The sequence below is a fragment of the Sorghum bicolor genome, chromosome 4 (assembly GCF_000003195.3).
Source record: "Sorghum bicolor cultivar BTx623 chromosome 4, Sorghum_bicolor_NCBIv3, whole genome shotgun sequence".
NCBI classification, from domain to species: Eukaryota; Viridiplantae; Streptophyta; class Magnoliopsida; order Poales; family Poaceae; genus Sorghum; species Sorghum bicolor.
Window position 1 is genome coordinate 3331791 of NC_012873.2, and position 113415 is coordinate 3445205.

Below are 113415 nucleotides of genomic sequence, written 5' to 3' on the forward strand. Positions count from 1 at the left end.
CCAGAAGCAGCAGTTTTTGCGCGAGGAACAGAACATGTGAAGAGCAGACGGCGTGTGGGGACCCGCAACTTGCGAGAGGGAGACGCGAAAGCCGTCGCGTTCCGTCCGTGCTCCGGCGTCTCGAACCGACACCGGCCCGGGCCCCGGCCACCAACCCGACCGGGCGCGGGCGCGGGCGCGGGCGCAGGCGCAGCAGGCCCAAACCCACGGTAACGTGGAACACGAATCCCTCCTGTCAATTCCTCCCTCCCCTTCCTTCCTCCTCCTCGTCCCTCCCAAATCCCCCCAAACCCGAGCGCGCGATTCCCTCCCGCCTCCCAGATCTTCGAGGTTGGCGCCAACCCGCTCCGATTCGGGCAATCCGCCGGCCCGCGCCCTAGGAGGTCTCCGCGGGCGGGATTGGTTGATGCCTCCCCGCCTCGCGTGACCGCTGCCCGGGGGCTGGTTGGACTGGAGATCTCCGCATGGATCACAGGGGCGGCGGCGGCGGCGGCAACAAAAATCGCACCGATCTCCTCGCTGCCGGACGGAAGAAGGTACCGAGTCCCGCGAATTTGCACTCGTTTTTTTTTTCCGGGGGAATTTTGATCGAGCGTTACGTTTACCTTGCGTGCAGCTGCAGCAGTTCCGGAAGAAGAAGGAGAAGCGGGGTCCCGGCAAGAAGGCCGACGCCGACGCCGACGCGGAGGCCGAGGAAGGGGCGCCCAAGGCGGCGGAGGAGTCTGTGCCCGAGCCCAAATCGCCTGTTGGGTTGAAGCTCCTCGCCGGGGAGGGCAGCGGCGGCGGCGGCGGGAGCACTCCATTTGAGGTGAGGCTCGAGCACTAAAGTGTGATGCTGTGGGTTTTGAGTGGGTTGCTGCTCCTGCTGCTGTTCCTAGCTGTTGTTGCTGGGTGTGTAATGCCCGTCTGTCGATGACTCAATGCAGGAAGTGGAGAGGTCCCAGGCAGAGCAGTGCAATGGCGAGGGGCCTGGTACCGTGGGGTCCAGCTCTGCGGAGAGTACCGATGCGGTGCAAGAACAGGAGATAGTGCAGGAACAGGAGACGGGTGATGGCTCCGATGCGCATAATGTCGGGACCAGTGAGCAGGGGATTTCGGAGCAGCGTGAAAGCCGGACAGCTGATGGTGAAGATCCACCAGTTCAGGCTACCAGTGGAGATGGCATTGGTGGTGATCTTGTAGGAGGAGCTCAGCTGGTTGATGTGGATAGCATGGAGTTGAATGCTTCTTCTCAAGGTAATGGAGCAGACGGTGATTCCAATCAACTAGGGGAACATCAGCAGGTGGAAATGGATGCTGTTGACAGGCCAACAAGCTCCAATTTTGAAGAAGTTGCCGAGGCGCCAATTTATTCTCAAGACATTGGAGCTGATAATATCCATGATGAAGGGGCTCAGGAAATGGTGATGGATGTTTCTGGGAGGCCATTAGATGGAGACACACAGCATGATGTCGAGCCCACAGCTTCTGCCAAAATAGATGCAGAGACTACACATGAAGAACAATCGACTGCTGCAGCTTCAAATGAGATTACTGAGAATACTGCGAGAAGAGGCACTGAGGACGAAACTGATGGAGTAGACAAGGAGGCTGTCCTAGAAGATCCAAGCACGTCACATGTAAGCGATGAAGCTGTCACTACAGATGATTTTAGTGTACAGGCCAAGCCAACAGCGGATATGCCACTTTGTGAGCAGAAGGGGGATCCAGCTTTGTCTAGAAGTGCGGTACTGCAAGGCATTATGCCAGTTCATTTCGAGGATATACAAAGTCATCTGTTCTCTGCAACTCTATCAAGGGATTTTCTCCAGTTGCAGCTTGATGAGGCTGCTGGCCTCTATTCAGATTTTACACAACAGTCTTCTGATGAGACCACCAAGCTCCAGGTACTACTAAAAGAAACTGAAGAAAACAAGCTAGCAGTTGACAAAGAGCTTCATCAGTGTAGACATGAGCTCTCCAAGGCGAACACAGAAAAGGGACAACTTGAACTGACCATGGCTTCCCTGAAAGAAGAAATCAGCACTAGCAACGCAAGGTGCACACATTTGGAGAGTGAGCTGCATTCCTCCAAGGAGAGCACAGAAAAAATGCATAGTGAATTAGCTAACAGCAGATTGTTACTGGAAGCTCTGCAAAAGGAGAACCTGGAGCTTATTGCAAGCCTTGCTTTTGAGAAAGAAGCCAAAAAAGAAGTTGAAGAGCAGCGGGACCATCTATCTTCTGATTACAGGAAGCTTTTATCGGAGTTGTCAGGTCTCGAGCTTAGCCTAGCTTCTGTGAAAGAGGAAATGGATGCTAGCAATAGCCGATGTGAAGTTTTGGAGTGTGAGCTGCGTTCCTCCAATGAGAATTTGAATCATACTTTGACAGAATTGGCAAATTGCCAGGCTTTATTGGAAACATTACAGAAAGATAATTTGGAACTATGTGCGAATTTTGCCTCTGAAAGAGAAGCAAAAATGAAACTCGAAGAAGACAATTTGTCTCTATGTAATGAAAAAGGCAGGCTTTCTTCAGATTTATCTGAACTAAATGACAAATTGCAACTTTCGTATGCCAAGCATAAGCAGCTTGAGTCACATGTCAAAGATACAGAAACATACTTCGGACAACTCACTGAGCAGCTAATTGAGGAAAATCTGTACACAATTGGCAGCATTGATATTTACCAATCTACAATCAAAGACTTAGTCACTAAGTACAATGTGGTGCTGGGACAATTCCAGAATGTTATGCATCAAGAACTTCATTTGGACTCGTCTGAAGTCACTACTGAGAATGCTGAAAGAACCATTATGAGCCCTAGACTCGTTAACCATGGTAGTAATCAGTGTTCGCTTAATCTGGCCAATGCGAATGACTCATGTAACTCAACTGCTTTGCAGTCGCTGAAGGACCATATAGAGGTGGCAAAAGGTGATTTGCATGACCTTGAAAAGTTGCTAGAGAGGATCTCCTCTAGGTCTGATGGACGGGTCCTGGTATCAAAACTCATTAAATCCTTTGAGTCAAAGGGAAGCGACGATGATACTGGACCGTCTGAGGGGGAGCATGATAATTTGCAAAAGTCATCTCGGGAGATGCTATGGCGCCTAGGGGAAAAGTTTATGGTAATGGGCTCAGATATTACAAAAGCTGAAGAATATGTGGCTGAACTGTGTAACAGAATTGAACTTTATGCCAAGTCTACTGTGCAGCATGATGTAGATAGACAACAGACTGTTGTTCTTGAGGCCAAAATGGATGAACTTGCTGGCAAGCTGAGCAACTACAAGGATGCAATTGATAATCTGCACAATCAGGTCACTACTTTGCAGCAGGATGCAAACAGTGATGCTGGAAAGCTCATTAATCAAGCAGAACTGTTGCAGAAGGATGCGGCAGAAAGGATTTTCATTCTTGAGAAGGAGAGAATGTCTTTATCAGATTTACTCAGTGAAGTAACAAATAAGCTCACCTCTTTGGGAGGTGCTGTATTTCCTAATGATTCCAGTGAAAGTGAAGGTCTCAACTTCCACACTTTGAGCTGTGTGGACCTTGTTGCTAGATCATTCCGAAGTCTTCAGGAGAAATTAGAGGCTGCTCAAATTGATAATGCTCAGCTCAATACTTCTCTGGTGGAGCTCAGTAAAGCAAACAGTGTTGCTCAAGAGAGGAGTGAACAAGCAGATGGAATTGCCAAGAAACTGTATGATTCCCTGCAGGAACTTCTATGTGATTCACTTACAAGTTCAGATGAATTTGGGGCAGGATACAATGTTGATGAACCAATTGAAAGTCAATATGAAAGACTTATTGAGCATTTAAAGATTTTGTTGCATGACCACCATTCTGTGCTGTCAACTAATGCTGGCCTTGAGTCGAGGCTGTTGAGTAAATGTGAAGAAGTTGAGGAGCTCAACATGAGATGCAGTTCTCTAACAAAAAATTTGAATGAAGTTTGCATTCTGAATGAGGAGCTCAAGTCAGCTTCTTCAAGTAAAAATGCCACACAAGATGAACTACACAGTAGATGTCTAGCTGTAGCAGAAAAGTTGGCTTCACGCTCAGCAAATGATTCCTCAGCAGTTCAATTGATATCTGATATTGGTGAAGGGTCTAGCAAGGAAGATCATATTCTTACCACCCTTCTCCCATTCATTGAAGAGGGTGTGGCTTCATGCATCGAGAAATTTGAAAATGCAGCTGAAGAAATTCGCTTGTCAAAGATATGCTTGCAAGAGATCAGCATGTTTGACCAGGTTTCATTTGAAAAGTGGTCTTACCCCTTGCCCACATTGATTAAAGAGGAAATTTTACCAAAGCTGTGTGATTTGCAAGACAGATTCGAACAGCTCAATGCACTAAACATTCAGCTGGAAACTGAAGTTCCAGTCTTGAAGGATGGCATGAAAATGCTGGATGAAGCTCTTGGAACTTCACGTACTGAGCTTCAGAAAAAGGTTTCTGAAGTCGAACAGTTAGATCAGAAACATTCATCTGTCAAGGAAAAACTTAGTATTGCTGTTGCAAAAGGTAAAGGTTTGATAGTGCAGCGTGACAGCCTTAAGCAGTCTCTGCTGGAGAAGTCTGGTGAGATCGATAAACTCACACAAGAACTGCAATTAAAGGAAACATTGCTGAAAGAGTTGGAAGCCAAACTCAAATCCTATACAGAAGCAGATCGAATTGAAGCCTTGGAATCAGAGCTCTCATACATAAGGAATTCAGCTACAGCTCTAAGGGATTCATTTCTTCTAAAAGACTCTGTTCTTCAGAGAATTGAAGAAGTCTTAGAAGACCTAGACTTGCCAGAGCAATTTCATTCTCGAGATATAGTTGAAAAAATAGAACTGCTGTCAAAGATGGCCATTGGGACTTCTTTTACTCTACCTGACGGTGACAAGAGATCCTCTGTTGATGGGCATTCTGAGTCTGGTGCTGCTATGGATGTCATAAACGATGAGCAGAACTCAAATTCAAATTCAGTATCTGATGAAATGAAGAGCAAATATGAGGAACTGAATAGGAGATTCTATGAGCTGGCTGAACACAACAATATGCTGGAACAATCTCTAGTGGAGAGGAACAGTCTTATACAGAAATGGGAAGAAGTCCTTGGCCAAATTAGCATCCCCCCACAGTTCAGAATGTTGGAAGCAGAAGATAAGTTAGCATGGCTAGGAAACAGACTCTTGGAGGTGGAACAGGAGAGAGATTCATTACAGTTGAAGATTGAGCATCTTGAGGATTCCTCAGAAATGCTTATTGCTGATCTAGAAGAGTCGCATAAAAGGATATCTGAACTCAGCGCAGAGGTTGTTGCTATAAAGGCCGAGAAGGATTTCTTTTCACAAAGCCTAGAGAAACTGAGATTTGAGTTCCTTGGGCTCTCTGAGAAAGCTGTTCAAGATGAGTTTGTTAGAGATAAATTGCGAAAGGATTTATCTGAACTGCGGGAGAAGTTAGCTGAAAAAACCGAGGAGAGCAGGCACTATCATGGAATGGACACTGAGATTCACAAACTGCTGAATTTGGTGCAAAACACATTGCAGGATAGCAGTAACCCTGAAATTCCATCGGGAGGCGTTTCTGCTGTGTTGTGCTTGGGAAAAATGCTGAGGAAACTTTTAGATGACTACGGTACTCTTTTTTCCAAGTCTACTGAAGGCAATTTTGTTGAGAGAGAGATTCAGTTAGAGGATATCAAGCCATCTAACGATGCCTCTAAAGCAGACACTGGTGTGTATGAGAAAGAGACAGAACTAAATTCTTTAAGTAATGAGTTAGACCATGCTCGCAACAATCTGGCCTTAGTGGAGCAGGAGCGTGATGAAGCTGTGGAGAAGGTGCAATCACTAATGCTGGAAATTGAGACCTTACATGCTCAAAGAAGTAAATTGGAGGAAAATGATGCTGAGCAGATGCAAAAGTATCAGTCACTTGTTCTTGAACTAGAATGTCTGGGTAAGCAACGGGACAATCTGCAGGAACAGTTAAATCAGGAGGAGCAAAAGTGTGCCACACTGAGGGAGAAATTAAATGTTGCTGTCAGAAAAGGGAAGGGCTTAGTGCAACACAGAGACAGCCTGAAGCAAACTATGGAAGAGATGAATGCCGTGATAGAGAAACTTAAAAGTGAAAGAAAACAACACATAGAATCACTTGAGACTGAGAAATCATCTTTAATGGATCGATTGGCTGAGAATGAGAAGAGCTTGCATGAAACAAACCAGTACTTGAGTGGACTATTAAATGCTTTAAATAAAGTGGATGTTGCCCGGGAATTTGATATGGATCCAATCACCAAGGTTGAAAAGATGGCAAAATTTTGCCTCGACCTACAGTCAACAGTGGTTTCATCGCAAAATGAAGTGAAGAAATCAAAACGAGCAACAGAGCTGCTTCTTGCTGAGTTAAATGAAGCTCATGAAAGGGCTGATAACCTGCAGGAGGAATTGGTCAAGGCAGAAGCTGCACTTGCTGAATCTTCTAAACAATACAGGGTTACAGAATCTGCAAGAGTTGATGCTGTTCGTCAGCTTGAGCATATTATGCATGCACAGTCACAAACCAGGAGGAGGCAAGCAGATCATTTGCTGGAGTTGAACTCCACCAGCAGTCAACTTAGAGAAGTCTGCTTTGAACTTTCACACCGTCTTGTTAATACATTCAGTAAGGATGTGGACCTTATCTGCTATATGGAGAACTTCATGAGGTCTTCTGGTAAATGGATGGATGGCACAAATATGATGGATGTACCGATTGCCTCTAAACATGTTTTGTCCAACCGCTTAAACAACAAGGTATACTATGCTATAAGTACACTTTTTTATGTTTTGCCTCATTTCGAAATACTCACAATAACTTCTGTGGTTTAGCAAGTTTTATAACATTTTGATGGTTAACTTGTATGCATGTATCACCATACTTATATCGAAGACATGTAATACTTCTCATTAACTTGCATTTTTTTGCAAAGCTAGATAAACTCCAACTTATTTTTCTTTATTAAATGAGATTTGTATTATTTAAAAGTAATATTTATATATATAATACAACCTTATCTATATTTTCTTGGTACCTTTTTGGTTCACCATGGAAGTTGTCAATATTTTCCTTGTAATATGTAATTTCCATCCATAGTAAAATGGAAACTTAATGACCTTGCTTTTTCCTGTGGTGAAACAGTACCCACAGATGTTATATGAAATTCAAAGAGTGTTGCTTTTTTATTTGTAGCAAGTCCTAACCACTTTCTAATTGCTTTTACAGAAGGCTCATATTCCAAATGCTCCTTTGGAAATTAAGATGGACGATACCGATGAAAGTCAGTTTTTGCATCATCTTGCTATTGCATGTCATGCTTTGTCTGATTGTGTAAAGGACTGTAACGATCTCAAAAGAAACATTGATGAGCATGGCTTTTCAGTTGAACAGAAAGCAACCGAGCTATTTGATGTTATGTCCACGTTGCAGAACAGGTTCACTTCTCAGCATAATGAGTTGGAATCTTTGAGAGCAAAATTTGTTGAACTACAGTCAGAGATGAAAGAAAGAGATGAGGAGATTGTATCTGCGCGCAGGAATATGAGCTTGCTATATGAAGCATGCACTAGTTCAGTTGCTGAGATTGAAGGAATGAGTGATCTATACTCTGATAACCACAGCTATGCTGTTGAACATTCTGCGGATGAATGCATAAAGTCAATAGTTGAACAGTTAGTTATGGCTGTAAAAACTTCTCAGAACAGTAATGAAGGTAGCACAAAGGAACTGAAGGCTACTGTTCTTGAGTTGCAGCAGGAGCTTCAAGCTAAAGATATCCAAATTAGTACAATCAGTTCTGAGCTATCATATCAGTTAAGGGCAGCTGAATCTTCTGCAAAGCAGCTCTCAGTTGATCTTGAAGATACAAAAACGGAGCTCCAATATTTGGAGAAACAAGTTGATGTGTTGCATAATCAAAAGAAGGATTTGGAGACTCAATTAAATGAACTTAAAAATATGGAATCAGTGGCAAGTGAGCAGCATGGAAGAATTGAGAAATTGACTGATGAACTAAGCAGAAAAGACCAAGGTGAGCTGTCAGAACATTTTGGTTCAATTGCTTGTGTTTTGTTCACTGCTACACGTTTTCATGTAATTAAAAATAACAAAAAAAACCTTTGTTCCTTCGGTTGTTCATGCGTTTTTCTGTGTTCTGCAGAAATTGAAGGTTTGGTGCAAGCACTCGATGAAGAAGAAAAAGAGCTTGAAATCTTGGAGAATAAAAGCCTTCAGTTGGAGCAAATGCTGCAGGAGAAAGAATTTTCCTTGAAGACCTCAGAAGTTTCTAGGACCAAAGCTCTAGCAAAACTGACGACAACTGTTGACAAATTTGATGAGTTACATAGCTTGTCTGAGAATCTTCTTGCAGAAGTAGAAAACCTTCAGTCACAATTGCAAGAAAGAGATTCTGAGATCTCTTTTCTGCGACAAGAAGTTACAAGAAGCACTAATGAACTGCTAACCACTGAAGAGAGTAACAAAAAGTTCTCATCTCAGATAACAGATTTCTTGAAATGGTTAGAAAGGACATTGTTGCAGTTCGGTATGCACGCGGAGAGTGCCAATGATTATGATTGCACTCAAGTTCCTGTCTATATGGATATGGTGGACAGAAAAATAGGATCTCTAATAGCTGAATTAGATGATTTAAGGGTTACAGTCCAAAGCAAAGATTCTTTACTACAGGTTGAGAGGACCAAAATGGAGGAGTTGATGCGTAAATCAGATGCTCTAGAAGCCTCATTAAGCCAAAAGGATTCCCAAATAGGATTACTTCGCAGGGATAGGGTATCCAATCAGCAGAGCAGATCTATAAACTTGCCTGGCACTTCAGAGATTGAGCAAATGGTAAGTATGTTTTATTTTGTGGATAAAAGTACCTGATTAATATGTATTGGAGTAGTTTATTTTGTGCTTACCTGTGTATTCAATTTGGGTGCAGAATGAAAAAGTAAGCCCAGCTGCAGTTGTCACTCAGATTCGAGGTGCACGAAAAGTCAGCAATGACCAAGTTGCTATTGATGTGGAGATGGAGAAGGACAAGCCTTTTGATGACGAAGATGATGACAAAGGTAAGCATATGTCCTGCATCTTACTCCTAAATACAGTTTTTCACTTAGTTTTGTTCTCTGATTTTACATTTGGTATTGCAGCCCATGGTTTCAAGTCATTGACTATGTCACGCTTTGTTCCTAAATTCACTCGACCGGTATCAGACAGAATTGATGGGATGTGGTAACTGCAATCTCACATGTTACTTCACTGATTGGCAATTTGTGATGTTTTGGTGGGGCCACTAATTTTCCTTTTTATTTTGTTAACAGGGTCTCAGGCGATAGATTGCTCATGAGGCAACCGACCTTAAGACTTGGCGTCTTGATATATTGGATTGCACTGCATGCGTTGCTTGCTAGTTTTATTTGAACTCTATGTGTAAAGGTGAGCGATGATTTTACTAAGCAAGAATTTAACATTCTACTGTTATGGCTCTGCTTTGTGTATGTTGAAATAACAGTCTTGCACTCATGTTTCATCTACTAGTTGCTGCATAGCATATGCACCTGATGATAATTGATAAAAATATGTTGGACTGGTTTGCTGAACATTCATCACTGTAGCATTGGTTTGATGGGAATCAATGATTTAGGAAATGAAAAGCTAATGAAACGAGCACAACAAGTAATTCTCTTAAATAAATAATTGTGCCAATAAAATGAGTATATCAGTGATCTAGGAACCATCTTGATAAATGTGCACTGTTGACTGTTCTATCATGTTTTATCTTCATAAAATTGAGTTTTTAGTTTTGATCATGTTAATTGACTTCTCTTAATGTTATGCAGCTGTAGTGACCTCCTTGGCGAGTGACTGTACAGTATTATGTGTCTATGTCCATAGCAAGTTATCTAAGCAAAAGCAGTTTGCACTAATACCGTGATTCCTTTTGAAAATGTTACCGGATGCTTGAGCCATATTGGCAGCTGCGAGACATCTTCAGGTGCATTTTCACCCATCTTCCTGGTGCTGTGATCCCGTCATAGCTTATTAGTTTAGGTCCAGTGGCATGCAATGATACAAATGGATGGAAGAGAACTGAAGGAAGCAGCTGCAAAGAACCCCCTGTACATACATTTTTGTTTGCTCTATTCTTTGCTTTTTAGAAAGATGGAGGGCATTCTACATGCTAGCATCTACTTACTACACTATATGATACAGGATTACAGGAAAGTGACATGTAGTTTTGGAAGTTAGGGTTTTGGGATGGTAACAGGTTATCCCCCTCCCTTGAGTTGGCCCCCTTTATACTTTCTCAACCCTTTTCGTTTACATGTACAACACAGTGATTATTTCATTTATTATTATCCATAATGTGCAATGGGGAGCTTGCACATTTTATTTCCTTCAAGTGAAGATATGAGCAGGAATTTTATGAACACGCCTGAGGGCTGCAAAGTTCATGCCAGGGTCTTGGGAATTGGGACTGCGCTGGAAAGTTACCATAAATTGATTTGTATTACTCTGACTACATTTTTTTTGGACAACATCGCTTTTGACGAGCAAACTTGACCAGCGGGGTTTTCAGTGTTTATAAACTAGAACTAGCCCATAAAAAATGTCATCCTAGATTCAAACTTTCTTAAATTTAATTAGGTTTATTTATAAAAATTATCAATATTTGTATCATAAATAGGTAAATTTTTTACATATATTTTATGATTATGATGCTTACTACTATTACGTATTGTAAATATTTTTATATTTTTGCTAAACTTAGGCCTTGTTTACTTCCAAAAATTTTTTAAGATTGCTCGTCATATCGAATTTTTAGACGCATGCATGAAGTATTAAATATAGACGAAAATAAAAACTAATTGCACAGTTTGGTCGAAATGTACGAGAAATCTTTTGAGGTTAGTTAGTCCATGGTTGGACAATAATTATTACAAACAAACGAAAGTGCTATGTTTCGCTTCAGTAACTAAACAAGGCCTTAGTTCACCCCCAAAATTCCAAAACTTTTCAAGATTTTCCGTTACATCGAATCTTGCGTTACATGTATGGAGCATTAAATATAGATAAAAACAAAAATTAATTGTACAGTTTGTCTGTAAATCACGAGATGAATCTTTTAAGCCTAGTTACTCCATGGTTGGACAATGTTTGTCAAATAAAAACGAAAGTGTTACAATATTAAAATTCAAAAAAAATTTGGATCTAGACAAGGCTTTATATTTATGGACTCGAAAATAAAAAAAATCAAGTCAAGTTTTTAAAAAGGAGAATGATTTTTTCCAACGAGAATTGTTTTTCCCATTCGGCAAAATAAAAAAAAAATCCGTCGATATTGCGGACAGGATTCTTTTAGGTCCATGCGGGGGCCACTTTGTCGGGGTGAAGGTGGTGGGGCCACATTTTCGTGCTAGCCCTGTAGCCAGTAGCCAGTACTAGCTGTTCGATGTCGATGTGACGTTAAAATGGATGGCGCAGATAATCACAGATAGATACCGCTTTCACCCCTCGCTCTCGCTCTCACTTCTTCACTCTACCCTTTTTTTTACACTTATGGAAGCTCTAGGAGCGCGCTCCTCCGTGCTCTCGTCGCCGGGGACCGCCGGAGACGCGTCGCCGTCCCTGTCCCTGCCGCTCCGCAGAGCCTCCGCCGCGTTCCCCGGGCTCCGCAGGAGCCCCTCCGCTCTCGCCATCTCCACGCGCTGGCTGCGCGCTCCACCCCGAATCGGCGGCCGCCTGCTCGCCGGGGCAGGGGAAGACGGGTCCCTGGACCCTGCCGATGACACGACTGATCAGGCGGGAGATTTTCAATTACTCGAGGTACTCGCTGATGTTATGATATGTTGTTGGAGATCCAACCCATGCGATCCTGTACCTGACGTATTGTACTTCAGCTGTACGGATTTATGCGACAGTTCAACTGCTATGATAATAAGGAGCTTCCATCAGTAGAAAAAAAATTAAAACTATATTCTTCAGAAAAAAAAAAATGAAACTATCATTTTGGCATATATATACGTTATATTTCCATGTGAAGTTTCAAATTGTCTGTCTAACTTGACAGAACTTCAGATTGTTTAATCAATGGAAGTAAGTCTGGTAGGGAAGCTCTTCAAGCAGCAAGAATTGCTGACGCATGGCTAATTTGAAAAAAAAACAGTTTAAATGACCTTTTAGTATATGATGATGTAACCAGGTTCACTAATTTGTTAACTTTTGCCAGATACAGAAAATATTTTTTATTACTGTATTGTTCTAAAGCTAGCTAATGAATTGTGTCAGGTAACTTCTGCCAGGTTCACTAATAATGACCTCTACATAATATTGCATGTTGTTCAGTTAGATTTATATTTATTAAAATTTAAGCTAGTTAACGAATGGAGTCATGAGCTTGCATACACCACAGTTGGGATGGGAGTTTTGCTCTGCACTTTTATGCAGTCTTCTGTCACTTTATTTGTTCATATTTGGCTTTTATCTTCCTGGTGGGCTGATTCAGGATGGTGGATCGACCTTTTTCTAGATGACTTTGTAGATATTGAAATCCATATGCTAATGCTTTTGTAAGTTTTTTTTTTAAAAACAATGGCCTTTGTAAGTTTGTGTCTTCTCACTTTTTGCTTCCATGTCTTCTAATTTTCATGATGTTCACTTTCCCTTGAACCTTCCCTCCTACATCTACCAGTGGTTTTATTCATTCTCCATGTTGAACAGTTGAAGTGTTTTAGCTTTCTGGAGAAACTTTACCACCAAGTCAAAGCAATTTTATGACTGTAAGCACGTGCTCGTTTTCTTTGTTATTTGTGTTTTGAGGCCTAAAAAGTCAAGACTACAAGAGACACAACAACGTCACAGTAATTACAAGCAACTTCAGTGAAGCGTATTCTGGGGCAATGAACTATGGCAATGTTCACCCGCTCACTCATAAATCTCCATGCTTCTTATTTTTTTGTTGGGAAATGTTTTCTTTTTAATCTCTTACCCTTTGTAATTTTAATTTTTTATGAGCTCTCCAAGATTGATTATTGTTCTCTTCTTGTTTGTAATATTGAAAGAGTAATGTAACTCTACGCGGAAGCAATGACATGGATACCACTAAACATGATGATGCTGGCACTTCTGGAAGTGGTGGGACTAACACTGGTGGCTCTAGGGCTGGTCTATTCAGAACACCTATTTCAGGTGGTGTGCACAGTGCAACCGCTGTTCATGATTTACCACCACCAGCTTTGGCTGTTCGCAACCTCATGGAACAGGTATGTTTAAGCTCTCTTGTGTTTGGTTTAGTTGTATCTGACATAGAAAGAGGTAAACAATTAAATATGGATATGAGAAGGAACTTGTAATGACTATGTTCATGTTTCTTTTTTGAAACCAGGCAAGGTTTGCTCATCTGTGCACTGTAATGTCTCGGATGCATCACCGCCGTGAAGGATACCCATTTGGTTCTCTAGTAGATTTTGCACCTGATCCATTTGGCCGTAAGTAATTTGATATCACATCTTGTATCTACCAAGTTTCTAGATTGCTATATTTATTTATTTATTGCATTTTTTGTCATGAAGACCCAATCTTCTCATTATCCCCACTAGCCATCCACACAAGAAATTTGTTGGCAGACCCAAGATGCACCCTTGTTGTACAGGTAAATTTGGCAATCGGTTATATTATATAATCAGCTTTTGAAATGTCTTTGTTGATTTTTTACTAAAATGTTCTGAACCTTTCTTAGGTACCTGGATGGAGTGGACTATCAAATGCACGAGTAACTATCTTTGGTGATGTCATTCCGTTGCCCGTTGAACAACAGGTTTGCACTAAAATTACTACTGATATTATCTCTTTTCCTGAATACCATCTCCTGCAATGCCATGTCACCAGATTCAGTAAATTTTGTGTTTGAAGTTATTTCTGGACATGTGTTCCATATTGCTATTATTTCGTTCGTATGTGAACTAGTACTGCACAAAGCTAACCCCTGCTGCTCATACATGGAATGAACAAAATAAACTCAAAATCAAGACACTTATTTGAACCTGCCTTCAGCTTAAGACATTCCAAAGTTGCAGTTAACTTTTTTGCCTACTTCTGTTACCAATCCTTATCAGTACCAACCAATAGGAGTCACCCTAACTGAAAACCTGCCAAAAGAAATGGGGGTAAAAGAAATTGGCCAGAAGCTCTATAAGAATACTGAGGAGGCAACTATTTTCATGTGCTTCTGCCTTGGATATTCTTCTTCCCTTCAGATATTTGGTTAATTCTTGAATAGAATTAATAAATCTGTATCAGGAATGGGCTCATCAGCAGTATGTTTCAAAGCACCAGCAGTGGGCATCCCAACAGTGGGGTAACTTTTATTACTACAGAATGCACACAATAAGGTAGTTCTGAATTTGCATTAATGAGAACTATTTTCTCAAGTTTTCGTATTAGTGTTCTTCGAGATTTCATGGGCATTGGTGTTTCTATGTAAGATGCATTTTCTTTTTGCTTGTCTGGTTGTGATAAAAGCGATTATTCTCTGAAACAATGTACACAAGATTTGCAGCTAATTAGTTTACTGTTTGAGTTCACTTACAACTTTACAAGGCGAAGCAGCTATACTTGGCCAGTTTGCATGATCAATACGTAGTTTTATTTTTCCTCGTTGGATTTAGTAAATGAAAAAAAACAACTAATCAAGAGTACTCTTGCAACAATCGAGGGACTAATCCTTTTAATACTATACAATTTGTGGTTCAGTTGTACGATTTCTCTTTTCATTCAGATCTATTTCTCTAGCCCTTTTTACCTGCTAATGTGGAGTTGCAATAAATTTGTGAGACTGCACTAGTTTAACTTATTTAGTTTTTTATTATGATTACATAGATTTTACAGTATCAGTAGTACACTCTCACATAATTAATTGTCTCTCTGTTGCCACTATTTTTTTTAGATTCATTGAAAGATCTGATAATACGTGTGAACTTTTTTCCAGTGACATATATTTCATTGGAGGTTTTGGTACTGTTGCTTGGATAGATGTGAACGAATATGAGGCTCTGCAGCCTGACAAGATTGCAATGGATGGAGGGGAACACAATCTAAAGGTAAGCAGATGAGTATTTGCTCGGAGAACAGCCTGACGAGCAATGCGTTTCATAAATATGTCTAGTTCATTTGATCTTAAGCACTATAGTTGGAAGTGATTCCTCTGCTCCATCTATTGCCCTTTGAATAGGAACTCAACTCAATGTTCTCAAAGCCTCTGAGAGAACTTTTATCAACTGATGAAGGAGAGGTAGATGATGTAGCTGTTATTTCAATGGATAGCAAAGGCATTGATATCCGTGTTCGACATGGTGCACAGGTACAACCTACCAAAGATCTTTACATGATTCAACACCTCAAGCCTCTGTTTCCAGTTCTGAGATCATGAGCTTATGCGTTGTGCTGCTATGGTAGTGGTTGTTTCTTAACGGCAGAACAACATAAAGTTTTCTTGGGCGGGTTTTGCAGTTCAACATCCAGAGGATAGCTTTTGAGGTGGATCACAGCGTCGAGACACTGGATGAAGCCACGGAAGCGCTTAGGAGGATCATCAGCAAGTCTAGGTGGCACACAAGGGCTCAATTATGAGACGCTCTTGAAGCGGAAGCAGGTTCTGTAAAACGGTTTGTACAGTGCGGCAGTCTTTATGGTACGCCAATAAAGGAACTACGTTTCAGAGTTTTGTCTACCGTGAAGGGCCTCGTGTGGGTTGAATAAACACGCAATTTGAGATGTGTTCTTTTGACCGTGAATTTAGATTGGAAGCACAAGGCAATAATTTATGTGAAGTTGTCGATTGACCGATTGAGCGACAAAGATATGGCTCTCTCTGACCTGCTACGCACTGGTAGCTCTTCATTCATGTGGATAAGCGTTCTAGGAGTACTTTTCAACATGGCCACACCATTTCCCTTTTACCAAATTCAGTTTGCATGAACCGAGAAAATGAGGGCTTGTTTAGATCCCAAATCTTTACATCCCAAAAGTTTCGGCTGTAAACTTTACATCCAAATAGGTGTTTAGATGTTTCCAAAAACTTTTTGGCATACAGCTCATAAGACAGATTTGTCCTCATTTAATGCTTGATTTGGTTCATTAATTGAAGTACATGCACATAATGGTGTCCTGCATGCCGTCCTGCATGGTTGCGTTTTGGCATGCCGCACTCATTTGATTTTTTTTCAAAGCGCTAAAATGATTTTATTCCCAAACAAATATCCTCAAAAAAAAATTACATGTCCTCAGACAAAAATAGAATTACATGTCCTCGAACAGAATTTAAATTACATGTCCTCAAACAAAACTTAAATTACATGTCCTCAAAGAAAACTTAAATTACATGTCCTTGAACAAGAAAAAAAACATATTCTCATGATCTATTCAGCAGGCCAAGTGCAAGACTGTCACGAAAAGCATTCATCTGTGCACATTCTTCCCTACTAGGTGCTGGAACATGTGGAGGCTGATTGGCCCTTGCTTCAGGAGGTACGTAATTCTCATCACGGTCACAACGATCAAAGTCTCTATCAACTATTCCACTCATCCTAATGAAGTTATGAAGTGCAAAGCAAGCAACTATAATATGACTTTGTGTTGTCGGTGGATAACTTGGGATACTTTGCAACATCCTCCATTTTTGCTTCAACACTCCAAATGCCCTTTCTATGACATTTCTAAGTGACGAATGTGCATAGTTGAATACCTCCTTTTTACCTTGTGGTTCGTCGGCGTTTTGAAACTCTAGAAGATGGTACTTTGTTCCCTTGTACGGCGCCAGATAACCGGGACGGTTTGGATAGCCCGAATCCACCAGGTAATACTTCCCTACACTAGCAAGTACCTGTAAGTGTCAAGTGCTATAATTAGAATACAAAATGTAAATATCAACAAGCTGTGTACCTGTAGGTGGATGAGGAAAATACATGGCTGTATTTCCCCGTTGCATCATCAAATACTCTCATGTCATGTACAGACCCAGGCCATCCAGCAAGGACAAACGTAAAGATCATGTCAAAGTCACATGAGGCCATCACATTCTGAGTAGTCATGCCCTTGCGACATAAGTGCTGAACAAATTTATCATTTGGCACGACCACAGGTACATGAGTGCCATCTATCGCACCTATGCAATCCTTGAAGAAGGGATAGAACCTACGCTGTCTCAATCTAGGGTGCAAAGTACTGAATTGTGGGTCTCGAGGTTTAATGATGTCTTCGGCCAGCTTTAGCATACAGTTCAACACTTTGTAAACCATGTTATGAACTGTGCCTAGTGATCTCTCAAATCTGTCCTCAGCTTGCCTAACCGATTGCGGAGCTCCAACCATCCAAAGAAACATTCCTAAAGCCTCAATTGAGGTAGACTTTCTTGAAGACTTAAGGCCGTAATGTTCTACTAACATATCATGCAGCCGATAGAAAACAGTTGGGGTCATTCTAAACATGTTGTAACAGGAATTCCTATTTGTCAACTTTCTTTCCACCCAATCCAAACCAGTCATCATTGGTTGCCTACTCTGGGATCTACTATAGAACTTGTCAAGGTGCATAGCATACTGGTACATACCATAGATGAATCCACTGCAATCATCTTCAAGGAACATGTTGAAAAAATCTTCCTCAGACTGCTCATCTGAATCCTCGTCTGTGCCATTTTCCTCCTCAGGTGGTTCGACATCTTCCTGTCCATAACAAAAACCGACAACAACTCAGTCCTCAGTCCCAGGAATGTGTTGATGGATGCTTACTTGAGCAGACAATCACCAAACAGCACAGAAATCAGAAACATACAATGCATGGATAGGAAGGTCTTGCTACATTCATTCATCATCACAGACAACAAACAACAGTCATACAAACATCACAACATACATAGTTCAATTCAAATACATCAATGGCAGACGTAGTCCAACACCTAATTAACTAAACGAATGCATAGATAGGAGGGTCTAGTTATCGACCCCGGCATAGTGCTTGATGATGCCAAGCCTTCCTTCTGGCTTTGTTGATATGAAGAACTTCATTGCTTTCTCAGACAGGATGATCTTCAGGACCCCAATCCATAGCTTCGTGTCCTCCTCAGTTGCACCACATTCTCTGGCTAGCTGCTGGACATACTCAATCCTCACTTCCTCAGCAGACTTCTTTTCTGCAGCTTCCTTCTGCCTTCTTTTCCAGATGGTCTGCAGCATGGCATTCCTGTTCTCTTGAATTACATTGAAGTCCCTCGTGTTGTTATCCATGGCTCTAACTGTAGGACTCATTGTCTTCTTGTTTGGGCTGGAACCAGTGCTGCGTGTGCTAGGTGTGCTGGCCCTCTTTGTCCCAATGCTCAGTGGGGTTAACTGCTCCTCACCTTCATCTCCTTCGTGCTCATCATCACTTATATTGTACGCACTGGGAGCTCCTTGACCAGGAGCGTAAGCAAAAGAGCCGTCCACTGCAACCCCCAGGAACATGCGGTCCATTTCTTCTAGGTACGGAGGCCACCCATTCTTCAATTTCTTCCATTCTGGTTTTCCCTGCAAAAAAAAACAGAGCACAAAAAGAAGGTAAGACTTGTACTAAAATTTAGGTGTCCCTGCAACAAAGAAGGAACAAAAAGGAAGTACTTGAGTGTTTTCTTTCCACCAATCATCTGAAGCTATAACAGATCCATCAGGTCTCCGTCCCAAACCTGTTCCTTTCCGAAGTTTCTGAATGAATGTCCACATATTCCTCAACTGTCTTATCCTATTGCCAAACTGCTCGTTATCATGAACTAAACCTGTGGCCGCATAGTACCTCTCTATGATATCCCTCCACCCACTTTTGCTCATGACACCCTTAACACAGTTCCCATTGTCAATCTGGTTGCAGTATATCTCACACAGCTTGTTGGTGTTTTCAGAGCCCCAGTGTGCCTTGTCTTTGCTATCCTAAACGTTGCATTACATAGCAAAAATGAAAACAGTCATACAAGAACAAAACAGCCAAAAACAGTCACATTCAAACTATCATAACATACTTAACAAATAGCCTAAATACAAAACTAGTCATAACATTCATAACATGCATATAACAAGTACAAAAATACAAACTACCACACTATACCAGTGAAAACCTACATACATAACAAGTACAAAAATACATTCTAGGAAAACCAGCAGTCTATACCAGTCATAAAAATACAAAACTATTTAGGGTGTACAAGAAGCAGTCTTACCGAGACTTGAGCGTATGAGTTCTCGTCCTCTGCATCGAAGGTCGGAGGAGGTGGGTTGTTGCGCAGAGGCGTACCGCGTCCCCTGGATCCGCCGGAGGATCCCGATGCAGCACCACGGGGAGGGATGCATCCGCCACCAAGGGACGGGGAGCCGCCGCGACCAAGCGTAGCTCCACCTCGGCTGACACCGCCGCGACCACCGCGCAAGCCGAGGGTGCCTCTGCCGCTGCGGGGAGGCGGGCGGAAAAGGGGAGGGGCTTGAGTGCTCCCAAAGTCCGTGTCTTCAGTCCCCGAACGAAGGAGACCCTCGTAGGAACCGAGGCCTGGCCACCCTTCGCCGGAGTTGAGATCCAACGCCGCCATCCCCAACCGGTTAGGGTTACTGGAGCTCGAGGTGTGGTAGGGGTACCCGGTGCCGTTGAATGCCGAGGGCTGGGAGTTGAATCCCGACGGCTGGGAGAGGAAGTCCCTCGTGTCTCCTCCGTCGCCGAAGACGTCCTCGTCGCCGTAGCCGTCGTCGTCGTGGAAGCCGTGGCCCCGCTGTCCCGCGCCGCTCCAGCCGTCCATCGTCGAGGGAAGCCGGATCCGGATCTGGATCCGGTGCTAGAGAGCGACGAGGCGGGTGTTGCGGTGGTGGATCTGGCGGCGATTCGAGAGAATGGGGGTGGAGGAGGAAGCGGCGGTGGGATGGCGGGTTAGGGTTCGGGAGGGAGAGAGTGGCTGAGGGAGAGCGGTGGGTGCGGGGCTGCGCGAATGGATAGGATCGGGTCTGGGGTGGGAGCGGGGCTGGGGTATACCCTGTCCACACGCGTCCCTAGGCACTTTTTGGACAGTTTTGGGACTCAAGGGTCCCAAATTCCAAATCTTTACAGCCCATGGTTTACAGACCCCTGTTTAGATGTATTCTTCCAAAAAGTGTACATTTTTCCTAAACTTTTTGGTTTTTGGGTGCATCTAAACAGGCCCTGAGCAAAGCTAAATTGATTGGGTGGGAAGCGTTGTAATATACCCAATGAATCCCTTCAACTCAAATTTGAGTGCCTAAGACAAGTAACTGCAGATGAACTAAGGCCTTCTTTGGTGTCGCTCTGGCATGGCACGAAGCCGGAGCCACACCAAACAGCCGAACGGAAGAAGTGCTTCTGGGGATTGAGGAAGAGGAGCCGGAGCCGGATATACCTGCCCACGAAGGCGACCACAGTTTGAGTGCTTCTACTCTGGCTCTCTCTTAGCTGCTGTACAAAGGTGAAGCCATGATTTTTTGTGCTTCTACTCTGGCTCTGACTTCTGTGGGAATAGAGTTGAGGTGGCGCCAAAGCCAAACACGGTATAAATATTCGAATGGTGCATTGTCGACTTAGGCCATGTTTAGTTCCGCAAAAATTTTGCAAAATTTTTCAGATTTCCCGTCACATCGAATCTTTAGACGTATGCATAAAGTATTAAATATAGATAAAAATAAAAACTAATTGCACAGTTTGGTCGGAATTGATGAGACGAAACTTTTGAGCCTAGTTAGTCTATGATTGGACAATATTTGTCAAATACAAACGAAATTGGTACAGTGCTCATTTTGCCAAAAATTTTGGAACTAAACAAGGCCTTATCATCATAAACATCACCCAAAAACAAAATTTCCATTCTCTTTTGTAATTTCAAATGTCCCTTCCAAGAAATTAGTACTCCTTTCGTCCTAGAAAAAAAAGCAATTCTAGCTTAATATCATGTTTTAGTACCTTAAATTTGGCTAATTATAGATAAAAATATCAATACTTATGATACTAAATAAATATTATTAAATTAATTATGAAATATATTTTAATAATGAATTATTTTAGAATAATATCATTCACTAGAAATTTGGTCAAATATGAACCACTCTACGTGGCACTTAAGGGGGTATTTAGGACTGCTCTGCTCCACGTTTTCAGCTTCGCTCTGCGTTTTTTAGTCAAACGGTTTCAGTCTTTCAGGGTGTTTAGGACTGCTCTGCTCCATGTTTTTCAGTTCCGTTTCACGTTGTTTAGCCAAACGGTTTCAGCTCCACCCACCTAGTTCGAGAAAAAAGTGGAATTATGAGAGTACTTGAAGAGGTACTTCACAAACTCTAGTTTTTTGTGGAACTGCTTCATGGTGGAATTTATAGAGTAGAGTTCATGAAGCAGTCCCAAACACTCTTTAACTTATAGTTTTATTTATTTATTTGTTTGTTTGTTTGTTTATTTATTATTTATTTATTTTTGAAGGGAGATAGTATTACAGGCTCATAACATAGATTATAAACTAGGTAAGCGAGCCACATGAGTTTTATGGGGATGAAACTCCTCTCTCATTTTCACGACTAGGGCCAATACTATGAATCACCAACATCGGATCACATGTTAATGGACAAAAGTAATGTTAATATATATTTAGCTAGAAAAAACAAAGAAAATACTCTAGTGTTTTTTCCCATGCCTAGGGCCATGGCCATATTGGCCCTAGGCTTATATTCGCCACTGCTCTCATCTGATGAAACTTCATCATTTAATGACCCTGTCAAGTCAATAATTTTGCTTATGTGATACTCTATTTAATGTGTATGACACTTTAATTTCTTTTTGCAAGAGAGACCCTATGGTTACTTTGTATCACGTTACCTAACGTCTTTCTTTCCTCCGTTTCCCCACCACGCACCACGCCTCGCGCCTCGCCGACGCGTCCGTGCGCACCTGGCACCACCACCGTCCACCGGAGAGGCGGAGCCGAGCAAGGCGAGGAGGCGACTCGATGGAGTTGGCGTCGGGGGACGATGAGCTGAAATCGCTGCTCCAGAACTTCCATCGCGTCTCCCAGGTACTTGATACCAGCCGCGCGGCGCCCCCCCCCCCCCCCCCCCCCCCCCCTACTGCCCGGTTCTACTTACACTACGGCCGCCCGGCCGCGATCCGTTTCGGTTTGGTTTCGAATGATCGCGCTCTGCGCTGTGCTGTCCTGCTCAGATCATCGGTGGTTCGTTCGCGTGTTGATCCAGTGACCAATTCGAGAACAGCAAGTTCTAGTGATCGTTCGTTGAACCTTTCAGTCTGTACTCTGTACTCAGGTAGCGCGTGCTCCCTGCTCAGCTTGTGTTCGATGAAATTCCCAAGTGATTGCAAGTGGAGAGTGGGTGCCTCCGGTTACATTGGCATGGTTGACAAAGTTTACTGTTCAGAGAGTGTCGCATTGTGTTGTTGGTCTGCCTGCTAACTGGATGTTGTATTTGGACAATGTTGTGGTTGCCTTGCTGGTAGATATACAGAAGTTCACTTGCATCTAAATGTCCAATTGTTCGAGTTTACATTACCTAAGGAAGATGGCCAGTGTCATATATTATATTTCATTGTACTTGTTAGCATTTTTCTGTCCTTATTGGTCATGTGTTGCCTTTCGGTTCTTTTTTTTCTGAACAGGGGTACAAAGATGCACTTATGGAGGTCCAGGCTTTAAGAGTAAATTGCAACACTGAGTTCAAAAGGCGTGAAGCTCTTGAATCACATATTACAGATCTTAAGAAAGGTCAACCACTTCAGTCGTCTCTACAAGTTTAAACTCAGTCTCCTATCTTTGCAGTAGCTAATCATTTACTTTTCTTCCTGAGATCGAAAGAAATGAGTAACTGCTCATGCTCTGCAGATAATGAGCGATTAAGAAGACTATACACAGAAACTTTATTCAAGTTCACCAACCAGGTAGGTTGCTACTTACTCTGTGCATTTGTAAGGTGGTCAAATTGTACTACTGCATATTTCAGGGCTAGAAGGTGCCGTTTTCACCTATGATCTAATTTAGAACAGGGGTATTCATTCCAGTGGCGAAGCTAGAGCAAATTAGAGGGTGGTGCACTTGTCTTGTGGGTGCATAGATTTGTATTATACCGGATGTATGTATGGTGAAATTTTACAAAAATCTATTGTTTTCACGAATTTTGGGTGGTGCATCTGCACCCACTCTCGTATACATAGCTTCGCCCCTGATTCATTCCATGAGGCAGTTTAACAAATGCTGATGTCTAGTTGATTGCCAAATGCTTCTGTAGTTGGTCAACCTTTTGTTTCTTTTGCTGGAAATGTGGAACCAGTACAAGGACATGCATTATAATGGGACCTCAGTGTGTCTCGACTGTACAAGGACATGCTTTGTTTAGTATGCTGTGCCTATAATTGTTAATAAAACTATGGATTATTTCTGATTTCACTGATTCTATTCAGGTGAAATTCCACGCAGAAGCTCAAAGCCTGAAAGAAGAGCTGGAAAAGGCAAATAGTAGATTGATATCCATGGAAGAGGTAACCAATTGCCTCCTAACACCTAAGCTTCTGAGTAATCCACAAATTAATCTGCATATGTCAATTTAATGCAGGAGCACAAGAGGGAAGCTGAGCAACTTAAGCACAGCAGTGAAATGAATAGCAATGACCTGGAGAACAAACTCAGGTAAGAAACTATCTTTTGAGGGCGGCTGCATATGACCGCTGAGGGAGTCATATTCAGTCAATATTTCCTTGCTGGTTGCTTTGTGAAAACTGAACAAGCTACCGATTTTCACTTCAATCAGCCACGCCCTTGTTCAGCAAGCAAGAGATGAAGCTGCAATGAAGCAACTGAAGTCGGAGCTGAGTGCCCATAAAGCTCACATCGACATGTTAGGTAGCAGGTTGGAGCAGGTCACTGCTGATGTGCATTCGCAGTGTAATGTTCTTAACTTCCCTTCTACATTTAAGATTAGCCCTTCTTCTGGAACAGAGTCTCTTATTCTTATTCCGACTGATGGCAATTTTTCCTGGTTCCTTGTACAGATAAAAATGAGATCCAGGATTTGAGGGATGTGATTTCAGTTGAACAAGAGGAGAAAAAGGACATGCACAGGAAGCTTCAGAATGCAGAAAACGAGTGTAAGTTCAAGCTGAACTGGTCAACTGAAAAAAGGAGATGAGTTTCTGCAAACAGCAGACATGATGAACCAATTCAAACAGGAAAAGAAAAACATGATTCGTATCTGCAACATGCTTATTAAGTAGCGTTCCATGGGCTTGCCTTTCACTTCTGAACAGGGGACAGAAAATATGAACCGCCACCCCCTCGTTTGATCTTCAGAAAGTAGTAAAAATTGCCTTAGATCTTATCAGCGCATTGCTTCTTGGCGGCTTTAACATGCTCTCTCATGATGCAGTGAGGATCACGAGGATGAAGCAGGCGGAGCAGCAAAGGGATTCTGTCTCGGTCCAGCACGTGGAGACGCTGAAGCAGAAGGTGATGAAGCTCCGGAAGGAGAACGAGTCCCTGAAGAGGAGGCTGGCGAGCTCTGTAGCCTGAACATGAAAACTGCAGCTGCTTTCCTTCACGCCGTAGCTTTATCTCCTACTGTCAGATTTAGGAAAATCCAATGCTCCGAGAACACATATCACACTGCCGGTTGCTTTGAAACTGGCTACAGCCGGCAGTGATTGGTACGTTTTCATTGACAGTTATTGTCACCAACCGACAGACTCATAACTTTTTTCGTATGAAATCATACGAAGATTAACTTTATATCAAAATTGTAAAGTTCAACAAGACCTATAATTTTTTAGTTGACAACATTTTCATAACTGAGATGATTTATTAGATGTTCAGATATTCAATATAAGATCGCAAACCTATTAAACAATTTTTCGGAATTGCCTGTACGATCATATATGGCTTGTTGTATGACCACGGGGAAGGGGTAATTTTCGTCCATGGCTCACCCCTTTTTCGCATTACCTAGTGCCATACGTGGAATCGTCTTTGCTGCGTATTGGACCATGTGCTAGCCAACTAACTGTGTATGTTATTGATCGATAGCAATGAAATGATCGAGGGTCACGGGGATGAAGCAGGCGGAGCAGCAATGGGTTCCCGTCTCGGTCCACCACGTGTGGAGACCCTGAAGAAGAAGATCGTGAAGCTCCGCAAGGAGAACGATCGAGTCCCTGAAGAGGAGGCTTGGCGAGCTCTGAAGTCTGAACTTGGACGGCACATGATGAAAACTGCATCTCCGTTTGTACATACATCTCATACGATGAGTGTCAGGCTGAGGAAGCTATACTCAGGCCTTATTTACTTCCCCAAATATTTTGCAAAATATTTTAGATTTCCCGTCACATCAAATCTTGCAGTACATGTATAGAACATTTTAGAGGCCGGATACTTTATATCCATTATCTAAAAAAATGTATGAAACATTAAATATAGATAAGAAAAGATAACTAATTATACCGTTTGCATGCAATTTGCGAGACGAATCTTTTAGGCCTAGTTAGCTTATGATCGGACAATATTTGTCAAATACAAACAAAAATAGTATTGTTCACATTTTATAAATTTTTTTGCAAGTAAACAAGACCTCAGATGTATACCTTGAATAGCTGGTACTACTGTATGTCAGATGCACTTGACGCTTGCTTGTGCGATGTGTTAATGTGTCCATGCGGCAAGTGTTGGCAGAGACACCATTTTTCTTTGTTTTTGAGAATCTGACATGTGTTAATTTGTTTTTGGGCCAGTGTGTCTTCCTGGGCCGGCCCAGCAGGACCCATTAACCCACGCGCTGTACGTAAACCGCCCACCCTTCCTCGGCACGCCAGCTGGCACGGGGCCGCACGGCACGGCACGCACCGCCTCCGCCGCGGCGTGTGTGCGCTGATGAGTGATGAATGATCGCCGCCGCTCTCCTCGCCTCCTTCCCTCCCTCCCGCTTCTTCCACCCTCTCCTCCCTTTCTCTCTCCTCCCTCCGTCCTCTAAACCCTAACCAAACCCCGCTCCGTGGCGTGCTCCCGAGTCCCCTGGCGCTTGGACGCCACCACCAGTCCACCACCTTCTACTCCCACTCCACCAATGGAGCACGCGCTCTGCTCCCCCGCCGCCGCGCCCGGCGCGTCCCTCACCACTGCGGCGCCTCCGAAGGACCTCGCGCTGCTCCCTCCCCCACCCCCGCCCCCGCTGGGATCGTTGCGTCCTCAGCGCCTCGAGGGCTTCGTCGCGCGGCCTGCCGAGAGGACGCGGCGGACGAGGGTTGGCAGCCCCGGCGCCGGTGGGGACCGCGGCCATCAGCGCCGCTCGATGCCGCCACTCCATCTACCTCACCCACCCCCGCTCGGATCGTCGCGCCCCGAGCTGGACGACGTGGTCCGCCTCCAGAGGGACCGCGACCGCGACCGCGACGCGCCGCGTCGAGGGAACGCAAGGAGGAGCGGCAGCAGCTCCGGAGCGGGAGGGGACCGGCGTCAGCGCCGCTCGACGACGCGGAGGTCACTGTCGCCGCCGCTCCCCGTACCTCCACCTCCCCCTCCCCTGCTCGGATCAACGCGCCCCGAGCTAGCCGCTCTGGTCCGCCGCGAGAACGACCACGACGCGCCGCGTCGAGGGAGTGCAAGGAGGAGCGGCAGCCCCGGAGCGGTTGCGGACCGGCGCCCGCGCCGCTCGACGACGCGGAGGTCACCGTCGCCGCTGCTCCCGCTACCTCCACCTCCCACTCCCCCGCTTGGATCATCATCGCGCCCCGAGGTGGCTGCCGTGGTCCGCGTCGACAGCGACCACGACGCGCGGCGTGGAGGGAGCAGGAAAAGGGGAAACGGCAGCCCCAGGAAGGGAGCGGAAGGAGGCCGCCGCCGGGAGAGGGGCTCCCCGCCACCGAGGTCGCCGTCGCCCGCGCCACGCAAACGGTCTCGCCGCGGGAGGTGAGGCCCTCATTTGCCTTTCGTGCATTACGGCTCACGTAGGTTCCAACTTCCAAGCTGATACGATGATGCTGAAGTGGAGTTCGTTTCCGCCTTTTGTGTTTGGGGATTGTGTTCCGCAGCCCCCGGAACGAGTGCGGGCGAAATGAAGGCAGGGGCAACCATGCCTGCAGTCGTTTTTGCTCTCCAGGTATGTCCAGAATCCAGCCTAGTTCATTCACGCAATCGTGCATGGAATTCATGTCGGTGCGAGTTTGATTGGCACCAGCAGTGTGTGATGGTCATTGGTGTGATATGCTGTCAGAAGCTGCCAGCCCTCACTCTTTTTCCATACTAGCATAAAAGTTGACGAGTCTGCGTCGCTATCCGTGGAAAGTCCTCACCAGTTATCAGCCTTCTAAAAAAAACTTTGTAACTGCAAAATTGGACATTGTTCATCTGTTATTATTCTGATCAGAGCATTTGGTTGGGACACAGTCCCACTAACAGCTTTGGAGATCGTTTCAGATTAAACACATACGTAGATAGGTGGGGATACCGGATGGCTGATTCAATTGCACAATGCACCCACATATATCAATAAAGAATTTGAGTTGTACCTCTCAGTGTTAAACATCTCCAGTAATCAGTGGCTTTATTTTCTTGTTGGCACCCTTTGTCGGGTAAATTTCTTGTAGAGTTCCTATTAAATTGATAGCATGAGTTAACATCAGTACTTGTGTGATTCCTGACTGCAAAGGATCAGATTAATTTGGTATTTGATAAGATGACAAACTAATGAATAAACAAAGCCCATGGTCTTGCATATGTTGCCTGACAATGTCTCACAAAAAATGTCTTCTTGCTTATTTCAGATAGGCCTTATTCAGGATATGGTGCTGCCACCATTGGTCAAGATACAACTGGAAGGTATGTAAGCTTTGCCCAGTAGTGGATGGGTTTGATCTGCTTGCTTGTTGATTTGCTGTTAATTCCCGTGTACTGCGGGTGTTTTGTTCTTCCATTTCTTCTGTTAAGTTTCTTTTCTTTCCGTTTTAATTTGAACCTAATAGATGGCTACTTGCATGTCAGCTTATATTATTTTGAATGTTTCTAGGTTAGGATTAATGACATACAAACAATTTATCCAAGTTCTTGAGGATGATGTTTCACCAGCTCAAGCTGGATGCAGGTAACTAATGCCAGAGAATACAACTTGGGTTTGATTTAATGGTAGCTGTTACAACTTCTACTTGTAGCTCACGCCAATGATATTGTTTGTTCTGTGGTTACAAGGTACCAAGAATACAGGACAGAATACATAAGTACTCAGAAACGTGCTTATTTTGATCTCAATAAGAATGAAGATTGGTATGCTAAAAGCTTTTGTTTGTTGAGGTGTTAATTGTACTCTATAAATTACATGATTTGATGGTTCCTTGATTTTGGTTTAATTTTGCAGGCTGAAAGACATGTACCACCCAACAAAATTGTTATCAGTTATCAGAAGGTGAGAAGTTTGCTTGCCCATTGTTCTCAAAGAAAGCCTTTGTATAGCGCATTTACAAGAGACCATAATAGTTCCTTTTGATAAGTGCTTTTCTTGTTGCTGATTGGTAACCATTGGTGTCTTATTTTCTTCACTCAGGAGGAATGATTTTTGCAAGACTGTAGCGAGGAATTTGATCCTTGACCTGCGGAATGGAACTTTGGACCTGTGAGATGCACTCCATATAATCTGTGTGTCAATATGATTATTGTGATGGATTTTGTTAGTGTTGCTGATAACTTGATCTTTGGTCTAGTGGTCCTGGAGTGACTGCTCATGCAGCAATTAAATCAGGAAAAGGCAACGATGGAAGATCTCAGGATAATGCAGATTATGGTGAAAAGAAAAGAAAACATGGAAGAGGCCCCCAGAAAGAGATCGAACCGCTTTCAGCTGCTCCTAAAGCTCATCCAATCAGTTCACAGCATCGAAGGATTCACACCGACATACACCGAACTCTTGCTTTGGTGAAAAAACTTGATTCAGAGAAGGGTATTATGGAAAACATTCTGTTAACTGGTGATCATGGCAAGTCAAATGTTGATAAATCATGTGGTAGGTCCAAAACGCCTGTAGCTATTATCCGGGGTTTCAATACTGTTAAGGGCCTTGAAGGTGTTGAGCTCCTAGACACTCTCCTTACTTATCTGTGGCGTGTCCATGGTGTTGATTACTATGGCATGTCTGAGATGAAACATGCAAAAGGTTTTCGCCATGTGAGAGCTGAAAACAAGAGCGACAGTATGGCTGAATACATCAGTGCTGCTGATTGGGAGAAGAAACTGGATTCCTTTTGGGAAGAAAGACTGATGAATGGTGAGGATCCCCTGGTTGTATTGACTGCGATGGACAAAATTGAAGCAGCACTTGTTGAAGTTCTAGAGCGTTATGTCAGAAAAATGCGGGATGAGAATTGTATCTGGAAGTATTTTTGTGGAGCCAAGGGATGCGAAAAACTTTTTCATGCTCCTGAGTATGTTCACAAGCATCTGAACCTCAAGCATCCTGATTTGGTCTCTACTTTGGCATCAAGAGTTGAAAATGATATATATTTCCAGAATTACATGAAGTAAGCCCATGCACAGGTACACAACTGAAAGACCATTAAATCAGAAGTAATAAAAAGGTGATGCTTCTATATTCTCTTTTCATGCAGTGATCCAGATGCTCCAGGAGGAAAACCATTTATGCAGCAAACGGTACCTGTAATAATCTTTGGCCTGTTTAGTTTATTCCTGTTACTTAGCCTTTCCATTTTCTTCTTTTTACAGCAGGACAAGAAAAATGTGATGCTTATCCAAGGAACTCTTAATATGAACTGCATGATCAGAGTCTTTCTCTGTATTACATGATATACTTTACAGTACATTGTAGCAAACTGCTCATTCCTTTGATAACTCTTCTTGTCATACAATAATTTTTTTTTTGTTTGACCCTATTGTAAACTAATGCTTTACTCTTCCTTTAGAAGAAGGAAACTAAAAAAATGTCAATTTCCACTTTTCCAGTCACCTTAAGATTACTGCTAAAGATTTCACTTGTTAATAGAAAAAAATAATTACTTTTCGTAGAACCTCAGTAAAAGTTACATATCTAGTTGTGAAGTGGGTTTGTTTTGACCCAATTATATTTATATCGTTTCGTTTCTGCTGGCTAATAGGTGATGTTTCTTAGCATGCTGGCCAGTTTAACATCTTTGTTGATGATCATACTTTCTCATTCAGGATAGAATGAGACAAAGACTGGATGAACAGATGTTTGATGCTTCTGGTGTATGGGGTTCACATGCTCCACTTCTCCCCATGTGTGCACATTCACTAGTACTAATACCTGTGCCTGGTGCTGGGTAGGTTACGAATGCAACTCAGCTAATTACTCGCTTAAGAGATCCAGGCTGTCTACTAAAGCTGGGTACTTTGGTTGTTTTGTTCTTTCAGCCCATATGGTCCATTTGTTCCTGCACCTCCAGAGATAGCCATGCAGATGATTCAGAAAGGACTTGCAGGACCAGATTCTGCTCAAAACAGGAAGCCTTCGGTGCTGGGACCAATGCTGCCCATGTACCCATCATTTCCGCTTGGTAGTGGCATTTACAGGAGGTTAGTACCCCTCTAATCAACTGTCTCATGAACTTATGACAATCGGTTTGCTTTTGGTGGTAGACATACCAGCCAAAATTTACAGGAGGTAAATAATATTCTGAAATCTTCTTCTTCTTTGCGACAAAAGACTCTGAAATATTTGTTATCAAGAATTCATTGTCGTACTCAACCCTTTCATTCATTAACTAGCTTGTAACTTGTTCCTTACTCTGGTTGCAGTTATGAAGACCTTGACGCTCCTATGGAAGAAGTCTCCCCTCTTGACTTTAGAAGTTTGTAGAGAATTTCCCGTTCCCCTTGCTAATTGTCCTGATAAGCAGAGCTAGTTCACACGGATAGAAAAGGCATTACTTACATGAGGGCAGGTTACATAGTAATACTGAGGCATGAAAAATAGGAAAGTTTTTTATGTGCTATCATGTTCTATAGGCTGTAGCACGTCCTCCGCTCATATATGGAACTTTAGATAGCAAATACTTCTGCAAAGGTTTACGGTTGTGTGGTTCACTCCTGTGTTCACTCAGTTAAGTGAAACAGAAGAACATGGTTCAGACTGCTTGCAGTTTCTGCTGGACGTCTGAGGGAAAAGTTTCTTTTTTTGACCCGACATGATAAATATGAAAAAGGGATGCTCAGAAGAGTTAAGAGTATTAGATGTACACTCAGTCTGTTATGGTTCGGCTGTGAATGGTGTTTCCTAAGGGAGGCTAATAATTATTTTATTCTGGCATGGCACGATTATGCCTAATGTAATCGAATTGGTAGTCTCTGGTTCTAATGTGTGTTTCTGTGTGTGTTTCAAATTAGTGGAAAATAGTTTCCAACTAAAAAAATAGTAACTTTGATGATGACACTTGCAAGTGCCACGTTAGCTGTTTCACTAGCGACATGCTTTTGCGAGTGATTGACACTGGTACAAACATTAGCACTTTTAATTTGATTTAATTCCTAGGTAAATCACGAACACAAGCCAAGCCCGTGTAACATGAGCACAATCTGAACATTGCTGGTACACAAGAAGAGACCATCAGTCATCCAGCAATGTTTTATTGAAAAGTCGTGGTAAAAAGTATTGTTCGCTGATTTGTTATGATTTATTAGAGAAAAAACTACTGAATGACTGATAAGTTCAAATGAACAGAGATATACGTCTACCATACTCAAGAATAATAGTGACATGGAGGAAGATATAAGTTAAAAAATCTTGTTTGTGGATCTTAGGCTTGCTCACTTGGGCTTCATTCTCATTACTAAATGAGGTGTCATGAAAAGTGATGATATGACAGAGTTACGAAAAGCGAGGTGTGAAGGACCCTGATCTAAATTAAACTTGGTGTGTGCACTCTTTCTGAGATTGGGAAGTTGTTCCACATGATGACATGAGCGCTAGAGCCAAAAGTTTCATTTCATCACACGATCCTCCAATCTCATGTGTTGTGTATTAAATTAAATATATGGATAGCCTATGAAACTAAAAAGGAAAGACGTTATACATTGGAGGTATTTGCTTCATTTGTCGACTCGAAAGGACTATAGAAAAAAAAAGATGATGTGACACTCTTGAAAATAATAGTAAAATGAAACTACCCGCTAGGATTATCCTCATGTTCTGTGTGTCCTGTATTCATGCTCCAACCATTTTCATTATTGTGGGACCCTTATCAGGTGCATCTTTTTACCATCCTTGTATCTCTCAGAAACACACCAATCAGTCTATCTCAGGTTAAAAGATGCACACTATTTTTTAGTAACTTCTCAACAAAATATTTTTTCGAAAGAATATTTCTGAAAAAAAATATTTCTATAGTGGATATAGCTTTTTGTAAAATTAAATTTGTTATTTTGCCAAAAGGGAGGAGTGTGAAGGGAAGAGGGGCGAACACAACAAAAACGTGGAAGAGTGTATTTTCATAGCGTTTTGATTGAGGTTAGAAACTTGTATCCAACCACAATGATAAAAAGGGTCAAAGTAGTCACGTAAAGATTGCTTAACTAACAATTCAAGGCCTTTAGATGTTACCACAAGCGTGCCTAATGCATGCTTACTTGAAAAGTTTGAAAAATGCCCCTTCTTACACTCAATGTGTTGTTGTATTCGTGGCCTTGGATTTTGTTGCATTCTAGGTTGTGCCCAAGTGCTAGTTGTATGACACTTGAAATTTTCTAGGTGCTAGTATTTTTTTCCAATCAATCTCCCTACGACTAAGACCCTCTTCAAACACAAGAAGTTAACCAGAACTAATTAATTTATATAGAAAAAACATAGAAAACAGAAAGGGAAATCCACACTCGAAAGGGCTTAAACTGACATTAAATTGGCATCCATAAAGAGATATAGGAGTTCATTTAAAATTTATGTAAATTTATTTAATTTGTTACCACCTTAGGGCATTTTTATTTAAAAATCGAACCAAACTGACATGGTTGGATTCCATGGCTAGAAGTTCGATTGCTCCAGTGCTAAATCGATTGGTAGAACCCACCTCACAAATAAACAAAAAAAAAGCATTGTTCTCTCCTCCGCATATCTCCGGCTCATTTTATTCTCGTCGGTTGAAACAGTCTTGGATAATTGATTTGAGATCTGACAACCATAGTTCGCATCCTACAATGTAGTTAGTTTGATTTATTCTATCTACGGTTCACTACGGTTCATTTTCTAGTAACTGGAGGTGCTCTCAGTCCTCTCCGTCACGAGTTATGTCTGTTTTTGCTAAAAAATATTTTTATCAAAGATCATCCAACAAAATTCTTCTCTATTTATTAATTATTTTTGCGCACGCGGAGTCCAGTCCACGCAATCCTCCTATATATCACACAACTCACTCCAACACAAAAATAAATAAATAAATCAATCAAACAAAATAAAATAAAACCCGGGAGGCACAGCGCAAAGCAGTTTAGGAAGCGGACGAGAGGCCAACTCAAGCCAGATCACACGAAAAAGAAAAGAAAAATAAAAGCCCGAAAGAAAAATTAAATAATTGACAAAAAAAAAATCAGAGAAAGCGAGGCGGATACGGCAGCCCTAGCTCTGTGCTTTTAGCCCCCTCTGCGCGTCTGCCCCCCCAACCCCTCCTGCCCTCCTATAAAAACCACCCGCCTCCATCTCCCCTCCGCACTCCATCGTCTCGCCGCCGTTCCCCGCAACCTGTCGACCCAATCTCACCCGACCCGGCGCGTCGTCACCCTCCAGATCTCCCGCCCGCCACAGGTGAGCACGCGTACATCCCGATCAGCTTGTTCTCGTTCCGATTGGCTGGTAGTCGTTCTCGTTCCGATTGGTTGGTAGGCGTTCTCGTTCCGATTGGCTGGTTGGCGTCTAGTTGTGGCTGGTAGGTGTTGGTTCATAGGTCTCGGATCCAGCGTGGTCTCGGATCCGCCCGAGGTGAGCACGCCTGTATCCCGATCAGCTAGGCGCTGGTTCATAGGTCTCGGATCCAGCGTTGTCTCGGATCCTGCCAGGGTTTGAGTATTCGTAAGGAAACTTAACTAGGATTTAATTAGGGTTTGTTTGGTAACACCACCTCGGGTTCGATTATCCGTGAGGAATCTAACTAGGGTTTAATTAGGGTTTGCTTGGTATAACACACAGATTAGGTTGTGGTCAGATTTTGGTTTATGCTGGATTAATGAAATTTTCAACTGTGTGTACAAGTACAACAGATTTGTTGTATATTCGCGTTGGGTGGTCTGTTTGGGTAGTTATTAATTGGGATCCTAAAAGTTCATGTATTATGCTCTGTTGTTTGATTTCAGTTTATGCCAGTTTAATGGATTTATCAAATGTGGGTGTAGATTTGTTGTGTATATGTGTTGTAGCTCTGTTTGGATTATAATATATTTATGCTCTAGGATTTGCCTGCTGCTGATTATGTTGTGCTCAATATTGGTAGGCATATGCGTGTTCTAGCTCTGTTTGGATAGGGATTTTTGGTTGTTTAGTTTGGGTTTATTATTTGTGATAGCTTGTCTTATCTTATATTTGGTGATGATGGTATCTTTTGCCAACCAATTTTAGTCTGGATGATGATAATAATCGCCTATATACTAGTTTTGTTTATATGCTGATGGGTTTTCTGTACTCATTATGTCCTGCACATGGGATGCAATGGTTAGGAATTATTTCCTAGCTGTTGTTAGTTTATTGTTTCCTTTGCTGGTATTCATCCAGGAGATACAATTTTCTCAATTGACACAATAATGTGATGAATGATGGGATTTCCATGTATACTTTGTACCAATTCATATTCTCTTTTTTGTAAGTTATTTGGGTAGGTGCATGAAAGTTTTGTTCTGGGTGTAATCATTTTGCTTAGTTGTCTATCAGTATACATGTTTGCACTGCTCTCATCAGTTCATATTTTAGCTATTCTGTCATACGATGTTATATCTGTCCTTCCTACAATGGAGATCCATATTGGTGCTGTATGGTCTCTTTCTGACATTCAGTCCTCTGTTTGTGCTGTACCAGGTAGCAGCAACTGTTCTGCTGCAGTCTGACAAAGTGGAGGGCTTAGGAGTTCCTGCTTCTTTTATGTCTGAACAATCTTTGCTTTATTTGGGATTGCTGGGAGAGTATTCTCGCGCGACGAGGAAAAGGCATAAGGTTCAGTTCCACTGCATGCATCAAGAGCCCATCTGGTTTCCTTGTCCTGAGGTGTCATTTGCTGGTGCTCAGAGTCTGCTTGGTTTTCTTGGAGGATCAGCAGAAACTTTTGATTCTGGACTTTGTCACATCTGATAGCATCAACTTAATAGATCTTTATTCAAGATGGCGCTGCAAAACATTGGTGCTTCAAACAGGGATGATGCCTTCTACAGGTACAAGATGCCCAGAATGATTACCAAGATAGAAGGTCGTGGTAATGGTATCAAGACAAATGTTGTGAACATGGTTGACATAGCAAAAGCACTTGCCAGGCCAGCTTCCTACACAACCAAGTACTTTGGATGTGAGCTTGGTGCACAGTCCAAATTTGATGAGAAGACAGGGATTTCCTTGGTTAATGGGGCTCATGATACTTCTAAGCTGGCTGGTCTCCTTGAAGTATTCATCAAGAAGTATGTCCAGTGTTATGGGTGTGGGAATCCTGAGACTGAGATTCTCATCTCAAAGACCCAGATGATATCACTGAAATGTGCAGCCTGTGGGTTCGTCTCAGATGTTGACATGAGGGACAAGCTCACAACCTTCATCCTGAAAAACCCACCAGAACAGAAGAAGGGAGGAAAAGACAAGAAGGCCATGAGGAGAGCTGAGAAGGAACGCCTGAAGGAAGGTGAGGCTGCTGATGAGGAGATGAAGAAACTGAAGAAGGATGCAAAGAAGAAGGGTGCATCCAAGGAGCCCACTGCCAAGGGTTCAAAGAAGAAGGCTACTGCTGCTGGCTCTGATGAGGACCACTCAACCTCTCCAACTCGCAGCCGTGATGGTGACCATGCAGCTGCAGATGAGGAAGAGGATGATGATGATGTTCAGTGGCAGACTGACACTTCTATCGAGGCTGCGAAGCAGCGCATGCAGGAGCAGCTGAGTGCAGCAACTGCTGAAATGGTGATGCTGTCCACTGAGGAGACTGAGAAGAAGAAGAAACAGGCAACCCATGCTAATGGTTCAGCAAAAGAAATCCCTGTTGAAAAACCTGCCGTCACTAAGCCTAGTCCATATGAAGAACTGGTTGGAGACATCAAGGCTAGCCTAGGAAGTGCTCCTACCCCTACCCAGCTCAAGGCTGTGCTTGCCTCCTCAACCCTTCCTCCCCAGGATGTGATGAATGCTCTCCTCGAGGCTCTATTTGATGGTGTGGGCAAGGGGTTTGCGAAGGAGGTTGTCAAGAACAAGAAGTACCTTGCAGTTGCTGTGCCAGATGAGGCTGCCCAGGTCCTGCTGGTTCAGGCCATTGAGGCTTTTGGTGGCAAGTGCAACCCTGAGGCGCTGAAGGAGGTCCCAGTTGTCCTGAAAGCCCTGTATGATGGAGATATCCTGGAGGAGGAAACCATCGTGGACTGGTACAATGCTGCTGTTGCAGCTGGAAAGGACTCCCAGGTTGTCAAGAACGCCAAGCCCTTTGTTGAGTGGCTCCAGAGCGCCGAGTCTGAGGAAGAGGACGATGAGTGAAGGGGGGCAGCTCTGCTCTACTGCTGCACTTAATAGTATTATATATTTCAATTTAGTTTCTTTTGCTTGTCTGGTGTGATTTCGTGTCAGTGTTCGTGTAGTGTGGATGTCTAAAACTGTTAATTGTGGTGTGGTGCAGCATACCCTATGTGGTTGGCTGCGTGTGGTGTCGTCAGTTTGGTGTCTGTGTTGGATGTCACAGTTTATTATGTTCCTGTGGATTGCTACTATATAATATTTGCTTGGGTTGTGTTCTTATAACCTTCCGGGATGTTGCATTTTTTTATTGCATTGTTGGTTGGTTCTGTATTTTAAGGGGTGAGCAACCGAGGATTATGAAATCAGCAGGTAAGAAGCTAGCTCGTGGTGATGTTAGCCCCTTTTTTCCTATTGCGCGCACTGGGTTTTTTTTTTGGTTCTGGACTGAAAATCCCATTCGTGCCTGCAGAGTTTTACCCTGTGCTGGATTGGAAAAATTGAACGTAGTCTATTCGTTGCTAGGGAAAATATCTTTATATATTTTTAAGCCGAGGAGATATTTTGAAGGTAGTACTTGTTAACATAATGGAGAGGAACGCATTCTTCTCGTTTTTGTTATGTCGGCTCCCTTTGAATATAGCATTTTAACATGTGAAAGAAAAGATATTTTAGTTTCCTGTACTTTTGCATTGAACTGTGGAAGAGTAGCATTTCAATTTCAGCAATTTTGCCCACGTATAGCATCTGTGCCCAACTCACTATTACTGCTATATGACAATGCCATAAACCGGGTAACATCATTTTCTGAGATGCAAGCTTTTCTGTATGATGGTTTCCGTAAAAAAGGCTGTAAAAAAAAAACTATTCTCTTTCAGTTTTTTGTTTCCGTAACAGGTAGAACGTTTGTTTCCGTAACAGGCCGGATGGAAGCATGAGTTTATTATGTCCTTTGTTCGTGAGGGATTTGTTTATGTTCGTTAGAAAACTGATTCATGTACAAGTTATAATGCATGTACACATTGAAGGCCTGTTCGTTTGCAGCCTGGAATGGTCTGTAATTATTCTGGATCTGGAACCATTCGATAAGGCCACGTTCGGTTGGCACGGAATCGATCCGGCCAGAAACGTTACTCTATTTTATATAGAAAATCATCGACAGGAATCATTCCATCCAGAATTTAGCCTAAACAAACAGACCCTAAGGCCTTGTTTAGATCCAAATTTTTTTTGGATTTTGACACTGTAGCACTTTCGTTTTTATATGACAAACATTATTCAATTATTGAGTAACTAGGCTTAAAAGATTTGTCTCGTGATTTACAGACAAACTGTGCAATTAGTTATCTTTTTTATCTATATTTAATGTTTCATGCATGTGCCGCAAGATTCGATGTGACGGGGAATCTTGTAAAGTTTTGGGTTTTTTGATGCATCTAAACAAGGCCTAAATTGTATGTTCCGGGTCGTTCTACGCCGAGAACGCTTAACCGAACGGGCCCTGAATCTGTCTAGACAATTGTTGAGTCGAAACAGTTTTTACTTTCCATTCGTTGCTTCAGTAGTTAAGGTGCATGTTCATGCGACTGGAATTATGAACTCTAGTGATTTAATCATATTATTGTTACTTTTCAAAAAATACATATGCAGGAAAAATCACCTTGAGTCTAATTAAGGGCCAAAGTCGCTTGGTTGTAATAGTTTGATGGTCAAAGATACGCAGTTAAGTTTGATGACCAAAATTGGACTTCGGCAATAGTTCGATAACTGAAAGTAAACTTCGTCTACCTCATTGATTGAATGGCGCTATTTTGTAGTTGCCACCTTTTAAGGTGGTGTTTTGCAAGTATGCCATCATTCATTTTGATGGGCTTGCAGCTGAAGTCTGAACTGAACTACTGGAAGACCCTTAGGCTGTGTATGCGTGCACATACACACTCTCTTTGCCACTTGATTTTCCTTTATATCTACCATTCCTGTCTCCAACTGTTACATCATGCGTTCCGCAATCTTGATCGTATTTACATATTCAGCTTGTGCAGTATTTCATTGTGCATCATAGGTCTAGTTCTCAATTGTTGGTTCTTGAGCAAGCAGCATGTATCCGAATTCATAGCTGAAAAAAATTAGCAGTTGGACAGTCGATGTCGTATGTGTACATACAATGCTTTATTTATTTATTTTGAAACGATTCATACAATGCTTTATGCAGGAACGTAACTCACAGGAACACGGACACACGGGAGATGAGAAGGAAGTGCAAATCATCATGGACATGACCAGCAAACGCTGGAGCCTGAAAAAAAAAAAACCGCTGGAGCCTGGAGCTATGCTATCCTAGAAGCACATGGATTGCTTTCTTGGTGGTGTCGTCATCCCATGAAAACACCCCACCACCTTGTTGCTACCTTCCCATCCTGCAAAAGGAATAACAGATAAATACTGTGATTCAACCATCCCCCTTTGGAACTCTGGAAATTTCACTGTTTTCTACGCTTTTCCTTTGAAAAATAACCAATTCCTATGAAATTCCTGTGTTCTAAAGTTCTCCCCTATGTTTTCTTTCAGCAGGAGGGAGAGGGATACCGTTGGCCATGTTGAAGCCGCGTTTCTCCAGCTCCCTGTACTCCTGGCAGAGTGCACAAGGGCCACACCAGAAGTGGACGCAGCAGTCCAAGCAAGGGGATTCTTGCAAGTTGTATTGTGTGCGCATTGAGGAGCGCTTGGTACAACCATACAACCATTGGCAGCCTATTGTTGCAAGCAGATAATACAGTGTGCCATTCATGCAGCATGCTGCAAACAAGCGGGAGAGTGAGCCAAGGAGACTGATAGCTTTTATGCATGCATCCACCAGAAAGATGAAGATAAACTTTTTCATTGAAAAGATTAAAAGATGATGATGAGGGTATGTAGAACACATACATATGGAGCCTCTGTCCACGATCTCAGCAGTGCGGCCAAATGTGACACAGGGGCACCAGAAAGTCAAGCAACCTGCAACTTAGGGAAAGAAAAAAAACTGAAAATATGGATGAGGTGTTTGCAAGAGGCACAGGAAGAACAGAGAAGCTAGGTTTGCATACAGGTGTTGAAATCTCCAAAGCAGTCGCAAAGCCCGACTGACCACTCCCCCGGCATGCTGTGAGCTGTTTTAGCAAGTGTGGTTAGTTTGTTGGGTAGACTGTGGTTTGTGAAATATGGTGAAGAGGTCTGGCCTACCTCTGTGTGTTTCAAGTAATGCTACCTTTGATCCTCTTGAGGTTATATAGCACTAACAATGTGATATTACTATGAACCCATTACAAAGTTAATCACTAGAGCAACCTATCTCAGAAAAAATACTTAATTTTCTTTTTGTTTGGCCTTCTCTGGCCTGCGTTGTTTTGTATTTGCACGTTTGTAAGCTTCTGGCCTTCAATTGATCCGCCAGAGCACCTCCACGCCAACTGGCATGTTCTGGTTTGAACCGTTCCTTCTGAAATCCCTATGCTCATCCAGTCAGTGTCCTGGTCCTGGCATCAACTTGGAGCTTCCAGTTTGTCGGTAACTTCCATTCCTCCTTGCAACGGTTTCCATCTATCAGGCTGGTTGGATGAAGGATAAAAAAAGCTTTTCCATGTTATCAAATGCTAAAGAGGAGAAATGTACCTGGTGCCTGGTGCTGAACTAAATGGGGAGTTTGCCAGGATGCTGCAGATTCTCGTGCGTCTAACTTATCCCATAAACGGTCCATTCGCAACACTAGTCTGCGTGCAAATCATTAATGTAACAAAGGAAAGATCCAGAAAAAAGGAATAATAGATCTTAAGGATATGAGCCCACACATGGAAAATCTTAAATCCAAATTTCCCCAAGGATACTCTCCCAATATCCCATGAATTCAACACAAACAATTTAAAATGGGGGAGAATGAGTCAGCTAAGCAGAACTCCAAATTATATGACATAATTGGTTGACATAGCTGACTTAACCTAACAATAAGGTGGATGATCTGCGGGGATGGCAACGACACTAGAGGTGGATTTTAACTCAGGAGGAAGCTTCATCTATGCACTGCAGGCGTGGAACAAGAGGGGTGCCCCAGCCATTCCATGTGAAATTAACAGTCCACATCAAAGCAGCTGTAAGCACGTTCTTATTGCCATTATGTGTCTGTTTCTGGCCCAAACTTTCTGCTGCCCATTAAGCCCTTTTCAGACCGAACAAAAAGCGGCTCAGGCCCCACTGTCAGATTGCTCCAAGGAATTTTAGCGCAAGGAGGGATAAACAAACAAAATTTTCCAAACATATTTCAGATGCTTATATTACTCCTGAATGCCCAACAGTGCAGTGTCCACAATTTCAAGTTCCTTCAATTCATCCTGCATCAACGCACATGACAACACTCATTAGCCAATGACTCACTGAACTGAAATCCATCCAGTATGAAGAAAAACTGTTCCAGATCAAGTACCCAATAGATTGGATGCCAGCTTCACTTACAGCTGGTCTCAGCCTAGCAGCCTTGAACTGACAGGGATGGCAACAAATCAGTTTTGGGTCTAAACAAAAGGGATCATGCAAGAATTACCTGTTCTGTAATCTTTTCTTTAACCATATTGTGAACTGAAGGGGGCAAAATAAAAATATATGCAAACAAATTTGTTATGATCAAACTATTCTTTGTTTAAATGTAGTAGTGCAATTGTATATTGGGGTATATATCTGTTCCAGTTTACCAAACAAATAGCACATCCTCACTGACAGATCCAGGGACTGCCATATTGTGAACTGATGAGAAAGGAGAAGAAGAAGAAATGCAACAGCGTTAGTTATGATCAAGCTGTACTGTGTAAATGTAATGCAATTGTATTGGGGTATATATCTGCTCTAGTTTACCAAACAAATAGCAAATCCTCACTGAAAAATCCAGGGTCTAGTTTTTGGTACATGGAAAGGTAATGCCCACAGGTCACCTAAAATACAACCAATTTTACATAGCTACACAGCTGATAAAATATCTCCAAATGAATGATATGGTGCCAGGGTCACTAGCAGGGTCACTAACAGAAGTACAAAAGAAGAGAAGATAGCTCAGGAGGATGTAACATCTCAAATAGGAGCTGCAGAAATGATCACCACCCTCTATTCTCCATGCTAACTAAAGAGTAACTTATGTTCATATGACACCACTGATCCGACCAGGGTTCCATTATTGGGTCACCTATCCAGTGCGGGACTGTTTGCCAACTGGGTCAAATGAATCATTTGCCACATACCGGACATTGCATCATATTGATCCAATTTTTTGGGGTTCTTCAACGGAGGCTATTTCACTGCAGAAGCACTCCGATGCAACCCAGTCATTGCACTGGCAATATTGCCACTGGAGTGCTTGATCTGGAAGCTTCCAGCCCTCCTGGGCCGGGGCATGTAGAGGGCACTGAGCATCTTCTCCAAACCATCGACAGTGTACCTTACATACTTGCTGGCATTTCCCTCTTGCTCCACAAGTGGCCCATAGTTCTGCATGTAGCTCCGGTAGGTAGGAACAATAGTCTGCACCACAAGATTACATGTCCTCTCCCGCAAATCCTTGTCAGGTATAACCCACGACGATTGCCTGCAATGCATCTCATCAAAGCTCGAATTGAATGTTTTGAGGCGCTGCTTCACCAGGTCCCTTGCCGTGGCCCGGCCCTTGGAGAACAATATTAATCCCTCCCGGTTCAGTAGCGGCGAAAGTGCTCCCCAGCTCTCCCTGATGAACATTGACAAGTAGTATTCCTTGTATTGTTCATGCTCTCGCAGCCACACATCACCCAAGACCTCTCCTAGCTTAGTAGCCTTCAGATGCCTAAAGAAATGACAATGGGTATTCATCATGAAGAGATACGACAGTGTAGCATTGTCATATGCCTTGGACCAAACATCAAAGTTAGCTTCAAGGGCCTTGACAATGTTTAGCACCACGTCAACAAGCATCCTGTCATTGAACACCTCTTTGCGCCAGCTGCGATGGATAGTTAGCACCTGCCCAAGCACAGTCCTGTATTGCTCACTAAGCAGTCGGTTGCAGTACTCGACGACAAAGGTAACTAAGCGCGGCACGCCCCCATCAACTGGGGGAGGCATGTGCCGCTGCAGCTCCACCTGCACAATCAACTCCTCAAAGATCTCGACAGCCCCGTCTATCAACAACTTGACAAGGTCCCTTGTCTGGCTCTGAATCTCCGCGCAGGCTTTGCCACCGAACAACCTATTGAAGTCCAGCCTCAGCTTATTCAAAGAATCAAACACCTCCAGCAGACGCTGGAGCTTGATGGGATCCTTCTTGGCATCAGCAACTGCACGGCCAAACCTCAAGAATTCAAGAACCCTGGCTTGTGCCGCCACCTCTGCAAAGCATGCAGACGCGGCATCCTTATGCTGCCCAAACACCTTGGCACAGAGCTGCCGCTCTGACTCGAGGAGACGGCGCACCAGAAACTCTAAGTGCCGCCCCCACAGCTCAAGAGCAGGTCCCAATGCCTGGGCGTCCTGAGACGGGTCGTGCAGGTAGTCGAGGCCGAGAGCGCGAAGACTGGCACTGACCACACCCCCGCGCGCATCGATATAAGCGGCCACGCAGCGGTCTTGCCTGCCGTTGGCCACGAGGCGATCGAGAATGAGGGTGAGCTTGTGGACAGCGGCGGCAGGCACGCGGGACGGCGCGACCGAGCCAGCGGAGGCGCCGGGCTGCGGCATCGCGAGCGGCGCGGAGTGGTCGGCGAGAAGGCGGCGGAACTCGGCCTCGAGGATACCGAGGGCGGCGGCCAGGAGCCCGCCGTCGAGGTCGCCGGCGGGGGGCGTCCTGAGCTCGTCGAGCGTGACCCCGAGTTCCGCGAGGAAGCGCGGGTCGGCGAGGTCGCGGTCGCCGAGGTACTCGACAATGTCGGCGAGCCACTGCGCGGCGAGCCCGCAGTTGTCGGCGAGGAACCTGTGCGCCTCCTCGAGCTGCGCCAGGACGGCGAGGTACCCCGGCAGGTCCCCGGCCGCGCCGGAGCCCGCGGCGCCGGGCGCCAGGAGCGGCGGCTCGAGGCCGTGCACGGCGTCGAACACCTTGAGCACGGCGGCGGCGGGGCCCACGGCGCGGTCGATGTGGGGCCCGGCGGCGGCGAGCTCGGCCAGCGGCGCGCGGATCGGGCGCACCGCGGCCTCCAGCGCCGGCAGCGCCGTCTGGATCTCCTCCAGGCGGGGACCCGCGCGGGCCAGCGCGTGGCCCAGCGCGCGCGACTTGTCCACGCCGGCACGCAGGGTGCGTCGCGCCGCCGCCAGGCTCGCCGTCACGACGCGGCCCTCGCCGCCGCCGTGATCCATCCCGGCGGACGAATCGACGGCGCCCGAGCCCGTCGCAATGCAGGGCCCCCTGGAGCCTCCCTCCTTCCCCCTCTCCCTCTACTCTCCTCCTCTTGCTGGAAGCGGCTTCTCGCTTTCGTGTGGATTGCTGGCGAGTGGCGACCCAGAGGGGAGGAGAGAGACGAGACGGAGAGAAAAAGTTTTTTTTTTTTTTTTTTTTTTTGGGACGGAGGTTTGGGTTTGGTTGGGAAGGATGGATGGATCGAATCGAAGAGGGGAGGAAAAGATGATATGCCCGCGCGTGGGTTTGCCTTTTCTTGGTTGTATGAAAAGTGATAAAAACACTTTTGTAAAAAAAAAGTGATAATAAACACACAAAAAAAGTGAGGAGAAATTATCACTTTGTACAAAACTTTCTCTAAAATATTTTTTGCAAAATAATACCATATCTGAACCTTTTTTTACAATGACATCGGATAATTTTGTTTGTATACTATAGAAAGCCATCATTTTACATGCTTTTATGTGGTTGTATCATGTTTTTAAGCAAATCATGAAACTTGTTATGCTATTTCATTATTATTAGAAATTATTAGGAAGTGATTTCTAAACGTGTAAGCAAATGAGACTATTGATGCAATAAGAAGCCATCATTTTACTCGTGCCAATGGCTAAGCCGCAAGCGACAAGAGCCATAGAGATATAGGTAAAAAAATGTGAATGGCTAAGCCAGAAGCAACATCTAGCCATAGAGATATAGGTAAAAGAGTAATGTGTTTTGATATCTATCTCTATTTTTTTAGCAAAATCATGTCATGTGTCCTACCGCTTCATTAGAGTGGGCATGGATTACAAAATGTAAGGGGTGACAAAATTAAGACATTGAAACCCTTTTCGAGATTTTACAAAATAGGGTTGTTGTAGCATTTACACAGTTTGATGTCTCACTATATGCAATGGTGATGTCTTCAGATGGAATCCAGCAATTGATTCGATACACTATTTTGTTATTAAAGGTTCTCAGCGTAAACACTCTGAGGCTCTAGTCACTATTTGTCATTGTTTACCCATCATAGGACACTTGACATTTTGTTGTAAGCCTTGTAGATTACTTTAACAAACCTCTCCAGTCGTTGCCACCCCTTATGTTTTTAGCCATTGCCGTCGTTCTTTTTATGAATTCAGAGGGGTTTCCCACCCCTTCTGTCTTTTGTGGAACCAAAGCATATTTTTACAATAGAGTATCAATATACAAGAAAAATAACAAAAAAAAAGTAAAATTACACAAAATTGTCTAGCTCCTTTGCTTCTTCCTCTGTCAAGTCTGCCGATACCAAGAAGGAACCCATCTCTCTTTTACAACAATTTTCTAGATAAATTTTGTTTAGAATTTATCCTAAACAAATATAATGACGAAATTAGATAATTTTTGTGGGATCTTATTACCTACAGTGACTTTGATGATTGTCACAATAAGGTTACCATTGCATACGTCAATTTCATTGGCAGGAGGCTTATGAATAATCCCTACGAGGGGTAGTAAATCCTGGTAATTGATCTCATCATCAACAGCAGTGAAGAGAAAGAGACATACATGACGAATCAATGGTTAGATGTGTCCTCTCACTTTTCTGTCATTCATGTTCGTCTCATTTCTGCTGAAGCCTTTCACAGCTATGCCATGATGTTTTCCTCGATATAATTATTGGCCCTGTTTGGATCCATGGGTTAGAGTTAGATTTAGCTATTTGGGGCTCAAATAGCCCTAAAGTATCCAAACATGAGGGTTAGATTGGGGTTATTTGCATCTAACCCACCCAAAAAACTATCCCCCCAAAGAGGTGCTTATTTGGGCTATTTGGGACTATTTAAGGCGGGGCCCACAGGAAAAGGGATCGGCTGTATCGCACGGGATCTCCACTCACGATGCCTCCCAGCCACGATCCCTCCCAGTTACCAGCACTGCTGCCTCCCAGCTCGCCTCGCCTCCGCCTCTCAACCGCGCCACCACCTCCAAGCCGTGCTGCCGCCTCCCAATCGTGTCGCCGCCTCCCAACAATGGCAAAACAGCCCGCAAGGTACCATATGGAGTAATGGAAAAATGGCCCGCCGCCAGCAATGGCAAAACGGCACGCAAGGTACCATGTGGAGCAATGTCATTTGTGAGCGGGAGGAGGCCACACAACAGCCGGCCACACCAAATCTGGCTGGGAAGGAGCCAAATGAATGGGAAAGTACATTTATTGTCAATTTAACCCTTGCATCCAAACACCTATTTGGCTAGAGTTAGTTGAGGGCTAGTCATGAGTTAGAGAATAACTATAACCTCTAACTTAGTTAGAGTATCCAAACAGGGCCATTATAGACCAAAAGAAATAAAAATTGAAAGAACATACCACGAAAGCTGCGGCTTAATCTTGCCCGAATCATTGCCGAGTTGAACTTTGAACGTAGAAAAAGACGCGCGCGCGGCGCAGAATGAGGTAGCATGTGGAGCGAGGGAATATTTTTTTTTTTTGATCATCGCGAGGGAATAATTTGAGATCCAGTGTGTTGTGGGCTTGTGGCGGTGGGCCATGCACGTGCACCCTGCGCCCTGTAGGGTTGACGCCTTTAGTTCAAAAAAATGCATTTTTTTAAAGATTTCTCGTCACATGCGGCACATAGAATATTAAATATAAATAAAAAATAACTAATTACATAGTTTATCTATAGTTTGCGAGATGAATCTTTTGAGACTAGTTAGTTTATAATTGTACAATATTTTTTAAATATAAACAAATTACTATAGTATCCATTTTGCAATTTTTTTTGAACTAATCGCCTTGTTTGGTTCCAAAAACTTAACTTTCACCATAATATACATGTATGGAGGATTAAATATAAATTAAAAAAATAACTAATTGCATAGTTTATCTGTAATTTGAGAGATGAATCTTTTAAATCTAGTTAGTCTATGATTAAATAATATTTGTCAAATACAAATAAAAATGCTATAATGTCTATTTTGTAAAAAAAAAAATTGAACTAAACAAAGGCTTGGTTCGTTGGTTGCAGGCCAAAACAAATCGCAACGGGCTGGGCCCGTAGGCCATCAGCGCCGCCTGTCGCACACGGCTCGGCTGTTCAGATTGTCAGGCCCATTGGCTGTCCCCTCGCGAATCCAACGCTTCAAACTTGTCCGGGCAAAATTCGCAGGAGAAAATGAGCGAGATTTGGAGCCAATTCGTGGCGGGTAGGAATTCAGTTCAGGAATCCCGAAAATTTAACCTTTTTTTAGTGGAACCCAAAAATTCAACTAGGTGAGTACGGAGATTTAGTTATTGTAGATTTATTTATATTTAACAAGCATAAATCTAAATAAAATTTATAACTAAGTTATACATGATCTAATGAGTATGAAATTTTTACTACAGTTGAAGCATATAATAATTAGCCTAACATAAAAGTTTCACCATAATTAGACCATACAAACTGCAACTATGAATATTTCATTCAATTACAGAAAAGAATAAATCTAAAGTTACATTACAAACTTTGTACTAAATCATACTATATTATATGTTTACTATGTAGTGGAGTCAAACAAAACTAGGATTTTTTTATGATTTACTAAGTTTTTTCAAAGATTTAGCCGAAATAAATAAAAATAAAAGGATAAAATCGTCTTCAACACTGCTTGTAATAGAACTAGAGAGGTAAGATAAACAGTTTTAAAAGTTGTGAGAGGTGTTTTGTCTGATTTTAAAGATTAGTGAGGAAAAATGGATTATGGTGAAAATTAAAGAAGATAATATGGACTTTCTCCATATCACAATGCATCACATCAAAGCTGGTATTGAATGTTTTGAGGCGCTGCTGGTCCCTTGCCACGGCCCGGCTCTCAATCGTGTTCGCTCAAATTTATCAATACTATTTTTTAGTCATAGAACAATATTTTTTTCTCATAACAAACTAGGATCAACACTGGCCCAAAAAATCAGCCGGTACTCATGAAAAGCATTTACTAATAGTATTCGTTGTATTGCTCATGCTCAAATTTGTAACTTTGTTCTGCAGGTTTAGAGGCTCCAAACATGTGAAGATCTTCCAAGGTTATGATGGCCTTGTGCGAGTTTTGGCGAAGTTCTATCTATGTGCTATTCTCAGATCGGTATCGTATATCTATGTTGTGTTTATCTATAACCGTGCTTAAATTAATTATGGCATCGCCCAGCTTTTCGAAACACGCATTGGTTTAATTATTAAATTATTGATCAAAGATTAAATCCTGATATTTTTACAAGCTCTAAACTGAAGGGGTTGTTTGGTTGGGGTAATAAAATTTAACAATAATTATAGTATTTTCTTTTTATTTGATAATTAGTGTTCAATTATAGACTAATTAAGGTTAAAATATTCATCTCGCAAATTATCCTTCTAGTTGTTGTTTTAATTTTATAAATAGTATGTATTTAGTACTTCATGCATGTGTCCAACATTCGATGTAATGGGTGATAAAAAAACAAAGTAACCAAACGGAGCCTGATCTAGGCCTTTGTAAAATGAACACTGTAGCATTTTCATTTGTTGACAAATATTGTCTAATCATAACTAGGTTCAAAAGGCTCATCTCATAAATTATAGACAAAATGTACAATTAACTATTTTTATCTATATTTAATGCTTTATATATACGTTGAAAGATTCGATGTGAGATTTTTTTGGCAAAATTTGTTGGGAACAAAACAAGGCCCTAATGAAACAGGATGAGAGAAATACTATTTCTGCGGAACCTGACAACGTGTTGACGTACTCCTACAATACGCTTATCATTTGCCCACCGCCGTCGCCGGAGCCGACGTAGCCGATTTCATCCCCGACGGGACCGGGGGCTCCGCACGTCCGCCCGTCCGCCGCCTCTCCGCCCCTAGATGGCGAGGCTGAGGCCTCGAATCCGGGCCGTACCGCGAGGCCCGGTGCTCCTCTTCCTCCTCGCCCCGCTCATCTACTCCGCCGGTACGGACCTCTCCCTTCATTCTCCCCTCCAATTCCCTCTCAGAATGAGGACGCCCACCCTGATGATCCGATCCCGCGCCAGTGTCCAGGCTGCACCCCTGGGCGCCGGCGGAGAAGGGCGTGTGCCTGCCACCCCCGACTGCGCTGAAGCGGCCCGACCGTCTCGTGCTTGGCCCCGCTGCCGGACAAGGCCGCCCCGACCGCCTCCAGTGCCAAGGTTGATCCTCTCGTTTCGGCAAGCTCCATTCGTGCTGAATTTGGTGGTCTTTGTGGAGGCTGCTTAGATCTTAGTTCGAGACATCTAGGGCTGTCTAGACAGAGGATTGCTTTTAGAATTGAGCAACCATTACCAATGTCATTGTGGCAGTGGAGTTTTTTTTTTTTTGTGTCGCGGGTAACATTCTAAAATGTTGAAAGTTAGCTCGTTTTGCACTGGAAACGTTTTATTATGCCATCACATCGTAATATTTTTCTTTTTGCAACCAGGATAAGAATGTTGCTTTTTGCAAAATCAGTTCATCAGGAGCAGTAAAGTAATTTCTCTAATACATTGCTTTGAACAGCATGTTTCAGATAAATCTAGAATCTTGATGTTCCACTTAGATCTTAAACAGATTTAATTTGCTTATAGTTGTCGATGATATGCTGTAATCTTAACTTAATAGTGGTACATTGCATTCTGTCTTTCTCAAACCAGTACCTCCATGCTGTTGGCACAACATAACCTGGTGACTGAGTTCATATGACTGATGATGTTTCTCTCACTTTGCTCAGGACTTAGAGCTCTGAACAAGATTGGCCTATCAAGTGAAGAGAACTATCCTGGAGAACACATTTCTTTCGTTACTGTATTCACAACCTACAATTCTGTCTCAGCTGGAGATGGCAAAGTTCCATCTGATTCTGTAACTGTTGGAAATCATTCTTATAGCAAAACAGAAAGATCCATGGCCATTCTGAGCACTTTCATCAGTTTCATAAGGGTACCTCTCCCTTTTTTCTAAGTTTGTGCGAATTTTGTTTACTGGTGGCAAGTTTAACACTAACACTTTGACGTGGTTCGAATAAATTTATCTCTTGCGAATGATAGACTGCAAATATTTGAATTACAGTTGAATTTCTAGTTCCATACCTATGTTTATGATAGCATATCCAGCGTTTCAACTAAGATGTTCCAAGTCCTGCATTAGTGCATGTTGTGAGTGATTGCTATCAAACATCTATTTATTAGAGTTACTAAACAAATAAAGAATTGGTACTTTCTTCCTGCTGTTGAGATTGTTATCCCCTTTGTGTGTAGGAAAACATGAAAGTAATGTAATGAATGTGAATACTAACATCACTATCATAACCCTTTCTAGAAATGGCGTTAGAGTTCATGGTATTATTACCTATGCCCCATAACAAATATCCCTTTTGCATATTATTTGAAACTTAAAATATACAGTGTGCTACATTATTTCTAACGGCAATTGTGATGTGTGTTGTTTAACACCTGATCCTATCTGTAGAACCCTGCAGGTATCAATGCCAAGAAGCAATGTGATCATATTGACTGACCCTGGTTCAAAAATTTCAGTAAATCAAGGGAGTGCTACGCTATTGCCTATTGAAGGAAACTATTCTCGAGGAAATTTGATGCTTCAAAGAATAAAGACATACATTGTAAGTCTATCAGCTTCATTTAGTTTGTTACATTTTCTGCATATGCTTTCTCAAAATTACTAATTATGTGATCCATGTATTCCTGCTATCTTCTTCTTTATGCATTATTTTCAACTGTAAGAATTATATTTATGTATCTTATCCTCATATTCAGGCATTTTTGGAGCAAAAGCTTGTGGAATTTGATAGTATGGAGGGGTTGAATCATTTTGTTCTGACTGATTCTGATATAGCATTGGTTGATGATCTTGGACATATATTCAAAAAATATCCCCATTGTCATCTGGCTCTTACTTTTCGTAATAACAAAGGGCAACCTTTGAACTCTGGGTTTGTTGCTGTAAGAGGAACCAGGGATGGCATCACTAAGTAAGTTGACAGCAATTGAATAGATTGTATTACAGAAAGCTGGCAAACTTCAAACTAGACTCTCTTTTTTCAGAGCTGTGGAATTCTTGAAACAAGTCCTTGAAGCTTACTGCTTAAGATATATTAAGGCTTCCCGTATGCTTGGTGACCAATTAGCACTGGCATGGGTTGTCAAGTCTCATCTACCCTCGGCTTTTGGAAAATTTTCTAAGCATGAGGCATTTACTGGTGAAGTTAATGGAGCATCTGTTCTCTTCTTGCCTTGTGCTGTTTATAATTGGACCCCGCCTGAGGGTGCTGGACAGTTTCATGGTATACCCTTGGATGTTAAGGTATAACACTTTTCTTGCTTGTAATAAGTAACTTAATATGTCAAAGTTTCTTTTTCATCATGTAAATAAATTTTAAAGGTGCATGTTGTCCACAGTAGGGGTTTCCCCTACTGTATTCCCCATTAAAGGTGCATGTTGTGTAACACTGTTGTTGTATATGCTTTCTATTTATTGTGACATCCAGACTAAATCTTGTGTCGCTTTGAGGTTGTCCATTTCAAAGGTTCAAGAAAGCGTTTGATGCTCGAGGCATGGAATTTCTACAACTCAACCTCTAAGCTGTCTGATATGCTATGCATAATCTTGAGAAGTGGCCGGACGAAATATGACTTCTGAACTTTTGGTTAAAGAAGCTGGCACATGGTATCCTCCCACTCTCTCACCCTCATGATCTTTATTCTTTACCGAACTAACCTCTATTAGACATTTAAACTTTTCCCTTCGGTATGAAGTGTTCTGTTAACAAGTTTATCTTTTCTTTACAGTTGATCCTACTAAAAGCTGTTGTGTGTTCCTCAACTAATACAAAAAATTGCTGACCATGGGGCTGTCATCGCAAGAATTGGGAACAGCATAAAATGGACGAGTATCTTTCACTATGTAACAAGAATACGTCAAGCTACTTGCAGGGATGTGAGATTGGTGTGAAACTGTTTGATACAGCTCATTAGAAGTTAGAACCCATACAAGGAGAACAATACACGGGGTAACCATGTAGGGATTCACCTTTTGTTTCTTTTGGTTTATCCCTTCCTGTTGAATATGTAATTTGGTTCCCCATCACTGTCTAGGTGGTAGTAAAGGCAATTTCTCCATCGGACGTTACCAGTGTTCAGTAGAACTGGCGCTGTTTTGATGCGTCTCAGTGTGCCACCTAAATAACAAATTTTAAAAATACAGGAGACTATTCAGATTAGAAAAAACTTGCTGATTTAGGTCATGAGGCCCACGTCGACCATAATAAGTAGGCCCATTAACCATCCGAGTTGGTAACGGATCCATCCGCGCTCACGATCTGCATAAGAACTGAACAGCAGCCATGAACACGAGGAGTTGAAGCCTTGAAGACCATCAACTATACGATCGGAGTCGGAGGCGACAAATCACCGATCATGGGCACAGACCACGGCGACGTCGATCCCGGAGCCGGAGCCGGAGCCGGAGCCGGAGACGAGGCGGCTGATCCTGATGACCGCATCAGCGGCCTCCCCGACCACCTCCTCCACGACATCCTGATCCGCCTCCCGGGCACCGCCGACGCGGCGCGCACGAGCATCCTCTCCCGCCGCTGGCGCCGCGTCTGGGCTCACACCCCCGTGATCTCCCTCGACTACAGGTGCGGTTTCGAGCCGGCGTCCCCTGGCGGCCGCGTGCCCGACCGTGTCGACGCCGCCCTGGCCGCGCACGCCGCCGGCACCGGGACGGGGGTCGTCAGCCTCAGCCTCAGCCTCAGCCTCAGCCGCCTCGAGATCACCCTGCGGTTCGAAAGCTTGAACCACCTGCGCACGGACCGCATCGCCGCGTGGCTGCACGTCGCCGCGCAGCGCCTTGCGGGGGAGCTCCGGATCACGCTGCCGTTCTGCTACCACAGCGCCATTGCCGACGGCGACGACGGCCTCGGCGAGGTCCTTCTTCCCGTGTGCGAGAGGGCCACGTCCATCCGCCTCGACCTGAGCTACCGCACCCTGCGGTTCGCGCTGCCCCCCGCCGGAGCCGGAGCCGGAGCAGGCGGCGTGTTCTTCAAGGCGCTGGCCACGCTGACGATACGGTTGGCCTGCCTCCACGCCCGCGACCTGGAAGCCGCCGTGTCGTCGTCTCGCTGCCCGTGCCTCAAGAAACTCGTGATCGAGTCGATCAGGCTGCAGCAGGACAACGGCGGCGGCGACGGCGACGACGACGAAGACGGCGACGGCGACGGTGGCGGAGCTTGTGACCTATCCATACGGTCCGACTCACTGGAGTGGCTGGAGATCTCCTACGGCGTGCGAGACTACGGCCGGCTCCATGTCGACGCCCCAAATCTCGAGACGTTTCATGCGTGCATCACTTGTGGCTTGTGCGTGCTTGCCCCGAAGCTCTCGGAGGTGCGGTGGTGGAGCAGCGACGACCATGCCTATGACTCGAGCCGCCATCATCTCGCACGCGCCGGCCACCAACTCCGGCGCCTAGAGGTAGGAGCCGATTCGTCTGGCCTCGCTTTGATGCGGCAGTTCAACACGGTTGACGAGCTGGGCCTCACTGTAAACCTGAAGCGGGTATGGCATTACACATTTTTTTTTCTTCTTCTAATTATTGTATATTGCTACTACTAGTATGAAATTCACATTTTATTTTGGTGTCGTCTTTGCAGGGTGTAGAAGAATACGAGAGATTTCTGAAGTACACGGATACACTTGCCAAGATTTATGATGATAGAGCATGGCTTTCAGCCAGCTATGCTACACCTTCTCCGGAAATGTGCTGGCGTACCAAGGCTTGTGGTGCAGCTGAGCAACAGGCTGGTACGTACGTGCATCCAATCAAAAGCCTGTTCTTTTCTGATTATAAGATGTTTTGATTTTATTAGATAAATTGCTTTTGTTTATATATATATATATATATATATATATATATATATATATATACACACTAAGTGCATAGCAAAGACTATGTATCTACAAAAGCTAAAATATCTTATAATGTAGAACAGAGAGAATACAAAATATACCGCCTGTTCGCGAATCATTCAATAGTGTTTTTTCTCTCATAACAAATCAACGAACAGTATGTTTGCTTCAAGTTGATATATAGCACTTGAAAATTAAATGATGCAAGCATATATATCTTAATAGTCTTTTAGAAGTTATAAAAATACATGTTTTTATTCCTTTTCTCAGGATGGCTACCCCTACCCATGCAAGGTGTCATGAGGATGTCCATGTAGCCGACTAGAGAACTGCAAGACACAGAATGTTGTGTTGGATTCACTTGAAGAAATTGTAATAAACGACCATGGATGCGTTGACCATAAAGCTGAACTTGTGAGGCTATTGTGCCGATGCAGCACAAGATTTCACAAAAAAGTGGCCATTACCGTCTGGCACAGTGGACGAACAGATGATCTCCGTAACAAGATTTTTAGTATTTGTCCTCCAAACAACAAAACTGAAATCACTATACAGCAGTGCACGTGAACTGGGACTTTGGGTCCCTACCACACTGTGGTTTGTAAATCTTCTTTTAGCACAGCTCGCAACGGTTTCATGTTCTGTGGTTGTGGCACTATTTATGCACTGTTGTAGTATCGTTATTCATTGAGCAGTTTTTCTTTCACCTCCTTTCAAAACAACTAGAAACCAAGTGGTTTCATCGGCTTATGGAAGCTGGTGCTATAGTGTTGAAAGTGAAAAAGCTGAAGCCGGTACAAACTTTGCCATAGAGGACCTTACTTGTCTAATTAGACTGAAGCAATTTAGAACAAAGTGTGTTTCTTATCCCATAAGTTTTCCACCCTTGTTCTAACCCTACAATAGTATGGCAACTATAGGTATGTTATGTAAATTACAAAAAATATAAATGTGTAATATAAAAAGGGGTTAGAAACATGTCGATGTTTTCTTGAGATATCAGAGAGTTAGCACTCTAGTCTTCGTTGAAGCACCTCACAAGATATGGCTCCCCTCTTGATCCGTGCAACGGTGGAATGACGGCTGATGACGTGACTAATAAGTATCTCTTTCGTACTAAATTATAAGATATTTTGTTTTTTTAGATTTATAGTTTTTGCTATGCACCTAGATATATGTTATATCTAAATACGTAGAAATATTAAAATGTCTTATAATTTAGGACATAGGACATTGATCTTGTGAACTCCCAGAACCACATGGGTAACACACCATTGGAATTTGGTATAGTAAACGACAATTAAGAAAGAGTTGTTTGGTAGTTTCCTGTTTGCTATATAAACAATAAATTTTATTACCATTCCACCTCCGAGAACTACGTGGACACGCGGGTGTCGCGTTTGCTCTTTCCAATCCTCCTCCACATCTGCATTGCCCCAGCCCACGCCATGGCCCATGGCTGATGAATGATGCTCCACCACCTTGCCCGACAGAATTTCGGCGATCATGTTGGGCTGGGCCCCTTTTGAGGCCGGTGAATGAATGAATGAATAAAAACACCCCAAAGAATAAAGGAAAAAGTCTACTTTTCTTCTTCAACTTTCACAAAAGTATACTTTTTCTTTCTCAACTCTAAAACGAAAAAACAACCTCTCTCGACTTTTCAAACCGTTCATTTTATCTTTCTGAAGTGATTTCAAAGGCGGTTTTGCTTTAGTGAGATAAAATATACGGTTTAAAAAGTTGAGAAAGGTGATTTGCCCGGTTCTAGAGTTGAGGAAAGAAAAACGGACTTTCGTGAAAATTAAAGGAGGAAAAGTAGACTTTTTCTAAATAAGATTCCCGGCCCTTTTTTCTTGTTCTTTGTTTTCTCGAGGAACAAACTTCTGTTTTTGGTAAAAGACATCATCACACCTTTTGTTTCTCAATCAAGAAAAAAAAAAGCCCTTTGTGCCAAAGAGATACAGGACCCAAGGAGGTGTGCGGTACAGACGTACTGTGTAGTGTGGTACAGTACAGAGCGCAACACAACAGGTCGTGTGGTCATGGATGGACGGTCCTCCTGGACAAGTGCTGATCAATGTGCATGGCATACGCGTACACCGGAGAATATAGCGCAAGCTGGCAGATAGAGCATCTCCAAGATATTTCAATATGCTATCCTACCAAATTTGCTAAAAGCATAAAAATCCTCCTCCAACAACTTCTTATCTCAACTTGCTAAATTTCCCAAGTTGCTATCCAGAGGTTTCTACTGCCGAGATTTGTCAAGTTGTTATCCCAAGTTGCTATCCCGAGCGCAATTTGTTAGAGACACATATTCTTTTACCAAGTGAGCGGGTCCCACCTGTCATCCTCTATTTTTACCAAGTGAGAATAGCAAATTATTGGAGACACATCTTTTTTTCTTTTGCTAAACAAATTAGCAACTTGCTATAACTCAAGATTTGACAAGTGAATTTTACCAAGTTGTTGGAGATGCTCTGACATCCGTTACGTCTTTTCGTTTCCGTCCCAAATTTAGTTCCATTAGTTACGCAAGAGTAGCTAAAATAATTTTAACTAGCTAAAATTTAGTAAGGCTGATATATAATTTTAGCTACTGTATAACAGGTCCTCAATAAAACTACTGTATAAATCTCTAGCAAATTAGCCATTATTATGCATGCACAGATTTAGATCCTGTTTGGTTCCCCTTGCTAAAATTTAGCTTGTTCTAAAGTTCCAAACACATTGACTAAAAAGAGCTAAAATAGTTTAGAGTCTGTTTGGTTTTCCTTGCTAAATTTTAACTAGCTAAAATTATTTTATCTACTTTTTGTGACTAATGGAACTAAACTATTTTATCTCTTTTTAGTCAATGTGTTTGAAACTTTAGCTACTAAAGTGACTAAAATTTAGCTAGTTAAAATTTAGCAAGAAAAACTAAACAGAGCCTTAGTTTCATTAGTCATCCAAGAGTAGCTAAAATAATTTTAGTTAGCTAAAATTTAGCAAAGGAAACCAAAACAGGTGTAAACAGTGAACAGGGAGCGGTGCACAATAATCTTGCACTTTGAGTTCATGTCATAGGATTCACATAGACACATTTAACAGTAAATAGGGTATGCACTCACAATTCAGAAATGATCATTTACTAGTGGATAAGTAATAACAAAGACGTCCCCGGATTCAAATTTAGCATAGATTTTATGAAACAACCATAGAGCTACTCGTCAAACATTGCAATATTTGATCAACCATTTTTAAAAAATCTTTACAGTTTTACAACATATGAATTATATATTATGATAGTATTTCTCATAATAAATCTAAAAATATAAAACTTATTAAATAAAATTATATAACGTTTTTTTAAAAAATCAGTGGTCAAAGATACACATGTTAGACTTAGAACAAACCAAATATGACACTTAAAAAAAAGGAAAAGGAGTATCAACTAACAAGTCCTTTTTCTTTATCAAGAATTATTGTAACCTTGTTCGTTTGGCTGATAAGCCATGTCAAAAATAACTGTTTGTTTGATTTGTTGTGAGAGAAAAACACTGCTGAGCAGATTCGATCGATAAGCTCAAACGAACATGCTGCTGAGCAGATTCGATCGATAAGCTCAAGCGAACAGGCTGATATTTATTTATATTATCTTATAAAAGATCTTCATCGTATTCTATAATTCAGAATCGATCGGATCAGAAGCGAATTCTTACCCGCATCGTGTGCCTGCCTGATGTTCTTTCTCTTTCCATCCTTTTCTGCCGAAAGAACCTATTCCTCTGCATGGGCCCAGCAATGCTCTGCATGCACGTGACGACTGACGACTGACGACGCAGAGGACTCCCACATCCCGTGCATGCATGTGCCATGGACGGTCTCAGGACGAGCACGAAAATGGCAGCCATCATCTGTTCAAAGGCCGAAAAGTAAAAAGTTTTCGATACTGCAGCATATTCGTTTGTTTGTGACAAATATTATCTAATCATGGACTAACTAGGATCAAAAGATTCGTATCGTGATTTACAGCTAAACTGTGTAATTAGTTTTTTGTTTTCATCTATATTTAATGTTTCATGTATGTGCCACAAGATTTGATGTGACGAGGAATCTTGAAAACTTTTTGGTTTTCACGGTGAACTAAACAAGTCCCAAGTTCGTTATAAGCTTTGGCCTTGTTCAGTTCGCAAAAAATGGTGAAAAACGGCACTGTAGCACTTTCGTTTTTATTTGACAAACATTGTCCAATTATAGAGTAACTAGACTCAAAAGATTCATCTCGCGGTTTACAGATGAACTGTGCAAATAGTTTTTGTTTTCATCTATATTTAATGCTCCATGTATGTGCCGCAAGATTTGATTTGACGGGGAATCTTGAAAAATTTTGCGAACTAAACAAGGCCTTTGCCTACTGTTGTGTCCGCCCATTTTTTTTTCCCCCTCGAACTTGTGTAGCAACTGCAGTTGACGCGCGATCCTGGTATATACCCGCGTCACGGCCGTCGTCGCCCACGCTGCCCACACACATGTCCACGACGCGTGCGTGCGCATCTCGAGGGCACCGCCCTCATCATCATGACATTGCCTCGCCGGCCGGCCTGGAGCGCGGGAGCGAGATCCAATGGCAATGGAGCGGCGCGCGCGGGATGTTGCATGGAAACCACGACGTCCTCCGTCTACTCGTCCTCCGTGCGTGCATGAGAGACGTGACGTTCTGGACGTATGGTGAGACCTTATTTATACATCCAAAACCTTTTGAGTTTGACTACTATACTTACAAGATTTGTTTTTTAAATTACATTGTAATTAGTTATCTTTTATATTTATATATATAATATTGTTTTGTGTATGTTTTGTAAGATTTAATGTGACGAAAAATCTAAAAAGAAATGAATCTGACCCTGCGACGGAAGGTGAGTGATGGAGCAAGCGCAACAAGGCAGCACCCCGACGACGACCGTGAGCGACAGGACAGGCGGCGAAGAAGAGCTCGCCCGGGGGCCGGGGGCGTTGACCGGGTCCGGGTCCCGGTCCGTCCAGTCGCGGCGCCTCCCGCCACGTCATCCGCCTCGCCGACCGTTCTCGTCCACTCCTCTGCTTTCCTTCCTCAAAGCGAGCGAGCGAGCAGCTCTCTTCCTTTCCCTTCGCTTCGGCTTCCCTTCCCTTCCCTTGCACACCTCCCTCTCCTCGCGTCCATCCGTTTCCCTCCCACCTCCCCTCCCACCCTGTGCGCCTCTTTTCATGCGCGAGGAGGGGCCGTGGGGACCACCACCACCACCGGCACCGGCACCTCCATCCGCGCGCCTCTCGCTCTCGCTGGTGGTGCTCCTCCTGCTCGCGGGGCCCTCCTCCTGCTGGTGCTGCCAGGGCCGGGAGGGCGGCGCGGAGGTGGCGCGCATGGGGCTCGCCGGGGACGGGTCGGCGGACACCGCCCAACACCTCAGGTTAATTTTTCCATCCCCTCTCGCTCCTCCTCCTGCTTTCGCTTTCGCCCCCCATCTATCTGGTTGACTTCGCCGTGGGCAACGAGAGCCTAGCCTACCTTTTTCAGGAGGCTATGGCGCCTCGGTCGGAGCCGAGATCCGTGGGCAGCGGGGACGAGTTATACTACTGTACCACCCTCTCCCTGGCTTGTCTGACGATGCTGTGGCTGTGGATTTCGGGACACCGGACTCGAGCGCGACCGGCCCAGCCTCTCACTTAGATCTACCCAATTGTTACTGTAACCTACCTTATTTGTGTTCACTTGTTTGATCATGTTGATTACGATACGAGGGTCCAACGATGGCGGGTTACTTGCTTGCCCTGGGATCAGATCGTTCGGGACCTTTCTTCTGCCTCTTCTCATAATTGGATTTGAGGACTATCATTTTTTCTTCCACTTTTTATGTTCGTGTGCCTAAGCCTCAGGATCTATTACGATTTGGGTCGTGCATGCTTATCTAAGGCCTCGTTTAGTTGGCAAAATTTTTTGTTTTTGGTACTGTAGCATTTCGTTTTTATTTGACAAACATTGTCCAATTACGGAGTAACTAGGCTCAAAAGATTCATCTCACAAATTACAGGTAAACTGTGCAGTTAGTTTTTATTTTTGTCTATATTTAATGCTCCATGCATGCGACTAAAGATTCGATGTGACGGAGAATCTTGAAAATTTTTGTGAACTAAACAAGGCCTAAAGCTCCACTAACTAGACCTCGTAACTTTTTATTTTTTTATTCAGGATTTTCCATGTTTTGATATGCTAATTAACCATATCGGCCGTGCCGATGTATTGGGTCACTGAATGTGGCCTTTTGCAAATAAGACGTTCCTCGCATCCATGCTCTTTGAATACTAACAAGTTCTGACTAGCTACATGTGTTTGTCTGAAAGTCTGTCTATATTTGATTTGGTAGTCAATGGTTGACAAGATTATGTTTGTTTTCTATAACATAACTTGTTATGCTAACGTGTTAAATGGTATTCCAAGCTAATTAAAACAGAAATAAAAAGTTTCTGTTATGGGAGTTAGATGTTTTTTTTTGGATTATAGAGCATGCAAACTTCCTATCAGCTCAATCAGTGTATTATTGATGTCATATGAAATTCCTTGTACTGAATTTCTCTCTGGTATGCATAGCGTGCAATGTCATATAAGTCCGAAATCACACTTGTTTGACACAACATTCCCCCTTGCAGTAATAGTGAAAATGGGCGGTTCAGTTATGGAGTTGCGAGTTCTCCTGGGAAAAGAGCATCGATGGAGGACTTTTATGAGGCAAGGATAGACGACGTTGACGGAGAGAAAGTTGGAATGTTCGGTGTATATGATGGTATGTACTGCATAGTGACCTCTGAAGTGATACCAATTCCGTTGGTTCTCCTAATGGCAGCACTCCCTGATGAAGTTGATATTTTGAGTTGTAAGGTGAGCATGGTTTTCTGTTTCTGTTGTAGGTCATGGAGGAGTCAGAGCAGCTGAATATGTTAAGCAGCATCTTTTCAGCAATTTAATCAAACACCCAAAGTTCATCACTGATACCAAGGCTGCTATTGGTGTGTTCATATTAACTATAGTGGACTTTCGACTTGTACACTGAGTGATTGCGATATGGTGATCCTGATATCCTTCTATTATTTTGCTGCAGCCGAAACTTACAACCAGACAGATTCAGAATTTCTTAAAGCTGACAGCAGTCAAACTCGAGATGCTGGCTCAACTGCCTCAACAGCTATCATTGTAGGTGACCGTTTGCTTGTTGCAAATGTTGGAGATTCTAGAGCTGTTATTTGTAAAGGAGGACAGGGTAAGTTTATCATCGGTAACATGACATATCTTAGTGTCTGCTCTTATACTTCAACTTGTATCAGAAGCTTTCAAATTATTGTATGCTGTGTATTTTCCTGGACGAGTATTTCCCCATGACGAATGGATAAGCAGAACATCAGGATTTCAAGCTAATCGTGTTCCACTTATATTCAATACATTTTTTTTATGTCTTCCCCGTCTTGCCCTGCAGCGATTGCGGTTTCAAGAGATCACAAACCTGATCAGACAGATGAGAGACAAAGAATTGAGGATGCAGGGGGCTTTGTTATGTGGGCTGGTATTGATTCCTCTGAATCTATCCATAAAAAGAAACCATCTATCATATTATGTGGAATTACTGTTATTTCTACTGTTTGATTTATTCGAAATTTGCAGGGACATGGCGAGTGGGTGGTGTTCTCGCTGTCTCTCGAGCATTTGGTGATAAACTCTTGAAGCAGTATGTTGTCGCTGACCCTGAAATCAAGGTTTGTCATGCACTTCTGTTTTATCATGGATTGTCTCAATGGTTTTCCAAACATATCATGGTTTGAGGAAGTATGGTGAATTTGTAATGAGTGCTAATAAATGGAGATTCCATCATAAGCAATGTCATACATCAAGTTCCCCCCTTAGCCATCTGAAAACGACTTTTGCTATTGCAATCAGGAGGAGGTGGTCGACAGCTCCCTCGAATTCCTCATCCTTGCTAGTGATGGACTGTGGGATGTTGTCACTAATGAGGTACCTACAAATGTTACTAAATATTTCCTTCAGTGCAAGGGTCTGTCTATCACTCTACCTGACATAATGTATTTTCCAGGAAGCTGTTGCCATGGTCAAGCCAATTCAGGACCCCCAGGAAGCAGCAAACAAGCTTCTCGAAGAAGCTTCCCGGAGGGGAAGCTCCGATAACATCACAGTTGTCATTGTCCGCTTCCTAGATGGAACTACCGGTGATAAATCAGGCGAAGACAAAGAGACCACCAATGACCAAAACTCCTAGTTGTCTCCTGTAGGGCTGCATCATGCGTGTGTGATCTTCTGGCTGCTGTATCTGATGCTCAAAGTAGATGCTCCGTGTGTCTTGGCTGCTGTTCCGCATTCCGTAAGGAAACTGACTGCCCCCATCGTCGTCCTGATGCTGCTCATGCTCCTGGCTGCAGAATGACGAATAGGGCTGGTGTAGTTACAGTATGGTCCCCTTTTCCCCATCTTTCCGTTAAGCTCAGTGATGTAGCTGTCCGTGCTGTTGATTCATGAAATCATGCTAGAGATTTTCCTGGCAGTAAGTGCGTGTAAAACTGTCGAACTATTTGAACGAAAGTTGTACACTGCAGTATGTAACAATTATATCTCCCTACATTCGCCTTGTGGTGTTCGGCTGTCATGGACCTGAATGCTACCAAGCCGGGACGGAGGTGAGCTATCAACTTTACTCGGGTGTACAAAAATCGGAAGGTCGAAATTCTAAAGAAGTGCGTGGATTATCGTATTATACTATGCAAATTAACTGTTTTACATATATGAATTTTGACCTAAACAAGAATGAAATTATATAATTAGGAACGTGCAAATGTATGGAAGTAAAAGAAAGGGGAATCTTTGAACCATGCTAAAAAACATGATGCCTCTAGGACCATATGAGCATGTAATTTTTGGTGATGCCTTTGGGATAAAGCACCACGCTGATGATAGCTTGATTGCACAGTCTGAAGTCTGAACCGTACGAGCAGGTAATTTTGGTGATGCCTCTGTGATAATGCATAACGCTTAAATGCGACCATGTTGATCTTTTTTTGCTTATATTACTGGAGTAGATGTGATTGCTGGGTTGCTTGCTGTATTATGTGTTGGAAGCATAAATGGGACTGGGCCACACCGTGACGAATTGTTAGGCCCTATAAAGAATTGGTTTGGAATGATTTAGGTCCATTAGAAAACTAACTGAAACGGGTCTTGGCTCAAAAAATGTAACAGGCTAAAAGAAACGGGTCAACATGTTAATAGTCTCTAACATGAGCCACACAAGCCCACTATGGACCAGCTTGCAACAAGATTTAGCCCATAAATCGGGTCGCTCATTACATGGGCCTTATTGGGCAACAAGTCACTTTTGTGATGAGGCACAGATATAATTGTTGCCACGGCATATCCCACACGAGGGTGTCAAAGTTTTTATGAAGGAATCGGGCTAATCACACGGAATTCGCGGTGCTGCTGACAAGTCCGACGACTGTTGCTGTGTCAACCCACACGATCCTTTTTCTTCCCTAACACTTCATAAAAAAAATAACATCATACTAGTTTAATTAAATTCACGCACCCTGTAAAATATATCTTGAGATAGTTTAATATATATATATATATATATATCTTGAGATAGTTTAAAAAATATATATCTTGAGATTATATTTATTTGTTTATTAAAGTTACAGAAATCTGTCTTAATTACTAAACATAAAACACCTTACTTGTATATATTTTGGAACAGAGGGTTAGAATAGGGGTGAGTTTTCCGACTTCGATTCTTGTTTCAGTCGTAGTTAACGTTAGTGAGTGAGTCTCGAGTCTCGACCCTACATGAAAATGAGAATGCTAAAGAGTCTCGCGCGAAGAAAAAGCACTCTCCGTCTCCATTCAGGGATCAAGCATTGATGCAGGCATGCATTGCATTGGCCGTGCAATATGGACTTGGCCTGCTTGTCGTCTCCTCCACCAACTTCATCTCTCGGTCTCTCCTCTCTTTTCCTTTCACATCGATGTCGATGCATATCTGATCCATCACCATCATCCATCTCTTCAACTTACTTTGCAAATGGTCATCTTCAAATTGCATTGGCGATTTAGCGTGATCGCATTGCAGCTTACACATATATTAATTATTATCGGAAAGATACGGTCTCGCTTCTCACATCTCGTGGATGTGACGGCGTCCTTCATGCACTATCATATTGATGACGCCAAAAAAAAAGCTAGGGTTTTCATCAGAGAGTAGTGGCATTCTAATTAAGGCATTGTTCAGTTGCCAAAATTTTGGAATTTCAGGTACTGTAGCACTTTCGTTTGTATTTGACAAATATTATCCAATCATGAACTAACTAGGCTCAAAAGATTCGTCTTACAAATTACTGGTAAACTGTGTAATTAGTTTTTGTTTTCGTCTATATTTAATACTTCATGTATGTGCCGTAAGATTTAGTGTGACGAGAAATTTAAATTTTTTTGACAAATTTTTTGGAACTAAACAAAGCCTAAGCTTCTGAAAAAAAAACGCCTCTATCTAACTGGTCCATTCTGGTTGTGTCTGCGGCTCACTCTGGTCCTTTCAGTCCACTCATTGGGTTGGTCTAGGTCACCTCATCACCTTTTGGTTTGCTGGTCCCGTCAAGAACAAATTCCACCAGAGACGTGATTTCCTTTTTTAAAAAAACATCTTTTGCTTTGTGAAAATAAAGTTTGGGCGGTCAGCGTGCACGTGTATTCAAGCATTGTCCAAAAGTAAAAGAACACTTTCAATTCGTTTCAAAGAGAGGGTTAAAGAACACTTGTCTAGTCCTTTCGCTTCTAATGATCTTTTTTTATATGTATACAACTTATAATGAAGAACACTGTTATTGTAATTTCCACAATATTTAAAACTACTTTTTATGGATAACTAATTATATTTATATATGCTCTTGCAAAAAAGCCAATAATTCAGAGTAATATCAATTCTGAGTGACATGCATCGTGGGTTCTTAATTTTTTTCGCATTCTCATCTGGGTGTTCTCATGAACTCCCAAAATAATGGTCATATGAGTGATTCAATTTTTCAAATTGAATGGTCCATTTTAAGCTCACTCTATGTTCAATCATCGACCTAAATTCACACTTTGAAGGGATCACTTGAAAACTTCAAGGACCTATACGATCACTTTAATAGTTCATGTACCCAAATCTGAATGCCAAAAAGAGTTTAGAGCATCCCCAACCGTTTTGCAAATAAACTTTGCATTCGTGTATTTGCAAAAAAAGTCTAAAAAACACTTATCCAACGGTTTGGCATTTAGACTTTGCAATTTTGTTAACTTGACAAAAAGAGAGGAAGGATTGGCATATATGCCAAACCTGTTCACACTTGGCATTGGGAAATTGGCGCGAAGTGATTAATGCCAAACCATTGGAGATTGTCTCTTTTCATCTTTGCCATATTTTTTTAAGACTTGGCAAACTCCCTCATTTACCAAACCAATTATGCAAAACGGTTGGGGATGCTCTTAGTGACCCATGGCACATTTCACTCATCCATCTTAGTGAACCTTCGTGAGAAGTGGTTTTGTAGTAGCGTAAAAAGTAACCACTTACCACCTTTACTGCCAAATTAAATATAAAACCATATTTAAAAAGTAAGTAAAAAATAAATTACAAAAATATTATCTGCGATAAGGCTGACTAGAGTACTACAACATAATTTAGTAGTTATGAGCAGGACGACCAAAAGCCTTCATTGTGTGGCCTCGTTCGGAACATCTCAGCTTTGCTAGTGGAGTAGGTTTTTTTTTTTTTTTGGCTTAAGCTCCACGAGCACTTGGCAGCTCTACTGATAAATTAAAAATATTTTGATGAACCATTTGATAAAACAACTCCACATATGAAGCTTCTTAAAACATCTTTCACAAATCCTATACAGGGGTCTAGAGTTTAGGGTTTAGGGTCTACAGAGTGTGTTGAAGCTGGGAGAAACAACTATTTTCTTCTTCACCCCACTTCAATCTCTTGTGAGATCGAGCATGTTTTAAGAAGCTTCAAACAATTTATGAAACTGCTAGAAAACATTGTGCCGAAGGGGGTTTGGAGTTTCTGACTTGTGTAGTCATATGAGAGGCACCACTGCTCTCTTCTCATTTTGTGTAATCTAAAATCAAATGAAGATTTGGATCATCGGTTGGAGGGACAACTATGAGCATCAATAGCTAGAAAAGACACCATGTCATTTTCTTCAATAAATACAAAGCGAGCTTTTTTGACTTGATATATATATATATATATATATATATATATATATATATATATATATATATATATATATATATATATATAATTCTCATTGTGCATATATACTCTTCACATCTGCATAGTCGGAGCTTCCACTGCTTGTATGTCGCAAATGGCGTAATAAACTTACCAAGCTTGACGTATTCCACAACAATATCCATATGCTGGTGAACGTTACTGTAAAAATATAGCACAAAGAAATTTAAAAAAGCACAATATATAGTCTTGGAACGGGTCTCTTAGGAACAGGTAAAGCATTAGTTCCGGTGATCTGTTAAACTGTTAAAGCACATCACACCATTTCTGTCACTAGCTACGTACGTATAGTGCCGGCTTCTAATAAAAAAAAACTACTACCGGCCATGTGATCCGGAAGAAAAGAGGAAAAGATAAACAAGAACAACTATCAACACAACTGCCAACAAAAACCTAGTATATATGTACTAAGCAATTCATTCATATATACTTCCTCTGTCCCAAAAATTGTCGTTTTGGATTTTCGTGTCACAAGTTTGACTAGATTTATAAAAATACGTGCAACATTTGTATCTTCAAATAATTTTGTTAAAAAGCTAGATTCATAGATCTTTTCGATAATAGTAATTATGTACCGTACGTATTAATATTTTTAAAATTTATTTATTCAAAGTTGTTTCTTGGGAAACTAGAATGATATTTATTTTGGGACGGAGAGAATGGTACTCAATCCATACTAAATTACTAAATTATAAGACGTTTGACTTTTTTAACACTAAATTTGACCGTTCGTCTTATTCAAAAATTTATGTAAAATATCACTTATTTGTTGTGGCTTGGATTGTTAATAAAAGTTTTTTTAAGAATGCTTTAAATTTGATAATGTGTGTATAATTTTTTTGAATAAGACAAGTGATCAAATTTGGGATAAAAGAAGTCAAATGTCTTATGATTTAGGACGGAGGGAATATAATACATTTCAGTCTTTACTGCAACAGAGATTGTCCTAGTCAACAGAGACGTAGTGCTGAACATTTAATTTAGAAAACATAACTTACATACACCAACCCATTCATGCATATATATATATACAGTCAATGCAAACCTTGTAAAAGTTAAACCAAGTGAGACAATGATAAAGTTGGGAGTATTATATTGAATGGACGCCGTGCATGCATGTTTCAAATTGATGGATTTCAGATTTCAGGAAGAAGGTATATATACGTACGTACTTTCAGGAGCTGATCGATCTAGAAATTTGGAGGCAGGTCAAGATGCAAATAAATCAATCAACTTAGCGACCAAGCTAAGCTACGCACATATGATTACGATTGCGATTACGTTTATGACAAGCTTTACTTTACTTCTTTCGACTGCACTTTGGACAAAATTAACCTAATTAATTAATGATAGGGGAAAATCTATATGGCCCACATATGCCCATTCATCAATACTCCCTCCGTCCCTGAAAGAATCAATTCCTAGGATCCGTGCCAGTCAAACTTTTTAAAGTTTGACTAACTTTATAGAAAAGAGTAACAACATCTATAATATAAAATACACATTATATGAAAATATATTCTATGATGAATCTAATAATACTAATTTGATACTATAAATTTTAGTATTTTTTTTAAAAAATTTGGTCAAAGTTTAAAAAGTTTGACTTAGGACAACTCTAGAAATTGACTCTTTCGTGGACGGAGGGAGTATTGTTGACGAATGAATTGAAAACGATGGCATGCATGCGTGCGCATAAAATAAAATAACAAGAATAATGAAGCTCTTTAGACAATTTAATTACTTGCAAGAGTTGAAAAAAGTACATGCACGAGAGGAGTGTTTCTACTAATAATTGTACTATATGATATGGTACCGTGGTCCTTTTTCGCTTGCGTTCTGTAGATGTAGTCATCGAGATCATTTTCGCAGATCTTGCTGTTTGTCATCAGCCTTTAGTACAAATGTGTTTTAATTTGTCAGCAACGAATAGCTAACTGGCTATTTAGTTGAGTATTGCTTGAATCCAACCACTAAAAGGGGTAGATGCATATGGATGTGGCCTTGTCTATAATTAATACTTATACTGTACATTTGTATCCTCAATTATTAAAAGGGCATGCACATAGAGGTACGCGAAAGGGTAAAAATATCCTTTTACAATCCATTAGTTGTTAATTGGTTGCTTGCTAACAATTAGCCGACCTTTTGAGTAGGGGCTTTAGCCCCCTCCTGTTCCTTAAAAAAATTAGCCAACCTATCAGTGCGTTTTGTTTAGATCCGTTCTAGCTAATTTCAAGTAGCTATCTACTATGTATTTACTAGATGGATCCAAACAAGATCTACAACGAAGAGTGGGTAATTAAAGATATGTTGTTCTTTAATTTGCAAAAGGTAGCGATTCATGCGTCCGTCGTCTTTTGTTGGCAGACCATAGCTTGGCCATGGCTGCCAACTAGCAGCTAGATAGATAGCTAAGTCCCGGCCAATCCATGAATTTCTTTTACCATACCATATATATATATATATATATATATATATATATATATATATATAAATTAAATTGCGATCACTCGTAGTTTTCAGAAAGGACAAACGGAACAATATAATGTCAAAATCATCGAGATCTTCACGAGATGGGGACATCAAAATGCATATTTTTCCCCCCGGCCGATCCTTGCATCGATCGCCACCGGCCTTGGCATGCATGCGCCACTCCACGGACCACGGGAGTACATCTCCAGTTCAGACACGTCGTCGTCTTCCTTGACCTGGACCTGTAACTGTAAGTGATCGAGTGTGGTGAACGGACAGCGCTTCCGATCCGTCATCATTGGGAAATTGTATGTGAACGGAGCTCGAGAAAATGTTCGTTCCAAGCTAAGTAAACATTCATGCATATGCATATTATATATATAGTCCAATATTCCTTTTCGAAAGTTTTTTTTTCTTCAATATAGATTGTCTTGTTATATCCGTTCAAGGTTCAACGATCTCTGCTAGCTGCAACAAAATTGTAGACTGGAAAATATGATAAAGAGCCGCAGTATATATATATATATATATATATATATAATTCTCATTGTGCATATATACTCTTCACATCTGCATAGTCGGAGCTTCCACTGCTTGTACGTCGCAAATGGCGTAATAAACTTACCAAGCTTGACGTATATATATATGCAGATGCAGGAGGCGGCACGCCAGGGACGTACGTACAGGGAGGGAGGAGGAAGCTGCACGAACAATAAAAGAATATTCGCTAGCAAAGAAAATCAGCATCTCATCTCATACGTATACGTGCGTATGTATGTACGTCTACACTATAACTAAAAATATATAGAGAGATCGATGAGATGCTGATTTTGACCATTATATGTATATACTGCACCGGCGAGCGGTGACTGGACAGTGTAGTCATATCACTCACTGAGAAAAAAGAAGACAAATGATAGAAGATCGAGTCAGAGAAAACTTAGTTTACTAAACTAAGGCCTTGTTTAGTTCCGAACTGTAGCACTTTCGTTTTTATTTGACAAACATTATCTAAATATAAAGTAACTAGGTTTAAAAGATTCATCTCGTGATTTACAGGTAAACTGTGCAATTAGTTTTTATTTTCGTCTATATTTAATACTCCATGCATGTGGGGTAAGATTCGATGTGACGGGGAATCTTGAAAAGATTTTGCTTTTTGGGTGAACTAAACAAGGCCTAAAAATATACTTATAGAGAGAGTCCACATAAATATATCCCTTTTATTTACAGAGGTCGTCGTTTTCTGCAATAGTAGTATTCCTGTTCAAACGACCGATCGATCTCTGGTGATGCAAGATTCAGGACTAGCGCCAAAGCGGCATAGCAGGCAGCTAGCTATATCTGCTGCTTGTGGAGTTGGGACATTGACCATCTTGGCAAACGTGCACGCAGAATCGCGCACGTATACGTATACGGACTTTTCACACGCCTGTAAACTGCGGCCTTGTTTAGTTTCGAAAATTGAAAAAATTTCGGCACCGTAGCACTTTCGTTTGTTTGTGACAAATATTATCCAATCATAGATTAACTAGGATCAAAAGATTCGTCACATGATTTACAGCTAAACTGTGTAATTAGTTTTTATTATCGTCTATATTTAATGTTTCATGTATGTGCTACAAGATTCGATGTGACAGAGAATCTTGAAAATTTTTTAATTTTCGGAGTGAACCAAACAAGATGTGTGCTATGCTTATTTCTCCGTTCGCCGCTCGCCATGATAAAATGTGCATGTCAGCATGTGTGCACCTGCGAAGACTGATCGAACGTGTGATCCATCCGGCTACAGATAAGCAGGTCCATGGGAACATGCATGCGACAAAATTGATCAATGTACGTCCAGGTAACGTGATTTTTTTTTTAGACGAAGAACGAATCACGTCAAGTATGTACGTCCAGGTTCGTTTGTTTCTTGTATATATATCTCGATTCAAACGAGGACTTGTTTAGTTTCCAGAAAATTTTACAAAATTTTTCACGTTCCCTGTCACATCGAATCTTTAGACGCATGCATGAAGTATTAAATATAAATGAAAATAAAAACTAATTGCACAGTTTGGTCGAAATTGACGAGACGAATCTTTTGAGCCTAGTTAGTCTATAATTAGATAATATTTGTCAAATACAAACGAAAGTGCTACAGTGTCGATTTCCCAAAATTTTTCGGAACTAAACAAGGCCTAGTAAACGCGCTGTAGCAGTAGTACAGACGACGGCTAGGGCGCAGGCCGTACGAGAGAAGTCATACGAAGATCGACGGCCTCATCCGTCCATTGCACCATGCATACGGTCCTAGAGGAGGATAATTGGCCCGAGGCAGTGACGGAGCGTGGAACCAGATAAAGATGAAGTTAAGCTACGACACAGGAATACACAATTACTCAAAGCAGCACTTTGGCAATTATTCCATACACTGTTATGGTTATGCAATAAATCATACACCACATTGCAACGCACATACATATTTGCTAGTAATATTAAAATCACAAGCAATTATTCCATACGTTTGTCCCTTTTAACCAACGACAGGTGCGCCAAGATGCTCGGGTGCCTCTACCTTGGCAAGAGAAGACTCCCCTAGCATCAGCACTTCCACCCAATGACACTTCTTGAGACCCAGGTTGCACCTATCCCATGGCCAACAAGGGCTCTTCCAACACCTTTAGAGATTTTATGATCATCAGTGACCTAAATTAATTAAACTTGAGATACTGCAAGATCATGGGATAGAACTTCAACCCCAATCTTGAGCTGGACCACAGGTGAACTCTAGAAATCTATCCTTTTAGTAAGCCTAGATCCGCTCACTCTTTGGTTTCACCTCCTTGTCAACTATCCAAGGTGAGAAGAGAGTCCCCCATGTGCTTTGATCAATCTCTGAACGACCAACTGAACTCTAATCATCAAGCCCATCATTAGCCTCTACCCATCACTTCTCACTGCTAACTCTTTAGAAGAAGCTTCCTGAGCAAAGGTCAACTCAAAGATGGGACTGGCCAACTGACTTTGACAATGAGTTTGGGGTGAGCAAGAAATTGGTTTGAGAATCCTAGCTAGAAACCAATTGTCTCACAAATCGAGACATACTCTAGAGGCCATTTCTCCTAATTTTAGGATCAAACTAGAGCTCAAGACAATTTATCATATTATTCGAGACTATGTGACATCAGCACTACTGTCGAATAAGGGTATAGAAATTCTGCAACGTGCAAATGGTGTGTTGTCCATTTTCTATCTCTTCTGCTTCCCACGTGCCAGCTCCCTGTCCCCTCTAGTCACCCGAATTAGCCCCTCCCTCTCACTCACCTCCCACTCTCATCTTTCCCTCTCTAGAACCAAGGAAAAGGAAGGCAACAAGAATCAAAATAAGAGAAATGAGAAGAGATTACAGGTGAAGATGTTGTCACCTTTAGCAACAAGTAAACAATTTCCAAAGGTATTCACTTGCATATCACTGCACCACTCAATCCTAATGCATATGCAAAGTTTGATCTCACCTAGTGGCACTAGATAAGCAAATTAGCAACGGTTTGTGCCTCTTTGTATACGGTTATACACTACCACAATCCTGAATTGCCTTAACTGTCAAAAATCACCAAGGAAAGGGCTTAAATCGCCAAAAAAATGATCCTTGGCCATAAACCATCAAGCAAATTAACTCAAAGATAGGAGACAAGGGAAATTTCCTTAACAGTTTTGGCACTAAAGGATGATTGTTTGGAGGTTGGCCACCAACACCACTACAAAATATATTTTTCGAGGCGGGCATTTTGGATTAACTGAGGCGGGCATCCAAAACGCCTCAGATGAAAGGTCACAATCAGACCATTTTCCAAGGCATTTTGGATGCCCACTTCAGTTAATAAAATAAAAAAGGGCAAGCCCATCGATAGAGCCCACTGAGCCCATTGACGAGGGCCGCAAAAGCCCATCCGAGCACCACCGGGCTGCAGCTGCGCCGTGACGTTGGATCTGGCCACCCTCGCCGCTGATTCGCTGGAGGTGATGCCGAAGGAGGAGTGCCGTCATGCCTGCGCCACCCGCATCGCTCGTGGAGGAGCGCCGCCGGAGTTGAAGCCAAATCTAGGAGGGAAGGGAAGGGGGAGGTGCCACCACCGACCGGATCTGCCACTGTCGTGCCACCGTGCCACCGCCACCGCCTGCTAGCACCACCGGAGAGAGCGAGGAGGGGTTCCATGGTCGGGAGGAGAGGGGAGGGGCACCGCCGAGAGGGGCCAGGCCTTCCCGCACTATGTCTGGCAGGAGAGGGAAGGGGCGCCTCCGAGAGAGGTCATGCCGCCTCGCGCTATGGCTAGGAGGAGAGGGGAGTCGCGCCGTCGAGAAGGGGCGGGCTACTACGTGCCATTGCTGCGAGGAGAGGGGGTTGCTGCACCAAGATGGGAAGGGGAGGGAGAAGGGCGCAGTGTGGAGTGTCGTCGGTAGTGGGAGGGAGAGCGAATGCAGCTAAGGCAGAGGGAGGAGAGATGAGTGAGGAGGAGTCAATGAAACCCTAAGTAGTTGTATATATATGTGGAGCCTTATATCGTGCTGAGATGGGCTTTTATGAACGGGAGTGGGCCTAGCCTTTTTAAGGGCTTCTTATAAATAATCACCTTTGAAAATAACTTATTTTACGAGGCGGGCCTTTTATAAATAACCACTGTGGTTAATCCATTTTACAAGGCGGTTTTTGTAACTACCTCGGTTAATAAAAAATAACTGTCTCGGTTAATGTTAGGTATTAACTGAGGCAGTTGAAAATGCTGCCTACCTCCAAGGGCCATTTTGAAAGGTAACGGTTAATAAATTTTGTAGTAGTGTAAGAAAACAACACTTTCCTTAGCAGTTTGATTTTGGAACTCAAGAAAACCCTTGACTCTCAAGGTTTCTAGATTATGGTAGTGATATATAATATTAATTTGGCCATCTTATTCTTTACTAATGACCATGTGGCTTGTGAAAACAAATACCTTTGCCTTCCACTTTGCTTTCATCATTTGCTTTCCATCACCCATCATGCATCTTTGTTGAGCCTTGCATACTCATGGTCCTTGCCATCTCTTCTTCCTTGGCTCCATGTAGCTAAATCCTAGCTTGTGGACTAAACATCACCTTTCATCTCACAAATGAAATCATAGGTCCACATGTGTTTTCATTCAACACTCAAATGGGGTTTTTAGGGGAAACTAACAATTTTTGTCTAGAAATGGTCACACAAAATGGTCACTACTCATCTTCTTCTGCCTATAAGGCCTTCTTGGACAATCAGTCATCTTGGGAGAAATGATATTTTGGAAGACTAAGGCACCTAGCAAATACTATTTCTTCATCTAGTCGGATTTGCTTGGTCACAGTTGGACATCAAATAGAGTGTCAACATGGTATGTGTCAATATGTTGTCTGCGCGTTTGTACGCAAACACATGACCATCTGCTAGCTAGTTGTCTATGTTTATATAGCAAGAAAACTTGATTCATGGTGCTTCTGTGCGGTAACCTCTAGCGTAGGTACCTGCACATGTTGAACCTAAAATTCGTGGGGCTTTGACCTGAAACTGCCCCACAACCATCCCTATTGTCATCCCTAGTCATAAGATATAGCCTGCAAAGAGCCACAACATGGTTTAACTAAGGTAACTAAATTCATATTCGAAATAAACAGCTGACAAATTTATCACAATTAGATCGTGATACATAGTATCTATTGTGTCAATTGTGTTAGAGAAAAATGGATAATATCTTGGTGCAAAAAAAAATTGTGTTAGAAAATGACATGATCATAGAAATCAGTATAAATAATATTTATTAGTCATATATACTCCCTCCGCTCCAAATTATAAGACGTGTTGACTTTTCTAGATTGATAACGGCACACACTTATATTTACGATAGTTGGGTTACTATAACACGTGAGATTATTTACCGTAATGTTATAGTAAACCACTTAGTAAGGAGTTACTATAATCTTGTAAATTAATATAGTAATTATCGTAACTCAAAGTGGCTACAAAATATACTATGTCTAGATATATAATAAGCCAATATATATATTTATAAAATCCAAAACGTCATACAATTTAGAACAAATAGAGGAGTATTAAACAAGATGTTCTTCCAAGCCTATTGAACTTCCAACCCGACATCGACATACCTGATTGATGATAGACTACTATGTTTAGTCAGTTAATAATACTAGCAATCATGGAAACAAATCATCATGCCATACGTAGTTACGTGATCCAAGGGATGCTTGCGTCTCTACGCCCTGTAACAAATATATGTGCTGGCACGTTCGCTGTGGCCGGCCGTTTCAACGGAAACTGGCGGTAGCTCACGGACGTTGACCTAGTGCGACCAGTTTCGATCCGCATGTGTGAGGTCAGGCGCCGAGCGTTTCTCGTCTCATCACATCAGCCGCTCCATACGTGGACACGACGACGAGCCGGCGTCGGTTGCACGGCGTAGGTACATGCATGTATACATAGGACTTTTGTTTAGTTGAAGTTTTTAGAGTACTATAATATATGTGTAATTATATATAGTTATTAGTATCTAATTATAAATTAACTAGGTTTAAAACACTCATCTCGTAAAATATAAGCAAAATATGCAATTAGTTGTTTTTTAATCTATATTTAATAATTTATGCATGTGTCCAAACCTTCGATGACATGAGATGAAAAGTTTTTGTGTGGAAATTAAGGATGTGTTTAGATCAAAAAAAAAATTTTGGATTGGAATACTGTAGCACTTTTATTTGTATTTGATAATTAGTGTTCAATCATGGGCTAACTATTCTTAAAAGATTTATCTCGCAATTTACAGATAATCTGTATAATTAGTTATTTTTTTATTTATATTTAATGTTTTGTATACGTATCTAAAGATTTAATGTGATAACAAATCGTGTAAACTTTTGGAATTTTAAAAACATCTAAAGATGCCCTAAATAAGACAATATCCTCTTCAGTCACCTCATACGTACATATAGGGAATCGGGATACATAACGTATGATCGGGGCAAACGATCAAGAGAGAGATGCATGTAGTAAAGATGTATACTTGTTGCATTCTACATGTCGTATTGTCGTGTACGTACTATATATATATATATATATATATATATATATATATATATATATATATATATATATATATATATATATATATATATATATATATATATATCCATATGTACGTACGCATGACGTATGTGTGAGTGCGATCGATCGACATGCATGCACGTATCATCCTACGTGTGCCCAGGGGATACCGATCCTGCGCGAACAGAACGCAGTTTCTTTCCACCTAAGGGCATATGCTTTTGTATTGTAGACCACATAATTTACATTGAGATTCGTGTTCAGCAAGAGAGTGATAATAAAAAATAATCTCTCTCCTACTGGGCACGAATCTTAAGGCGAATCATGTGGTTCACGTCGTGAGGACATGTGCCCTTTAGGACAGTTTCAATAAAGTTTCAATAGAGTTTTATGAGCATTAAATATGCTGATGATGTGACACCGTATTAATGAAGAGAGAGATGATAAGAGTTTCATGAGAGTAGAGAGAGTTTTATGGAGATAAAACTCTTTTGCATAGTTTCCAAAATATGGATGCTTTGAAAACCTATTCATAAAACTCCCATTAAAGATGGCCTTAGGGGCAAATTTTACTTTACCTGCGTGCACCACCCATGCAAGCTAGCGCTCCACGGCAAAAGAGCTACGTCCAGTAAGATTTGACCTTAGCACCCCAGGGCAAAAACCACACCACACTAACCAAATGTGATGGAAGACTTTCACGTACGTAGAGCGCCCACAACTGCATTTAATAAGGATAGATAGGAAAAAATGTATCCTAGTTAATGACTCATTAATAATCACAACCATGTCCTAAACGACCGGCAAAGTTTTTTCTGCCTTTAAAGGCATATGCTTTCACTCTCTCACCTATTGAATTCACATTGAGAAGTGTGCAAACACACATCTCAATGCAATTTTGCTTTGAGATGTGTGTTTATACACTTCTCAATGCGAATTTAATAGGTGAGAGAGCGAGAGCATGTGCCCTTGAAAGCAGAAAAACCGCATTCCGAAATGACTTCTATTTCTATATGGAGGGAGTAAGATTATCTCAAATTCATTGGGTGGAAGATGAAAATTGATTTTATAGATCACCATGCTAGGTTTCTACTCTCCAAGTTATAGCACACTCTTCAACTTATTTCCTGTAGAAATACAACATATAAGTAATAATATATTCCATATAGAGATATATTAGCTTAATTAAGTCTCTAAATTATAATTATTATAAAATAAATTCAATTCAAGATGCAAAAGGACACTTAGGTTTTATGATCGTCAATGGCCTAAACGAATTCGAAGCGATCTAACAAATATAACAGAGTTTTCGATAGTAAAGCCTGGGTTTTCGGACCAAAGATCCATGTGGGGGCATATGTGTGTAGGTTGTGCCGAATGGTGCTCAGTTTGTGAAATAAATGTTTTTTTTTTGTTTTTTCTTCCAAGTTAAGCCGTTGGGCTGCATAGTAATGGTTGAAGAAAAAGAGTTTTTTTTTGGGAGCAAAGTAAGTTTAAGTTATGTGAATAATTGGTTCTGTAATTTGTAAGCAAAATTCTAAATATATGCAAATTAGTATTATTTCCTAACAAAGGATGCATAATTCGTGTAAAATATTAGTTTTAGTGCATCTCCAACAAATTGGTAAAATTCACTTGTCAAATCTTGAGTTATAGCAAGTTGCTAATTTGTTTAGCAAAAGAAAAAAGGATATGTCCGCCTACCACCTAATGTTCGCCGGTGCCACCAGGCCTTTGGGGGCGAAGGAATTGTGGAAGGTGGCAGCACCGCCCAAGGTAAAACACTTCTTCTGGCTCGCGCTACACAAGAGGTGTTGGACGGCAGCAAGGCGTCATCGCTGGGGTTTGCAGCAGTCGCCAACCTGTGTCCTCTGCGGGGTGGATGTTGAGGAGATTGACCATATCCTGGCTACTTGTTCCTTCAGCCGGAACGTCTGGCAAATCGTCTTTGGCCGACTTCAGCTCACTCAGGTTCCGCTGCAGTCTCCTCATTGCTTCTGGTCTTGGTGGCTGGGCGCGCGCAAGTTAGTTCCGAAGGCGCAGAGGAAGGGCTTTGATTCCGTTGTTTTTGTCGTCGGGTGGATTCTTTGGAAGGAGCGGAACGCCAGAACTTTTGATTCCAAGAGTTCCAACCTGCCAGAGGTGCTTCTTTGCGTCCTAGAGGAAGCGCGGTTGTGGTTTCGTGCCGGTTACAGGCACTTGGGCCTTTTACCTTTGTTCGCCTACACGTCGCACCCGGCTCCCGCTCTAATTTCTTTGTAACTGCTGCTGCTGTAATCTGTAACCTTCGTTGAGGTTACAGTTGTCTCTCGTAATTAAGGCTTTACCTAAGACTGCTGTAACCTCAACGCTCCCTTTCTGCTTAATGAATCACGTGTCGTGTTGACACGCTCGCGAAAAAGTTGCTATTCTCACTTGGTAAAAATAGAGGATGACAGATGTGACCCGCTCACTTGGTAAAAGAATATGTGTCTCCAACAAGTTGCGCTCGGGATAGCAACTTGATAAATCTCGGCAGTAGAAACCTCTGGATAGCAACTTGGGAAATTTAGCAAGTTGAGATAAGGAGTTGTTGGAGAAGGATTTTTATGCTTTTAGCAAATTTAGTAGGATAGTATATTGAAATATCAAATTGTTGGAGATGCTCTTAGATAGATCATATCACATCATATTTTTTAGGCTTCAGCATGCTAGGTCGCACGAAGAATATTTGCTATAAAACAAAATCATCTCATCTCATACGCGCGTGCGTACGTATACGTGCGCCTTATCTGGAATACACCCGATGGGATTATATTCATCCATCTACACCCAGTACTAGTTCGGACACAACACACACAAGTCGTCTTTTATGATATGATATCATTGGGCAATGTAGTCATTATCATATCACTGCGAAAAAGACAACGATAGAAAAGTCATAAGAGAAAAATAAATATATTATCATCTGAACTTAATTTTTTTAAAAAAAATATAAATTACAGGTCGTCGTTTTCTGCAATAGTAGTATTTCAAACGATCGATCGATCTCTGGTGCAAGATTCAGGACTAGGAAAGCGGCGTAGCAGCTAGCTATAGCTGCTGCTTGTGAGTTGGGACTTTGACCATCTTGGCACGTGCACACAGAATCGCGCACATATACGGACTTTTCACACACATGTAAATTGCAATGCAATGTGTGCCATGCTTATTCTCTGGTCGCCTCTCGCCATGATTAAATATGCATGTCAGCATGTATGCACTCACTACTAGAGCAAAACGTTTACGAGACGTTTCCAAAATAGCCAATGTGGACGGCCATTTGAACTGACTCAGTTAATGTCCTGAATTATCATTATTTTTTATTAACCGAGATAGTCACAAACAACCGCCTTACAAAACAGATTTACCAATATAGTTATCATAATCCAACTACCTTCAAAAAATAGTTTATTTTTGAAAGTGGTCGCCTTATAACAACCGTCTCTGTAAATCGATTTTCGGAGATGGTTGCATAATAAAACCCGCCATGGTAAATGATGGCCTAGCAGGCAGCCCATGTCGGGCAGTTAAGGGCTGATTGTATATATACATGATGTCCGCCTCAGTTCATGCTTTTTATCCACCTTATAGTAATGAATTGTGAAGACTGAACGGCTCAGATGTTCGCTTGAACTTATCACTTATCAGCACTAATTTTCAGTTATAGAGCAGTGGTTTTTTTTTCACAACAAATCAATATCTGTATCGGCCCCAGCCCAAAAATCAGGCACGGCTGCGGCACGCAGGTTGCCTGTCCATATAGGAACATGCTTGCGTCAATAATGACGATCATGTACGACAAGTAAGGTGTTTTTCTTTTCAAACAAAGAACGAGTCACGTCACGTATATTCGTTTGTGTTTTCAGTCTAGTATATGATTCAAACCAGTAAACGCTATAGCCCAGACAATCGACGCGGACTCACTAAATAGCGAACGTTCATCAGATTTGAATCTAGCGAACGATCAGACAGCCTCCACGACTTTCCTTTTTTGGCAAAAAAAGAAATCCCGCAATTTTCTATTTTTGGAAAGTTTTCTATTTTAGGCAAAAAAAATCGCTACTTTTCTTTTTTGAAAAATTGTACTCACAACTTTTATAACAAACTTTTACGTATAAGACTTTAATATATACCTTCACTGTGACAAAGTTACACACATAACTTATACATATAACTTACTACATGATAAAGTTATGCGCACAACTTTTATCTATAATATTTTATGGAACAAGTTTATCAATATAATTTATGACGAGACAATTTAGCGAACGTTCAAAAAAGTTAAAATTAAAACTTAAGCATATAATTTAATTAAACCAATTTTAACATATAAGTTAATAACTGCAAGTTAAGCACAAAATATAATAAATCAAATAGTTTTGCAAAAATTTAGACATAAAAGATAATAATTATAAGTTAATATCTACTAGTTACATGTAGAAAGTTAGATATAAAATTTGTGTACAAAAAGTTAGATATAAAAGTTACGTGCAGAAGTTAATAATTATAAAATTTACATCTAGCATTTTAAAATAAATGTTTTATTTTTATATGATATCAGCGGTGGTTATGGAAAAACACGCTAGAAGAGGAGGTAGTTTGAACCTTTGTTACATCAAATCTAAGTGAACGATCGCCCAAATAAAATAAGGGTTGACAACATATATAAAAAGAAAAAATTGATAGACTTATATAAAAAATAAAAAGAGAAAAAAAGGCAAAAGAAAAATTAAAAATGTTTTATAACTTTTGTGCTTCAAAGTTTTGGCATAAGTTGTAACTTATATGGTATAATAAGTCATATGGTGATAAGTTTTACAAAGTGTTATACCAAGTTGTTAGTATAACTTATAGAAGTAAGTTATATTCTATAACATATATGTATAACTTAGTCACCTTCTAAAAATGGAAAGTTGTGGAAATTATCATTTCCAAATAAGGAAAGTTGCGGGAGTAGCTAATGATTCGCTGGATTCGTTACTGGTGAACGACCGTGGAATTGGATTTGAGCAATCCGGGGCTAGAGTAGAGGCCGTACGAGAAGTCATATACCCTACAAGTAGTGACCAAGTAAGCAGACAAGACTCATCTGTCCATTGCACCGTACGTACCATGCCGTCCTAGCAGAGGAGGATAATTGGCCCGATCGAGGCAGTGACGACGGAGCGTGGACCGATCAAAAGGACGAGAGGACAGTAGCTACAACACAAAAGCAACACTTTAGGCTACGTACGTTCGGTGGCAATGCTCGATTATGCATTGTTGTTGGAGAGATACATATGCATGCCCGCAATCTATCGTACGATTGTCTAGCTCCGTTTCCTGGATTAGTTCATAGATTATATGTACACTACATGTTGATAATCATTAACTTTCGTATCCAACCATCGATTCTCTTGTAGGAAAATAATTAATTGATGACATACACATACATACTCATAACCAATAGTCGTCGTAGGATTTATTTCTTCTTCTGACTAGTAATTTTCTACCAGCTTTGATGACTATGACTAAACCATAAGCCATAATAGAGGCATGCAGAGAGACATGCACATATCTATCTACTGTGCCACGTTGGCCGGCCGTGCCCGGCCATGCATGTCAACCGGAAACCGGCGGTAGCTAGCTCACGGACGACGTTGACCAGGTACGGTGTGCTGTGCGACATGTGTGAGGTCAGGCGCGGAGCGTTTCGTCTCAGCGGCTTGATCCGTGGACGACGACGAGCCACCGTCGGTTGCACGGCGCCCGTGCGTGAGTGCATGTGCATCCGGCCGGTCCATCGTGCATATATATGCATGCATACGACGCGCGCGTATCTGTATCGATCTGCATTAATTATATATATATATATATATTCCCATCCTCATTCACTTCCTACGTATCGGGGGGACTCGATCGGCCGGGATACATATATGATCGGGCACACGCAGCTGTAGTCGACCAAAAGAGAAGCATAATACGCACGACGACAGTATATGCAATAATAAAGCTGTATACCCCTGTTGCATTCTACACATGACCATATGCGTACGGAAGTATGTACGTATGTACACCCTCCGTTTCATATCACAGGACGTTTAACTTTTCTTGACATATTACTTCGATCAAACTATGTAATTAGTAATAAGTAATGTTTTTAATACTGTAAAAAGCTAAAGCATCTTACTTGTAATTTACAGAATTAATTACAGTTAGAACGGAAGGAAGTACGTGAGCGCGATCGAGATAAACTATGTAGTTAGAACTGTAAACAGGATAGTGTTGGAAATAAAAACAATTTAGTGATGCAAAAATTAATTCCGACAACAAGAAAAAAAAACTATATACGAATCAAAACTAACACTAGACAAATTCAATGTATCTAGTGCTAGCAACAGAAATGCTATGAAACCGAACAACAAAAAGAAGAAAGACATCCTTACAGTGGGTTGTCGGCGCGACTGAAGAAGAAGAAAGAGACCGTCGACGAAGATCGACGAACACCGGACGTAGAGGGAAGAAGACGTCCAGCGAGTAGTCGCGACGACGCTTCCCAAAAACCTATACCCCCCCTACCCTATCCAACCCCGCGAGTGGAGTGTATAAGTCATACTCCTAACTCACTTCATGAGCTTATTAAAGAATACCTAATTCTTATAAATTGCGACTAACAGTTGGGCTCATATAGGTGCATTCTTACAAGAATAATTTGTAGGACAATATCTTACTATAAAGTCTCAGAACACATTAAGACAAAGTCAACCTGCCTTACGGAAATGACAGTACTGCATCTTCAACGGAGTGGGTCAAATAAAAACGGTTGTAATCTCCCATTAACCAACAGCTTGTTCTTCCCAGGTCATAATTGACGGGATCTCCGATCACATAGGTTGGGTTACTGCTGAGGTTAACTCACATGGGTCTCAATCCCATCTCCTTCGATGCATTGTCAATCACGGTGCGTGATAGTCCCTTTGTAAAGAAATCTGGTAGGTTTTTAGCTGTCTGGATATAGTCCACAGCTATTACTCCGGAGCTTCTTAATTTCCTGACAGACTTCAGTCTACGCTTTATTCCATTATCCTGACTATTCTTCACCTTCGTGATCACTTTTTGGTTATCACAGTTTATGAGAATAGCTGCAATTGGCTTCTCAACCAAAGAGAAGTCCATCAACATATCTCTTAACCACTCAGCCTCAGTAGAGGCTGTATCCAGAGCTGTAAGCTCTTCCTTCATTGTGGACTTTATAAGTATTGTCTGCTTACAAGACCTCTAAGAGACAGCACCACCATCCAAAGTGAATATGTATCCACTAGTGGCCTTAAGCTCATTAGCTTCTGAAATCTAATTTAAATCACTATATTCTTCAAGTACTCTTAGGTACCCTGAATTAGTTTGGTAAATTATAGATAAATTGTGTAATTAATTATTTTTTAATTTATATTTAGTATTCTATATATGTATTTTAAAATTTAATATGACGAGGAATCTGAAATTTTTTACAAAATTTACAAAGAACTAAACGAGGCCTTAGATAAGAAGCTCGCTTTCAGTTGTACAGTATGTGTGTGAACAATGTGTGGCGGCAGGCGGCATGCCAGGGGAGACCGATCGACGATGATGATGTATTCTCCATGCTTATTAGTAGCGCTGCTAGCTGCTACGTATATACGTGTCCTGTACCCGGATCCACGTGGTCAGCATGGCAGGGCACGCTGTGACACGTACGAGTACTCTGCATGCATGACAGGAGTTGGTCAAGCTGCTGCAAGAAACCCCCCCGGCCTCTCCCCGTCGCCGTCGTCGTCCCTGCTGACGACAATCGTCGTGGAATGGAACTAGCTCGGAAGATCCGATCCGATGGGCGATGGAGGTAGCAAGCGCATGCACCCGGTCGCCGGCAGCTCCCTACCTACCGTACACCGTATATATACCCATGCATGCATGCAGCTTTGGTCTACGTACTAGGCGACAAAAAAGATGCACTACGCCCGTACGGCGCTGGAGCTACGTGCTGCTCATCCACCTGACCTCTTGCATGCGTCCATTATTGGTCATCTATCAACAAGACGACAAGCAGTCAAAATCTCGCTTGCTCGCCCGATAATTGCGTCCATCTCGCTTGCGTGCGTGTCAAGTCAAGTGTCATCGTGTCAGCCAGTAACAATCACTTAACCGTGTGCGTTTAGTTGTTTTTGAAGGCATGCATGTGCGTTTAGTTGTTATATACTACTAGTATATACCTTGATTTCTCCATAATACTGCATGTCCTTGACCTAGTTCGTTCGCATGCATGTTTAATTGCCCTCAAGATTCGGAGTCGTCCATGTACACTATGCTTTTGACCGTCCACGCGAGCAACAGTGTAACTACTGTACGTATATATGTGGAGCATTGATATTTGATATATATATGGTTATGACATCACTGAGACAGGTTTTGATATTTGGTAGTGCAGAATACAACAGAATGAATATATGACCTGATGTTTTGAAAAATATTTTTTTTTGAGACGAATAGTAATCTAGCTCGATCGACATACAATACAAAACTTCAAATGTTCAATCAAAATATGTAAAAAAGGAAACTGATGAGGGACATTAGTTTGGTATAATTGTTCGCAAAAAAAAGTTTGGTATAATTTAGTTGCTCAACTAATCAATTTATAGCAAGCTAATAAAAGACACAGCGATATTATATATATTTTGTCCTTCTCCAACAAAATCTAAAGTAGGGTTCACGTCTAATTAATTCTTGAATATGTTTCGAGCTAATCCGGGCACACCGTTTGCCGCCCTTTTGTCCCTTTGTATGTGAATTCTCTATCGAACGCTGGCGACCATCACCTCGCACCATAGACCTACACCTACTACAACCACAGAGCATCCTTAACAATGGCCTAGGTGCCTGGCCATGCATCTGGCTGTTGCTCTAATCCATGCTGCACACAACTGTGAAAACAAGGCTGCAAGGGTGAACGATAGGTATGTGCCAGCGTTGTCGGAGCTAAGGGTAGCGGTGGTTGGACTGATGGGCGGCGACAAAATAGATCAAACGAACAATATATCTCACGGTAAAAACAAACTCTCGCGCGAGAAGTACCATGAAAACAGGTTCATGGAGGAGAGATACGGAGCTCTCTCGACTTTGGAAATCTATGAGTTGAGGATGATATTTGATAACTATTTATTTTTAAGGAGCTCTTTACCAAATTGTTGGAGAGAGGAGTTTTTTTCCTTTTTGCTAAAAATTAAGAGAGTTGTTTTAACAAACTCTTGGAGATGCTCTAAAGGAACAGTGTGTATGGTGTGCGGAGGTCTAGAGGAAGTATTATTACATCTAATATATCGGATTATCGGTACACTAACACCGTCTTTTTATATGATAAATATACTTCGACTCAAAACACATATTACCTTAAAACTAGTGTCTTCAAAACAACTTATAGCAATGTTAAAACTAAAAGTATGTTGTTTCAATTTTAAGGTAATATGTGTTTTGAAAAATGAAGGGAGAACAGTTTTAAAATTGGCTCACTCCACATCATCAAACTTAATTGGTGAGCGAGGATGCTTATCCAACTCTAGCGAGCTACTTTTCTAGGATGGAGAGCTACTAAATTTGGAGAGATATTCCAATAATCCGTTTGAAGACGTTTTTTTGTCTAATAATAGCCATATTTATCTTTCCAAAACGATTTGACTCTTCTCTTAGAGTTACACGCTCTTGCAATATAGGAGTATCATCGTCTCAAGGTTAGTATGTATTTATATATTATATTAACCTTGCATATAATTTGAGTAATGATAATATTCATAAAAACCTACAAATTAAAGTTTGACTTTCTTTAATCCTAATAGTACACCCCATAAAGTACCTCCCCAAATACTATTAGTACACTACTGTATGTTAACTATTATTGGTGCATTAAGTTGCAAGGTACTACTATAGTATATACTTAACGCTTGTTAAATACAGTAAGAGTACTTGGTACACTATCTAGTCTTAAACTGTGTCATCGGTTTCCCAACAAAAATGCCAATTGTAAGACACCTGATCTTGACCTCCAAGAATGAGACCGCGACGACTTGTCTGCCCTGCCATGCCACCTGCAGCAGCTGTTTCCTGTTCTTGATTGACATTTATTCCAATCCAATTACGTAGTAAATTAAATCAGGTACTAATTAATCCAAGTAGTAGGTAGGTTGGTCCCTGAGTCCAACTCCAACCACGCATGCATATATATCAACGTGTACTAATTCCTGTCATTACCGGCATTCATTAGTAACCTAATTGCCCCTTCATTAACCCCCACACGAAACCGTACTACGACCTTGTCCTCTCCAATCCAATCCTCCATCAGGTCGGTTGTTGGTGCGGAATGGTGCAGTGGCGACCATGGCCGGCTGGTCGATCGCCCCTGCCACCTATATAAACGCACGCACCAGCAGCCTGCTGTGCACTCATCGCCCGCCACGCTGCCTTGCCTCTCTCGTCGTCGTCGAGTCATCGATCGATCGCCATCACCATGTCGAGCCTCACCACGGCCGGCAGCAGCATGGAGGAGCAGTACTACTCCGTGTCCGTGTCCGTGTCCATGTCCCCGGAGGAGGTCGGCACGCACCTGTCCCTGGGGATCGGCAGCGGCGGCGGCGGCGGAGAAGCTCGGAGCCTGCGGCTAGCGCCGCCGCCGCCGACGCGGACGGTGCAGCTGTTCGGCGAGGTTCTGTCGGTGCAGGACGATGATCGTGACGGTGACGAAGCGCAAGCACTTCATCACCACCAACGGGGCCGGCCGACGGCAGCAAGCAGGAAGAAGAAGAGAGACGCAGCCGCCGCAGGTGGTGGCACCGCCGCCGCTGCTGATAGTCATCAGAGCAAGAAGGCCAAGTCGACGTGCGGCGATGACGGCGGCGGCGGCAGGAAGAAGCTCCGGCTCACCGCCGCGCAGGCCACCATGCTCGAGGACAGCTTCCGCGCCCACAACATCCTCTCTCACGTATGCACATCCTCTTCATCTCTCTTTCCATGTCTGAATCTGATCATGTCTCGATTCAGTTCATCGACTAATATATAATCGATCGATCGATGGATCCATCAGGGGGAGAAGCAGGAGCTGTCGCGGCGTGTGGGGCTGAGCGCGCGGCAGGTGGAGGTGTGGTTCCAGAACCGGAGGGCCAGGACCAAGCTCAAGCAGACGGAGGTCGACTGCGACCTGCTCCGCCGCTGGTGCGACCGCCTCACCGACGACAACGCCCGCCTCAGGCGAGACCTCGCCGACCTCCGCCGGGCGGCGGCGTCCACGAGCCTCGGCGCCGGCGCCGCCGTCTGCGCCTCATGCGGAGGCGGCACCGACGACAAGCGGCAGCCCGCCGGCGCCGCCGCCGCCGGCGGCAACATGCTGGCGTAGTAGTAATAACGTTCAGTTGACTCACCATGTCACCTGACCTGAGGACCATTCGCCCATGGAAATCCAGAGGCCCAAATTTCCATTTTTCGTCTTCTTTATTTACCCCCCTTTAATTGATTTTCTGTGTACATATAAATTGGGGCAGCTAGGTACTAGTGACGGCCATGCTACGTCCAGTTGGTTATTAGATACATGCATATATAAGGGTAATTACTAGTTTACTACTGCAACACGAGCTTATTAACTCGTTCGAAAATACCATATACTTTTAGGAGAGGATTCAGCTGACCAATATACTTTTATCGATCATATATATTATATATACATGAGACCATCATTGATATTCTTCAAATTTGAGTCTGTGTTCATTCACTTTTAATTTAGTTTGGGCTTGATTCTTCATATTATTATTTCTTTCCAGGTGCTCTGTTCTTCATTTGTTTTGAATTGGATTGGACTACACATGCTTGCTTATGCATAGTGAATTTTCATTTTTTAAATAAATAAATAAAAACATCCATGCTTAGTGATCCTTTGAGGGATCGTATACAATTTCTGATGTGGAGAGAAGTGAGCATGAATTCTTTCTAACAATTACGAGCTGCTGAATGATCAGGTGCATATAATCATGACAGTAAAGCATACTCCTAGGATATAGTATGTCGTACTATGTTAGTATATATCTATTACTGCTATTGGTGGACTTCTCCTAGTATTTTTAAATAGTAATAAAACACTAGAGAATTTCACTAGAAGGCATTTAGTAAGAAAAATTTATACTACATTTTGAATACTAAAACATTAAAACATTAGGAGAAGTCTAAAATTCTAGTTGTGTAAAATAGCTAATATTGGAGCCAAATAAAACTATAGCAGGCTATAGTGGCTAAGTTCTACATAAACACGATTAGTTTTTCATTTTCCTCAAACAACTATAGTGGGCTATATATAGAGGCAGCTATAGAGCTTCTCGTCACGCAGATCTTTGCCTCCCGAACCTTCTCTTTGCATTGATCTTCATCTTCGGGACCTTATCAACGTGCAGATCTTCGTCTCCGAGACCTTCTCAACTGAGGCTTCACTTGGAAACACAACTTCTATTCACAAATGGGTATGCTCTCGTAGTCATACCAAAGGTCGTCGTGAAGCCTCCAAATCTTCTCTCATCAATGTCGTGCAAAAGACTTCACCCTCTAGATTGTCATATGTCCTCTAGTATGCTCCCGTAGCTCCTCTTGGTTGGCACGTGTGACTGAACTTGTAGTAATTGAGGTAGTCATAGTAGCAGAAGTAGATGTTTGGATCGAAGTTTTCAGTGAGCCCCTTGAGCCAAACTGGTTGAGGAATATGAAGTAGACTTCGGTGCCACAGGAGTTGGTGTTGCCCTTTGAGCTTAGTGTTGAAGGCAAGTCATCATAGGCGTTGATGTCGAAGGTGTCAACAAAGGCTCTCAAGCCATTGTAGTGGCTGAAGATGGTAGCATAGCCTCTCCTGTTGAAGTGTTAGCGAAGACGGGTAGTCGTAGTCACCAAAAATGTTGGTGGAGGCCCTCATGCCAACGTGTTGGCTGAGGTGAGTCGTTGTGGACACTGAAGATGCTGGCAAAAGCCATCATGCCGAAGATATTGACAAAGAAATCTCACTACTAGAAACTGGATATTTCGTGAGAGCGATGGTTTTTCATGAGAGTGAAAAATAAACTCTCATGAAAATAATTATTTTTATAAGAGTGATGAAAATCCCGCCGAAAACGTATTTTCATGAGAGTGCTCCACACACCATCATGAAAATCGGTTGTTTTCATGAGAGTATTTAAATACTCTCCTGAAAACTTTTTTAGTGAGAGTGATCATTTTTATAAGAGTCAAATTCCACCATTACGAAATGTGGGTTGCTATTTTTCAATAGAAAATAATTACTTTAAATACTAGAAATTGAAGAACATGAACCGAAGTTTTCTTCTTTTAATCTGCAATGAAATTTTGTAACTAGTCTTTCTCCCTTATGCTAACTCCATTCCTAAATGTTTCTAAAATCTTGCTCTATCAATTTGTTGTGTTTTTACAGCTACTATTTTTTGTCATCTTTGCATGTGACTTTGTTCTACCGATTCAAAATTTGGATTTCAAAAAATGGCAACTTCAAACAACATTTCGAAATAGTAAATGATTTCAGCTAAAAAAAGGCATGAACATGAAAGTTATACAACTCATCAAGATCTACAATTGTTATTTAGGTCATTTCGAAGTTATGTTGTTTTGCATTTCTTTTATGCAAAAGTGAATCACATTGCTGAAAATTAAATCTGAAAGGGGAGGATCGAGGCAGGACACAGGATGAGGTCATGAGCAGAACGGTGGACAAAATGCTTATGGATCAAGAACTTCACACCTACTGTTTCAAAAAAAAAAAAACCTTCACACCTGGTGCAAACCTAGTGTCTGGTGTTGGCAAAATATTTAATTTCCAAATTTTTTTGGTTTGGATACTGTAGCACTTTCGTTTGTTTGTGGTAAATATTGTCCAATTATAGACTAACTAGACTTAAAAGATTCATCTCGCGATTTACAGGCAACTGTGTAATTAGTTTTTGTTTTTAACTATATTTAATGCTTTATGTTTGTGCCGCAAATTCAATGTGACGGAGAATCTTGAAAAGTTTTTGGTTTTTTGGGTGAACTAAACAAGGCCTAATAGGATAGCCTTGTTAGTAGAATTATACGTTGTTTGGTGCTGGTATCCCGCCCCTGTTTGGAACGAAAAAAAATACAAAACGGAGGAATGGAGAAAACCACATGAATAGGAAAGAAATACATGTGGATAATAGAGGAATGAAAAAACACAGGAATTTTAGAGGATTTGGTATTTGGAACAAAAGAATATAAGCAGAACAGTATCTCCGTGAAAGCGAGCAACAGCAAGTCAAGATTAGTGTGCATGGGTCTTGGACTTCGTGAAGGAATCAAAACCAAGAGGTAGAAGTGGATTCTTTGGTCTTGTTTAGTTTAAAAATGTTTGCAATTTTTTTTAGATTTTCCGTCACATCGAATTTTACGGCACATGCATGGAGCATTAAATATATATTAAAAAATAACTAATTGTACAGTTTACCTGTAATTTACGAGACGAATCTTTGAAGCCTAGTTAGTCCATGATTGGACAATATTTATCAAATACAAATAAAAATGTTATAGTCAAAAAAAGTTAGAACTAAACAAGGCCTTTTTCCATCAAAATGTATATGCACAGGAATTTTTCCTTTGGAAAGGAACTTGTGAATTCTTTATTCCAAACACCGCACAGTGTTTAAAACTATAGGAATCTGGTGCCTTTAAAATTTATTTGAAAATCATGTAAACCAAACAGACCCTGGGTTCTGTAAAACTATTTGCTTTCAATATATGCAGAGAATTCTCCGTAAAAATGTGTATGTACTCCTACTATGTTGAAGCATGTTTCAGGTCTTGTTTAGTTTGTGCAAAGTTTTAGTTTTGATTACTATATCATTTTCGTTTGAATTTGACAAATATTATTCAATCATGGACTAACTAGGCTCAAAAGATTCGTCTCGCAAATTACAAACAAACTGTATAATTAGTTTTTGTTTCCGTCTATATTTAATGCTCCATGCATGTCATGTGACGGGGAATCTTGAAAACTTTTTGGTTTTTTTGAGAAACTTAGGCCCTGTTTAGTTCACCCAAAAACCAAAAACTTTTCAAGATTCTCCGTCATATCGAATCTTGTGAAACATGCATGAAGCATTAAATATAGATAAAACAAAACTAATTACATAGTTTGTCTATAAATCGCGAGATGAATCTTTTAAACTTAGTTAGTCTATAATTGAACAATATTTGCCAAATAAAAACAAAATGCTAAAGTATCCAAAACCAAAAATTTTTAGAAACTGAACAAACAAAGCCTCAGTCGTTCAGAGAAGACAGGAAACTATCTTTTCCCAATCTTGAGGTCTTGTTTGGAACACGAAAACGTAGAATTAACATAGAAATCCAACGAAATTCTGAACCGTGGCTTACAAATTCTAAGCATGATTCTGATGAACGTCGATACCACTAAATAAGTTTTGGTAAATAGTACTCAATCTATCCTAAATTACAAGATATTTAACTTTTCTCACACCAAATTTGATAATTCATCTAATTAAAAAATTTATACAAAATATCACTTCTTTTGTTGTGATTTGGTTTATTAATAAAATTTTTCAAGAATGACTTAAATTTAACTATGTTTATATATGTTTTTAAATAAAATAAATGGTCAAACTTGAGGTAAAAAAAAAATTAATCGTCTTACTAACTGAACTAACAATCACGCCTGGCGGCTGGCGCATACAGAGCAAGAGCGACAGAGATCCCCATGTCCTTTGCATGGATATCGGAACATGGCCAGCGATAGTGGGGTAAGATGCGAGGAGGAATCGGGAAAACACGATAGGCGATCACACACCGAAGAGTTCTTTACTCGTTATAGGGAGGACCATGCTGCCCATGGTGAAGATGAGAGGAAAAGTGTTGATGTTATTTTAGGCGATGAAGATGCTACCATGGAGGTCATTGATGGAGAACCTGATGATACAGCAGGAGGAACTGAGGACCTAAGTGGTTCTAAGCTGTCTAGTGATGAGGAAGAAGATGCAAGTTGTGTGGCAGTGGCAGGGAACCCTCCGTCTTGCCATGATGACTCTGTAGCCCCTATGCTTATATTTTCAGAAAGCCGCCACCGTGATGGTTCTATTTTCCAGCAGGACTCGAGTATATGGAAAAAAAAAACACTACCATATCGCAGACCGTAACGAGAGTAAGTGATTGGTATGTTTTTTTATCGATATTTTTCAGGTTATAAGATCAACTGGTATGATGTTACCATTGAAAATTATGAAAATATTCTTTAGCATATGGTATGATGTTATTTACCATTGGGAAAAGAGTCAATTTATAAGTGGACTTCTAGAAACAGAAGCAGAAGAACACAAATTTTGTTAAGGGTGCACCCTGTTTTAATAGTTGTTGGGGGTATAGCCGTTCAGTAAATCGAGAAATAGTTTAGAGGGTTATGAAATACTTTGGAGAGTAAAATGGATCTTTCTTTAGTTCATTATGAGGCGATTAGGTATTACTCTCTTGTTCTTTGGTTACCTAAAAGGAAACCTTTCTAAGGGAGCAAAAATTTCCAATAGGGCCATGGAATCCTCAAGTGGCATGTGTACTTATCGTACGGCAAGTACTTGTTTAGTAATTGATTTCCTATTTACAATATAACTTATATTCTTTCTTATTTTGAAAGCTCGTTTGGAGGCAATGATGTTATCAGATCCAGCGGATTGCATTAGCTGTGATGGAACTTGCATGGTGCACACAACTTCTCGCATGTTGCAATTTTTCTCTTTAAAGTTGGCTAAACTTTCTGTGGAGGGTGCCTCAGTTGAACTGTATGCATACAGAATCTAGACTCAAACCTTTCTAGAGAATCTAGATCCCTACCTCCCTGCCAAACGGGCCTTAAGTGTCATGCAACAGGTTAGACTTGAGCTGACGAGGAGTGAGCCAGCTGAGCATGCTAACCCAAGAGGCAATTCTTCACTTCAAGAGGCAAACTTGATACCAAAGCTTCCATATACATGGAGCTTCTTACGTCCTAGTCCTACCCTTATCTCCTTTTGTTCCTGCAGGTGTAACCTGGCCATCTGGGTGTTATGAATCGTCCGGAACAAAATGACGATGGAAAAGAAATTAACTAACAAGCCAACGGAAGTTAGTCTTCTGCATAGCATTTCTTTTATGCAGAAATGAATCCCATTGCTGAAAACCTGAAAGGGGAGGATCGGACAGGACACAGGATGAACAGAGCGGCGGACAAGAAGCTAACTGAATAAAGAACCTTCACCCCCAAATGCTAGCCTACTATCTGACGTTCGCGAAAATCTAGTGAAACTTGTACGTTCTTCGGTGCTGGTATCCCAGCCAACTTGGTTCTGTAAAACTATTTGCTTTCATTACAAGCAGATTCTCCTTATAACAGAGTATGTACTCCTAAAAAAAAAAGCGAAATTCGTTCTGTACAATGTTGATGCATGCTTCATGATTCAGAGGAAATAAAAGGAAACTATCCTTTCCCAATCTTGAGGCCTTGTTTGGAACGCAAGAATTTCATTGGAGAAACGTGCAACTTCCTCAGAAATCCCACGAAATTCCGGCGTTCCAAACCGTGGCTTACAAATTCGTCAGTTCAGTTTAGTTGATCAGGAACTGATCTCTGACGAACGCCGATATCAGAGGTACCATGGAACAAGAACAACTACTAGTTACCACGTCGGACATCAGTAAAAATAGCAACTGATTATATACTACTATAGTCCTACTCCTCCCTAGATCACTGGCCACGAAGTTCTCCACTGCTCCATTTCTTCTCGCGCCGCCAACCAATCCGCCATGGAATGACGCAGCAGTGCGCAGACAGAGCAAGAGCGACAGAGATCCTCACATGCCCTTAGCTGCAGAGTGCAAAAGCACGGGCGATCTTGTCATCGGTTGTGCAATGGGTTGGAGCCGGTGGGCACGACCCTCTTGTCGTCGTCGCCGCCGCCGCCGCCGGGCATCCCCGCGCAGGCGGCGCCAGCTCTGTTCCACTGCTTCTTGCAGGCGTCGAAGGCGGCGACACGCGCGCGGCCGCGAACGCTGGCCCCCCAGCGGCGGGCCGCGGGCATTGGCGCGCCGCCGCCGTGGACGGTGGCCAGGAGCACGACGAGCGCAACGAGGCACGCGGCGGCGAGGGGCGCCCACCGTCGCCTCCTCATGGCGGACGCGCGCCGAGCGGGGTAGAGGTGGACGTGTGTAGGCTATTGGGCGGAGACGAGGGGGAGACTAGTGGAGCGTTGTCACAGTGGCGCAGACTGCATTGCAGAGTCACAGTGCTGCCAAGTGTGGCGTCGAAGCAGGAGAAGGGTGAGTGAAGCAAGAAGTTATGGACGACGAAGAAGGAAGATACAACAATGCTGCACAGCCTGCAGCTAGCAGGCTTGCAGCTAGTTTATATATATAATAACATATACTGCTGTAACTTGTTGATTCCTTATGCAAAAAAAAAAAATGATTTTCTCTTTGTGAATTGTCGAATTGTCATGGTGAACGCATTGTTGGCTTAAATTTAATATTATTTTCTGTCACGACTTATCAGCCGTTTATAGTTATAGAATTTAGAATTAATGTATCTCTTAAAAGGTTCACTGAAATAGTATCTGGTTCAGAGTGTGATGAATCTGGGCCTTGTTTAGATGCGAAATCTTTTTGGATTTCGCTACCCTAGCATTTTCGTTTATTTGTGGCAAATATTGTCCAATCATAGACTAACTAGGGTCAAAAGATTCGTCTCACGATTTACAGGCAAACTGTGTAATTAGTTTTTTGTTTTCGTTTATATTTAGTGCTTCATGCATTTGCCGCAAGATTCGATGTGACGGGGTATCTTGAAATTTTTTTGGATTTTTGTGGAAACTAAACAAGGCCCTAATGGCCCTCTTAGGCCTTGTTTAGTTCCGAAAAAATTTCGGATTTCGCTACTGTAGTACTTTCGTTTTTATTTGATAAATATTGTCCAATCATGAACTAACTAGGATCAAAAGATTCATCTCGTGATTTACAGACAAACTGTGTAATTAGTTTTTGTTTTCGTTTATATTTAATGCTTCATGCATGTGCCGCAAGATTCGATGTGATGGGAAATCTTGAAAACTTTTTGGATTTTGAGGTGAACTAAACAAATTCATCTCGCGATTTACAGGCAAACTGTGTAATTAGTTTTTGTTTTCGTCTAAATTTAGTACCCCATGCATGTGCCGTAAAATTCGATGTGACGAGGAATCTTGAAATTTTTTGCAAACTAAACAAGGCCTAAAGAAACACCAAGAAAGCTGACAACATTGTTAAAATACACATAGAAGTTCAAGCCGTCTAAAAAGTTATGGCTAAAATTATTGCGGAATGATTTATTATGAGAGAAAAACACTGTTGACTGTTAGAAAAAAAATACGACTGAATTAGGGCCATCTTCAAGAAACACCGGGGCCTTGTTTAGTTCCAAAAAATTTTGGAAAATCGACACTGTAGCATTTTCGTTTGTATTTGACAAATATTGTCCAATCATTGAATAACTAGGCTCAAAAAATTCGTCTTGTCAATTCCGATCAAACTGTGCAACTAGTTTTTATTTTCGTCTACATTTAATACTTAATGCATACGTTTAAAGATTCGATGTGTCGAAGAATCTAAAAAATTTTGCAAAATTTTTTGGAAACTGAACAAGGCCCAAGAAAGCTCACAACATTGTTAGAATACACAGGGAAGTTAATTTCAAAATCCTGCAGAATTCATTTCAAAATCCTGTAGAATTCATTTATGGCGCGCTGCATTTTCCCCACTACCGAACTCTGTATGTGTGGTGTCCGAGGCATTGATAAAAAGGAAGCAGCAGAGGACAGGGGAGGGTCAAAGGAGGTATAGTACCCCCCAAGTCCTCCTAGGACACACGCTGATGAAAAAAGGCTGCAGCAGAGCGCCCCCCATTCCTCTGCCACCAAACCACATTGATGAGCCATGAATCCCTCTGTTGGAGCAGAGAACATTGAGAGGACTAGGAAGGAGGAGGCCTTGATGAAGAAAGGCTGTAGTGCACCATTTGGGCCAATGTATGAGATGGCAAGGGCATTTGAGTTCACTGGTATTCTGCATGCCATTCCTTCCTCAATGCTCATCAGTCATCATGTAGGCCTTGTTTAGTTCTCCAAAAATTTTGCAAAATTTTTCAGATTCCCCGTCATATTGAATCTTTAAACGTATGCATGAAGTATTAAATATAGATAAAAATAAAAACTAATTGCACAGTTTGGTCGAAATTGACGAGACGAATCTTTTGAGCCTAGTTATTCCATAATTGGACAATATTTGTCAAATAGAAACGAAACTACTACTATTCTTATTTTGCAAAAAATTTTGGAAGTAAACAAGGCATACGTAGATGACAGGAATAGGATAGCCATACATGCTATGCTTGTGCCCATTCTCATGCCCACTGTGATTGTAGTCTCTCTCTCTCTCTCTCTGTACACATTATTAGTACTTTTCTGTTTGGCGACAATCTTGTACTGGTACACTGACCCTAATGAGGCTCTTTGGTTAGAATACAATACAATATGTTAATCATCCATTGGTTTTCCCTTGTAAACTGGAAGAAAATAGATGGTGTTCATTGCTCTACAATGGGCTGTTCCTGAGAAGACCCCTACTAGCTACAGGGGACAGGGCTATCCTCTCTCGGTTCCGTCACGTTGCCACCACTGTTGCTGCCATCACCGGCTTGTCTGTTGGCACGTCGTACATGCTCAGTTATGCTTCCAGGCCGCTCAATGTACTCTAGTCCTAGAGGAGAGCTACAACCATCACACTGGCGGGCCACAGCCACTACTGTCTACTGTACTCCTCAGGGGCAGCAATAGGTCCACATGACAGCAACAGATTGACAGAGATTTGCTGCTCAATGATCCTGTCAATCCAAAAGGTCCAGAACTGGATTGTGTAGTTTAGGCCTTGTTTAGTTCGCAAAAATTTTCAAGATTCCCCGTCACATCGAATCTTTAGTCGCATGCATGGAGCATTAAATATAGACGAAAATAAAAACTAATTGCACAGATTAACTGTAATTTGTGAGATGAATGTTTTGAGCCTAGTTACTTCGTAATTGGACAATGTTTATCAAATAAAAACGAAATGCTACAGTACCCAAAAACGAAAATTTTTACGAACTAAACAAGGCCTTAGCCAACTTTGGCACATCTGTTTGGAGAGTTGGCTAACATTGTCATTATCCGAGTCCTGATTGGCTGCCCTGGGAAAGTATTAGAAGATCGAGAAATTCACACGGGTATAACTCCAAAAACAAATCAGTTGATCCGAATTAAATGAAACATCAAAACTAAAGCATTGTTTAATTCACCCAAAAACCAAAAACTTTTCAAAATTTTCCGTCACATCGAATTTTACGGCATATGTATAGAGCATTAAATATAAATAAAAACAAAAACTAATTGCACAGTAAATTATGAGATGAATTTTTTAAGCCTAGTTACTCCATTACTGGACAATGTTTGTCAAATAAAAACGAAATTGCTACAATATAAAAATCCAAAAACTTTTTGAATATAAACGATCGGCCTTGTTTAGTTCACCCTAAAAACCAAAAAGTTTTCAAGATTTTTCATCACATCGAATCTTGCGGTACATGCATAAATATAGACAAAAATAAAAAACACATCTAAACAAGCCTAAGGCGTGTTTAGTTTCTCAATGAAAAAAAATTTCGCGACACTGTAACACTTTTGTTTGTTTGCGATAATTATTGTCCAACCGTGGACTAACTAGGCTCAAAAGATTCGTCTCGTCAATTCCGACCAAACTGTGTAATTAGTTTTTATTTTCGTCTATATTTAATACTTTATACATACGTCTAAAGATTTGATGTGATGGAAAATCTTGAAAAATTTTCGGTTTTAGGTAGAAGTAAACAAGGCCTAAACATAACGGGCTACTGTGGACGCCTGTGGCAGTTTGGCATCCAATGATGAGCAAGGAAACTGACGGGGCTCGCATGCGTCGTCCTTCCCTTGTGCTGACGGGTTCGTTGCGTAGCCCTTGTCCGGTTGCGATGAACTCCGGAGGGTGACGGGTCGGTCAGCCAAGACGCAAAGCCTGGGGAAACTGTCTCCAAAGTACTACTACTGCGTGCTGTTTGAGAGAGATGGCATGTACTGTACTGTAGTGCTCCATATCTGTATTGTATAGGATCACTAGTCTACACATGCTCTGAGATCTTTTGATTGAACGCTTCCCCAGCGTACCACGGCTATACCAAACCGAGTACTGTTCTACCAAATCTTAGACGTTTGCTTTAACGCATTGTTTAGATCTATAATTTTTTTAAATTTGGATACTCCACCACTTTCGTTTATATTTAGTAATTATTAGTTAATTATGAACTAACTATGTTCGAAGATTTATCTCGTAAATTACAGGCAAAAGTGTATAATTAGTTATTTTTTTAATCTATATTTAATGTTTTATACATATGCCGTAAAATTCGTTGTGACAGATAATTTTGAAAAAGTTTTTAGTTTTTAGGTGCAACTAAACAAGGTCTAAATATAGGAAGTACTACACTGCACGTATATCCAGTACTATACTGCACGTATATCCAGTACTGTACAAGGCAGCACAGCACCTACTATATACACTCCAACAACTGCATCCACAGAATACAGATGCATATCAGCATATATACCATCAGCAATCAGCATCCAACAAGGAGAACTGGAGAAATGATGAGCAGAATAGAATTCCAAGGTGCTGCATGCCATTGGGTGTTCCATGACCATATGCATCACTACCAAAATGGTGGAGTTCTCCTAGTGTTTTTAGTTAGTAATAAAACACTACTACTAGTCAAGCACTAGGGAATCCTCACTAGGAGTCATTTACTAGGAAAAGTTTTTACTAAATTTTAAATGCTAAAACACTAGAAGAATCCCATATTACTGGGAGAAATTGAAAAATCTGGTTGTCCATGTTGCCTCTCGCTCATCAGTGCTCTAATGAACCCTGTGACCATCTCCAGCTCCTTGGTCCGTAGTCCATACATTACACTGCATGTATGTACTATGATGGTACAGTATACAGTAGTAGCAGCATGAAGCACTGCGTCAGCATGACTTGCACAGTACTAGCTACACTATGAAGGAGCACATCAACATGAAGGAGCACAGTACTAGCTAAACTATGAAGGAGCAGCATCAGCGTGTCTCCGCCAGGCCGGCGGCCGCATGTTTGGACAAGCGTTCCAGAGTTCCGAGAGAGAGGGAGCCATTGACCACAAATAGCCCTCGTTTAAATCAAAAAGCTTTTAGATTTTAATACGACAGCACTTTCATTTATATTTAATAATTATTTTTTTCTCCATAGATTAATTATACTTAAAAGATTTATCTCACAAATTATATGTAAACGATACAATTAGTTATTTTTTATTTATATTTAATGTTTGATGCATGTCGCAATATTTTATGTGATGAGAATCTTAAAAAGTTTTTGAATTTTGTGGGGCCTTGTTTGTTCGCGAAAATTTTATTTTGAAAAATTAGTCTATGATTGGACAATATTTACCACACACAAACGAAAGTGCTACAGTAGTGAAATTCAAAAAATTTTCACATCTAAACAAGGCCCTCGGCTTATGATTTTCTGAATACACAATCATGCAATCAGCTGAATCAGTCACTAGATCAAATATGATAGGCAGAGTTTAGACAAATCAAAATATTTTGTGTTATTTATTGACTAGAATACATCAATAAGGGCACATACACTCCTGCTGGACCCCTGGCTCCGCCCCCTGCCAACATACATAACCAGTATATGTTTACTTTGTTGGGGTTTTTTTTGGACTTTCAATAGCTTAAAAGCAAGAAAAGATCGAACCTGTGAAAGAATGTATTCGGAATGAATATATTCAATGGAGCGTTCCCTTATCGAAATGAGATTAATCTATGCAGGTAACCTTTCCCTTCTCCAGATGAGGTTGATATGTGCAAGTAGAACTGTGTTTCTCTCCTCTGGATGAGGTAGAACTATTTGTTTGTTTCCTATATGTGTTTCTTTTCTTGGGATGCCTCCTATATATATTTATGTTATCCGAGATCCAGAGAGAGTATGATATATGATTATTTGTCCATCCTTCTCTCTTGTTACCATTCATGGTGGTAAGAGGTTAGTGAGAGGAGAAGCTCTTGTTAAGAGGGTAATGAGAATATGATTCTTTGTGAATCCTGGTGGTCTCTTGTTACCATTCATGGTAGCAAGAGGTTAGTGAGAGGAAAAGCTCTTGTTAAGAGGGTAGTGTGAGAGAAAAAGCATAGACGCATGAAGCGCTCTCTCGTACGCACAACCAAACTAGCTAGGTGCATGCATCGCCGATGCAATAGTATGTTGGTTCAAACGTTCCGAATCTCATCACAATGAACAAATTCTACCAAATTAAAACACTCATGTATCTAGGGAGGAATAAAACCGATGAATTATATAATTATATAAGAAGAATTTCTGCAGAAGGCAACATCGGTCTCCCCCCATTTTCCCTCCTCCTGTGTAGATGGAGAACGCCATGACGCTATATACATGGTTTGCCACGAATTAACCGGAGTTAATTAGTAGTAAATAGGGATTAATTAGCGCCGTGCATGCATGCGGCGACGGGCTGGCCAGGATTTTATAATAGTAATTAATAATTAAGGCGAAGATCGACACGAAGCGTGGTGGAGGATCGATATGATGCATGCGGACGTCGCCGTCGCGGTGGCTAGCTTGCATGGTGGTTTTAGGCCGACTTCCGGAACTGGTGCAGCGGCTTGCCGGCGGCGACGACGGCGGCGTCCTTCTTGGTGTCCATGACGGTCTCGAAGGCGCCGACGAGCGCCTTGACCCTGCTGCACTGGCGCTTCTCCAGCAGCTTGGTGCGCGCCTCCTCAATGACGTCGTTGCTCCGCACCACCTCCCGGCGACGCGGCTGCTCCGACTCCGGCCGCGCCTCCATCGCCGTCTTCACCCGGCTGCCCTGGAACCTCCGCATCGCCTCCTTCTTCTCGTCCGCCTCGTGCTTCTTGATCGCCTCCTTCACCACCGTCACGAACTTGTCCGCCACCACGTCGTCCTCGGCTGCAGCGGCGGCGACGACGACGACGACGGGCTCCGGCACCGGTTCCGGTGCAGGCGCCGCTCCTTTCTTGGGGGTCTCCACCTCCTCGTCTTCCGTGGTTGCGGCGGCGGCGGTCTCCTTCCATTCAGAAACGACCGGCGCAGGCGGCGGCGAGTCCTCGCGTATGATCTTCTCAGGCACGATCTCGTGGTGGTAATCGTCGTGGCGCTGCTGCTGCTGCTGCGGCTCATCCTTCACGCTGCCCACGGCGCAGCCGCGAGCACCGTTGCCGCAGGCGACCTCGGCACATGCAGGCGGCAGCCCCGCCGCCGCGTCGGAGACCTTGCAGCTGCTGGAGGCGAGCACCGAGGCCCGTTCCTCGGCGAGGTCCTTGACCGTCCTGACGCGGCCGCGCGACCTGCTGCGTCGGAACGCGCGGGCGGCGCGCTGCATGAGGCGCCTGGGCGACCACAGCGACGCGTAGTACGCGGCGGCGGCCGCCGCCGCCGTCGGCTTGGGCTTGCCCTGCTGCTGCTGCTGCTGCTTGTCGTTGGGCGGGGACGACAGCATGCGGCCGAACGACGAGCACGACGACAGCCCGGGCGTGTTGGGCACGGTCACCGGCTGGTGCGCCGGGTTGGAGCTGAACGGCGACGGCGGGTCGGCGAGCTCGCTGGCGCTCCGCGGCAGGGACCGCGACGGCGCCATGGCCTGCTTTGGGGGCTGCAAACAAATTGTATAATGATGATTTATAAGAGATCCGTGCTGTCGTTGGAGAATTCATTATATACGGTTGCAATAACCTATAAGAGATATATGTAGCAAATCAAGACTTCATCTCATAACTTTTGACTTAGTTTCCAAGATACTATTTTCCTTCATAATATCTCTGGCTCTATACATCTACATATCTATATCTATATATATATATAAACTTATATATATCTAGTTTATATTATATATAATATAATAACAATATTAAAGATAAATGAAAATTCTTCTATGTATCTTTTTAGTTCTGATGACGATGATGCCCTCGTGCCATTATGAATCAAAATTATATATAATAATAACATAAACAAACATATAGTATAGAGAGAATTAATAAAAAAAAATCTTTTTTTAACCATGATGAATGGCGAAGTACATATACGTACCTCCAGCTTGACCTTGGTATTGACCTTCATGGTGGAGATCGAGGTGAAGAAGACGAGGATCAGAGGGCCATCTGAAGCCCTCGCAGACGGCCCAGGCTTGGCGGCGGCGCGGCGGAGGACGGTGGACGGGCGGCGGCGGCCAGCCCAGGCCAGGCGTGCAGGGAGGGGGAGGACGAGTCCTGGAACTCCCAACGGTCCGGTTTAAGAGAGGCCCGGGTGCCCCACGTGGCAGCGTCCCCAGCCGCTCTTCTACACCTACGGCTCCGAGGGTAGTTAGCGGCGGTTATTTCGGTTACCCGCTGGCTTTAGGCTATCTTTGACCATGTGACCATGCACGTCACTGTTGATTCCTTCAAAAAATTTTACATCAAAAAACAAAAAAAGGAAAATGTAAAAGATACAGGGCTACATGATCGCTAGTTGCCTGTATTTTAGTAGTTACCAGTTTTTGGATTTTTACTAGGCCTTGTTTAGTTCGCAAAAATTTTTCTAAGACTTTCTGTCACATCGAATCTTTGGTCGCATGCATGAAGCATTAAATATAGACGAAAATAAAAACTAATTGCACAGTTTATCTGTAATTTGTGAGATGAATCTTGTGAGCCTAATTACTCCATGATTGGACAATGTTTGTCAAATAAAAACGAAAGTGCTACAGTAGCCAAAAACCAAAATTTTTACGAGCTAAACAAGGCCGACTCTTGTAGTTGCCAGTATTTTGTTAGTGTCTTTCGTACTTGCTAGTTTTTTATTTTGTAATCAGTAGTGTGACTCAGCGCTAGTAATTTTTTTAGTACTTGTCGCTATTTTTTTCACAACATCTGGTCGCAAAAAGAATACTGATTAGGGACCATAATAAAAAAAAATTAGGGTTACAACACCTATACTGATTAGGGGAAGTGGCAGAGATGTTGATTTGAGGGGGCGTAGTATGGATACTGATTAAGGTTGCAGGGATGTTTGGATTAATTTGTGGCAAGAAATTAAAATTGTCTGGAATTGACAGGTGCGCTATTTCCCTTCTTCAAAATCCATCAAATAAAAAATAACTCAACTCAAGCTTGTTTTTTAATGCTAGAAAAACACTAAATGCAATGAATGTAGCTACAATACTGTTAACAACACAATTCGGTTCGACCTCAAAATGTTGACAGCGCAATTAGATTGGATCCTCTCGGCTCTCGCAGTCACACTCACAACGGCGAGCAAACTATTAAATAATAAGCACCCTAGCTTGTAGATTGAATTGGTACAACCAAAAAACTGTGAACATGATTGGTTTTCAAGAGTCTTGAACATTATTGGTGATTTAGATAGTACGTAGTCTGCAGTTAAATGTACAGGGCTAACTTTGAAAACTTAAGGTCAGTTGTTCATATTAAGTCATTTAATTAGATTTAGATATGAGATGAGTTGTGGAAACATGCCTGAATCAGAGATATGATAAAGAGCAGGAAGTCCTGCAGCAGAAGATTAATCAGAAGTTCAGAACTATAGTAAAAATCACACTCCTAGAGATCGAATGACTATATAGGCACGCTTAAAAAAGCAATCAGCTTTCAAACTGTACATACTAAACCAAAGTGACCATATCCTGCAGGGTCCTACTCATATTTTTATCAATTATATCAACTTACCTGAACTGATATCACGTCTATAAGCCAATAGAGAATGTCGATCAGATCACCTGTCAATGATACAACACGTGGTGGCTCATTTTACGTCATTAGTATACGTATTTAAAATAATTTTCTTTCAGGTTAATTTTCTTTCAGGTTGAGATAACACATTCAGGTTTAGCAAAAGCCAAATATACAGACGTCATACTATTTACTGTATCGAGGAAGAAAAATTGCACAAAAGATCATTTGATGATTTAACACTCACATATATAAAAACGGGTTCCAATTAAGGCATTACGTAGCAAGTATAGAAGCACCCATGCATGATTGCACAAAACATGGACAAACACACGCCACTAATTCATCTGCACTGCTGACCGCTTGTCGGAATTTTGAAGCAGGCATCTGTTGATGGAGATCAGAAGAACTAAATTAGGCCTCGTTCGTTTCGGCCGGAATGGCCCGTTTCGCTGCTCAATCCGTGTGGATTGCCACCGGCCCGTTTTGAAACCAGATCCGCCTCAACTTGTCGTTCGGTTTGGGCTGGCCCAGGAAAGAAATCTGGCCTGGTTTGGCCATTCCACCCCTTTCCACGTCTGGAACAAAGCCCGACCTCCTACCCTCCGGAACGGAGTCAGGCCTGAGACGGCGCAGTCGAGCACCACGAGCAGTCGAGACCCCGCAGCTGCAGGCCGTAGTGGAGGCGACGGCGGCGACGGCGGGGCGGTGCGAGACGACGGCGACGCGACCGACTCCAACCCTACGTCCTTCCCCTTCTTCGTCCTTCTCGCCGGTGATCCCTCGCTCTCCCCTTCGTCCTCGTCTTCTCTCCCTCCTCTAGGGTTCTTGGATCTTGGGCATGGTGGTTGCGATTGATCGCTGGGCGACGACGCGCGCGTCGGCGACTCTTGGTGCGTTCGCGCTGAGGTCGAGCACCCGCAGGCTCCACAGGCGGGCCAGCTCCTTCGGCGCGGCACCGCGAAGTGCGTTCCGGTAGTTGTGGTACACGGGGTCGAATGCCGACTCCACCACGAACGCGCCGTCGTGGAAGTAGACGAGCACGGGGAGCCTCCTCCCGCCTCCGCCTCCGCCACTGGCGGCCACGGGGCGACGGCTCGGCCGGTACAGCCGCACCGCGAGGCCCGTCCTGTGGTCCACGACGACGTCCCTGGAGGCCACCCCGGTGCGCGAGTCCATGGACGCCGGGACGAACGTCGTGCCCATTAACCGCTGCACGCGGCCGCTCTTGTACTGGATTAGGAACGGCGAGAAGTCGAACTTCACCTCCATGTTTGGGTCCGTCGCCCTGCTGCGGAATGCCGACGACGCTGCTGCTTCCACCACCGCTGCTCCTCCCCTCGTCGCCGCCTCCCCTGCTCTGAGCAACAACGCGCAGAGGCAGAGCCCAGCGGTGACGAGCAGGACAGGGGAAGCAGCCATGGCCTCCGAACAACAACATATATACTGGTCCTCCGGATCGGATTTGTTTATCTTTCCCTCTGTTTCTTTATTCAGAGAGATCCAATTTCTGTTCTAATAACTAAGAGAGGAGCGGATGTGGCCTTGCTGTGTCAAATTCTTGAGATCGAGAGCATTAGTTGGGGCATCACCATTCAGGCATTCACCAATCACACCGCTAGTAGTAGTTTAACTCTCAAAACTGTTACCAGTCGTAGCAGTGTTTCAGCTTGACAGCATCTTCCTAATCCGTGTGGTCAGTGAAAAGTGAGATGCCTTTTCCCAATTTCCCTGGCCAATGAGCTTATCAGCCTGCTTACGTACAGCATATAATAGTGTGTGGTTACCTCTGACTGCACTACTATGTAGCAGCATGTTTATTTACCATTGGCGTGTTTTTGTTAGGAGTGTACAGTACCTACTTGCAGTTTGCATGCATCAGCACAACATGTTACAACAACTTGGCTTAAGAATGTTTTACTGTTCTATACTCCTATGTGATTGTAATATTATCAGCAATTTCAGCGTTGGTTTCTTGTAGAGAAGTGTGGCGTAGCTCCCTGCAGCGTCGCTTCAATTATCAGCTATTTCAACTTGGCTTAGCACGTCGCTTCAATTATCAGCTATTTCAGCGTTGGTTTCTTGTTATTTGGCTCAGAATAAACTCTTATTTGACTCAAAAATTGTTTCTTGTCATTTGTAGATCTCTCCTCCACCATTTAGAGTTGGGGAAGGTGAACCTCCGCCTTCTTGGGATCCAGTACCAACTCCAGAAGGTACTCCTTAATATTTATCTTCTATACGACATTGTCAAAATATTTAGCTTTTATATAACATGGTTAATAATATTTAGCTTTTTTATAAAATTATATGCTTCAGTTCTACAATGAGTCTATCACTGCGAGATCGCATTAGAAAGAGGAGGGAGGAGGAAGATGATGACATGATGCTATTTATTTTCCCTGCCTTATATCTTATGAGTTCTGTTAGAGGGGGAGAAAGGAGGAAACGCCATACTTCGGAAGAAACAGGCGAGGTTAAAGTTCGTAGACTCCTCGAGGGACATGTCAAGAACTGTCAAGTTGCATTTAGGATGGAACCATACATCTTTAGAGATTTGGCAACTTACCTTAGAAGGAAAAGGCTTGTTGTTGAAACTAGGATCACTATGGAGGAGAAATTGGGTTTCTTCTATACATGTTGTCACAAATTAAGGACAGTACTACTTTCTAGCCCTGTTCAACCCTTAGAGATGAGAATATTTTGATAGTTGAGTTGCTAGTAAGAGGATTTGGACTATAGAGATGTATTTCTAGTCAGGGATATGTTTGTTGTTAGCCAATTATGCTGTCCTTCCATAGTAAGATCGAAAGCTGAGATATGCTCCTGTCATAAATAAAGACTTCACTTGTGCTAAGACCAATACTTGTTCTTATATTTAGCTAAAAATAGTCGGTCAGCAGCACAAGTAAATGGATGAGTTTTACTAAATTACTACTCTATTTGCAAAACATCTGTCCTATAAGTCATTTGGTCAATTAAGTTAATACATTTGGTTTCTGCAGGCACATGGCTTTGACAGTTCTTAAAAGATATTGCTGGGAGCTTGTTGTTTTGCTTCATACGATTAAGTGGAGTATTGGAAGGCTAGATTACGTTCTTTTTTGATTTTTGCATTTAATGGAGTTTTGATCTGGTTGATGTTGCCTTTGGGTATTTTTGTAATTTATATTTTGGATCTAGGAAGCATTTCAAGTTTAAACATGATATTAGCACTTTGAGTCTGAGTGACCGTAGACATTTTTTGGAAAAAGATGAGTGGTCATGCACATGTGTGCGCCTTTGAGCCGGTGATCACGCCGTGCAAGTAGCCAGGAAAAATTTTGCTTTTACCATCTTGACAGTTTGCAAATGTAAGGCTAAAGTCAGCTGAGATTTTGACAAGGTTTTCATCAATTGTCCTTGAATGGAAGTCAATTCTAAAAAAAAATTATCAATTATTGTTTTTTATGATCATAACTTTGTTAGTGCAGAAATTGTTATTAAGAGTCAGATGTTAGTTTTGAATATTAAAGTCATATTGTGCTTATCTATTGAACATGTTATGAATCTTGGCTGGCTGTTTCACTGTATCCCAGTTTTCAATCCTGGCCGGTTGAACCGAACAGTGCATTTGAAACAGCCGGTTTAATTCCTAGAGAGAAAACGGAGGAAGCATCGGGTTCTAGTGACTGACCAGGATCCACTCGATCCTGGCCTGGATGAGATACTGGTCTGACACCAATACGGTGGTGCCGAACGAGGCCTTAAGAAGAGAAGAGATAATTAAGGACTGAGCAAACCTAGCTTGCAGCAGGCAGTTCCTCAGAGGAGCCGACGGCCGATGTAGGTAGCATAGCACCGGGTTGTGAATGAGCTAGCTGCATCAGCTCCTTCCTCGCGTCCGGCCAGAAGCGGCGACGTGGTCGTCGAGGCCGCGTGTGCCCACGTCGTCCTCCCTCGCGTCCACACCGGCCGGCCAGCAGCGGCGACGTGCCTCGGCGTGCGTGGCCTGGTCGTCGACGGCGCGTGCAGAGCAATGCTGCGTGGACGAGATCGCAGTGGAGGCCATGCGACCATGCACGTTACGGTTGATTTCTTCTATTTTGTTTACATAAAAAAGAACCAAAAAAAAGAAAATGTAAAAGATACTGGGAAAGGTATCAGGGATCAAAAATCGAATCCACGTGATTGCATACGTGATTTTTTTGTTTAGTTAATTTATAGTTTATTTATTATAAATAATTAATTATAGTTTCTTGCGTGTAGTCGTTTAGGAGAACTAAGAGATGCGTTGACACTCAAACGGAAGGTGATAAAGGTTGGCGCCATGGCGCTCCACCGTCGTCGAGTACTCAGCGGCGGTCCGCGAGCTTCGTTAATAACGCCGCGTGAGCTGGTGTTGTCAGCTGGGTGGGGCGCGAGGGGGGAGAGCGTGTCCGGCTCCGGCGATGGCGGGGGCGGGGAAGAAGGCGAGGGTGGTGGTGGTTGGCGGCGGCGCCGGCGGCTCCTTCCTCGCCAAGAACATGCAGGGCCACGCCGACGTCGTCCTCGTCGACCCGTAAGCTCCTCTTCCTTTTCGTCGTCGCCCGCTCCGCTCTTGCGCCGGCCACCCGTTCGCGGAAATCCCGAGCCGACTGGCTGCTTGCTTGCTTTCTTGACTGGACTCTTGGGCTCTTGGCCACCTCGACGACGGCGAGCTGCTGGGTTGTGGCGCCGCATGAGGAGCAGCGGCGGCGAGGCTCGTGGACGCCGCCGCCAGGCGGAGGTCTCGCCGGCGGTGAGCCGGAGCTTCTTGCTGCCGCCGCCGTCATCGCCGCACGTCGTCTTGGCCTTCGATCTTGCTCTGAGTGTGGACGATGAACGGCTGGAGCCTGGAGCCTGAAGCCTGAAAGCTGGAGCCGTCGACGCGTCTCGCCTTCGCTCGTCTGAATGGTTGTGGTGAATGCGAGCGCTAGGTGCGGAGGCGGCTGCCGGCCCGGCAGGATGGTTGTGGTGTGTTGGCCTCTTCTGCTGCCTGGGGCCTGGGCTAGCTGTGGGAAGGACTATCTCTGGCTGGACGTCAGGGATTTCCATAGGCTGCTGAAGACCTGCTTCTTGGAATTTTGGGCTGCGCCCTAGTCTTTGTATTGGGATCACCGACCGCCGGTACCAAATCCTTGCGGCTCTAGAGATCTGGCCGGATCTAGTGAATCTGGGGGAAAGAAAATGGGGATGGTTTGAGTTTTCTTGTCTAAATTCGATACGAACTTCAAGTTCTGAATCTAATTAGCTGCTAGCTGCTATAAGAAGCACTTTGGAATTTCTGAAAATTATCTATCTATTCTGTGCTGGTGATAACTTAGCTTATACTAATCTGATGTAGTGATGTTGAATCGAATGTAATGGAACATCACCTGGTTCACACTTGATCATAATTAGAAGGTTCCTTCATACGTACATGCTATCCCTTTCTGATGACAGGAAAGAGTACAAGGAGATCCCCTGCGCTGAGCTGCGGTCGATGGTGGAACCATCTTTTGCTGAGAGATCATTAATCTACCACAAAGATTACCTAAAAGACGCAACCATCGTGACATCTTCTGCGGTCAATATCACTGAAGACGCTGTCTTGACGGCTGATGGCCAGTCTCTTCCATATGATTATCTTGTCATAGCGACTGGCCATGCTTTCACTACTCCTGTGAGCAGAGCTGAGAGGCTAAAAGAATTCCAGAGAGGTAACTGCAGTAAAACCACATACTGAAAACAGTCATGCTTTTTGTGGCCTTCCCTGTCACACTTATGCTTTGCTTTTTATATGCTTGTTACAGATAATGCCAAGATAGAGTCATCAGAATCTGTGCTGATAATTGGGGGTGGTCCAACTGGTGTTGAACTAGCTGCAGAGATTGCGGTAGACTACCCAGGGAAGAAGGTGACCCTTGTCCATAGAGGACCGCGTCTACTTGAGTTCATGGGAGAAAAGGCTTCAAAGAAGTGCCTCGATTGGCTGACTTCTAAGAAAGTAGAAGTGCTTCTTCAGCAATCGGTTAACTTGGGCACATTATCAGACACAGAGAAGGTGTACAAGACATCAGGCGGAGAAACAATAACAGCTGATTGCCACTTTGTGTGCATTACAAGGCCACTGAGTTCATCGTGGCTACATGATACCATCCTAAAGGAATCTTTGGATAGCAAAGGGAGAGTAATGGTGGAGAAGGATTTAAGAGTGAAAGGTTATAATAACATTTTCGCAGTTGGTGATATCACAGATATTCCTGTAAGTTTTCACTTCCAACTTGTGATTTTCCTTCTGTTTTTTTACTGTTACTTTTTTCAGGTTGGTTTCTAGCTCCTTGTCCCAACCATGATGACTTAAATTTGTAGAGAATATCAACCACTTGACCTAAACTGAAGTACTGCCCAAATTTGTGCAGACTGAACTGTTAATGGGTGCATGTCTATGTAGGCTGATTACTCTCAGTTTTCCCAGCAGAACAAATTGAAAATTTGCACACAGTAACTATTGGCTCACCTAAATGAGATTCTACCAAAACTTTGCAAAGAATGAGTATTCTCCATCAGTGCGTGTCTTTGTATACAGATATATAGGCTTCAATTGTTTTGCAGATGACACACTTCATTTATGGTTACTCCTAAAACCTTCCGCCATTTTGTCATTGTCCCATTCACACCCACCGTTGTACTGAATCATCATGACACATTGACAGTCACATGACTTCAGTTAAGGGGAGACCACTGATATTTGAAAATAGTCTCCTAGTTGCACCCATGCCCTTTCGTCATCTTGGCAGTTAGATAATAATCTAAATGATTAATCTGCAGTATCCTAATTCTTGGCAGTTGGATGATAATGACAGTTCTCACTATCGAACTATTAAAGGTGTTCCTTTTTCCTTCATTATGATGCTCTGGATAAAGACTTGTCTGTCTAGTGGATACTGATTACTATCATTACAATTCATGTTTCTTTTTTTTTGTGTTGAGGTAAATGATGGGGGGGATCAAAGCGAATCCCAACCTGCTTTCATTCCCCAGATTCCGGCTAAGCCGGTGGGTGGATGGGGCAAAGCCCCAAAAGTACAAATAGGATTACAGCAAGCAAGAAATGGATAGATTACATATCGAAGATGTTTCTTAATTTCTTATACTGTCTATGGAGCACCCTTGGTTGAAAAAAAAAGGATCCTCATAATCTTTAATGTTGGAACTAGCAACGCTATCGCAAAAACACTGAAGTTGTTGGCACTAATATCCATCAATGTTCAGGAAATCAAACAAGCGTACATCGCCCACAAGCACGCCCTGGTTGTGGCAAAGAACCTGAAGTTACTGATCAATGGTTTGCCCAACAGCAAACTGACAACTTACAACCCCGGTTACCCGATAGCACTCGTCTGTCTTGGAAGGAAGGAAGGACTGCTTCAGTTTCCCTTGCTGACGCTCTGCGGGTGGTTGCCGGGCAAGATCAAATCCGGAGATGTTTTCGTCGGCAAGACGAGGAAGGAGATGGGCCTCAATGGTTGACTCCGGTCCGTGGGAGCTTGAAAATTCTTCTGCCCTGGTTTCCAGACGATGGCTTCCTTCAAACAAAGCTATGTCTTGCTCATATGGTCATATGCCTCTGTATTTGATACGAATATTTTCTGACCGTATCCGACATCGAATTTGTTTAGAGAAGTTTAGATCTGTCCATATACGACTCCGAATATTCAACATCCGATGATGTATCCGTATCTGAATTCTCAAATCACATATTTATGATGTCGATATTCATTTATATCCTATTCGACATATTTAATATTGTCCGTATTCAAATTCAAATCTGAATATAAATATGAAAATAAATGTAATACTGTATCCATCTGTTTTCATCCCTAGGGTGTAGATGCTTGGAAAGGTGACGAGCAGAGTGTATGTTACGTACATGTATACATGAATCTTTTTCGTTCAATAAAATGCTGTGTTTATAGTCAATATATAAACGCATTTTGTTTGCTGGCAACTAAACAATGGATCATCTTTGCTTGCTGGCAAAACAATGTCAGCAATGGCAAGCTGATGCCTATGGGTCCGGCACTCCGGCCTATGGATGGAGAAGAAGATGAAGATTGGCGTCCCTATCAATAGTCCAGAACTGGATGTAACGTAACGGCGGTTTCTTCAGAAAAAAAGGAAAAGGAGAAAGCCGGGAGCCTGCACTGCTGAGACATGGAGAATAAAAACATTTTGTTAAATTCCCTTTTATTTTTCCAGCATATTTATGCCCTTTCTTTCATGAGCCATGAACCATCAGGTGAGCGGGACATGTCATTCTGGGCTTGCCCAATCCATTTGATCTGGTCCTGTGGGCGTCCGGGGACTGGTGCTGCACTGCTGTCCAGTGCCCATCATCCATTGCACTTTGTTTCCCAGGCTTTAGCTTCCAGTGTTTTTTCTTATGCTTGTTCAGTTTTAATACCTGTATTAGTTGGAGGAGGATGGGTTCAGTTCATGAATGCTACTTCTTGGATCCTTATCGGACTTGACCTGTGCATTGCTTGCCTAATCAGCCATTTCCAGAGAAGCATTATTGTTGCTGCATCATTACATGTAATTTCTCTCTCTCTAAATCATGGTTTTCCAAATCTCGATGCACATGCGGCAAGCACGTGTCTATAATTATGATAGAAACTTTTTTCTTTCCTTTAATCACTAAGCATGTTTGTGATGGAAGTTACCCGAATTACAACACTTGGCAATTGGTTTCCTTTGTGGATGTTTAATCAATGTAGAATGTAGAAGACATCGACTGATAACACACGCACAAAAAGAAAGAGACATCACCGCCTAAACAACCAAATAAATGCTCAGGATTCCAAAGTAAGTTATAAGAAAATCATGTCATATATGTAAATTAGCATGCAGAAACAATTTGATACGATTAACAACAGAACCCAAGATCACATGAGTTTGAGTTGTAGACAAACCAAAGCTTCATTTATAGTAGACCGACATGAGTTTCAGTTTGGGGTAATTTCAGAATTTGAAAAGGCTCAAAATAAAAATAACTATTCACAATAACTGAATCTCTAAAACTGAAAACGGATGAAACTCAACACTCATGTGTTGAGAGATTCACATTGAGGTTGGAATGATATTAAATAGTTGTGTAGTATACACACAAACATAGTGAATGGACTAATCGAGCACAAATTGAAAAATACAACTCGTGCCTCGCCTTCTAATGTGGCAAAGAGGAAGCGGAAGGGGCTTCGGCTCGCTGTATAGGAGTTGAACCAGCTAGAGCCAGTGGCGGAGCTAGAACAAATTTAAAAAGAGTGCGCTTACCTTGTGGGTGCAAAACTTTATAATTTATGGGTGCAAATATAGTAAAAAAAATTAATATTTGTCATTGTTTTTTATTTTTTTCATGGGTGCGGCCGCACCCACAGTGGTACATGTAGCTCCGCCCATGGCTAGAGCTAGTAGTGTCTGGACTAACAATCGGCTATCTATGAGCGGCAACAAC

General features: G+C 42.3%; 13 protein-coding genes and 1 long non-coding RNA gene across 23 annotated transcripts; 11 read left to right on the top strand and 3 right to left on the bottom strand.

Moving 5' to 3' along the window:
• On the top strand, positions 206-10438 carry LOC8074629 (centromere-associated protein E). Of its 2 annotated transcripts, none has more exons than XM_021459804.1 (9): positions 206-536; positions 617-808; positions 927-6788; positions 7261-8062; positions 8192-8880; positions 8975-9104; positions 9186-9267; positions 9357-9471; positions 9876-10423. In XM_021459804.1, the coding sequence occupies exons 1-8, from the start codon at positions 465-467 to the stop codon at positions 9454-9456; spliced, it is 7929 nt and encodes a 2642-aa protein (XP_021315479.1). In that variant the 5' UTR covers positions 206-464; the 3' UTR covers positions 9457-9471; positions 9876-10423. The 2 variants fall into 2 exon arrangements, with proteins under 2 accessions (XP_021315479.1, XP_002451542.1); XM_002451497.2 differs by having other exon boundaries at positions 207-536; positions 7258-8062; positions 9876-10438.
• On the top strand, positions 11550-15915 carry LOC8074630. Its single transcript, XM_002451498.2, has 9 exons — positions 11550-11862; positions 13098-13298; positions 13421-13523; positions 13608-13687; positions 13775-13852; positions 14335-14426; positions 15023-15134; positions 15266-15394; positions 15544-15915. Exons 1-9 carry the CDS (start codon positions 11596-11598, stop codon positions 15661-15663), a joined length of 1182 nt encoding a protein of 393 aa, XP_002451543.1. The 5' UTR covers positions 11550-11595; the 3' UTR covers positions 15664-15915.
• LOC8069969 (protein At-4/1) lies at positions 21904-24926 on the top strand. Its single transcript, XM_002451499.2, has 8 exons — positions 21904-22114; positions 22711-22816; positions 22934-22989; positions 23509-23586; positions 23661-23734; positions 23856-23989; positions 24097-24192; positions 24471-24926. The coding sequence occupies exons 1-8, from the start codon at positions 22049-22051 to the stop codon at positions 24611-24613; spliced, it is 753 nt and encodes a 250-aa protein (XP_002451544.1). The 5' UTR covers positions 21904-22048; the 3' UTR covers positions 24614-24926.
• On the top strand, positions 25946-31392 carry LOC8074632 (serrate RNA effector molecule). Of its 4 annotated transcripts, none has more exons than XM_021458821.1 (12): positions 25970-26998; positions 27121-27188; positions 27853-27907; positions 28095-28169; positions 28274-28348; positions 28440-28487; positions 28626-28694; positions 28783-29595; positions 29683-29731; positions 30251-30372; positions 30464-30625; positions 30848-31392. In XM_021458821.1, exons 1-12 carry the CDS (start codon positions 26157-26159, stop codon positions 30906-30908), a joined length of 2439 nt encoding a protein of 812 aa, XP_021314496.1. In that variant the 5' UTR covers positions 25970-26156; the 3' UTR covers positions 30909-31392. The 4 variants fall into 4 exon arrangements, 2 of the variants coding, with proteins under 2 accessions (XP_021314496.1, XP_021314497.1); XM_021458822.1 differs by having other exon boundaries at positions 29683-29725; XR_002452082.1 differs by lacking the exons at positions 30464-30625; positions 30848-31392 and having other exon boundaries at positions 25946-26998; positions 28783-29611; positions 29683-29725; positions 30251-30300.
• Positions 33690-37011, top strand: LOC8074633 (eukaryotic translation initiation factor 5). The gene is made up of 2 exons (XM_002451501.2): positions 33690-33842; positions 35103-37011. Exon 2 carries the CDS (start codon positions 35403-35405, stop codon positions 36747-36749), a length of 1347 nt encoding a protein of 448 aa, XP_002451546.1. The 5' UTR covers positions 33690-33842; positions 35103-35402; the 3' UTR covers positions 36750-37011.
• Positions 38873-41410, bottom strand: LOC8074634 (cell number regulator 11). 4 transcript variants are annotated; one of them, XM_021460408.1, is made up of 4 exons: positions 39812-41410; positions 39651-39722; positions 39312-39521; positions 38873-39142 (listed from the first exon to the last, which is right to left on the bottom strand). In XM_021460408.1, exons 1-4 carry the CDS (start codon positions 39864-39866, stop codon positions 39063-39065), a joined length of 417 nt encoding a protein of 138 aa, XP_021316083.1. In that variant the 5' UTR covers positions 39867-41410; the 3' UTR covers positions 38873-39062. The 4 variants fall into 4 exon arrangements, with proteins under 4 accessions (XP_021316083.1, XP_021316082.1, XP_021316081.1 ...); XM_021460407.1 differs by having other exon boundaries at positions 39651-39728; XM_021460406.1 differs by having other exon boundaries at positions 39312-39722.
• Positions 41602-44315, bottom strand: LOC8069970 (exocyst complex component EXO70A1). The gene has a single exon (XM_021460405.1). It carries the CDS (start codon positions 44064-44066, stop codon positions 42036-42038), a length of 2031 nt encoding a protein of 676 aa, XP_021316080.1. The 5' UTR covers positions 44067-44315; the 3' UTR covers positions 41602-42035.
• LOC8069971 lies at positions 48838-52224 on the top strand. 2 transcript variants are annotated; one of them, XR_002451916.1, is made up of 8 exons: positions 48838-49043; positions 49126-49260; positions 49818-50026; positions 50565-50708; positions 50863-51077; positions 51151-51409; positions 51633-51772; positions 51895-52224. XR_002451916.1 is itself a non-coding variant. In XM_021458424.1 (8 exons), the coding sequence occupies exons 1-7, from the start codon at positions 48959-48961 to the stop codon at positions 51743-51745; spliced, it is 1176 nt and encodes a 391-aa protein (XP_021314099.1). In that variant the 5' UTR covers positions 48840-48958; the 3' UTR covers positions 51746-51772; positions 51895-52224. The 2 variants fall into 2 exon arrangements, 1 of the variants encoding a protein (XP_021314099.1); XM_021458424.1 differs by having other exon boundaries at positions 48840-49043; positions 51617-51772.
• LOC8074635 (FBD-associated F-box protein At4g13985) lies at positions 52372-54826 on the top strand. The gene is made up of 3 exons (XM_021458423.1): positions 52372-53664; positions 53760-53910; positions 54286-54826. Exons 1-3 carry the CDS (start codon positions 52522-52524, stop codon positions 54330-54332), a joined length of 1341 nt encoding a protein of 446 aa, XP_021314098.1. The 5' UTR covers positions 52372-52521; the 3' UTR covers positions 54333-54826.
• LOC8074636 (probable protein phosphatase 2C 45) lies at positions 58912-62662 on the top strand. Its single transcript, XM_002451504.2, has 8 exons — positions 58912-59450; positions 60688-60821; positions 60946-61044; positions 61137-61295; positions 61509-61595; positions 61694-61785; positions 61967-62041; positions 62121-62662. The coding sequence occupies exons 1-8, from the start codon at positions 58927-58929 to the stop codon at positions 62301-62303; spliced, it is 1353 nt and encodes a 450-aa protein (XP_002451549.2). The 5' UTR covers positions 58912-58926; the 3' UTR covers positions 62304-62662.
• Positions 86370-87650, top strand: LOC8074637 (putative homeobox-leucine zipper protein HOX26). Its single transcript, XM_002451505.2, has 2 exons — positions 86370-86956; positions 87059-87650. Exons 1-2 carry the CDS (start codon positions 86486-86488, stop codon positions 87365-87367), a joined length of 780 nt encoding a protein of 259 aa, XP_002451550.1. The 5' UTR covers positions 86370-86485; the 3' UTR covers positions 87368-87650.
• LOC8074638 (translation initiation factor IF-2) lies at positions 100483-102447 on the bottom strand. Its single transcript, XM_002453257.2, has 2 exons — positions 102280-102447; positions 100483-101845 (listed from the first exon to the last, which is right to left on the bottom strand). The coding sequence occupies exons 1-2, from the start codon at positions 102307-102309 to the stop codon at positions 100805-100807; spliced, it is 1071 nt and encodes a 356-aa protein (XP_002453302.1). The 5' UTR covers positions 102310-102447; the 3' UTR covers positions 100483-100804.
• Positions 104538-107303, top strand: LOC8069973. 2 transcript variants are annotated; one of them, XR_002452698.1, is made up of 4 exons: positions 104538-104694; positions 106063-106135; positions 106239-106395; positions 106925-107303. It is a non-coding gene; the product is annotated as an uncharacterized LOC8069973 (long non-coding RNA). The 2 variants fall into 2 exon arrangements; XR_002452699.1 differs by lacking the exon at positions 106239-106395.
• LOC8074639 (apoptosis-inducing factor homolog B) lies at positions 108280-111705 on the top strand. Its single transcript, XM_002451507.2, has 4 exons — positions 108280-108459; positions 109362-109618; positions 109712-110163; positions 111174-111705. The coding sequence occupies exons 1-4, from the start codon at positions 108350-108352 to the stop codon at positions 111429-111431; spliced, it is 1077 nt and encodes a 358-aa protein (XP_002451552.1). The 5' UTR covers positions 108280-108349; the 3' UTR covers positions 111432-111705.

Bases quoted from the DNA above. Each gene is read 5' to 3' on its own strand.
- LOC8074629 (XM_002451497.2), top strand. From the start codon at position 465: ATGGATCACAGGGGCGGCGGCGGCGGCGGCAACAAAAATCGCACCGAT. The intron at 537-616 runs GTACCGAGTCCC...CCTTGCGTGCAG, and splicing joins TCGCTGCCGGACGGAAGAAG to CTGCAGCAGTTCCGGAAGAA. The intron at 9,105-9,185 runs GTAAGCATATGT...TTGGTATTGCAG, and splicing joins TGACGAAGATGATGACAAAG to CCCATGGTTTCAAGTCATTG.
- LOC8074630 (XM_002451498.2), top strand. From the start codon at position 11,596: ATGGAAGCTCTAGGAGCGCGCTCCTCCGTGCTCTCGTCGCCGGGGACC. The intron at 13,688-13,774 runs GTAAATTTGGCA...AACCTTTCTTAG, and splicing joins GATGCACCCTTGTTGTACAG to GTACCTGGATGGAGTGGACT. The intron at 13,853-14,334 runs GTTTGCACTAAA...AATCTGTATCAG, and splicing joins CGTTGCCCGTTGAACAACAG to GAATGGGCTCATCAGCAGTA.
- LOC8069969 (XM_002451499.2), top strand. From the start codon at position 22,049: ATGGAGTTGGCGTCGGGGGACGATGAGCTGAAATCGCTGCTCCAGAAC. The intron at 22,115-22,710 runs GTACTTGATACC...TTTTCTGAACAG, and splicing joins ACTTCCATCGCGTCTCCCAG to GGGTACAAAGATGCACTTAT. The intron at 24,193-24,470 runs GTAAGTTCAAGC...CTCATGATGCAG, and splicing joins TCAGAATGCAGAAAACGAGT to TGAGGATCACGAGGATGAAG.
- LOC8074632 (XM_021458821.1), top strand. From the start codon at position 26,157: ATGGAGCACGCGCTCTGCTCCCCCGCCGCCGCGCCCGGCGCGTCCCTC. The intron at 28,488-28,625 runs GTGAGAAGTTTG...TTCTTCACTCAG, and splicing joins TTGTTATCAGTTATCAGAAG to GAGGAATGATTTTTGCAAGA. The intron at 30,626-30,847 runs GTTAGTACCCCT...CTCTGGTTGCAG, and splicing joins GGTAGTGGCATTTACAGGAG to TTATGAAGACCTTGACGCTC.
- LOC8074633 (XM_002451501.2), top strand. From the start codon at position 35,403: ATGGCGCTGCAAAACATTGGTGCTTCAAACAGGGATGATGCCTTCTAC.
- LOC8074634 (XM_021460409.1), bottom strand. From the start codon at position 39,866: ATGCCGGGGGAGTGGTCAGTCGGGCTTTGCGACTGCTTTGGAGATTTC. The intron at 39,729-39,811 runs GTATGCAAACCT...TCTTTCCCTAAG, and splicing joins CTTTGGAGATTTCAACACCT to TTGCAGGTTGCTTGACTTTC. The intron at 39,143-39,311 runs GTATCCCTCTCC...TTCCTTTTGCAG, and splicing joins CGGCTTCAACATGGCCAACG to GATGGGAAGGTAGCAACAAG.
- LOC8069970 (XM_021460405.1), bottom strand. From the start codon at position 44,066: ATGGATCACGGCGGCGGCGAGGGCCGCGTCGTGACGGCGAGCCTGGCG.
- LOC8069971 (XM_021458424.1), top strand. From the start codon at position 48,959: ATGGCGAGGCTGAGGCCTCGAATCCGGGCCGTACCGCGAGGCCCGGTG. The intron at 49,261-49,817 runs GTTGATCCTCTC...CACTTTGCTCAG, and splicing joins CGACCGCCTCCAGTGCCAAG to GACTTAGAGCTCTGAACAAG. The intron at 51,410-51,616 runs GTATAACACTTT...TGTCGCTTTGAG, and splicing joins GTATACCCTTGGATGTTAAG to GTTGTCCATTTCAAAGGTTC.
- LOC8074635 (XM_021458423.1), top strand. From the start codon at position 52,522: ATGGGCACAGACCACGGCGACGTCGATCCCGGAGCCGGAGCCGGAGCC. The intron at 53,665-53,759 runs GTATGGCATTAC...TCGTCTTTGCAG, and splicing joins TCACTGTAAACCTGAAGCGG to GGTGTAGAAGAATACGAGAG. The intron at 53,911-54,285 runs GTACGTACGTGC...TCCTTTTCTCAG, and splicing joins TGCAGCTGAGCAACAGGCTG to GATGGCTACCCCTACCCATG.
- LOC8074636 (XM_002451504.2), top strand. From the start codon at position 58,927: ATGGAGCAAGCGCAACAAGGCAGCACCCCGACGACGACCGTGAGCGAC. The intron at 59,451-60,687 runs GTTAATTTTTCC...TCCCCCTTGCAG, and splicing joins GACACCGCCCAACACCTCAG to TAATAGTGAAAATGGGCGGT. The intron at 62,042-62,120 runs GTACCTACAAAT...TGTATTTTCCAG, and splicing joins GGGATGTTGTCACTAATGAG to GAAGCTGTTGCCATGGTCAA.
- LOC8074637 (XM_002451505.2), top strand. From the start codon at position 86,486: ATGTCGAGCCTCACCACGGCCGGCAGCAGCATGGAGGAGCAGTACTAC. The intron at 86,957-87,058 runs GTATGCACATCC...TGGATCCATCAG, and splicing joins CCCACAACATCCTCTCTCAC to GGGGAGAAGCAGGAGCTGTC.
- LOC8074638 (XM_002453257.2), bottom strand. From the start codon at position 102,309: ATGAAGGTCAATACCAAGGTCAAGCTGGAG. The intron at 101,846-102,279 runs GTACGTATATGT...ATTTGTTTGCAG, and splicing joins ATACCAAGGTCAAGCTGGAG to CCCCCAAAGCAGGCCATGGC.
- LOC8074639 (XM_002451507.2), top strand. From the start codon at position 108,350: ATGGCGGGGGCGGGGAAGAAGGCGAGGGTGGTGGTGGTTGGCGGCGGC. The intron at 109,619-109,711 runs GTAACTGCAGTA...TGCTTGTTACAG, and splicing joins GCTAAAAGAATTCCAGAGAG to ATAATGCCAAGATAGAGTCA. The intron at 110,164-111,173 runs GTAAGTTTTCAC...ATCAATGTTCAG, and splicing joins GTGATATCACAGATATTCCT to GAAATCAAACAAGCGTACAT.